The 125,362-nt window shown below is 49.6% G+C and overlaps 4 protein-coding genes and 1 long non-coding RNA gene across 10 annotated transcripts; 4 read left to right on the top strand and 1 right to left on the bottom strand.

Annotated features, from left to right (window-relative positions):
- The first annotated feature begins 10,041 nt into the window (after positions 1–10,041).
- Itgb2 (integrin subunit beta 2) lies at positions 10,042–44,618 on the top strand. The gene is made up of 16 exons (XM_052744579.1): positions 10,042–10,168; positions 19,947–20,010; positions 20,330–20,418; positions 23,613–23,793; positions 25,917–26,087; positions 27,014–27,255; positions 28,173–28,328; positions 29,222–29,317; positions 33,749–33,838; positions 35,030–35,170; positions 35,649–35,836; positions 37,431–37,675; positions 38,126–38,345; positions 38,988–39,190; positions 43,389–43,555; positions 43,930–44,618. The coding sequence occupies exons 2-16, from the start codon at positions 19,950–19,952 to the stop codon at positions 43,990–43,992; spliced, it is 2,313 nt and encodes a 770-aa protein (XP_052600539.1). The 5' UTR covers positions 10,042–10,168; positions 19,947–19,949; the 3' UTR covers positions 43,993–44,618.
- Positions 44,619–50,045: 5,427 nt separating this feature from the next.
- Positions 50,046–54,222, bottom strand: LOC128114525 (uncharacterized). Of its 6 annotated transcripts, none has more exons than XR_008219785.1 (3): positions 53,477–54,222; positions 52,951–53,025; positions 50,046–51,192 (listed from the first exon to the last, which is right to left on the bottom strand). It is a non-coding gene; the product is annotated as an uncharacterized LOC128114525 (long non-coding RNA). The 6 variants fall into 6 exon arrangements; XR_008219786.1 differs by having other exon boundaries at positions 53,485–54,222; XR_008219788.1 differs by having other exon boundaries at positions 53,809–54,222.
- Positions 54,223–54,346: 124 nt separating this feature from the next.
- Pttg1ip (PTTG1 interacting protein) lies at positions 54,347–71,509 on the top strand. The gene is made up of 6 exons (XM_052744593.1): positions 54,347–54,566; positions 60,010–60,062; positions 62,930–63,038; positions 65,995–66,166; positions 67,309–67,355; positions 69,899–71,509. The coding sequence occupies exons 1-6, from the start codon at positions 54,461–54,463 to the stop codon at positions 69,934–69,936; spliced, it is 525 nt and encodes a 174-aa protein (XP_052600553.1). The 5' UTR covers positions 54,347–54,460; the 3' UTR covers positions 69,937–71,509.
- An 11,469-nt stretch (positions 71,510–82,978) lies between these two features.
- On the top strand, positions 82,979–90,229 carry Sumo3 (small ubiquitin like modifier 3). Its single transcript, XM_052744578.1, has 4 exons — positions 82,979–83,137; positions 86,059–86,187; positions 87,434–87,505; positions 88,959–90,229. The coding sequence occupies exons 1-4, from the start codon at positions 83,117–83,119 to the stop codon at positions 89,067–89,069; spliced, it is 333 nt and encodes a 110-aa protein (XP_052600538.1). The 5' UTR covers positions 82,979–83,116; the 3' UTR covers positions 89,070–90,229.
- Positions 90,230–94,723: 4,494 nt separating this feature from the next.
- Ube2g2 (ubiquitin conjugating enzyme E2 G2) lies at positions 94,724–123,841 on the top strand. The gene is made up of 6 exons (XM_052744577.1): positions 94,724–94,850; positions 104,759–104,794; positions 104,885–104,930; positions 114,233–114,351; positions 116,410–116,550; positions 122,277–123,841. The coding sequence occupies exons 1-6, from the start codon at positions 94,808–94,810 to the stop codon at positions 122,387–122,389; spliced, it is 498 nt and encodes a 165-aa protein (XP_052600537.1). The 5' UTR covers positions 94,724–94,807; the 3' UTR covers positions 122,390–123,841.
- Positions 123,842–125,362: the final 1,521 nt, after the last annotated feature.

The following is a 125,362-nucleotide window of genomic DNA, read 5'->3' as shown; positions in this document are numbered from 1 at the left end:
TGATTTAACAGAAGCCCAGAGTGGGGTGTGATGAGAATATGGGCTATATTCCGTAGGCTTTCCTGGTGTCCAGAGCAGGGATGATGTGAGAAACAGATTCTCTATGGTGTTCATTGCTCTGACTCTCAATCTGCCCCTTCTTTGGGGGCAGTGAGAGGAGATGAGAGGAGATGCTTCCCTGACCAAGGCCTCTAGACTCCAGGTTTTCCTCCACATTGCCCTCTTGCCCTTTTCTCTCGGAAAAGGCCAAGATCTGGTCACTCCACACCCCCGGAAACGAGGGTAGAATAATTTGATTGCTTCCATCACAGTTAAAGAGGCTCACACAGATTCAGAAAAATTAGGAAGAAATGTCTGTATAAGTTCAAATGAAACCTAACGAACTACCCAGGGGGCTAGTGAGGATTAGAAGGGAATCTGCTAGACCAACATAATTTCTTCCTACATCCTAAAACTTATCCTTATACCCACAAATAAGTGTAGCTCTCACCTTCATCAAAGAATGTTCATATACATGTGTGTGTATGTGTGTGTACATATGTATGCATCTGTGCATATATATAACAATAATACAGAAAAAGAGGCTATCAATTTGAGAGGAAATGGGGGATGACACGGCAGGGATTGGAGGAAGGAAAGGATGTAATTATATTTTAATTTAAAATACATTGCACACAAAATAATAATTTTTTAAAGCTCAGATGAAGACTTTCCACTCCACAAACAAAAACCAAAGGTAATTTCATCAGACTCCACAATCACAGATCACTGGGGCCGAATTTCATCCATACACATACATAGAGTGAGGGATGGAACCGGGATCTCTTGCATCCCTAAATGCATATTCTACCCCCAAGCTGCTCCTCATCCCCTGTTTTGATTACTTACATCCTCACATGTACTGAGCATCTGCTGTGAGCCGGGCTTTTTGCAGGACCCTGTCTCGTGCCCCCAGTTGTCCTCACACACTGGCAGTTAAGGGAAACTGAGGCTTAAAGAAGGAAAGGCACGGAGAATCTTGAGGGTCTGACCACAGCTTGCAGACTGTGCTGTGCCCTGTTGCTCCCTCAGCCAGTGTGACTTCCAAACAGACGAGAAGAGCAGAGAAAGGACCCGGAGGAACATGGTTGCAGAAATCAGAGTGAGAACTGGTTTGCTTTGATGAATGCAGCCCAGACCTTCTGCTGACACTCTCCTGAGGATGGCAAGGAGCTTTGTTCCAGCGTTAGTGGACACCACACACTGAGTAGGAAATGGTGGTTTGGTAAGAACTGGAAAGAGAAGTGGTTCAGGGCAGAACGAGGTCTACCCTAGGTGGGGCCTGGGTTGGGGCAAGGTGCCTCCCATCTGACCTATGAACCTCCGGCAGTCCCAAAGACAAATGGCCTTTGGAGTACAGGGGATTGGACTAGTAGGAAGGTATTTTTGCCTTCATATTTTGGTAATGAAAATATTAGTCTCTTCCTGTTCCCTCTATCCCACATAGTCATGTATTACAGTTTTTACCAATTCTTTTTTAGTTTTTACTTTTTATTTTATTGTATTGGTTTTTTTGAGACAGGGTTTCGAGACAGGTAGCCCCAATGTCCTGGAACTCACTTTGTAGACCAGGATGGCCTACAACCTAGTTGCTCTGCCTGCCTCTGCTTCCTGAGTGCTGGGACTACAGGCATGTGCCACCATGCCCAGCTTTAATGAATTCTTAACCCCTTTGTTGTTCTGATCACAGAAATGTCATTCAATGCTGAGCTAAATTGTAATTGTATTTTTGTGTACAACTTTTTGGTTTTCCTTTAGAGTTGATACTTGCTTAACTTTTTTTCCTTGCTCACCCTCTTCTGACTGAAAGCCACATTTCCTCACCCTCAGGAAGGTCTGTGAAATGATTCTTAGAATAATGTTCACACAGTCCAGCCTGTAGATCAGTCTGTCTGAGGAGGTCGAGGGTCTAGTGAATTTGAGTCTAGCAGTCCTATAAGGGCCAGTGTCCTGCCCCTCTTGAAAACTGTGACATCTTTTGGTGAGTCAAGAAAGCAAGAATTTGGCCTCTTCAGCTCCTTCCCACAAAGAGGAAGACAAAGGAGAGACTGTCTTGGGGGAAGTGGTTGGGTGAGGAGCCACTGTGGTCAGGGACAGGGAGGGGCATGGGAACAGCCCTGCCTCTTTCCTCCTTCCTGCGCTCATACCTGGCTACCCTACCCTGGGAGGGCTGGGATCCCCCTTGTGCCTGTTTGGTGTGGTTCCAAAGGACCAAGTAAGAAAGAGCCCAGGGGCACTGCCTATGGCCTGCAGGTTTCCGGTGGATCTCTCCCACAGCAGCTCTTGCCTGCCTCTTTGTCCTCTCACCTCCTCCTCCTCCACCTCCAGCTCCGCCTCCCGCCCCTGGTTCACCACAGAGGTGGCCAGGCGCTAAATCTATGCTGCAAACGGAAGTCTTTCAGGGGAAGGAGTCAGAAAGGAAGAGGCCAAGATGGGGGCAGGGCATCCAAAGGCCAGAGTTGGGCCCGAGGGAATTTGAACGGGTCAGGAGGGAGGGGCAGGGAGGCCCGAGGCTGGGGACAGTCTGTGAGCAGCTTCCGAGCACACTCCCAGTGTGTGTTCAAAGGACAAAGTGCGTCCTGCCTCAGTTCCTCCTCTCTTTTCTCTCTGCTGACTCTGGGCCCCAGGGTGAGCAGGCTGGCCCTCGCTGGTGCTGACTTGCAGCTCCCGTCCCTCCCTGACCTATCAGACTGATGCTCCAGCATCTCCTCGATGCCAAGTGCAACACCACTCCCCAGAATCCTACTTTCGCCAGAGAGCTGCCACCTTCACAGTGGTAACTGATCCAACTGGAGCTAGGGAGCACAGGGGAGTGCTCGGAGGAGCAGAGAAAAGAAATGGGGCATAGCACACTCCCTGACTTCTGAGTCCTCACATCCTCTTCTTTCTGCCTTGTTTGTTTCGATACGGGGTGTCTCTTTGTGGCCCTGGCTGTCCTGGAACTCACGCTGTAGACCAGGCTGGCCTCAGACTCACAGAGATCCACCAGAGTGCTAGGATTAAAGGCGTGCACCACCACCACCAGGCTCTTTTTTTTTAAAAAAAAAAAAAAAAAAAAAAAAAAAGGGATCTGCTATAGCCGAAGATAGTCTTGAACTTCTGAACCTTCCTGCCTTCATCTTCCAAGTACTGGATTACAGACACGTAGCAACCACTCCTGGGGTAATGCTGGGGGTGACTCTAAGGCTTCGTGGATGCTAGGCAAGCACTCACCACCCACTGATCTATAACCCATCACTCTTCCTTGCCGCCTGCTACCTCTTGCCCACCAGGCCTGGATTGTACTCTGGGTTCCCAAGCACTGTGTCACGGCCGCCTGCTGCTGACCTGCTTGTCTCTTAACCCAACTCAGTAGTCTATAGGGCCCAGGGCTTGCCCTCTGTACCAGGAAGAGCCCTCACCCACCCCAATGAGCTTAGTCTCCCACAGGTGTGGGTGAAAGGGGCATCGATGGGACTTCTGGGCCTACAAAAGGGGAAGCCTGCTCCCGGAATCTAACTCCAGCCCTGCCCACCCCTCCAGCCTCAGGGAGTTGTTCACGAATGGTAAAGACACAGTGTTGCATCTCAGCACTCAGGAGACAGAGACAGGCAGATCTCTGTGAGTTCGAGGCCAGCCTAGACTACAGAGCAAGATCCAGGACAGGCGCCAAAACTACACAGAGAAACCCTGTCATTAAAAAAAAAAAAAAAAAAAAAAATGGTAACATAGTTTTGCTCTCTGGGACCCACATTCCCCTCCCAACTTGGACCAAATACAATCAAAGAGCCCAGTGGCTCGCCCACTCGCTGCTTGAGCCTGGTACTCAACTGGCCATCTCTGCCTCTGTTTTCTCATTGTGAAAGTGAGAGGCTGGTAGCGTCCTGGTCCTCCCACACTGTGCTTTCCTCCAGGCAAGGGCATGTCCGATGGTTTAGAGGAACACTGCTCCCTGTACTTGCCTGACTTACACATAGAAAAGTGCAAATGGGCTTTGATTTCCAACTTGGAGGGCAGGCTGCACGTCAAATATACAGGTAAGTTTTGTGCAAGAGTCTATGGGAGAAAAGTCAGACAACACAGGGTCGCTGGGTCCTGGCCTGCCCTGATGTATCCCTGCACTGAAGCTCTGTGGGAAGACAAAGGGAGGGTGAGGGAAGGAAGGGGAAGGAGAAAGGAGGAAGCACGTGCATGCGCGAACACACACACACACACACACACACACACACACACACACACACACACACACACCACGCACGCACGCACGCACACCACAACAACTGAGCATGTCTCCCCTGCTGTGCCGTCAGAATCTTCTCCCAGCCCTAGCTGTGCTCCTCCCAGACTCCTCCCTACAATCCTGCCTACAATCCTCCGGAGCCACCCATACTGGGTTCTCAAGGTCAAGTTGAGCTCTCTTGAGCTGCAGGCCCCCCAGCTTTGCCTCAAAGGCTTCCCTCCCCCGACTCTATTGCCACTACAGGCTTCCCCATTCTTTAAACTCTCCTTATCAGTCAGAAGCTTGGATTGTTTCAGTCCCTTCCAGTCCCCCACCCCATGCCCACCCTCCTTGCCCTCAACTCTGTGCAGTTCAGCATGCCAGTCTCGTTTCCCCTTGCTCCGTGAGTGAACCCTCTCTCTCCCTTTCCTTCTTAGTCTACCTGCATCGCCACATTTAGAGCTGGCTTCACATCGGAAGGAAAGAGTCAGGCTATGCCTTGAAGTCCCACCTGCCCATATCCGCCTTGAAGTGGGTGCTATGAGCCCTTGGCACATTGTGCGGTTATTGAGGTGGTTGGCCTGAGCTCTGTGGCTTAGAATTCTATTCTCCATTTTTCTTTTTTCTCCCCTTTCCACCCTCTTCAGGGTGGATAATTATTCTGCTACATTTTTGTTCATGAATTGTCTTTTTTTTTTTTGTTTTTGTTTTTGTTTTTCGAGACAGGGTTTCTCTGTGTAGCTTTGCGCCTCTCCTGGAACTCACTTGGTAGCCCAGGCTGGCCTCGAACTCACAGAGATCCGCCTGCCTCTGCCTCCCGAGTGCTGGGATTAAAGGCGTGCGCCACCACCGCCCAGCATGAATTGTCTTTTGACAATTTTTTGTATAGATGTGATGGTTAATGTTTATCGTCAGGACTTAAAATCCCCTTGGAGACCGACTTAGGGGTAGATGAGTTACTTTTGTTCCTGTGATAAAACACCATGACCAAGGCAACTTGGAGAGGAAAAAAATTTTATTTGGGCTTACGGTTCTAGAGAGAATGAGTCCATAATGTTGGGGAAGCCTGGGAGGGAGGGGCTGGAACAGGAAGCTGAGAGATGATATCTCATCTGCAAACACAGAGCAGAGAGAGTGAACTGGAAAGGGTCAAGGCTAAAATCCCTCAAACTCCGCCCCAGTAATGCAGTTCCTCCAGCAGAGCTCCACCTCCATAACCTTCCAAAACAGTGCCACCAGCCAGGGACCAACTGTTCACATATGTGAGCCTGTGGGTGACAGGTGGACAATTTCACTCAAATCACCGCAGCATGTCTGTGAGTGATGTTTCAGACTAAGATAGCTGAGGACAGAAGACCCACCCTGAACGTAAGAGGCACCAGCCCATGAGCTGGAGTCCTGGACTGAATAAAAAGGAGAAGGTGAGCTGAGAACCAGCATTCATCTCTGCCTCCTGACTGTGGAAGCTGCTCACACTTGTGCCACTGTGCCTTTCTTGTCATGATGGACTGTGTCCCTTCTTAAACTGTAAACCCAAACAAACCCTTCCTCCTTACGCAGTTTTTTGTCAGGCATTTTATCAGAACACAGAAAGGTTCAGTCAATAGCTGCTCTAGGGGATTACAATCCACACACTAAACATTTTGTTGTCTACTTAACAGGGATATTTTACCACTTCAAATGAGATACAGAGACACCCTCCTCCCCCAAGATACTGAGAATCAGTCCAGCTCTGTAATAATCATCCTCTCTCCACCCACGCACACCACCCCAGCCTGTTCGAATCAATCTTCTACCCTTGACTTCCCTTTTTGTTTTGTTTGTTTGTTTGTTTGTTTGTTTGTTTGAGACAGGGTCTCATGCTGCAGCAGGCCTGGAACTCACTATGCAGCCTAGGCTGGCAATCCTCCTGCCTTAGCCCCTCAAGTGCTAGGACTATAGTCTTTAGTCCCTATGCCCAGTTTTGCTCTCTACTTCTTTGAGGTCAACTTTTAGCTTCCCTGTATAATAGAGAAACAAGAGGTGTGTTGTGTGTGTGTGTGTGTGTGTGTGTGTGTGTGTGTGTGTTCTCTGATTTATTTCACTTAACATAATGATCTCTATCCTCATTGATGTTACTATAAATAGCAGGATCCTATTCTTTTTGTGGCTGAGTAATATTCCATCGTGTATATGCCATATTTTTTTTATTCATTCATCCATCAGTGGACTCCAAGTTTGACTCTGCTTTTTGGCTATCATGGATAGTGCAGATATCTCCTCTGCACATTGATTTCCTATCACTGAGATACCTACCCATTGAATATCAGCTCATATGGTAGTTCTATTTGTAGGTTTTCTAGGAAGTCCCATCTGGTTCTCCATACATAATGGACATGCTAATTGTCATCCTTACCAGAAGCTCATAGGAGTCCCCCCTCTTCCAAACCTTCACAGCATCTGCCATTCTTTGTCTCGCTTCTGGGGAGAGAGGACCTCTCTTACGACTTTAATTTGCATTTCCCCCAATATCTAGGGATGTTTAATATATTTCCCTATTTGTTGGCTATTTGTACACTTCCTTTCAAGTAACATGATCAGGTCATTTGCATAGAGTTAAAGTGGGTGTATTTCTCCTATTTGCTGTGAAACTTGCCTTTGAGAAGATCCTCATCATTGTGCTTTTTTGGAAAAGATTTATTTTTCTGAGTCTTGTGTATGCATAGGTACACAAGTGTGCATGTGCTCCAGGAAGCCAGAGAAGGTCCTTAGATACCCTGTTTGTGAGCTGCCTGGTGTGGGTGTTGAGAATCAAACTCCAGTCCTCTGCAAGAGACAGAGCTCTTAACCGCTGCGCCCTCTTCCCGGCCCCTTACAGTTTTGGGATGCACCATGTGACCAGTGTTGTAATCCATTATTAGTCCATCCTGTAGGTGTGCTGTGTTTCTCACTCTGTTGGACTTCTCTACAGCTTGGCAGGGTTCTGGGCTTCTCCTTTCCTGTTCTCCCTTGGTAGTTAACTTTGACTTCCTCGATAGTTCTGTGTCTTGGACTACATTGAGATTTGCTTTGTGGCTCAGTAAGGGATTCCAAACATTTTAACATTAATGTGATTAAGTTAGAGAGAATATCCCTTCAGACGTTTCACTGCACAATTGCCATTCTATTTCACCTGTCTGTGTCTGAGTCACACTTACGATGGTTAATTTTGGTATCATCTCGATAGGATTAAGAAATGCCTGGAGAATTAGTGAGACAGTCCTTTGGGTATTTCTGTCAAGGTATTTCTAGAGAGGATTAGCTGAAAACCTCTCTTGAAGGTGGGGCAGTACCATCCCATGGACTGGGGTAGGATCCAACACCTTCTTCTGACCGCCAGGTACACTCACACACAGACATCCACACAAGCACATTAAAAAAAAAAAAAAAAAGGCTGGGAATGGTGGAGCACACCTTTAATCCCAGCGTTCTGGAGGTGGAGGCTGGGGGATCTCTGTGAGTTTGGGGCCAGACCTGGTCTACACAGAGAGTTCCAGGACAGTCAGGGCTAAATAGATAGATCTTGTCTCAAAACAACAGCAAAATAAATAAACAAATAAATAAATAAATGCAATTTAAAATAAAATAAAATAAATTTTAATCTTAAGATAAAATTAAAATAAAAATAAGCCCTCCCCCCCCCCTTTTTTTTTCTTTGGTTTTTCGAGACAGGGTTTCTCTGTGTAGCTTTGCGCCTTTCCTGGAACTCACTTGGTAGCCCAGGCTGGCCTCGAACTCACAGAGATCCGCCTGGCTCTGCCTCCCGAGTGCTGGGATTAAAGGCGTGCGCCACCACCGCCCGGCCCCTCCCCCCCTTTTTTTAAGCAAGGGAAAGTTGAGCTCCCAATGAGCACTGCATTCCCCTTCACTTTCTGATCTCCCCAGATGAGAACAAGTGCTCTGCCCTCATCCCACACACACACCGCAGACAGGAGCCTGTCCTGGCCCCAGGCCTTCCCCACCAGGATGGCTGTATCCCCTGTGAGTCAGAATGAGCCTTCCACCCTCCCTTCGGTTTCTCCGAAGGTGTCAGGTGTTTGGTGCCGGTGATGAGAAGGACCCACTGACACCACGCTGAGGAGGCCGGCAGGTCTGTGGCTGCATCCCTTTGCTCATGCGTCAGCTTTTGTGTTGGGCATTTCGAAAGCTCTAAGATCGGGGTGTCTCTCTGTGTGTGGTGTGAAGTGTGTTTATGTCTGTATGTTTGTGAGAGAGCATGCTCACGTATGCACGCTCCTGTGGAAGCCAGAGGTCAGTGTCTGGAGTCCTCTTCAGTGGCTCTCTGTTGTTGGCCGGGCGGTGGTGGCCCACTCCTTTAAACCCAGCACTTGGGAGGCAGAGGCAGGTGGATCTCAGTGAGTTCGAGGCCAGATTGGTCTGCAAAGCAAGTTCCAGGACAGCCAGGACAGTCCCGCAGAGAAACCCTGTCTCAAAAACACAAAACAAAGCAAAACAAAAAAGATCCTATTGTTTACATCCCCAGCTCTAGAGTTAGAGATGCACACAGCCGCACCCAGCTTTACACGTGGCTTCTGGGGATCCGAACTCAGGTCTTTATCCTTGTGCTACAAGCTCTACCCTCTGACTGTCTCTCTGACCTCTGGATTAGGCCTTTCTGATACTTCTGGGTGGTGTTTGTTAGTATTTTCTATAAGTATATGTAGATCTTCCTCTCTTTATTTTTAGTCTTCAATCCTTTTTGAGATAAGATCTCACAGTATTGCTTGACTGGTCTTGAGTTCACAGCAATCCGGCCTCAGCCTCCTAAATGCTGGTACTACGAGTGTGAACCACGACACCTGCTTTCCAACGCTGTTCTTTTAACAGTTTATCTGATAGCGTCTTTCGCACATCTTTTTCAGCTGTGAGAAAACATTCAAGTTCAGGGGTGTCAGCTTCATCTTCTTGTAACCCTCACTGCCATCATCCCCAGGACATCCTGCAAAGCTGAAACCGTCCCCATTCAACAGCTTCATCCTCTTGTAAATACATCTTTAAAATTTCTACCAAACATATCACAGGCAGAAAAAGTAGTATATGAGCGCCTAGGTCTTCAGCCGCCACCCCTTCACTGTGGTCAATTTAGGGCCAGTCTGGTGTGCGCACCTATCTCCAATCCCTACCCCGATTACAAGGAAGAAAATCTGAAACATTGTATCACGCCATCTGCAAACATTCCAGCTTGTGACTCTAAAGACAGAGGCAGTGAGAAGTAACCACAAAACACCATCCCTGAAAAACTTAATGATTTCTCAACATGGCTGACATATCAAATCCTAGGTTAAAAGGTTCCCACTCTATGTCTCTCTTTCTGCTCCCTCTAGTCTTGCAAGTTGTCATGTGGGGTTTTGCCCACCCTGGACTTTGTGATTGAGTCTCTACACATCCCTCTGTGGCCCATTTTTCTGCCTAGGGAACCTTTCCCCAGCCTCCTTCCTCCCGCTCACCTGCTTCCTTCAGGGGCATACCGCCTCAGCCTGTTCACTTGGGGCTGGGTCCCTCTCTCAGAATGAGAACCCACGCGATCAGCCTCTGCTCGCTGGACCCTGAATCTCTACCTCTTCATGACATGTTGGAGAGCCCCTCCATGCCACGATGACTGCCGCCTCCAACAGCGGCCCCTCCTCTCTTGCTGCGAACACTTGCCATCACCTGCAGGTCCCACCCTCTCTCGGTGTCTCTTCTCTAACATCCCACATGCAGAGGCTCTGGGGTGAAACCCACATGTGGGCCAAGGAGCCTCGCGTCGCTCTACTTCCTCCTCGGTGCTGACATACAACAGGAAGCATCAGGCTGGGGCCTCAGTGGCTGTGTTCTCTAGACACCACCACAGAGCCAGCTGGCAAGGAGCAGGCAAAGACATCGCCAGTCAGCCGGATTCTCTGAGCGGAGGCCTTCCGGGAACCAAGAGGGGTGAGTGCAGGGTCCCTGTGTTCAGGTAGCTTTTACAGGAAACCCCTCAGAGCTGGGCTCTTGCTGTGGAATTTCTCTTTGTTTCTCCAGCCTTAGAACCTTTCTGGGTCCCTCGCTTGGGCTATCTAGCAGGAAAAGGGTCTCGAGATCTCTTACGTGTGGCATCTGGGTCTCCAGACCCTCCTGACTGATGTCCATTGAAGGGAGGTGTGGTGCCACCCTCGGGCGGAGTCACAGAAGTCCTGGTAACTTCGGTAACTGGGTGTGGGTCAGCAGGCAGAGGCCGGTGTTGATCCTCTCTCTGTGATGGTGCCTGGATACCTGGGGCTGAGGAAGGGCAGCAGTGACAGGAGGGATGCAAGCTGTGGGCAGTAAGGGGACATGTGCTGTCACCCACCCACCAGAGATGGAAGTAGATGCCTGTGGTCGTGGAGGTGGATTGTCAGATTGAAGGCAACAAGCAGGAGAAAGCTGCTAAGATGTCTGCTGTCCACATCTGCCTTACAATGGAGGGACTTGAGATCTTTATGTTTTAGGAGAGGACTTCTCAGGCTGCCCTGCCAGTCTCTGGGAATTGGGCTATACACGCCCAGCCTAGCCCACAGCATACTAACCAATGAGGAAGTCCTCTGCCCAACAATCCCACACACAGTAGTGACCAGGCCTGGGGCTAAGGACCACAGGGCCACACCCCAGTCAGGGGCAGGATGGATGGCTGTGGGGCCCAGCCCTGTAAGACTGGCCTCTGGGAGATGGGGTAGGGGTGGGAGTGGGGGTATGGAGGGGAGGTGGGGGAGGAGGCTGTTATAGCTGCTGAGGGCCTGGCTGGCTCTGTGAGGTGGATTCCATGAAGTTAGATCTCAGGTGGCAGACACCCTTTCTATACCCAGCAGTGAATGAGCAGTTAAGTGATTATTGATATCTGCTATAAACATGAGTCAGGCCCGGGGACCTCTCCCAAAGCAGGAGTAACATGAACAGTAAACAGTAAAATGAAGGTTAGATGGGGCTGGAAAGGCCCAAATTTCCTATCTGCACCCTTCTCCAATAGTTCTGTTTTTCTGTGTTGAAATATGTGGGTACAGTCTTGCCAAAGGTGTGCGTTTTGCTGGGGTGAATTGTAGTCACTCTGGGATTGTGGGGGTGGAGGAGCCAAACAATAGTCCTTTGCAGGAAGTTCTGCATAAGGGCTATCTTCCATATAGGGCTTGGGAGGACTCACTAAGCTCTCTGTGTAGAAAGAGTGTGGGCTGAGCAGGCTGCAGGGCTCTGTGAAGTGAGAGAGCTGACTGCCAGGCTCTGCAAACTCCTACTGTCTGCGATCAACAATGACTCAAAATTCACTCCCCTGAGGACGGAGTGGTGGGGACAACTGGGGCTCCCGCTAGCTCCAACTTTGTCACTCAGGCACAGGTGGCTCTCTGCAGGTGGCAGGGCTGTAGGGAGAGGCTAATTGTGTGGGTGGGGTGGCTCTGTGGGAAGGAGCAGGTCCTGGGTCGGCCCCTACCTTCACACCCCTCCCCCTTGGGCCACGAGTCTCAGTCATGCCTGAAGCTGTGAGACTCCCGAGGGTACTCAGTCACCCAGAGGTTACAGCGCAAGCCTCTGAGAAAACCCAGTTCAGGATGCCCTCTGCCTGGATGCTGGGCACCCTTGGGTGATGTTCAGGCGATGCCCTCGGCCAGGCAGCCCAGTGCTGGCTGTGTCCAGTCTCCACTCTCTTTTGCATCAACAGGACCTCAAATGGGAGAGCTAGTTCCCAGATCCCATGTGCCCGAGTGAACCCCAGGCCCCGTGGAGGCCTCTCTGTGACACTTCAGCATGGGGAGCCAGCGGCCAAGCTGGGACAGGTGGCCCAGGTGTGCCAAGTGGCTGGATGGCTGCTGAGCCCTGCTGTCTCTATAAAGCAGGTATCTCTGCTGGCTGGAGTTCAGGCCTTGCCTCTGCATGTGGGTCTTGCACCTAGCTGGTCTGACACGATTTGCTTGAAACCTTGGATGAGCAACAGATGAAGGCAAAGTCACTCCGAGCTCCAAGCAGGCAAAGCCGTCCAGTCCTTTCTTCAGGACCTTCCCCTAGAGCAGAGCAGGCTGGTGGCACAGCCAGAGTCCTTACATGAAGCTGGGGTCAGGTCCTCCATCATCATCCAGCAAGTGGTTCCTGGGTAAAGAGTTGGCCCCTAAGAGGTGATATGCAAAGGTTAGATCAGGTCCTGGATCGTGCTGGGTATGTGCACTGACAGCCTCCTCCCTCCCTGGAAAACGGCATCTGGGCTCCTCACCCTCCTGGCATCAAGGTGGCCAGGACTGGAGTAAGGAGCCAAGAGGCCTTCTGCTGGGTCTCCCCTGGATCCCTGTGAACACTGACATCCAAGGGCAGCCAGTCCTGAGATGGTCTGTGTAGGTTGGGACCCACCACCACTTGGTGATGAAGGGGAAGAGAGAGGTACAGAAGCACTCTTGCTGCCTCAGGATCCAGCCAAGCAGGAAGCCACAGCTCAGCCTCACAATGCTGTTTTTTGTTTGTTTGTTTTGTTTTGTTTTGTTTCCTGAGACAGGGTTTCTCTGTGTAACAATCCTGGCTGTCCTGGAACTCACTTTGTAAACCAGACTGGCCTCGAACTCACAGAAATCCACCTGCCTCTGCCTCCTAAGTGCTGGGATTAAAGGCATGTGCCACCACTGCCTGGCCACAATGCTGTTTTACAGCATCATCCCAGGAGCTCCCTGAAAGCTGTGCTTGAATTCAGGGTCTAGAGGACTCAGGGTTCTCCACAGATATGAACCAACAGGAGGCAGGCCCTTCAGCTGACAGGATGAGGCCCACTGCCCTGTTGAGGAAAATCTACTTTGCTGAGTCTATTGACATAGAGGTTAATCTCGGAAAAATGACTTCCTATTGCTGTATTTAATGAGGCAATTCCACATAATTTATCTGGTAATCAAGAGAGATTTATTTCTGGGATAACTTACAGCCAATAGGGACTGGTTATAGGATCCAGGAGAGATGAGGTACAATCCAGTGGAGAACTCAGGCTTGGCCTCCCATCCAGATTCCAGGACCACGAGGTATCCAGAAGAGACCAAGCACAAATGCACCTGAGTCTTAAGGGGCTCCCTCTCGGCCACGCCCCAGGGGCAGGTCATAGGCAGGTGTGGCAGTTACCTGCCACCACTCTAGGGACTGTGTTTCAAGGTCAAAGCTGGAACAGCTACCCACTATACCTTCCCAGCAACACCAGCTCCATGTTGGAACCAGGGTTGTGGCTCAGCCACATAGACACTTGAGGGTCACCCTTGCAGGATCCTTTGCTTTCATCAAGAAGGGAGGAGATGGAGTGGCCTGTCTGTGGCCCTGTGCAGTTAGGTCTATGTCTAGGATGCTCTGGGGTGGGGCTGATGTGCTCTCTACCTGCAGCTGTGCCCAGCTGTGTTCCCTAGGTGTGTGAGACTCTCAAAGCAAACCCGCAGACTGAGGCCAGGCATAGGCTAACAGAGACAAAGGCTAACCCACCTGCCAGTGGGGATTCTGTGAGTGATGTGATATCCATTACTGTTTCTAGAGGACAACTGTCCACTTCCAGGAGCTGGCCCTGACCCCAGTGGGCCTTCCATAGCCCTGTCCCTACCAGTGATTCATTGCAACAGGTCATGGCCTGTGGGCAAGAGGTGTGGACATGGGCATGCCAGGTCTCTGTGATGCTCAAATCTGGCCAGTGAGAAATGCAGGGACCTTGAGGCCCCCCAATGCTGCTACTTTGGAAGCTTCTGGAAACAGAGACCTCTTGTCTGAGCAGTGGGCAGGGATCTCTCTGACTTTCAGGGTCTAAGAATGCTCAGGCTCCACCCCAGGGAAAGGCATCAACTGTGTCCTGTGGTGCCATTTGGAGTGGTGGGAGCTCTGGAACATTCAGACACTAGGCAGAGGTTGTGGGGCAGGGCAGGTACTGTAAGATACAGGGAAGACGAAGTCCAAGAACAGCCCAGATGCCCCAGTTCATGTCCCAGAAGAGAACAGGAAATCTTACTTGCCGGATGAGTGACTGAATAAATGAGTGAGTGAGGCAATGGAAAAGGAAGGATTGATGAGCAGGTTCCCACACCAGTGTGAGGTCATCATTTTTCATTCTTCCCACTGGCACAATAGAACTCTCCTCAGGAAGGTTGCCAGTAGGGACAGAAAGACCGACAGCTTTGGGAATCTTGAGAAGCAATTTCACATAGTACGTCTGCCAGAGCTTTTAGGATGTCACTGTGCACAATTACTATATAAAGTTGGAAAATATAGACAGAATATGGAAGAATCTGAAGACAGGGGTGTGATGCTACCCACAGGACATTTTTGTCCATGGCTTTCCCTTTTTCCCATCTGTTCACTTTCACTATGAGAATGAGTTGCCCCAGCAGCTGTCCAAATCATGATGCTGCTGCGTCAGATTCCACAGGGCGGGAGACATGAGTGTTAAAATGGTAAAGCCATCTTCCATTGGAAAGCGACTCCAGAAATGCCCATGCTTGGATGGGTATCCCATGCCCCTCAGTGTCTGTGTTCTGCCTGTTCATGACCTGTTCGTGGTCCATGCTCCTCGAAGATGCTCACCTTTTATCATTAACTTCACAGATTCTGTTAGAGAGGAAACTTTACAGCAGGAGGCCTCTCCTGTGCTAACATGCCTGTAAGGATGCTTGGAGTTTCCCTCTGACTTGGGAACTTTCATCGAAGTGTTACTTATTTAGTTGTTTATTTATTTATTTATTTATCCATTCATATTATTTATTTATTTATTTGAGATAGGGTCTCACTCAATGTAGCTCTGTCTGTCCTGGAACTCAGTATGTAGATCAGGGTGGTCTGGAACTCGCAGAGATCCACCTACTTCTGCCCCCTAAATGCTGGGATTAAAAGCTTGTTCCACTATGCCCAGCTTATTGTAGTGTTCTTAAATGGCTTTAGAAGTGAGTCTGATTTAATCCTAGCTGGTCAGTCTGCAGCTCTCGGTATCTCTGGACTCCATCAGTCGTAAACATCATGTGACTGTGTCTCTCAGTCACTTACGAAATTTCCTTTACAGGTTCTGGGGGTTTTCTGAGAGTCGGTAGGATCAGTATCCTCCACAATCAGTGCTCCCTCTGACCATTTGCCCAGAGCTCTAGGACCCCGGTCGGATGCAGTATTCTGGAACCCAGCTACTCCATCTGTTCCTGTGGGTCCTCTGTCCTAATTAGCTTTGTCACTTTTACACAGCATTAAGTCAATTGAGGAACTTCCTGGATCAGATTGTCCTGTGGGTATGTTTGTGGAGAAATGTCTTGATGATTAATCGATGTAGGAGGGCCCAGACCACCGTGGGCAGCACCATTCTCTGTGCAGATGGTCCTGGGCTGGGTAGAAAGCTAGCCAAGTGGAAGCCTGTGGGAGGGCGAGCCACTAAACGGTTCCTCCAGTCGTTTCTGCTTCAAGTTCCTGCTTGAGTTCCTGCCCTGACTTCCCTCATTGGCGACTGTAACTTACAAGCTGAGAAAAACCCTTTCCTCCCCTAACTTGCCTGTGGTCAAAGTGTTTTATCACAGGAACAAAAAGAGATCGAGAACACCCCTTTTTCCCTGTGTTTGCCCAGAACTCTGAGTCCTAGACCACTGTCCTCAAGCCAGCTGCTCCCTCCGTTTCCACTCATCCCTTGTCCTCTGCCCGAGCTCCGGGACCCCAGAACCCTGTTCCAGTACCCTGAGCCCATCTGCCCCGGCTTCTTTTGTGAGTGTGTAAAGACAGAAGTGACTCCATCTTGACACTGGGCTTGGACGACAAAGTTCAAGGCTGGGCTGTGATCATCTCTGATCGTCACCCGCCTTTATTTTTGTTTTCCTCAGACAGGGGCAGTCCTGGGACTCCATCTACTCTCCCTCCAAACTACCCTGGGGCTCTGCCAGTCTTCGGCTGCTTGATTCCCCACATTGCTCGCAGTTAGGTGCCTCATGTGCTCTGACTCAGGACAGGAAGCCACCTACCACTAGCCTCTTGTAAGACTCACCCCCCACTGGCTCTCTTATATCACCTCCCACTCTTTTTTTTTTTTTTTTTTTTTTTTTTTTTTTGGACAGGGTTTCATGCACCCCCAGTTGTCCTTAAACTCACTATATAGCTAAGGATGACTTTGAACTCCTGGCCCTCTCGACTTCCCCTCCCAAGTGCTAGGATTACAGTTACAGGTCACCACACCCTGCCCAAATTGCCTTTTGTTTCTTGTTTCCTCTTTTGCTACATTTCATTCTTCATGGGGGATACCTTCCTATCCCGGGACCCAGGTGCAAACACCATGAAGCAAGGGCTTTAGTCACTCCTTCCTGTGATCCCATCGTCCCCAAGGGGATCTTCAGGGAAGGACAACCCAGGCCTCACAGTGTGAGGGGCCTGCCGATCTTCACCACTTCCTGGGCTGGGCTAGCACTTGCCTCGCAGAGGGTGGAGATCGAGGGTGGCTCTGATGCAGAGTTCTCACAGCTCAATGGGGTAGGGGATTTCTCAGGAGGCCTCTGCATAAGGTTGCACCTCATGACTTGGTGAGGGAACCTGCCCGAAGATCTAAGATGCTCCAATGAAGCTCGGGTGCTGGAAGAGACCTCCGCAGGGCTGGTAGCTAACCATGGGGAGGTCTTCCACCTCCAGGCACTCTTACTCTTGTCCTGCCTGGATTGGTGGTACAGTGCCAGGGGGCTGGCAGCTACAGTGACCGGGGCTTCCCCATTTGCTGGCTGCCAGACTGAGTGGAGGGCCCAGCCATGCTAGGCACTAAAAGTATCACACACTGAGAATCAGCGTTCAAACCTGTCTATCCAAGGGCAGGCCCCACATGACCTGGGCCAGCTGATTGCTCTTCAGTGACAGGGTCCTGAGAAGGGAGACCTAGGGGATGAAAAGACAAGGAAGGTTGAAAAAGCTGGGGTCAGGAGGTGTTGTACAATTAAGAAGTACAGCATCTTATATACAGTTTTCAGGGGAGAAGAGGGACAGTGTCAGACAATAAAACAAACTATCATATAATGGGACTAAGTCATGAGAAGCTAATCAAGCAAGCCACCCAAGGGGAACATGGACTATTTCCAGGATGTCCAAGACTGAGCACACAGATGGCCTTGGGAATGATAACCACAGCCCCTTAGGAGGTGGGACAGTTGAGTTCTTAGGATGAAGCAGCAGTTCCCTCCAGGCCCTGACCCCGGGGCCATTGCCAGCCTTGCTACACATAGTCTAGGTTTTAACAGGGAGCTGTGTTCCTTCTCCGTACATCAGGGCTTCAGGGAAAGCCTTGGACAGGCCTAGCCCTCAACACCATGGTCTGTCCCAGTTCTACAAAGGAAACGGAGGCAGAAAGAACTAGACAGGCCTTGCTCTTTCAGGTTTCTAAGATGCTGGTCTCACTAAAGACCAGTGAGCTAGCCAGGCAGGGCTAGCTGATACCCTGTGCTGATACCCACACAGAGGCGGGCAGGAGCCCAGTCCCAGGCTCTGCTCACCTCCCAGAGCTTGGCCTTCATCCAGCTACCTTCCAAGATCACACCACTGTCACTGTCTGGAGTTCTCTGTGAGGCATCAGGGACTCAGGTGGAGATGGCTCCTCTCAATAGCTCTCAGTTCTGCACCCGGAACAAAGAACAGGAGTTGGCTGCCCTGGCCACCACCCACTTCCTGTGTCCAAGGTCAGGGCAGGGGCAGTGTGGTCTGTGGATTGGTCCTATAACCAAGTTGAACACTGTGTGTGTGTGTGTGTGTGTGTGTGTGTGTGTGTGTGTGTGTGCACACGCGTGCGTGCGTGCGTGCATGCATGCACATAGGTATAATGAGACACTCAGCCCTGTATCCTGCTCCTGCTTTGAGCTTCCGTTTCCCCCATTTGGAGAACTAAGTTTGAATACAGACTGCCGTGGCTGTCTGGGGGTGATATCTGTGGGAGCCTCTCCCCAAAGTACCATGCCCGTGCCCCAGAAGGACTTTCCCACTCTCCACCCATAGCAGCCATGGCCTCAGAAAGGGGGCTGTCCCGAGGCTGACCAGATTGCAGTGCCAGTATGCAGATCTCAGGGACACATGACAGGCCCCAGGTTAGCCAGGGGAGTTGGTGGACACATGTGTCACCCCATCAATGTTCAAGGAACTCGGGGTTGAGGGTGCAGAAGCAAGAATAAATACAGCTGCCTCGGCTTGAGTTGGGTGCCCTGGGACCGGGAGATACAGAAACATTCAGAGCTGGGATGGATCCCATGTAGCTTGGAGTCCCTTCCCTGCCTTGCTACAGTCTGCTAAACTCAGAAAGCCAGGGCGGAAGTCTTGCTTTTCCTTAAGTGGGGAGGAGTGGGCTTCATTTAACAACTCTGGGCCCTGAAGATAATCTTTCTGAGGTCACAGGTCACTTTTAGAAGGGTCAGAAATGGGGCCACACGGGGCCTGTACCCACAGAGCCCCCAAATGGGGTGGCCTGAGGGTTTCATAACTTCCACAGATCTCAGCATAGATGCTGGGCTCCAGGGAAAATGGTGGTATCAAGGTCCACAAGCCGGTGTACCCAATACTCTGAGGCCATACGAGGCACTAAGAGCCATCTTCAAAGCACTGACCTCGCAACCCTGCCCCTACCCTCACTGGGGCACCTCAGTGGCTTTAGCCTGGCCCTGTAGAGGAGCTGGTCATAGCTTAGGGAGACATGTTGATTTTTGTTTCTGACAACATGGGCCCTGGTCCATGTATCTCTTCCAGCCTGCCTGCCACAGATTCTCATGTCTTAGGAAGTCAGACCCAGGGGCCACTGTACTCAGAACATCATAGGTCCCGACCTCTCTGGGTACTTCTAGGGGAAGGAGGTGGCAGTTAGGTTCCAGGATAATGACAGTCCTGCCAGTGCCCAGCTGTAAGGAAGGAAGTCATATCCCAGGCTCTCGGCGTGCCAAGTCCCCAGCTAGCACCCCCTAGTATTTCAAGGCCATCAGTGCCATTGATTATAAGCAGGACAGCGTGCTGTGGTTCTGGAAACATGGCAGCAGGTGGCCAGCAGTAGGGTAGTCCAGGCTGTGGATGAGCTCTGTGAAGTCTATTCTCTCTTGCCTGGGACAGAGATTCCCATAGGGTCCCCAGCTCTAGCTCCTCCAGGGCAAGAATAGAGTCAAGGCTCCAAGGACTGTCTGAGACAACCAGAGACAGAAAGTCTCTCCCTGTGAGCCAGTTCAGTCCTGCCCCACAAGTACTCCAAGTTCATGGCTCTACCTGGGCCCAGTTCTGCTGTCTGGGTTAACTAGGTCTGTGGGCCAAGCTCACTTGGAGTACACAGGTGTTACAGCCCTGCCCTGGGCAGTGTGAGCCACTGCACTTGTGGGGGGTGGGGATGGGGCTGCCTGCGTGGCATGCATCTCTCTCTTCTTTTTCTTCTCCTCCTCCCTCCCTCCCCTCCCCGTGTGTGTGTGTCTGTGTGTGTGTGTGTGTGTGTGTGTGTGTGTGTGTGTGTGTACCTGCGCAGGTACTTATGTACACACACATGTGTATGCATGCCTGTGGTATCCCCACAGAGGCTGGCTGGCTGGCTGCTCTTCTAGGTACCTGGGCACCTGAGCCAATATTCAGGCCCCCACATCCCTCCCAGCAGTGGCTGAGTGGCCTCTTCCCCTGTGGACTTTGAGTGATAGCTGTGCTGACCCTGCCTGGTTCTCATACCCTGTGGCAGCAGAACAGGAGACCAGTAAGAAGGAAGTCCTCGGGTGATCAGCCTGAAGTCACCTATCCTTTCTCTCCACAGGACATGCTGGGCCCACCGCACTCACTGCTGCTTACTCTAGCTGGGCTGCTCTTCCTGGGATCCGGTGAGTTCTGTGGAGTGGTCCCTACACATGACATTCCCACGCAGCAGGCCCACCTCATGTCCCCTTGGGCATACATTTCCAAGTGGCTGAGGAAGGACCATCCTCTAGGAGTAAGTCTCAGGCATGAACGGTTTGGGTCCTCCAGAGTGCTGCTCTGAATCCCATTGGGGTGACTCAGAGCCCTTCCCAGACCACATAAGGCTGTAGACACTAGCCTACACCCTCCCCAGAGCCTCGTCTACCTTTGCCCACCCCCACTTACTCTTGAGGGCAGCCAGCATGGGTGCCGGGCCCTCATCCAGCCTGTCTGTCTCCCCAGCCACGTCCCAGGAGTGTACCAAGTACAAAGTCAGCAGTTGCCGGGACTGTATCCAGTCGGGGCCTGGCTGCGCGTGGTGCCAGAAGCTGGTAAGAGCTGCGTGGGTCACCTGACAGAGTCTAGGCCGCCTCTTCCATCTTCCTGGGTAGGGATCTCTACTTCTCTGAAGCCAAAGACACTAGGATGGTCTCCTTAGGACATAGCGGGAACGGCTCAGTAGAGAAGCCTCTAGAAGGGAGATGAATATACTGTGGTAACCCAAGCTGACCCCAGGTACATAGGGAAGGACAGTCCAGCTTCACGATACGAATCAAGAGCAGGAGGAGGTGAAGGCCCACAGTCAGGCATGGTGGACACTTCTCATCCTTGAATGACAGTCCCTCAGTTCAGCGGGCCCCCTCCTATACAGCACTCCTCCCATGGGACTAAACCTTTATCATACCCTTCTCCCAGGGTCCCTAAGATGCTGACCCCACAGGGAAATGTACGCATTACTCTTTCTCCTCAGTCGCCTGATCCTGTCTGGTGGAAGCTACAGAGGCAGCCCCCTTCTTCCTTCACAGGTCTTTAAGAATGAGGTGACTCGTGTATCCAAACCACTGAGTGTTTTTATAAAAATGGACTGTCTTAGTTACTCTTCTGTCAAAAAAAAAAAAAAACCAAAAAAAAAAAACACCCTGACAAAAGCCACTTCAGAAAGGAAGACTTTGTTTTAGCTCACAGGTAGAGATTACAGTCTGCCAAGGTGGGGAAGTCATGGCGGTGGGGGTGTGGGTGTGGGGCCGCTAGTCACATCACATCCACAGTCAGGAAGCAGAGTGATGAATGTCCATGTTCAACTCCCTTCCTCATTTCTCTTCGGTCCAGGACCCAAACCCATGGAATAGTACCACCCACACTGGGCAGGTCTTCCCACTTCTAAGAACCTAGTCAACACAGCCCCTCACAGTGTGCCTGGAGCCCTGCCTGTTGGGAGATTCCAGATCCTGTCAGGTGGATAATCAACACTAACCATCACACGTGCACGTCCATATTTGATCCTGTTGTCAAACTCAGGAGATTTACTGTCAACCCCATGGGCAGACCGTAGGCAAATCTTGCCACATTTTCACATTTTTCCTGGCTGTTGTACCCTGAGGACACACAGGGTGTCATTTTGCTTCCCTTATATCCAGAACATTCCCAGCTTTCTCCATCTTCACATCCTTGTTATATTAGGATGAGTGGAGCCACAAGTGTAGAATGCCCCTTGGCGCCTCCAGCCAAGCATGTCCTCTGATTCAACTCCAGCGTACACCAGGGGTACACCAGATAGTGATTCATCCTTTGTGCCCTGCATGAGGCACACGTGGTGCCCTCACAAGTGTGGCCCTACGTCCCTACACTAATGATGTTTGCTGAGGTGGCACCTGCCAGGTTCCTCCTCACTTCCTGTGTCCCCTCACAGTGAGTGACAGGCTCATCTGCGAGGTGCTATCAGGTCGCTAGGATTTCGTCCCCACTCAACTAAGTCGGTGACCTTGCAGTCTGTCCACTGGAGACTCAGGCAAGCTCCATCACCACTGTAGTAGCTGTAAAAATGGTTCTCTCTTCTCTCCCGACCCACTGATGGATCTGCAGGTCTTTATTCTGTTCGTAGTTTATGACTATTATTTTCCCAGTTTGATGTTCAACTTGTCTGTGTCAGGCCACTGTGCCCTTCTAAGCTTCTCTGGGTGTCATTCGTGTGACTTTTTTTTTTTTTTTTGTCATTTTTGTCTTGTTCTGCGAACTTTCATACTCTGGACTGAGCTGGTGTGCTAACTTTACTCTGGCCTCCTATAGCTGGAGTTTTCTCCAGTCTCGCTCAGACCCGCAGCCACTCAGACCCAAATAAACACACAGACGCTTATATTATTTAAACTGTTTGGCCTAATGGCTCAGGCTTCTTGCTATCTAGTTCTTATATCTTAAATTAACCCATTTCTATAAATCTATATCTTGCCACGTGGCTCGTGGCTTACCGGTGCCTTACATTCTTGCTACTCATGGCAGCGGCAGCTGGCAGCGTCTCCTGACTCAGCCTTCCACCTCCCAGAATTCCCCTCTCTCCTTATCCCACCCACACTATACTTCCTGCCTGGCTACTGGCCAATCAACGTTTTATTTATCAATCAATCAGAGCAACACTTTCACAGCATCCCCAGCAGGCCTCCCCTCCCCTGGCCCAAGACTCCTGGGCCTTCATGAGAAGTGGCTTCCAGCATTCCCTGCAACTTCCCTCACATTCTCCATCCCACAAGGCTTTTGACTTGTGTCTCCAGCAATCTGTCATAGGCAAAGCTCCAGAACAGAGAGGCCTGATGTTATAGCCACTGTCCTGTGACTGAGGGCTGTGGTGCCAGCCCTGGACAAGCCATTCTCAGATGGACTGGCTTTCTTCTCTCCCTCTTGAGCCGTTTACTCATCTGAAATGAACTGTCAGGCCGCTTGTCCTACGTGGATCACACGTTGGCTTCTCTTCTCTCTAGCCCTGCTGATGGTCTGTGTTTCTTGAGGACTTAAGATGTGGCTCTGAAAACAAGACAGAGCAGAGGCCCTTGGGAGGTGGTGTCTACTGCATTTCTGAGCTGTTCTTCTGACTTTACTGTGTGTGGGTAAACAGACAGTCCCTGCACTTTTTGGTACTTTGCAGCTGAGCCAGACCTACTTTGGATACAACAGGCTCCAGTTCAGGCCCAAGAACAACCAAATACTTCCGTGTCAAATCCAGGGGGCTTTTGAAGGGACACATTGGTCAAGATGAAGGGTCCCCAGGCTCTCCACTCCCCTCACCAACTCATTTCCCTATGAACTGGGAGAAACTTGACCCTGAGCTCTGCGCTGAGTCTCAGCAAGGGCTGTCCCATTGGTTCAAAGAGACCACCTGCATTCCCTTGGGAGACAGCAGCTCCCTGGGCAAAGGTCCTGCTGAAGAAGGGCTGGGAGGGTTCTGGCCAGCATTTGAGCTTGAGGCTGCTGATCAGCATTTTGACTGGGGGGTAGAGAACCCCACATCTTTGCTGATGGAGTTAATGCCCAAAAGATAGAGAAAAGTCAATAGTCTATTCTTCTAGTGACCCGGAGCTCTCGGGGAGACTTGGAACTGTCAGGGAGACCTAGGCTGTCTGGGAGTCTGGTTTTCCCTAGATGACTGCCCCATCCCACAGGGGTATCTAACTGAAGTTTCAAGGGCAGGTAAGGAGGAACCAGGGCTGGATCCCACGGTCTCAGCACTGTGCCTTCTGCCCGACCCCTCCTCTAGAACTTCACCGAGCGAGGGGAGCCTGACTCCTTGCGCTGCGACACGCGGGCACAGCTGCTGCTGAAGGGTTGTCCGACCGATGACATAATGGAACCCAGTAGCCTTGCTGAACCTCAGTATGACCAGCCAGAGGGACGGAAGCAGCTCTCTCCACAGAAAGTGACGCTTTACTTGCGACCAGGTAGGTTTGGACTCAGCTGGAATGGGCCCGGGTACACAGTGCGTCTAGGAACTCAGCCTGGGCTGCCGATCAGGGCTAACAGAGAGTGTGTGTCTCTGGGTTGGATGGTGAACTGGGCCGGGTGATGAATTTCTCATCACCCGAGTCTGAGCTCCGGGACTAGTGAAAGGGCTCCGTGGGTGGGTGAAAGTGCTTGCCACCGAGCCTGGTGACCCGAGGTCAATTCCCTAGGACCCAAAGGGTGAAAAGAGAAAACCAGCAGCTACAAAGTAGTTATCTGACCTCCACGTGCATGATATGGTGTGTACAAGCCACCCTTCCATAAACAAACACAACTGTACGGTGACAGTGGTGCACACCCTTAGTCCCAGCACTCGGGAGGCAGAGCCAGGTGGATTTCTGTGAATTTGAGGCCAGCCTGTTCTACAACTCGAGATCCAGGACAGGAACCAAAACTACATGGAGAAACACTGTCTCGGGAAAAAAAACAAAAAACAAACAAACAAACAAAAACCCCAAAACCAGATAACTGTAATTTTTTTTTTTTTTTTTTTTTTTTTTTTGGTTTTTCGAGACAGGGTTTCTCTGTGTAGCTTTGCGCCTTTCCTGGAACTCACTTGGTAGCCCAGGCTGGCCTCGAACTCACAGAGATCCGCCTGCCTCTGCCTCCCGAGTGCTGGGATTAAAGGCGTGCGCCACCACCGCCCGGCGATAACTGTAATTTTTTAAAAAGTTACTTCGAAGTCTGAGCTCTGCCCTGGGTGGATTCCGTCAACCCCACTGTCTGCACTGGCTGTCTGGACTCTCTTAGCAGTGAGTTCTGTGCCTTGTTGAAAAGGGGAAGCAAACTGTTTAGCAATCACCGTTCATTTCCACTGTCAGAAGACTCAGGCACGCTTGGCAGCGTGAGCACCCTGGCAAGCCCTGTAGCCCAGGATGCATAACTCTTTAAACCAGGCTTGCCCCAGGCATGCTCCACTGGGTCAGATGCAGTGAGGGACAACAGACATGCTGTGGGCAGGCTCCATGTAGCTGTAGCCACAGTTAGAAGGGGGATCAGCCGCTAACCCTGCAAGCAGCTGAGTGGGCAGAGCGGAACCCTGGAGGATCATACTGGTTTCCTTTCTGTGGCTGTGATAAAATACCCTGACTCAAAGCAGCTTAGTGGGAAAAAGGGTTGTTTTCAGCTCACAATTTCAGGTTACAGTTTATCATTTCAGGGAAGTCTAGGTGGCAGGAACTTGAAGCAGCTGCTCACATCACATCCACAGCCAAGAGCGGAGAGAAATAACTGAATGCTCAGTACTTGGCTCACTTCCTCTACTTTTAACCAGACTAGGGCCCCGATGCGGGGAATTTTGCCACCCACTCTCAGGCTGGGTCTTCTCACATCAATGTAGTCAGTCCAACACAATTCCCCACAGATATGCCCATGGGCCAATCTCATCTACACAGTCCCTCAGTGGGACTCTTCCCAGGTGGTTTTCCTTTGTGCCCAGACTAAGCAGCTCCAGGGTCTAGTTGGTGTGTGAGGGGCAGGTTGTCAGGACAAAGAAGAAAGGACAGCATGAACGGAGAGAGGCAGAGGGGTGGATCTGAAAGCTTGTCCTGGGGACAGCAGAGGACAGAGCTTGTCCCTTCATGTCCTGTGAGTTGACACAAGCCCTTCTGCTCTGGGACCTCTGCCCCTGACCTGGTCCTGTTGACCCCTGGAGGGCAGTTCTGGCATGCTGGCTTTTACCTGAGCCAGGAAGCCCAAGCTGGCACAGGTACAGTCCCTCCTAGTGGGAAGACCGGGGTGATTCTCTGGGCCCTCTGTGAAAATGTTAATCCCTTGGGTTGGTTGGGTTCCACCCTTCTGGCCTGACTACTTGCTTCTAGCACCACAGTCTGGATGGTTGGGCTTCCAACTCACGAATCTGCATGGCACATACACTCCCTACCATGCGGCATTCTTATACTTGGAGTGAACCACTTACCTGAATCCAAATCTGCCCGTCCTGTGTCCTGGCCACAGCCCCTGCCAGGCCATAGGAAACAGGGAGGCACTAGGAATTTGGGGACTGGGTGAGGGCTGACAGACTGCAGCCAGGCTCAAAGTGTCCCTTGTTCTCCTCTGACAGGGCAGGCAGCTGCATTCAACGTGACTTTCCGGCGGGCCAAGGGCTATCCCATTGATCTGTACTACCTCATGGACCTCTCCTACTCCATGCTGGACGACCTCAACAATGTCAAGAAGCTGGGCGGTGATCTGCTGCGGGCCCTCAATGAGATCACTGAGTCCGGCCGCATCGGTGAGGCCCGCAGTGCATTCATGCATGTCAACCTTGGGAACCCCCTGCCACCACACACACCTCCATCCATGCAGCCCCTCAGAAGCAGAGGCTGGGGAGCCGCATGTGCAGTGTTTATGGGGCCAGAGTCAGCCCTGTATCGCTCCCACGGGCCACACCTGGCCTCGGGCTGCTAAGACCTGTGGACCCCTCCAACCTTTCTCTCCCTCTTCTTTATATTTTGATGTTTAAAAGACAACAATCCTGCAGTGCTAATTACTAAAAAGTGTATCTATCTTACAGTAACCAAATACCATTAATAGAGTTGTGGTAGCAAACCGCAGGGCAAGGGTCACAGGGTGAAGGTTGCAGCAGTGACCAGCACCAGCATGTTCACCAAGCACATGGGACAAGGGATCAAGGTGCCCTACTCATGCCTGAACAGCACTTTGCCTCATTGTCTCTGTGTGAGGATGCCCACGTGCACACTTGAACACAGGATACAAGCTCATACAGTTTTGTGTGTTCATACCCTCATGCTCACACATGTCCGGGATCCCATACACAAACACACCTGCATGCTTGTGTCCATGCCTTGTCACACATGTGTGCCTATATGCCTGCATACACAATACCACAAACACACACACACACACACACGTACTCACATGCAAACACTCATGATCACACATGTACTTGACCGAATACCTATACATTCTCTGTCATACACACTCATGAGCTCACATATACTCGCCTGCACATGACTACACACATGCTTGTACCACATGCTCATCCACACATGCTCTCACAACCATCATCTTGCTTTCTTCCTTATTTGGGAAACTGAGGCTTGGCCCTTACCCCTCTGCGAGGTGCATTGTCCTGCATGGAGTCCTGCTTTCTGCCTCTGTCCCCTGTCCCCCTGCCTCATGCCATGTACCCCTCAGGCTTTGGGTCCTTCGTGGACAAGACCGTGCTGCCTTTTGTCAACACACATCCTGAGAAGCTGAAGAACCCATGTCCCAACAAAGAGAAGGCCTGCCAGCCCCCATTCGCCTTCCGGCATGTGCTCAAGCTAACCGACAACTCCAACCAGTTTCAGACAGAGGTCGGCAAACAACTGATTTCCGGAAACCTGGATGCCCCTGAGGGTGGACTGGATGCCATAATGCAAGTTGCTGCATGCCCGGTGAGGCCACTGTCCCTCTTCGGCTCTCCCAATTTCCTCAAACTCAGGAGCTCCAGCAGTGCTGTGGGGCCACTTGCTCCGGTGGGTGGGCCTGTTCAGGGACTCACCCCATCCGGCCCCATGCTATCACCCTGGGTCTTGGAAGAGCAGCCTCCACGGCCCAGGCCCCTCCCAGCCTCCCAGATCAGAGAGCGAAGGAAAAGCAGCAACATAAATGAAAAACTCATCCCAGCATTAGCTGAGAACCCTCATAGCTCTCCTGTGAGCCAGGCTGCCCGGCAGCGGGCCTTCAGTGTGAGGACTGTCCTTCGCTCTCTCATGTCTCCTCATCCACATCCCTGCTGTCAGTTCCAGATTGCGTTTATAATGTCATCATCGCAGCAAGCCAGTCCCACCTGAGTCTGGCTCTCAGTTCCTCAGCTTTGTTGGGCTCACATCGTGGGCACACACATTCTACACGTGTGTTGGACCATGGTACAAAACCTGGGTGCTGCAAGTGTGTGCTCCTTCAATTGTTCCAGGCACTTATCTCCCCTGTGGACATCCCCTGGTCCCGTTGGGAGGTGTCTGCATTTTAGTGGATACTGCTGCATACTTTTTCTCCTTCACAATTGTCATTGGAATCTAGTTCCAGGTCTGAAGAAGATTACAGATTTATCTCTTTAGATTCAGATGTGTTTCAGTTCTCACCTCACACTCCTGCAGGACATGCTGGGAGCTGTTGGCTTAGGCACTTCCTGGGCACTGGGTAGGCTCTCTCTCTGTCTCTGTCTCTCTGTCTCTGTCTGTCTCTGTCTCTCTGTCTCTGTCTCTCTGTCTCTGTCTCTGTCTCTCTGTCTCTGTCTCTGTCTCTCTCTCTCTCTCTCAGGCCCAGCAGGGAAACCAAGGCAGGTAACCTCTGGCTGCATTCTTCCCAGGAGGAAATTGGCTGGCGCAATGTCACGAGGCTGCTGGTGTTTGCCACAGATGATGGCTTCCACTTCGCTGGTGATGGAAAGCTTGGTGCCATCCTGACGCCCAATGATGGCCACTGCCACCTAGAAGATAACTTGTACAAGAGGAGCAATGAGTTTGTGAGTACTCTCTGCCTGCCTCGGCACATCCCGGTACCAAGACTGCTTAAAGGCCACTCAGGAATGGCAAGAGGACAGGATGAGAGCAGGATCACATGCCTAGGTCACCCCAACAGAACCCAGACTCCTCTTAACACAATAACAAATCGCAGAGGAGTTCCCGGAGGCCCTGGTAATAACGTAAGATTCCTGACACCCACCTCTGCCTGCAAGGGAGTCCTGGCCCTGGTCTCCATGGCAGAGGCCTTGACACACCCCACCCACCCACCTAATCCATCTCACTGCCTCTATGCATGCCTGCTCTGACTGTAATGACCCCGTTGGAGCTCCAGGTCCCATCCTTGGACACTCATTGCCTTTCCAAAGGAACCACGAAGGATTTTTGAGCCCCCATACTGCAGGGACCACCTGAAAACCACTGATCTGGAGTTGCTGGCCAATAGAATCTGAGGATCCTGACCCCGAGCAGGAGCAGGGGTCTCTCATGTCCATTTGCCACCCCCAAATGTTGACTGTCATACCCATTTGCTATAACATCATGGTGGGGAGAGGTGGAGTCTAAAATCTAGCCCTAGTGGAACCCCAGGCACTTTCTTGGTGCCTATACACCAGCTCCTCAGGCTGCTGCCTGCACTCTGGCTGGCTTAGCACCCAGAGTGGTAACTCACAGTAGCTTTCTTTACCTGGCATTGGCCAAGAGAACCATCACGATTGTCAGTATTCTCTTCACGTATTTCACAGTAGGTGGTTTCCTGTCAATCTCGTCACATGCGTGTAAAACCTACGCCAAGTGAGGCCCGCCCTGAGCAAGCATCCATGCCTGGTCAGCATGGACGCCTGCTTCCCCAAGGTGTCCCGGAAGGCTTGTCTGACAAGATGTCCCCTTTCTCCAGGACTACCCATCGGTGGGCCAGCTGGCCCACAAGCTTGCCGAGAGCAACATCCAGCCTATCTTTGCGGTGACGAAGAAGATGGTGAAAACCTATGAGGTAAGCAGAGCCTTGTGCAATGGGAGCGACAGGCGACCTCAGATGTGACAAGCCAGGCCCTGCCCAATATTGCCTCAGTTCTGCTTTTCAGGCTGGCCTGTGGGTGGCCAGCCTGGCCACTGGCCACAGTTTTCTGGGTGTGAGCATCCTGGTGGAGGAAGTTGAGGCTACCCCTGGGCTACCCAGTGTCCACGTCTTGAAATTCACAGTGCTGCTTGCTCAAAATTTTGTTTCTTCCGAAACAGAGCAGTCTGGAACTGCTTCTCTCTCTACTCCCCTCTCCCTTCTTTAACTCAAGGAGAAGCCCCTTTGAGTCACGAGCATTCCGATGGAGCCAAATTCACATGTTGCTACCACCCGAGGAGACCTCCGTTCTGCCCACAGGGGACGCCTCCTTCCTTCACGTGTTGGTTAGCGACAAGCCTCCCCAAAACACCTCACGTGTTGGTTAGCGACAAGCCTCCCCAAAACACCTCACGTGTTGGTTAGCGACAAGCCTCCCCAAAACACCTCAACAAGCAGAAGCCCAAACCAAAGCAAACAGGGTGTTGGGTTTGGCATTGGCTTTGAAACAGTTGTCCATCCTCCTGGGGAGGAAGCCAGCCACCCTTGCTCCTTGTCCAATCAGGCCCCGATGACTCCAAGGCTTTGCATCCAGAGAACCCTCTCTGGTGGCCCCTAGAGGAAGGCCAAGGCCCACTCTTGTCATCAAGAGATCCTTGGACCCTCAGTTCATACAGCAGGAATGCCACTTCCATCCATCGGAAGTGGAAGTAATTGGATCCAGTGGTGTCAGGGCAGGAAGCGGCTGCTGAGCTAGACAGTATTTCTGATGGTCGGGGTGTTTCCCTGCAGCCCCTCAAAATGCTACTTGAGGCTCATCCTGTGTTTCTGCTGCGGTTGTTATTTCCGTGTGTGTGTGTGTGTGTGTGTGTGTGTGTGTGTGTGTGTGTGTGTGTGTGTGTGTCCTGCTTTGAAAAGGCAGCTGAGCAGTGGTGGCGCACGCCTTTAATCCCAGCGCTTCGGAGGTAGGGGCAGGCGGATCTCTGTGAGTTCGAGGCCAGCCTGGTCTAGAAACCCTGTCTCAAAAAAAAAAAAAAGAAGAAAGAAAGAAAGAAAGAAAAGAAAAGAAAAGGCAGCTGAGGAGGTGAGGTAAAACCCTTCAAGGATGTGTTCACACAGGCAAGATTCTCAGGTGTTGTCAGGTTCCCAAACCTTCTCCCTGGCTTAGTGACTTGCTGGACAGGCCTACAGAGTGAAGCAAAGCCACTAGACCCGTGGTCGATTTGCCACAGTGTCGGGGTAAAGTCAGTAGAGATAAGAAGGGATGAAGGATAAAGTCTAGGAGAGAGATGGGGCTCAAGCTTCCGGGGCCCCTCCCCTTCCAGCGCTAATCTCTCTGGGACCAGGATCTCCAGCCCCTCCTGAGAATGAGTGGATCCTTCCTGGCCTGAGGACCCCCCTCCCAGCTCCCACCTTCCTTTGGAATGTGCAGGTTGTAGGCAGCCCAGCCTGTGGACTGACCTTTACTGGGCAGTGAGGCATCAGGGATTGACTAAAAGCAAAAGCACCACTCCTCTTCCCCTAGAAGAATCTGTGCTCTCAGGAGCTGGTCAGAATAGGGCCCGGGCCAGAATAAGGTCAGGTGACCTGAGACATGGAAGCTGATGGCGGTAATCAGTTTGTAAAGTCTGATGACTTATTCTTCAGGGTCAGAGAACCTTAGGTCTCAGCCACCCCAGACATGTCTAAAGAAGGGGCGCAGCTTCCTCCTCGATGAGAGGCAACAGTGCCCCCCTGGGAGGGCCACTGCGGGGACACTGAGCTCAGCTACCCAGTGACTTCAGAGAGTACCTGCCACCTCATCTGAGAGTGACCACAACTCCTCAGCAGTCCCTACCACCACTCTGTCCTCAGAGACACCAGCACGTATGGACCCAGGCTGACCTTCCATGTATCACAGCTCTGTGGAGCCGCGCTACTTCAAACAGGCAGGGAACAGGGTTGGGCTGAGCAAGAGTGTGCAGACTGGGGGAAAAGCACACAGCGCCTGGGGAGGTGACTTTGTGGAATGTGCACGCTGCTGAATGAGGACTGGGAATCGGGTGACAGTGAAGGTCTTAGACAAGTCACGGTGGCTGGGCTGTCGGCCACACGAACAGTCCTACGTCCAGGTTCCCAGGCTCCAAAAAGTGCTCAGCAGCTTGAAAGAGACATTAGGGAGAAGACGCGACAGGCTGGGGATCCTCTGGGTGGGTGATGTGAGCGTCCATGGTGGTTTATCTCAACACAGGAATGACGGCCAGGGGGAACACTGGAAGCAGGAGGCTACTTTATGGTTAGAACATTCACACCTGCTCCCCCGCCCCCCACCGCCGCCCATGTCCTTGTCTGTGATTGGGCTATGGATTGTCCTCTCCCCACAGAGTTGTAGCAGGTCCCAACTCTTACTGTGAGTGGCATGAGTTGCGTTGCAGAAGACAGCAGGGTGATGAGGGGAGAAATCTGACGACAGGAGACTTGAGTCCCGAGCCCAGCACGGCTATGCTCTGATGGTTGAATTAGGCGGGGCTTTCTGGAGGAACTGAACTGAATGAATACATATTGTACATGGTGATCCCTTAGAATGCCTTGCAACCCACAAAAACTGCATAGTGCCACAAGAGCTGGCGGCATTCTCAAAAGACTGAGAGCTTGGTGGTTGCCCGGTCAACAGAACTGGATGCCCCAGCAGCCCTAGCCTGGTACTGAAGGACTGAAGGATTCCTGGAAAGTTGCTGCTCTTTGGTCCACAATGGAAGAAGGAGCTGTGCTGTGATGTCGGTGAAGGACGGCAACAGTGTAACGGAGTAGATGCACCTGCTAGTCAGAAGCAAAGGCAAGCAGGCAACACAGATGCAGGCTGAGGGTGCTGCCCACTCTGCAGGCGGGTCCTCCTCCTTCAATTAATCCTGCCTGGAAACATTCTCGGAGGCTCGTCTAGAGGTGTGTCTTAGTTGGCTCCAGTTTTAATCCAGTTGACAATGGGGAATAACCACAGCAGAGCTCACAGGCCCTCCTGATCCCCTGTTCCTTGGGAGATGGTCAAGAACACAGGGAGTATGTGAGGACATACACACCAGACCCTCCTCCCTTCAGATCAAGTACAGAGTAGGTTCCACAGCCTGGACATACAAGAGCACAGCTCTCCTGGCAGAGGCTGGTCCCTGTGCCAGGGCAAACGAAGTGGGTGGCAGAGCCCAGAGGCGGTTTGGTGACTGGGCTATGATAGACTCATGGAAGGGACAGACTTCATTCCAGAGACTCAAGGAAGGGTGCTGAGCCTGAGTGGCTTCGTCATCAGTTATGGGGGGGTGGGGTGGGGTGTAGGAGGCGAATGACCAGTGTCTGCTCATGAAATCTGGCATGGTCCTGAGTAACACTAGGGAAGAGGTGAGGAAAATGCAGGATGTCTGTCATTCGAAGGCTCTGTCTGACGCACCTCCTCTGCCTGCCGCCGCTGCTTGTCACAGTTATATAACAGTCGCTATTAAATTAGAACTCTGAAACCCATTGAAATGGTCAAGGCTTACCGCTTCCTGTGATTTTACCACAGTTCACTGTTATCTGTGTATCATGCTGATGTGGTAGGAACACCGTGCCATGGTGAGCCAGGCATGTGTTCCCAATCGGAGATGCTATCAGATTGAAATGTTCGCTGGGGACATTCACACCTAGGAGTGTAACTCCACTCAGGGCTTTAGAACTGGTCTCCCTCCCTCCCTCCTTCCTTGTTGCCCTTCTCTCCCTTCTCTCTCTCTCTCTCTCTCTCTCTCTCTCTCTCTCTCTCTCTCTCTCTCTCTCTCTCTCTCTGAGACAGGGTTTCTCTGTGTAGCCCTGGCTATTCTGGAACTCACTCTGTAGACCAGGCTATCTTTGAACTTACAGAGATCCACCTGCCTCTGCCTGAGTGCTGGGATTAAAGGTGCGCACCACCATGGTCTGGCTTTCCTCCCTTTCTTAATCAGAATTTGAGACCGAATCTGTGCTAGGCAAGTGCTCTGCCACTGGCCCACACCCTCAGTCCTCTTTTCACTTTTTCCTGAGATAGTCTGGCTGCGTAACCCAGGCAGGCCCTGAATTTGTCATCCCCCTGCCTCAGACTCCCAAACATCTGGGATAAGAGGCCTGGGACACCAGACCCAGCTCCTAAGGGCTTGCTGCTCTTCAGCCAGGATGAGAGATTGTGACAGCGGGCTGCCGCACCAGGCCTGGCTCCTCAGGGTTTGCTCCAAGGATCTGTTACTGGCATTCAGCAGTGTATCACTGACTTGATAACAACGTCATGTGAGCCATCTCATGAGAATGGGAAGCCCTGGGCATCCATCACAAGCCTCGTGGCTGTGGAGGGGCCTGTAGCATCACATGCCAGCTTGATCTTCTCATCAACAGAAACTCACAGAGATCATCCCCAAGTCAGCAGTGGGGGAACTGTCCGATGATTCCAGCAACGTGGTGCAGCTCATCAAGAACGCCTATTACGTGAGTCTCCAGCAGAGCTGGGTGGGCTGGCAAAGCCCCCAAGGATCAACAGATGAGTGGCAGGGTAGAACACCTTGTCAGGTTGGGGTTTCGGGTGGGATCCTCACAGCTTCTGGACAGGGATGGCAGGGAGAAAGAAGGGAGGGTAAGGAGAGATGTGCCAGCCCCTCCCCACGTGTCCTTTGTGGCATGGCTGACCTGTACCAGACCCTGAAACACCAATGGCAGGCCCTTCTTACTGAGGCCCTTCCCTGCTGGCCGACATGGAATAGTGAGGAATGGATGGCTGGCGAAGGCAGAAGGATGCCTCTCGTGATGGGGAGACCCCAGAAATCATCACAGTGGCCTTGGGCCTTGTGAAGACTCCCTAAGGTGGAGCGCCTCTTGTATGCCAGCCCCCAACCTTATTCTGGGTGAACCCTCCAAGACCTCTCAGCCATCATCCTCCTTCATGATGGGCATTCTGTCCAAGTACACCAGATTTGCTTCCCTCAGAGGCTCAGTGTCCTGGTGAACACCAATGTGCACCAAACACTGATCAGGGCTCAGACACCATCCAGACTCCAACCAATAACAGATATCTACTCCCAGTGACGGGTATCCCAAACGTTCTGGCCTGCATCCCGGTTGCTGAACGTCTTGAAGGCTGGCAGCACACACTGTGTGCAAGACCCTTCAACACCACTGTTGCCGACCAGAGTGAAAGCCTGGGGCCAGGGTGGGAAATCCTGTTTCCTTCTCTAGCCTTGTGAGCCCTAGGTGCCCCAAGCAGGCTCCATGCCTGACCACTGCCCAGTCATGTCTAGCTCTGTCTTTACAGTGATGACTTGGGTGACGCCATCATTGCCCACTCACTGGATGCCACCTGTTCGCCTTCTTCCATCTGTCTCATCTCTCACATCACTTCAGCACTCTATCGTTCCTCCTCTGCTAACCCTGGGGTTCAACAGTGAGGAGATAGTCCTCACAGGGCTCATGGCCTGCGTCTATGCTGGTCACTTGCCAGTAGCCTGTCTCAGAGCACGCCTGTGGTGTCAGCCTGCTCTCCCATTCTGTAACCATCACTGAGCTCCCGGTCGATGTTTGTGTCATCGACTGGTGTGCAAGAGGGGTATGAGAAGTGAGATGGCCAGAAGGGGGCAGGGATGGCCGGACCTGTCACCCCTGAACATGGCTGCTCTCTACCCACAGAAACTCTCCTCTAGGGTCTTTCTGGACCACAGCACTCTCCCCGAAACCCTGAAAGTCACCTACGACTCCTTCTGCAGTAATGGAGCATCAAGTATAGGCAAATCTCGAGGGGACTGTGATGGTGTGCAGATCAACAACCCGGTGAGCCTGGCCTTCTAAGAGACCCGGGGTTCCCACATCAGCATGTTGCAGGGACCTGGGGAGATCTTGGTGACCCACTCCCGGTCACAGCTAGGAGAAAAAGGAAGATCACAGGGATAAGCAAGGGAAGATCCCACTAGTGACCAGCAGTCAGATGAGACATCTTTTCCCTTTAAACATCTGTGAAGAGGCCAGATGAGACATCAGGGAAAAGGGAAAGGGTACAGGGAGGGTGCCAGATGTGGTCCCAGTTGCAGGTTCACGCCTATCAACACAATGAATACCTGCAAATCTCTAGAGTGGTGCTGGGTAGACTGATGGGCATGGAACGGTAGCACCCTCTGGGGGCAACTGCTGGACATGCACAGCTGGACGAGTGTCTGGTTGGGATACCTGAGAGGTTCAGCAAGGGGACAAGTGCAGGGCTGTTACCCTGGCCACCCACAGTCCTAAACTGAACCCCACCATTCTCTTATAGGTCACCTTCCAAGTAAAGGTCACAGCTTCAGAGTGCATCCAGGAGCAGTCCTTTGTCATCCGGGCCCTGGGCTTCACTGACACAGTGACCGTGCGGGTCCTCCCCCAGTGTGAATGCCAGTGCCGGGACCAGAGTCAGGAGCAGGGTCTCTGTGGAGGCAAGGGTGCCATGGAGTGTGGCATCTGCAGGTGAGGAGGGTACAAGTAGCCCATGGCACATCAGTCCCTAGGGAAGGTGTTCTGTAGATGGGATGGGCGTGGCCATCCCACAGCAGGCCAGCCCGTGAAGCAGGTGTCTGCAGGTGGGTATGGCCAGCTCCTTCGGGAGGTGGATGGGCTGCAAGTACTCCCATACCCTAGTTCTCTGGCCTCAGAGACTCTGAGCAATGAGGCTGGCAGCATGCCGCTAGAGTACCACTGGGACAGGTGACCACTCCTGGCAGCCTGGACCCTAAAGACACCCTGGGAACATATGTGCACAGGCCTCAGTTCAGGATGCAACTGGGCCGGGATATTCCGAGGAGAAGGAAGGGTGAAATACGCCCAGCAGAGAGGCTGTAGTTGGTAGCCTGGATGCCAGATATCCTCTCTCAACTGCTTCCCCAGTTTCTGCTCTTTGGGGTGCTTTCTCCCACACCTTAGATCACACTGGCTGTATTCCTCCTCCCAGACACCCTATAAACAGTGGTGGTTTTGGTAGCTGCTCCCTGGTCAGTAGTACCTTGCTCTGGTCCTCAGCGTGTCCTAGGTGGCCTCTCTACAAAGCTGAGCTACCTGGGCGGTGGTGGCGCATGCCTTTAATCCCAGCACTCGGGAGGCAGAGCCGGGTGGATCTCTGTGAGTTCGAGGCTAGCCTGGGCTACCAAGTAAGTTCCAGGAAAGGCGCAAAGCTACACAGAGAAACCCTGTCTTGAAAAACCAAAAAAAAAAAAAAAAAAAAAAAAATGCTGAGCTAACTTGGCTGGAGGATTGGACCACCGGTCAGTGAATTCTTCAGCTTCCTCCTGCAAGAGGAAGCTGCAGGATGTGTCAGGGTTGGCTACTGACATTCTTGTCTCACTAAGCTATGGATCGTGTCCCCACATCCTTCTGTTCCGTGATGAGGCCGTGCTGTCATTGTCATATCCCCACAAGACCTCCTTCCAGGTCTAGGTCAGCAAGGTCAGATACTGGCTTCTTAGGACTGTCCATTAACACAACTCTCAGGAAGCTCCCAGATGAGCCTGCCAGAGATGTTCTCCTAGTCAGGGTGTCTGTTGCTGTGAAGAGACACCATGACCACGGCAACTCTTACAAAGGAACACATTTAATCAGGGTGGCTTATGGTTTCCGAGGTGTGGTCCATTATCATTGTGGCGGGATATGGTGGCACGCAGGCAGACATGGTGCTGGAGAAGGAGCTGAGAGTTCTATCTCTTGACCCACAGGCAACAGGAAGGGGTATGTCTCACTGGGTGTGGCTTGAGCATATATGAGACCTCAAAGCCCGCCTCCACAGTGACACACTTCCTCCAACAAGGCCACACCTCCTAATAGTGCCACTCCCTTTGGGGGGCCATTTTCTTTCAAACCACCACAGGTGCCATGCTTATAGGACAGTCACCTGTATGCTCCCAGGGACATCCTTGACTGGTATATGGCACATGCTCAGGAGACCTTTGGAAGCAGGTGTGGTGTGCCATACATCACAGGTGTTTGGATGAGTTCGGGGCCAGGAAGGACAGGAGGTGTCTCCATCCCAAGGGAGGACCTAAGCACACAAACCCCTCCCCCACCACACCAGGTGTGACCCTGGCTACATTGGGAAGAACTGTGAGTGCCAGACGCAGGGCCGGAGCAGCCAGGAACTGGAAGGGCGCTGCCGGAAGGACAACAGCTCCATCGTGTGTTCAGGGCTGGGGGACTGCATCTGTGGGCAGTGTGTGTGCCACACCAGCGACAGCCCCAACAAAGTGATCTTTGGGCAGTACTGCGAGTGTGACAATTTCAACTGTGAAAGATACAATGGCCAAGTCTGCGGTGGTCCAAGTAAGTGTCAGGGGCCATGGGTAGCCGGGGAGCCTTCTTGTCCGTTTGTACCATTAAGTGGGACATTGGGGACAGACAGACGGACAGACTAGCAAGGTTTCCCTGCCCAATCTGTTTCAGCGTGAGGGTCAGCCTTGTCCAACGGAGGTGACAGTCTTGTCCTGATCCAAGAGCTTTTCAGATACCACATGGAGGTCCCATCTGGCTAAATGGTAGCCATGTTGCTAGAGGTGCAGGGCAGGAAGGCATTCCTGGTCCCCGGGTTTTTGCCCAGCTGTCTTTCCATGGTGTTCTGAAGCCGTATGAGGAAGGATAAGTAGAAGCAGAGGAGGCTATAAGAACAATCCTCCTTGCAAGGCAATATCAGGCTAGGGAACAGGATGGCCGGAGGATTGCTCCCTGTCCCTAGCCGCCTGCAGGGGAGTCCTGGTGATCTCCGTTGTTTTCCAGTGAGGGGCACCTGCTCCTGTGGCCAATGCAATTGCAAGCCGGGCTTCGAGGGCTCCGCCTGCCAGTGCGTGAGGTCCACCGAGGGCTGTCTGAATACACGGCTGGTGGAGTGCAGTGGCCGGGGCCGGTGTCACTGCAACATATGCAAGTGTGACAGAGGCTACCAGCCACCGCTGTGTGAGGAATGTCCTGGCTGCCCCGTGCCCTGCACCCAGTACATGTGAGTGTTCCCACTGCCCATACTGGTCTCACTGCTGGACAACCCGGGAGCCCCCAGGGACACAACTGCACCATAGTTCTCAGCAGGATGCAGCAGGTGCTGTGTCCCTGCCGCCATCTACCTCCTTGCATGCCTGCAGGAGTCCTGGCTTCACAGGGGGTCTGGACCTATGACCCTTCAGCCCTTGAACCAGGTTTCCATTAACACTGATTCTGCCTTCCAGATCCTCTTAGGAACACAATTTGCATCCCCCATCACTCACATCATTGCGCTAAGTCCTGGGAGCTCCCCAGACCCGATACCTGGGACTACCTGGTATGCAGATGCCCATACTCCTTTCATACCATGCACCAGACACACCTGCATTTCCTGAATCATCCATGCCACCTTGCATAGCTCTACAGCCTGGTCCAGCCAGGCTTCCTCACATACCAGTGTACCCCCACACACCTGGACATCCTGACACACCTGTGTATTTTCAAATTCACAAACCTTGACACACTAGTGCACCCTTCCACATCCATGCATCTCTACACACCTGTGCACCCTGACAGACCTGTGTGCCCTTGTACATCCTCATGCCATTTCACACCTCATGCCCTAACACTCTCTCAACACTCACTCCACCCCACTCCTCTGCAGCCATTGTGCCGAGTGCCTGAAATTCAATAAGGGCCTTTTTGAGAAGAACTGTAGTGTGGCGTGCGCCCATGTGACGCTGCAGCTCACCCCTTCGAAGAGAACACCCTGCAAGGAGCGGGACTCAGAGGGCTGCTGGATGACCTACACCCTGCAGCAGAAGGACGGGAGAGACACTTACTACATGCATGTGGAGGACAGCCGAGGTGAGGCTGAGTGGTGCCTGGGACGTAACATGATCTGGCATAGGTTGAACACGGTAACAAGCACTCTGACCATGAGGTCTTTGCAGACCTTTTCAGTAGAGGACTGCAGAGGAGAACATCTCTCTTCTATGGGGCAAGACAGACCCATCAGCAGGACAAGAGCCATCCAGGATACCTGGGCAGGGCAGCATTGCAGGACGGGCTGGCAGCCATCCGCTTTCCTTGTCCCATGGCTCTCTCTTTCACTCTGCTCTCTTTACCTGGCTGTAGCTTGAATTTTCCTGCCTGGTCCACAGTCAGGGCAAATCTCTCTCACCTGCCAGTCCCATAGACGCTCAGACCCGACCAAGTAAACACAGAGACTTATATTGCTTACAAACTGTATGGCCGTGGCAGGCTTCTTGCTAACTGTTCTTACAGCTTAAATTAATCCATTTCCATTAATCTATACCTTGCCACATGGCTTATGGCTTACCGGCATCTTCACATGCTGTTTCTCATCATGGCGGCTGGCAGTGTCTCTCTGACTCAGCCTTCCATTTCCCAGCTTTATTCTCCTCCTTGTCCCGCCTATACTTCCTGCCTAGCCAATGGCCAATCAGTGTTTTATTTATTGACCAATCAGCAACACATTTGCCATACAGAACATCCCACAGCACTTCCCCTTTTTTTTCTTTTTCTTTTTTTCAAAAAGGAAGGTTTTAACCTTAACAAAGTAAAATTACATATAATTTGAGAATTTGGGCATAGCTTCTCTTACTACTTCCTGCTGGAGGGGGGCACTGTATCTTATGGGGACACAAAGAAAATTTTAGGATTATGGAGTAGTCCGTGAGGGTGTATCGTCTGAGCCAGTCACCTTGAAACAGTTCTGAATGTTGGATCATCTGGGCCATGGTGTCATCGGAGACCTTTCAGGGGGTCTTGGCTGGTCAAACCTGATGTATCTTAATCTTGAACATATTCATAGCCTCTGGCTTTCTGTGGGAACAAAAGCAGAGTCTCCTTTCCAAAGCAACACATCCTTACATCCAAATTTTGAAGTCAAGGTATCTTTAAAATATACATATTGGCATAACTCAACAGCTTTTACAATCAAATGTTTTTCTGCAGTTAAAAATCCCAAAGACAACATAATCCAGATTCTCTGTGTAATATTCATCTTCACGTGGCTTATTTTTATATTAATTTTACTGTCTCTTTAAAGACTTTATTTTTTAAAACTATGTATTTGTTTCTATAACTGTATATATAACCTTTTTTGTCTCTTTCAAGCCTACATATATTTTACACACATTTTAAACTATTACATCTGAATCTGTCTTATTGTGAATCTATTGCTTTAAACTGCAGCAGCTGTGGCTGCTGGCTCCGCCCACCTCAGCTTCCCAACATGGTGGTGGTAGTTTACCGCCAGCTCTGGGAGCTATCGTGGGTCTATGCTTCCATCCAAGCAGCGTGTAGCCCAGAAACCTCTTTTTTTGTTTTGTACTAGCAAAGGCTAAATCCACCATGCAGCTTAATGTGCCACTTGGAGAGGCCTCATTCCCGCCATACTGCAGGTTGAGCGTGAACACTAGGAACCCGCCATAGTAGCTCAAACATGCAGGCTGCCACTAATTTGAGAGAAACAACTAGGAACTGTTTTTAGCTCTGTTTTAGAATCTTTTTCTCAGGTTTTAGGTGGAAACTCTTGCCAACACGTTGGGCACCATTTGTAGCTTGAGTTTTCCTGCCTGGCCCACATGAGGAGATGAACAGCAGATGGCATTTCCTGATGGTAACTCCGTACTGAGTATGATGCCATTTTGGTGCCACACTGTCCAGCCAGAGCATCTCCCATTTGATGGGGGATCCTGAGTGATGGTGTCTGTTGCTTCCCCAGAAGCCCCCATGGAAAGCTTCAGGAAAGTGGGGGGTGATTCCACCCCCAAGCACCGTCTACTGGTCTTTGCCAGGCCCAGTAACACCTGTGAGCTTAGAAGATTCTGACCTGGTCTCTAGGTCCACATTTAAGGGAAAGGAGGCACCTGGCTAGACTCCAGATATACCCAACACAGTGTGAGGCTGCAGCCGTCAGTGAGAGGTTCACCTAGAGAGGAAGATGAGACCATGGGACAAGGGGAAGCAGAGTGTCTGTGGTTGGAGCAGTCAGCACCCCATGATGCCTCATGGAGTCCTGGAGGCATCCAGGCCTGTTCCTGAACATCCCAGAAACCATGAGAAGTTTCCATAAAGAAAGTGGCCATACTCAGCTATGGTTTGTTTTCTTCCTGTAATTGCTAGTTCTTTATTATTATTAGTGTGCACATACATGAGTGTGTGTGTGCAGATCAGAGGACAGCCCTCAGGAGTTTGTTCACCCTTTTTAATCATAGAATCAAACTCAGGTCACCAAGTCCGCACAGCAAACACCTTTACCAGCTGATCCATCCCACTGGCCCCCAAACTGTGTTTTTAAAAGTCCAACTAACAGCTCTCTTGGCGGGGTGTAAGGTGGGTATTGCCCTGTTGTTGGATAGTGTGGACACTGTCCTGTCAGGAACCAAGTGGTCACAGTCCTGCCTGGGAACAAGGTGGACATGGTCTTATGAGGGGCCAGGTAAACCCAGGCCCTTTAGGAACTAGTGAACACGATCTTGTCAGGAGCCAGGTAAAAATAGTTTTATCAAAGGACAGGGTATATATGGTCTTGTTATTGTATAAGATGGCTGCTGTCGCCGCCAGGCGGTGTTGGCGCACGCCTTTAATCCCAGCACTCGGGAGGCAAAGCCAGGCAAATCTCTGTGAGTTCGAGTCCAGCCTGGTCTACACAGTGAGATCCAGGTCAGGCTCTAAAGCTACACAGAGAAACCCTGTCTCAAAAAAAAAAAAAAAAAATGGCTGCTGTCCTGTCATTGGCCAAGTAGACGCATCATATCTGGGCTGCAGTGGACACTAACCAAGGAAAAATGCTGCTTGGACCTAACAGAGTGGATATGATTGGGAAGGGTGGGCCGGATTATTGAGAGAGTCTCTCTTTGAATGAAGTGCAGAGGAGTAGAGCTGAGAGAAATAGGTCCTGGGGTCCTGGGATACCCAATAGAGGAAGTAGGAAGTCGGAGGTTGAACAACTTGGAAGTATATTGAATAACAATGAGGAAAAATGGTGGGCATGATAGATTTGGACAAAAAGATATGACGGGGTACCTTATAGACTTAAACAAGGAGCCTTGGGATTCCAGCTACCCACCTCACACAGATTCGGAGAGCTGAGGGGGCTGCTGAGGAGGCTACTCAGGCGACCATCGGAAGCTCAGGCCAGTAGCATATCAGGCTCATAAGGACTGAGCCCTGGAGCCCCTGAGCCCAAGCCCCTCTTCAAGTCAGGACCCCAAAAAAGGCAGGTCGGATGCAGACTCCATAAAGTACCTGGAGCTCAGGACCTATCCTCTTGGTTGGGGGCTGCTGGCTCCAGCCTGCCAGAGCAAGAGCTCCTCCAGGTTACTCTGATGGGCATGTTTGGGATTGTGTCTGGTTTTGTGCACCCTTGGCTAAGTTATTTAAGACAACTGGCCTCCCTGAAACGGCCACGATGACAGGCGAGAGTCTATGACAATGTTGTTGGGGACCCAGCAGAGAGAGGTCCATACTGATAGTACCTCCGTCCCACAGTCAGGGTCTGCTGTGTAGCCTACTGCATCCCAGGGCCCACACCCAGGACAGGCCAGCTCAGCACTGGACCTTGGGACACTGTCCTGTTCATCACATGGCTACCTCAGCTGCCGAACACAGGCCTCTGGTTCCTGGCATTGGTCACCATAGAATCCCTTCATCTGGATATGCCAACTCAGACCTTACTACCTGATCCCACCCCCATCCTGCACAATGAGATAGCCAGGGATGGGTCAAACACAATCCTGGTCTGAATACACCAGCAGGTGGTGACCAGGGATGCTGACATTTCATCCAGGCTTACCTCAGGTTGGCCACTGACTTGGCCTCCCCTTCTCTGTGAACAAGGGCCAGGCCAAGTGGCCTTTATGTGTCATTTGGGAGCGCAGGGCCTGGTCTCAGTTCTGGTAGGGATGAGGCTAGATTCCATCATCTACTCGTGAGACGTGACACAGAGTGAGCCAACTTCCTGTGGCAGGTGTAGCTAAGGAACATTGGCTACTGTAGGGAGGGGCTGACGTGTGGTTGTGTGTTTCCTCCTCAGAGTGTGTGGAAGGTCCCAACGTGGCTGCTATCGTAGGGGGCACAGTGGTAAGTGTTGTGCTGATCGGTGTCCTCCTCCTGGTCATCTGGAAGGCCCTGACCCACCTGACTGACCTCAGGGAGTATAGGCGCTTTGAGAAGGAGAAGCTCAAGTCTCAGTGGAATAATGTGAGTGGCCTCTCTTGGGGACCCACAAAGCACATGTATGCTTCCTTTCCTCCTTGGCCTCTCACAGGGAGCAACTGGTACACTCTCTATCCCAGCCGTGCTTGGGAGACCCACACAGAGTGTCTTCCCCACCCCTGTTACTTCTCACAACGGGACTGTGGCTGTCCTGGAGTAAGGACACATCCCTTACCTCAGCAGCTTAGCCTGAGAGCTCCCAGAGTGTGCTGTGGTGTGCAGGCTTAGCCTGAGCCTCAGGCCCTGGGGAGGCTTCCTGTCTTGGTGGGTTCCTCAGAGTGACCTCTACTGATCTGGTGGCTTCTTAGAGTCTTGACCCACTCCCCAAACTGACAAGAGCATGTTTGGTTCCTCCCTAGGACAACCCCCTCTTCAAGAGTGCTACCACAACTGTCATGAACCCTAAGTTTGCTGAAAGCTAGGGCACAGCTCTCAGGATCAACCAGATGAGACCCCGAGACTACGTCTCCTCCCCTCTGCAACCATGATGTGGCTTACAGCTCACCACAGTACTGCTAAGGATCCAAAGGCCCCCTCTGTTTCTTCCTGCCTTTATGTCAAGGCTGCCAGGTTTTCCAGGACTCATCTTCTGACCTGCCCCATCTTGTCACAGAGCCTTAAGAATGTCCCAAGGTTCCGCACACATTTTCTTGTAAATAGGAAGACAGGAGTCTCAGTAAAGGTGGCACCGACTTATTTATATTTAAACTTGCCAGGGTACAAAACTACATCCCATTGTTTTTGTTTATTTGTTTTTCAAGACAGGGTTTCTCTGTGTAGTTTTGGAGCCTGTCCTGGAACTCGCTCTGTAGACCAAACTGGCCTCAAACTCATCAAGATCCACTTAACTCTGCCTCCCAAGTGCTGGGATTAAAGGCGTGCGCCACCACCGCCCAGCCTACAACCCATTTATTATATTGTTAACATCCCATCCATTGTATTATATATGGGCATAAAACTATATCCCACGTATTATATTGTAATCATGTATGTAAAAATAATAAAGCTTCCATCCATGCTGTCCACAGAAGGTGGGCTTTGTGGGGTCCTCTGGGGCAAGGTGGCTGAGCTACAGGGTGTTTTGTCCCACTTGCCAATTGTTCATTCACATCCTGAGGGTTCAGGTGGGCTCTGGGCCTTGGAGTGGAAGATCTAGTCTCTTTCCCTGCCTGCGAACCTGTATATATGGAGATCCAGTGCTAAATCCTGTGTGGCTGCACCCTCCCCTCTCCAGCTCCCAACTTCCGTCAAGTTCGGTACAGGAGGATAGGGGGGTGGCCAGAACACAAACCAGGGGTTGGCTAAGAAGTTCCTTTCTCGTGAGCTGTTTTGGGGGGCAACCTGGAAATCACTGCTGACTCATGTTCTAAATGAGTGAATGAAGCCATGTTGTCTTCAGTGATTATCGTGTTCTTGGGTCTCTGAGAGTGATGAGGCAACATATTAGGTAGTTTTTCTGGATATATTTGTTTTGCCTTGTGGTCTCAGGTGGTTCCCTTGCTTAGCCCCAACTGCTCAGCAGAGCATCCTGTCATGGGAGTATGCTGTCCAAACTGCTCACAAGGCAACCAGGAAGCAGAAAGACAGGACGTGGCCAGTGACAAGCTACCCCAAGGACTGACTACCAAGGACCTATTTCTTCCAGCTAAAGCTCTACCTTCTAAAGTTCCCAGAACCTTCCAAAATAGTGCCGCTGGCTAAGCACCAAGACCCCGACACAGGAGCTTTTGTAGGGACAATTCATATCCAAAGCATTTCACCCAGCCATGTAAATGTTGGGCCCTTGTGTTGTGTGCCCAAGTCTTAGAATAGGAAGGGCTAGGTGTGGCCAGAGAACCCCTCAAGAGTTCTCATCTTTAGACAGAGGTACTCACTCTTGTTCAATTCTGCTTATTCACACTGAGTGAAGTGTGCAGGACTGAGTGTCAGGTATGTATGCATTTTCTTATATTTTTGGTTGTGAGCCTAGTCTTTAATGGCTGAGTCATTCCTCCAGCCCAGCGAAATGTATTTTCAAATGATACTTTTCCCTTATCTTTTCACAAGAATATAATTGTTCAAAGTCCAGAAACTGTTGATGAAACATCCCATTCAGTCAAAAAGCAAATGCTGCATTTTAGGCAGAATGGATGACACATTGGATTCTCTGTGACCTCAAGGGGATTCCTCCAGCTCAGCCGAGAGGAGAAGCCTGAGTTGCATATTATTAGAGCCACAGTACAGCCCATATCCCCCAAGGCACAGCCGCTGGGCCCCCTGTTCTAGCGCCACCTGCTGGCGGTGCTTTCTGCTGTCTACTGTCCCGTGGAAACGTTTGCTGCCATGGCCGGAGGACGTCCGTCCCTTGCCAGTCCCATGGGAGCTTTCCTGGCAGCAGCAGTCAGCCTGGGCATTTGCTCCAAGAGGTCTTGGAACATTTCCTGGGCAATGACCACTCCTTCGTGAGTTCAACCTCAGCCAAGGCACCAGTCCTCCTCTTTGGGGCCTGATGCCTTGTTTCCCACCATGTTGTGAGTGTGCCTGGGTGGGTGGCCAGTCTTTGCCGCCTCCATTCTCCCTGGAGGTCCCCACCATTCTGGCCACCTTTGAGCATCACTTCTTGCCTGAGACTCACCCTATGATTCTGTGCAAATGTTGATGTCTCTCCCTACTTCATGTGTTGGAACTTATTCCAAAGACAGTATCGGTAGGGAAGTAGGGCCTTTGAAAGGTAGAAGGACCTCAGCAGGGAATTAGACATGAGGGAGCTTGTGAGAGACAAGGAGCTGTCTTGCAAGCAGAGCTAATCCTTAGCAGTCATCAAATCTCTGGTGCCATGATTCTCAACCTCTAGAATTGTGAGCAATGGGTTTGTATCACACATAAATTGCCCAACCTCAGGTATTTTGTTAGAGCAAAAGAAGTAGACTGAGATATGCTTTACATATAAGTAAGTGTATTTGAAATAGTCACTAAAGATTTATTATTATTATTATTATTATTAATATTATTATTATTATTATTGTTTTTTCGAGATAGGGTTTCTCTGTGTAGTTTTGTTGCCTGTCCTGGATCTCGCTCTGTAGACCAGGCTGGCCTCGAACTCACAGAAATCTACCTGGCTTTGCCTTCCAAGTGCTGGGATTAAAGGTGTGCACTACTGCCGCCCAGCTAAGATTAACTTTTTACCCTCATTCATGAAGCCACGTCCTTCCATGATCAGGAAAAGAATCTGGCTTTATCTTATTTATGTGAAATATTAAGAGGAAATTAAATAGGGTCTGGAGAGATGGCTCAGCAGTTAAGAATGCCTGTTGCTCTTGCAGAGGACTGGGTTAGGTTCCCAGCATGTACATGGCATAATAGCAGTAGGCTAAGTCATGGGGAGGAGGTTATAAGCAAGGGTGCAGTGAAACTACCAAACCGGACCACTCCATGAGTAGAAAGAAAGGTTTATTGGGGACCAAATCACCAAGGGTGTCTTGGAGGATGGGGCAGTGTTGTTTTTTCTGTTGGCTTAGTGGCCACACCTGAATCTACTGACATTTTAACTACCTTCTGGCCCACAGTCAGCACCCCACTGCTCAGACCATGGCCTGGCCAGATTTCCAGTCCCATAGGCACTGGCTTGGCCCATAGCCACAAAATGTAGGTTTTTAACTAAGTCTCTATTGTTCTAGTTACCAATAAAGAACTGGGAGTCAGATATTGGGGTGAAAATCTGCTAGATCAAAGAAGCTGAGAAGCAACCAGCTGACTTCCTTTTGGCCAGAGACTTGGCAAGAGGAGCATCTCTCCACTCATCCCAAACCAAAAAGACCACAAATCTCTAAGTTCCTCCTTACTCCTTCCTGTATGTCTCTCTATCCATATTCTTGGCTCCTCTGTCCTTTCTATGGCCCCCGCCCCTGATCCAAGGTTAAATTTATTAACACAGTGTCAGAGTTTCACAGTGCCCTCAAATATCCCAGAGCAGGGCAGAGAAAAGCAAAACGTCAGAAAAGCAAGCATATTTTATATATCTGCAGGGTGGGGATTCTCGAGCTGATACAGGCTGTAGAATTGATCAGGAACTAGATGAACTTGCCCAATTTAGTTAGTCTTTGGGGGTTGGATTAAAGGAGGTGCCTGGTAAACAGAGACCCACATCTAGGCTTCTGTTTACCCAGCCAAAGTCCTTCTGTTTAGGACACTGTCCAGCATTGTGTCTTTACTATGTTACCTTGAACAAGTGGCATCTTCCATCTTGTTGAAAATATAGGTACAGAGGGCCAGACAGATGGTTCAGTGGCTGAGGGTACCTCTTGCTCTTCCAGAGGACCAGCACTCACATCAGGAGGCTCACATCACTCCAGCTGCAGTCGGGAAGGAATCTGTCCCCCTCTTCTGACCCCTGCCATCATCCCCACATTCTGCACATATTCACAAAGCCCACACACATATAAAAAAATAAAGTCAAAGTCAATATTTAAAAATACATGGGTGTGGGGATCACGGAAGGATGGGAGAGATTAGCTGTTCATCCAGGCTGGAAGACCGCTTTTCTGAATTCTGGAGCCTGAAAGGCCCCACATAGCATGAACCAGGTCCCAAACCAGTGGAGCACACAACCTCTCACAGTCCCATCAGGGCTTTCCCGCATTCCAGAGTAACAGGTTCTTCATCCTTGCTTAATCCAACCATGGAAAACGGGCTTTGTCCCCAGGCACTGCCCTTCCCTTGGCCCAGAGCTCTGCTGACCTCTATCTCCCACAGACCCCAGGCCCACCCCTTTGCCATCTCCCCTCCAGGAGTTCAAAGTCCCAACCTCCCAAGCATGCAGATTTGTCCTCTCCCTGTGAAGCACCTGGAGACAAAATGTGCTGCGACCCAGGAGGAAGCTTCCACACTTCTCACACTGTCTGGATGGAATTCTGCGGATAACTGAGGAATGCCCTCACATGGATGAAAAACCGGTCACACAGATACTACCACATAAAACTGAAAATCCCCAGCAGGTGACTCAGGTATCAGAAATTCTGAAGTGTGGCTCTGGAACTCCCGTAACTACTGGGCTGTGGCACCACACGGTGGGGCTGGTCTGGGTTGTGAGTGGCTTTTCTGTGACTCTTGGGTGCAGCGGACACACCTGCTCGGACTGATGCCATTCTGTGTCCGCTGAATTCTCTAACCATCTCCTTGGAAAAGCAAGTGCCCCGTGACTCCCAGGATCATTGTTTCTCTCAACCACCCTTACTGCTGTGCCTTCTGGACCACGTGCTGTGTGAGTCACTCCTGAGACGGAAGCTCTTGAACAGCTGAAGAGGTAGGTAGGTCAGATGTGTGGTCATATCAGGTGCCCTTCTCCCTCTTGACTGCCAGGTGGCTAAAGCAGGGATATGGGCTGTACGTGTGTGTGTGTGTGTGTGTGTGTGTGTGTGTGTGTGTATGTGTGTGTGTGTGTGTGTGTGTGTGTGTGTGTGTGTGTGTGTGGTATGTGCTTTGTGTTTCTGCCTACCCTCCCCCAGGTGCTGGCACTTTGCGCAGCTGGCTTGGTAAGCATGGGTCTGGGGATTTGAACTCAGATCTCCATGCTTGCCCAGCAAGCGGTCTTACCCATTCAGCCATCTCCCTAGCCCTCAGGCTGGGCTTCTTAAAAAAACAAGTATTTTAAGCTGGGCATGGTGGTGCACGTCTTTAATCCTAGCATTCAGGAGGCAGAGGCAGGCAGATCTCTGAGTTTGAGGCTAGTCTGATCTTCAGAGTGAATTTTAGGATAGCCAGGGCTACATAGAAAAATTCTCTCTAAAAATCACACACACACACACACACACACACACACACACACAATTTAAATTAAAACAGAATGTTGAATTAGTGCTATGTGCTTTGGTGGGAGGACAAGAGCAAGCTTGCTCTAGGCATTTTATACCAGCTCATGACTACCGTTTCTGCAAGTGAGTTTTCAAGCATCTGTGTGTATAAAGAAGATCCCCTGAGGGCTGGGAACATGTAGATGCCCCACTTGCAGATGCATACAACTGAAGGGATTTTATGCTGCACCAGACGGAAGTGAGACCTGCTTTGTTAAAAGGTTCCCTAGCATGCCAAGACATCAATGACCTTGTCCTTGAGCAAATGTGTCAAGCACAGACTTCTTGTGAATGCTGTGCCAGGCACAGAGTGAGCTCAGGTTTGGGACACTGACCCGAGGCTCTAATCATCTGACCCAGAGCACCTGATCCTGTTCTGGTGTTTGCTGTGGCCACTGAAGCTCACTGGGGCTTTGAAACTTTGGTAGAGGTCATGGCAGTGGGAATGGGAGGGGCCGGGAATTGAACTCCTCTTGGCTTCATGGTGACTCAAAATGCAGACCTCAAAAGGAAATGAGACAGTTTCTTCTTGAGCCCAATATGAGTGACCACAGCTTAGGAACATAGACTCAGGTTGTCTGAGTGTGCAAAGAGTTCAATAAAGTTCTTATAGTTACAGAACAAAACAAAGACACAAATCAAGGCACTTTTCAAATATATAATATTAGAGGAAATTTCAGATAGGTAGGTTATGACAAAGCAGGGGTTCTCTGCTATAGGTCCCAGATGCTATCTATGGCATTCTTAGATTTGGGTTTGATGGAAGATAGTGGTCTGCTAAGGATGCATTCCAGAGATTGCACATGATAGTAAAAAAGGTATTAGGTCAGAGCCAAGCAGTGATGGCTCACACCTTTAATCCCAGCACTTGGGAGGCAGAGGCGGCAGGATCTCTGTGAGTTCGAGGCCAGCCTGGTCTACAAAGTAAGTTCCAGGACATCCAGGGCTATTACACAGAGAAACCCTATCTCAAAAAAACCAAAAGAAGGGGAGCTGGAGAGATGGCTCAGAGGTTAAGAGCACTGGCTGTTCTTCCAGAGGTCCTGAGTTCAATTCCCAGCAACCACATGGTGGCTCACAGCCATCTGTAATGAGATCTGGTGCCCTCTTCTGGCATGCAAGCATACTTGGAGGCAGAATGTTGTATACATAATAAATAAATAATCTTTAAAAATAAATTTAAAAAAAAAACAAAAAAAAACCAAAAGAAAACAAAAAGATATTAGACAGAGGTGGACAATGGTTGGCTATTAAGGAAACGAAAAGAAAGGCCAAAGAAAATTTGGCTCTGAGTCTGCAATATTCCAATTCTCCAAGATTGTGAATTCCAATCAATCAAGTAACCTTGCAGAACTTTCAGCATAGCTATGTTTCTTTTCAAGGAATTTTAGTTCATACCAGTCCCCTGTGAGCCCTCCTGGACTTACGACTACGGGCAATCCATACTCCTTGGGTCTGGTTTTCCATTACTACTCTGATAGGGCTATTATTAGACCCAGGGATCCAGGAGGTTCTTGGTCCAGTGAAGAAATAATTCATCAACAAATGCAGATGGGACCATGGAAAGTCAGATGTCTTTAGCCAAATAATTGAATAGTATACTTCAAAGATGGCCAGAGCTGGCTAACCTGGGAAACGGCAGCAGTGAAGGACCTTGGGTTTGTCACTCCTCAGGAGGTTTCTGTATATTCAGGAGGGTGGTAGCATATTCATAGGGTGGATGATGCTGTTTTCCCTCTCAAATGAAGGCAGATCAGATCTTCCTTTTAGGGTATTTTTCCCATGATCCTTCTGTTAAAAAACCCACAAGGTGGGGGAAAGTGATGAAAAGTACAATGTCAACGCCACTGTAACGAGCCAGGACCGCCTGAGGATGCAGACCTTCCACAGGGTCATGACAGGATGACCCCGCTAGAGCCTGAGGTTTTGTTTTTAATTCTATTTAGTCTATTTATTTATTTGTATGCATGAGTGCTCTGTCTGCATGTACATGTGCACGCCCGGAGAGGGCATCGGAGTCTATTATAGATGGTTGTGAGCCACCATGTGGTTGCTGGGAATTGAACTCAGGACCACTGGAAGAGCAGCCAGTGCTCTTTAACCGCTGAGCCATCTCACCAGCCTGAGCCTGAGCTTTTGATACAGTAGAGAGAAAAGTGCTTGACTATAACAGTGCATTTAAAGACAGCTGCGGTTTCCTTGGTGTATTCGTTAGCTTCTCTGTTGCTATGCTAAAACACTGGCCAAACCAACTAGGGAAGGAAAGGATTAACTTGGCTTACACTTCCACATCACAATCCATCCTTTAGGGAAGCCAGGGTAGGAGCTCAAGGCAGGAACTAAGGCAGAATCTCAGAGAAACACTGCTTACAGGCTTGCGTTCTTATATAACCCAGCACCACCTGCCCAGGGATGGCCCTCCCATATCGATCACTAATCAATAAAATGCTCTGCATACTCACAGACCAGTCCGATGGAGGTAATTCCTTACTTGACCCTCCTCCTCCTGTCTGACTCTAGTTTGTGTCTGGTTGACAAAACTAACCAACACACTTGATTACCCCATGTCTAACTCCTTGCCCAAACAATCTCAGTGCTGGTGATATGTCATTGCCTTGAACATGGAGCGCACAGACGTATACATTCTTGTTACATCATCTAAGTAGAACCAGGGGGTTCTGGGAGAAGCGCCAATCACCAACTACTCCTGGAGCTGCTATCATAAAGTGGTTAAACGACTTATTTCTTTTGTTTGTTTGTTTGTTTTGGTTTTTCAAGACAGGGTTTCTCTGTGTAGCTTTGCGCCTTTTCCTGGAACTCACCTGGTAGCCCAGGCTGGCCTCGAACTCACAAGAGATCCTCCTGCCTCTGCCTCCCGAGTGCTGGGATTAAAGGTGTGCGCCACCACCGCCCGAACTTATTTCTTTTTTAAAATCTTTTAAATTATTTATTTATAGTTTATGCATGCGTGCTCTCTATGTATACCCGCATGCCAGAAGAGGGCATCATATCATATTATCAATGGTTGTGAACCACCATGTGGTTGCTGGGAATTGAACTCAGGACCTCTGGAAGAGCAGAGCTTTCATCCCATTACTCCAGTTGATGAGACCAGTGCTGGCAAAAGGAAGGTGCCAGCATAAACATGCTCAGGATCCCCAAGTCCATCTTTGGGGCACTGACATTAGCTTTGATTTACTAGAGGGGGGACTGGAGCAGGGCAAGGGAGTCGCATAATTAAGCGATCTTGGTCACATTGTGGTCTAGTTGTTCATTGTCTCAGTTCTGGTCCTTCAAGGTGATGTCTAAGAAGCCCTGATTTCTTGAGGGGACAAGCTGGTTACGTGGAGGTGACTGCTACTTCTTAGGGGATGGAGCATCTGTCTGTCAAGCTCTGCTGCTTTTTATCTCTAGAGAGCCCCTCCCACTCTCGGGAGCTCCGGTTTCCTTAATATTTTTTAACACACTTTTCTTAGTTACTGTTCTATTGCTGTGATGAAAAACCCTGAACATAAGCAACTGGGGGAGGAAAGGGTTGATTTCACTCACAGTTCCATAGAACAGTTCATCATCGAAAGCAGTCGGGACAGGAACTCATGCAAGGCAGGAACCTGGAAGCAGGAGCTGATGGAGGAAAGGAGCTGCTTACCGGCTTGTTCCTCATGGCTTGCCTAGCTTGCTTTATTATAGAACCTGGGACCACCTGCCCAAGGATGGCACCCCTTCCCCCCACTCCCCCACCCCACGCACGAGCGCGCACGCGCGCGCACACACACACAAGCTGCGCTCTCCTCCATCAATCACTAATTAAGAAAATGCCCTAACAGTCATGCCTCCTACAGCCCACTCTTAGGTAGGCATTTTCTCAGTTGAGGCTCCCTCCTCTCAGATGACTCTAGCTTGTGTCAAGTTGATGTAAAACTAGCAGACACAAGCGTGTGTCCTATTTTGCTTACCCCTACAACTGTTCGGGACTTTAATGAGTCAACAAACTTGGGAGCCACTGTTCCACACTGACCTTTGGTGTCCCTCACCCTAGGTCCCTGATTAATGCACAACTGGGTAGACAAAGTACCCTCCTACTCAATGCTCCTGTATCTCCAAGTTAGCGTTCTTCAATCACTGTGAACCAGGATTGTTTTGTTCTCTTCGAGGCAGGGTCTCATTGGCTGAGGAAGACCTTGAACTTCTGATTTTCTTGACTCCACCTCCCAAGTGCTGGGCGACAGATGTGCGCCATCACGACGGGTTTATGAAGTTCTGATGATGGAACTCCGAGCCTTGTGCACCGGTTGCTAGGCAAGCAATCCTACCATCTAAGTAAGGTACATCCTCAGCACTCTCTCAGGGATTTAAAACACCTTTCCACAACAAGTTCGAGACAGCTTGGATGCCGTTTTAACGTACCTAAGTGAACCAACCCTCAAAACCTGCCCTGTGGACACAGACGCGGCTCTGGGAGAGAACCCACAGGACTGTTAGAGGCCCTACTTGAGGGCGGGGCAGGTTGCCGAGGGTAGGTGGCTACAGAGCAGGAGCCACCCACGATCGCTGCTGCCAGCGGCCCTAGTCAAAGGAACTTGGCTGCACTTGAGGACACCGGCTCAGTCCACGCCGCTTTGCGGTCATCCTCAGAGCACCTCGGCGGTCCCAGTTGGCGCCCCAGGTCTTTTACTGTCCCCAACGGACCTGTGTGGAGCAGAGCAGCTGAGCCTCAGAACCTGCATCGGAGTCCAACGGCTCCTTTGCTGCACAAGCGCCCTAGCTAGCAAAGAACAGCCCGGTCTTGGAGTCTACTGAGCACGCGTGCTGGTCCGAGGCTCCCGTTATACCTCCCTCGCGGCAGTTCCGCCAGTGCGCAGGCGTACTAAGCCTCCGCGGCGCCAGGAGGCGGGCGTAGGGCGAGGGGGCGGAGCGAGCCGGAGCCTGCGGCTGCGCACTCGTAGGCCCCGCCCCTTGGGCTCGTCTACGGTGCCTCCGCGGTAGCTGTGCAAACAAGCTCGGTCAGCGTCCAAGTTGAGTCTTCGGAGGTGCTGGCCGCGGACGCCACCGACGCACCATGGCGTCTGCTGCTCTCGGGCTGACGCCGCGCTGGGTGATGGTCCTCGGCGCCACGCTGCTGCTGCTTCTGCCCGTAGCCTCTGCGCAGGAGCCTCCGGGAGTGGGTAAGGCCCGGGGGCCCAGGGAGCCTGGGGGTCGGGCAGGAGGGCTGCTGGGTCGGATCCAGGGCGGAGCCCAGCCCTGGGGCTTGGCGTCCTCTGTGCTCACGCCCTCTCTTGGAGCTGCGGGCGCCGCAGCCACTACTGGAGCTACGTCGTGCCCTAAGGCACAAAAGAAAGGCCGAGTCGGAACCGATGCTTCGGCACCTGCTTAGCAGCGGTCTGATGGGGCTTCCAACTCGGCGGGCATCTGCATTCCTACCTGTATCCGGTGCTGGAGCCCGCCTCTTTGAGGAGCTGAGGTCTCGCCAAATGCCTGACTCTAGCCCAGCACTGTTTCTTTTGGGGGAAATCGGGGAGCTGGCAAGTTGTGTCAAGGTCTGAAGCTGAGAGAGTTGGCTGGGTCAGCCTCCTGACCTTTGCAGCGAGTGTTGATGGGGCCCCAGCTAGAGGGAGAGTATTTTTCTCAACCATGTTAGCTCAGGCTTTCTCAAGGTGTCTTTACATTCTAGCCTGGCACGGTATGTTTTCTCTTTGTGACCTTGTTGCGTGTTGTCGCAGCTCTGTTTAAGTTTCTTATCTGCTCTCAGCTGTGCCTAGGGTCTGTGACTGCTGCACCTCAGCTATCTTGGAAAGTGTGACTAAAGGAGCTGACCCTCGCCATTCTGGCGACTTGGGGCCAGATTCCCCAGTGAGGACTTTAGAGCAGGCAGAATGCTGGAGAGAGAGCCTGTGGAGGCACAGGACCCCATATCCTGAGGGGTGTCTGCTGCATTGGTAGAATGCTCTAGTGAGGGGAGCACCCACATCCTCCACCTCTTGCCACAGAACATGTTCTAGGTGTGAGATTTCTACTACTTGACATTTTTTGTTGTTGTTGTTGTTGTTTCCGAGACAGGGTTTCTCCATGTAGTTTTGGTGCCTGTCCTGGATCTAGCTCTGTAGACCAGGCTGGCCTCGAACTCACAGAGATCCGCCTGCCTCTGCCTCCCGAGTGCTGGGATTAAAGGCGTGCGCCACCACCGCCTGGCCTACTGGACATTCTGTAGGAAGATGACTAATGTTTAAAACAATTTGACTTTACAAGGATACTGCAGAAATTTAAAGAATGCATCACAGTGAGCCCAAACTCATCGTTTTATTGTTGTTGTTTGGGGGTTTTTTGTTTTTGTTTGTTTGTTTTGTTGCTTGGTTTGTTTTGGTTTTGGAGACAGGATTTCTCTGACAACAGACCTGGCTGTCCTAGAACTCTCTCTGTAGACCAGGTTGGCCCCGAACTCACAAAGGTCCGCCTGCCTCTGCCTCCCAAGTGCTGAGATTAAAGGCGGGCGCTAGCACCGGCATTGTTTGAGACAGGGACTCACTATGTAGACCGGGCTGGTCTTGAACTCACAGGTATTTGCCTGCTAGTGCTTCCCAAGTGTTGCAATTAAAGGTGTGGACCACCATGCCTGGCCACACTCACCTTTTTAGTACTTTTGTGTGCTTCATTGGTGGGTTGACATCAAACCTGTAATGGATTAAAGATCCTTAGAGTGAAATTTGTAATGGTGAGGACACTTTGATAGGGCTTTTGGACCCTCACCAATGGTGTGTGGGGTCGCTGTCAGAGCTCCATCTTGGAACAAACAGTCCCTAAAAGGACTGCAGTTGTCATCCTCCATGGGAATACCCAGGCACAGTGGTGGCCGGTGCAGGTCCCTGGGTGGTGCGTCCTTCCAACTCAGTCTGCAGAGGATTCTGCAGCCCCCCTCCTTCTCTCCCTGAGGAAACTGCCTTCGTGAACTGTACGGAATGCTACTGTGTACATGCCTTCTGGGGTGCCCTGCTCCTCCTCCTCTCATTTCTCCTTGAACAACAGTGAGGTGGCCAGGACTACTTTGTCTAAGTGTAACTCCCCTGACATGACAGAGGTGCTCTCTGAGTTCTGTCACCAGAGTGGGCACCAAGCCTTTCCAAGTTTATTCTTCTCGAAGGCACAGAAGATGGCAGCCTGAGGCTTTCTGTAGCATAGATTTATGATAAATAACTTGTTTCCTTTGTTTTTAGTCACCTCTTTCCTGAATGTAGGTGTGTCCTTTTGTCCTGAATGCCTTAGTTGACTCACCTGAAACGTCAGGGACCTACTCAGGAATGAGTCACTATTTATTATCTTTCCATTTAATTATTAAAGTGAACGAGTCTGAAAGTTCTTGAAAAATAAGTAAATAGCACCTAAACTGAACTCTTAATTCATAACGCCTCCGAGTCAGGATGTTCATAGTCAGCACTGAGGAACCGCAAGGACACTGCTCTTATCTCCAACATGTGGTTGGCTGTGTCCTGTGATGGGGTAAGAGATACTGTGTGGCCTCCCAGAAATGTGAGCTGTAGGGCAGCAAGCTGTCAGTGTTTCCGCCTTGCCACATGAGTCTGGGAGTTATTTCAGCCAGGATGCCTGCCATTCATGCTTTCTGGTATACAGGATCCACCCTGCAGTTGGCCTGTGGAAGAGGAGGAGGAGGGCTGGCCCTTGGGGACTTAGATTTCCTAGTAATGGAGAGGCCCAGGGTGGCCAGAACTCATGATGTGTTTCTTGGAGCTCAGTTCTTTCAGTTCTCGAAAGTGTAGTTACCAAAATATCCTGTGACAGAGATCCGGACCTCGTCATTACTGGGGCCTCAGTGTTGGCTGATAGGAAGCAAGGCCATCCTTTCTTGTGGATGACTTTGAAAAAGAGCTGGAGAGTGGGTGTGTTTGACACACCCTCAGCTGTCGCCTTAATGAGAAAGATCTCAGTGCAGGAGTGTAGGAGAGCTGAGGGGTGGGCGGTCCAGTGAGCTCATGGGTGGTACAGCTCTCCTGAGTGACTTCATGCTTACCCCCCCACTCTCTCCCTCTCTCTGCTTGTTAGTGTCTTACCATAAATTATCTGGTCATTTAAACATGTTTATTGCAAATTATAATCATACAGCTTGTTGCTAATCTGACCAAATCATGGGAGTAAATTGTTGAGGTGCCTTGTACCCCTGCATTCTTCAGAAGCAATCCCCCCTAAGAGTGAGGATGTTCTCTGCTCAGGTAGAACATAGTTGCCAAGCTGGGGTGTTAAAATGGAACTCAACTGCTTGGTTTACTACACATTCCACACACAGATTTACCAATTTGCCTAGTGAGGTCCTTCTCTGTTCTCGACCTCTGAAACCTAGAGTCATTTTAAGTTGTTTCAATTTACATTTCTAATCTCCTCAGTCTCCTCTAAGCTCCTCAGTCCATCTTTGTCTTCAGAAAACCAGTCTGTAGAGGACCCGAGTTTGGTTTTTTTGTTTGTTTGTTTGTTTTTCAAGACAAGGTTTCTCTGTGTAGCTTTGCGCCTTTCCTGGATCTTGCTCTGTTAGCCCAGGCTGGCCTCGAACTCACAAAGATCCGCCTGCCTCTGCCTCCGAGTGCTGGGATTAAAGGTGTGTGCCACCACCGCCCTGCTGAGTTTGGTTTTTCTTTCTTTTTCTTTTTTCTTTTTTCCTTCAAGACAGTCTCAAGTATGTAGCCCTAGCTGCCTTGGAACTCACTATGTAGACCAGGCTGGCCTCGAACTCCTAGAGATCTGCCTGCCTCTGCCTCCTGAGTGCTGAGACCAAAGGCGTTTGCCACCACGCCCCCCTTGGTCTTGCCTTTTCTAGTCTTTGTGGATAGGCAGAGCTGGGATTAAGTGTGTAGTAGCGCCTGGCTGTCCCTCAGGTCGGCCCCAAGGCAGGAGGCAAGGAGCAGAGTAGGAGCCCAGGAGTCACCCTGCCGTGTGTGCTTGTGCCCCACCACTTAGTTTTGTCACTGTGTTTTGCGGATAGACCTGTGCTGTTACCTGCCTAGGTGCAGCCTTTCTTGAGTGTACCTCCAGGTCAGTGGCAGACCACCAGAGCCCAAGTATTGTCTTGGTTTCCTTCCGTCTTTTCGAGGCAGGATCTCTGTAACCCAGGCTAACCTGGAACTCTGAAACCCCAGGCCTCAACCTTCAAGGGCCGGGCTTACATGTATGCTCCACACCAGTTTTTCTTTTGAGATAAGTTTTTCCTTCTGTGAAATAAGAAAGCTTAAATGGATAAGTTTCCTCATGTAACCCGGCTACTGTAGATGCAGACTGCACCCAGCAAGCCGGTGAGCCAAGCATCTCCCCTCTAGTGTGGCCCCGGAAGCACTTGTTCTCACTCTCGGTGGGTGAGTGCCTATTGTGTAGAACTGCTTGGCTTGGAAAGGTGATCTTTGGTATAAGGCTTCTTTCAGCCTACATGGTGTTGCTCACTTTCATTTATTTTCCTTTTCTTTGTGCCTTGAAGTTGCTCCCCAATGTAGATACTCCAGCCTATCTGTCCATCCTTCTAGAAGTGAACCTCTGGGCTGTTTCCAGTTGGGTCATTGTGGATAGAGTTGCGGTGAGCATGCCTGCACAGGACTTTCTGTGGGTGTGTCTTCTGATGTCTTGAATAAGATACCACCTCTAATTCGCTTGCTAGCCGTAGGAGTGGCCATTTCTAAAAATGGCTGAGCCAGCTCCAGATGTGCACTCTTGTTGCTGTGTGTGTCCCTGGTCATCTCTATAAGTTCAGCCTTTCTTCTGCATGCATTTCCTTGCAGTTTTAATTAGCATTTCCCTGGCAACCTCCTTTAATGTGCATCTCTCCCCCTCCCTCCAGACAGGGTTTCTCTGTGTAGCTTTCGTGCCTGTCCTGGCTCTCACCCTGTAGACCAGACTGGCCTCGAACTCACAGAGGTCTGCCTGGCTCTGCCTCCTGAGTGCTGGGATTAAAGGCATGCGCCCCCGCCGCCTGGCTGAGTGCAGTGCTCTTTTCAAAGTGTGCTTGTTTTAAGGGATGGTGGGGAGAAGTAGTGGGCCCAAGTTGGATAGCATGAGAAATACTTGATTTATATGCCACTTCTGTACATTTGATTTGTTTGAGGTCAAGGCTGATAGCTGTATAGACTTTGACCCTTTCCTGAAAACAGTGCTGTGGGTGCTGGCAGGTGTCCCAGGTGCTCTGCATGATTAGAGCAGGCTGGCACCACCTGGCTTCTTGGGTCTGGGGAAGCTTGCCGTAGGATGATCTTGAGCTCTATAGGTAACTTTGCAAGCTTGGCTTTGCCTCTGGCATGTCACCTTATGGCTGTGGTCTCCTGCTCACAAGAGCATGCCGATGGCAGTAGGTCTCGGCAGGTTAGTGGTTGCACAGTTTTATGGTTCACCTGTAGAGGAGAACTGTAAAACACGGCTTGTTGGGTTTGGAATCTTCCTTCCCAGAAGGTTCCCTGCAGGTCGAGCTGTGGAATGAATGGCTTTTCTGGTGTCTTGCTTGCAGCAGGAATAAGTTGGGTGCCTTGAAGCAGGCCAGTGCCAGCAGAGTCTTGATCATCCCTGGCAGAGGTTCCCAACACCCGTGTCTTCTCTACCCTTCAGTGATACCTTTGTCTCTCCTGGCAGGTTGTTCTCTGTACACAAACAGATCCTGTGAAGAGTGCCTCAGGAATGTCTCGGTAAGTAATGTGGTTCAGACCCATGCCCTCAAGTCCAGGGCGGCGTGTGTGTTTGAAGCACTCTGTCATTTGGGAATTGTTAGGTGCTTTACATGATGGTTGTTAAATACCATTCCAGCTTCTCTCAGGCATCTGAAGCCTTCTCGTGAAAGGCGCAGGCTCCATCTAGCACAGCCAGTATCCATGACTTGGGTAGGCAGTGTGGAAGATATACCTTTCCTGAGCTGCTTGGGACAGTTGGACAACATCTAATATGTCGGCATTAGGTGACCAGGGCTGCTTGCCTCTGACTAGGTCTTCTCTAGAGGGTCATCCAACCTTCAAGACCAGTTGGGGGCTGGGATAACAACTTATATATACAATGGCGGGTACTTGATAGACAGGTACAGGGCTTGAAGGCACACTCAAGAGTGCCAGCATTCTCTTCCTTCGTGTGTGTAGTGCTGTGGGGTCATCTCCTGTGGTCGTGAGAGAGCTCTGGGCCATGTGGTCCCCTGGGAAGACCCAGCCAGCTTGTTTACCCTTTGTCCTGTTCTTTAATTCCTATGTGCCCTCCAGTCAAGGTGGCTGCTATTCTGGAGCAAAGGTCTCTAATCTTCCACTCTAGGAAGTGGGCCTAGGACTCATGAGGGTGCCTTCTGATGGCTCATCCTGGGTGTTGATGGATCAGACATTCATCTGCCCTCCTGGGAGAAGCGGACCAGCAGTGGGAAAATAGCTTCACAGCAGAGATCTCTAGGTATCCTGTGAGGATGCTCAGCTTCTCCAGTGTGGTGGCCTGCTCTTTGGTGGGCCTGGATGCTGCTCCTTGAGGCTGAAGAGTCTGCTTGGGCATGTGTAGCCCAGTGCTCTGCAGCTTATCTTGGGAACCTTCAGGGAGGAACGGAAGTGGAGCAGCAGCTGATCAGAAAACAGTCTTCAGAGGCTTCCCCCGGGGACTCCAGGGGGCTTCATGGCACCCTAGGGCTGTGCAGTTGCGTGTCCCTCCCTGACAGTGGGTTAAGGACAGCACAGATCAGGGTGGTGTTTCCTCTTGGCCTCCTCCACAGGACAATAGGAGCATCACAAGCCGCAGTACCCAAATAACCAATAAAAGTATTATGAAAAAAAAAGGCAACAGTAGTTTTTTAAAGTGACAGCAGTGCAGATTCAAGACATGTCTTGTCACTTGGGGAGACTCCAGTGGGCAGTAGGATCTGCTGACTAAAAATGAGCAGCTACTCTTGCCTCAGTACTGACACTGGTAGTCCAAATCTACTACCCCAGGGGCGAGTGATTTCTTGACTCTTTCTAGGTTCTAGTTTGTTTTTCCTCTAGGAGGTTATTTCAGCCATAAAAATAGCTTTTTGTTGTACTAGCCTTAGAACCTCATTACCCTGGGTTGTGTGTGATGAGGACAGAGTCCAGAGAGGGACCTGCCCAGGTCACAGTGGGTTGGTCTAGTCAGGTAGAGCCTGAGGCCTAACCCTGCTCTGAACCCAGACGGCAAGGCTTCAGTAAGGCAAGGTGGAGAAGGCCAGCCCAGGCCCAACCAGCCTGCTTGGAGACAGGGTTCTGGGAAGAGATAGAGCCCTGTAGGCTTTCAGAGGACCAGTGGGTTCCTTAATATGCTGTTCCTTAATGCTGCTGAGTTGTCCATGGGCCCCTTACTTAGTTAAAAGGACTAGAACAACACACATTGCGAGTGCTGTGTTCTCATTGGAGCTCGGAAGGTTAGACCTTGTGACTTGAGCCCTTTTTAAAGTGGAAGAGGAGCCAGAGATAATGCAGGACAGGACCCCTGGGGTGGAAGATGTTCTCAGTAGCAGGATCTGCAGGACTCTGCTCCTGTTAGCCACACAGTGCCAGGAACCACTGTGAATACACAGTGGACATTGTGCAGTAGCCCAGCACCTGTTTAAATGTCCCTGGAATAGATGTTACTCCAAATTGAGACCAAACCTGGTCTTTAATCTTGTTGAAGATCCAGTGAGATGCTCACTCGGAAGAGGTGTGATCAGAAAGATGTGCTCTTGGTTGGCTCTGGCAGGGTCCGTGCTCTGGACAGCAGAATTCTTTTCCCCTGGGATGTGTGTAGTCTTCCCAAGGACACCTTCCTAGGTCAGCTGTCCTGTACGCTGGTCGTCCTCAGCCCTGTCTAGCACCGTGGGGTGGGGATGGTGGGTCCTGCTCTGAGTTCTGACGTGTGTTGGTGTGACAGTACTGTCTCCTCACTTCCATTCCCACCCGACATCTGAGGGGCTTAGACAAGAGCCCCCTGGAGGGTCTCCTGCTCTCATCCTTGGTTGTATCATTCTTCAAAACCAGACACTTAGTGCAGTAGAAAGATGGAGACACAGGACCTACAGTAGTGCCTCCCCTGAGTCCCATCATCTGCTCAGCAAATACCTCAGGAGCACCTGCCTGCTGAATGCTCAGGTTTCCCTGTCCTGTGTCTCTGGTGCTCAGTGAAGGCCACAGTTATCCGACTTCCTGCACAGTGTGAGGAGGCATGCTGTGGGAGGAAGCAAGCCATGTTGTTGGTCAGGGAATGGGACTTGGGTGGTTGGTTTCAGGGCAGGCCTCCTTGAGAATGTGAGGGAACCATTCTCAGGCTTGAGGAAGAGGGCTCTAGAGAAAATAAGCAGACTTCAAAGTCTCCACGAGCAGGGCAGCTATCAGGTCTGTGTGGCCCTGTGGGGTGGACAGGGATGCCAGCCACCATGTTGGACATTGACCAAAAGATAACAAGGATGAGTAGGAGGATTTGGAGGAGGCATAGCTTAGATCCATCCATCCTAGAGAGATGGTGGCGTGGGTGGCATTGAAGACAGGGAGGTGGTCTTGCCCCGGTCTGTTGAAGGTCTCCTGATGCTGGTCTCTTTCAGTGTCTGTGGTGTAACGAGAACAAGGCATGCTTGGACTACCCAGTGAGAAAAATCTTGCCCCCTGCTTCTCTTTGTAAATTGAGTTCTGCTCGCTGGGGCGTGTGCTGGGGTAAGTTGTTTTCATTTACTTCTCGAAAAAGCAGTGGGTTTGGGTGAATCTGGGACCTTGTGCTCAGTCAGCAGAAGTTACTAGGAAGTTACCAGGAATGTTGCTGTGCTGGGACTCCCAAGGGAAGAAGCAGGGTGTCCTGTGCTGGTCTGCTGTTTGCCAAGCAGCCAGGGACCCGGAGGGCTCCCTCGGAGAGAGTCATTAGCCACAGCACTGCACAGCCCACCTCGTGGGGGGTGGGGAAAGGGCTCCTGTAAAAGCCCGTTTTTATGTTCCTGTGTATGATGTGCTACCTGGGAGCCTGCGAGCCTGCGTGGATTCCCTCGAGCCCGTCATCCCCAACCGAGGACCCTGTTAGCTAGTTACCTGTCTGTGTGTGTCTGTGGAAATTAGCCCTATGTGGTTCGACTTGCCCTTTAAGTATTTTGCTGCCTGGAACTCATTTTCCTGTAGAGAGCTGTTTGTTTACCTTTTGTGGTGGTAGGTTTGGGGTTGCACAGGCCTCCTCCAGCCTGGTGAAGGAGCTGATGTTTCTCAGAGCACTGGGGATAAGGGGGTTGTTGATGGTTCCTCGTGTGTTTGCATCATGGGTCCACTGCCCCTTACATCTTGTTTAGCTATCTATTTAAAGACGACCTCAGGCTCAGAATCTGTCAGCCTCCCCCCAGAACAACTTGGCTGTTGTAAAAGCAAGCCCAGGGGATCCAGAAAGCAAGGAGGGCTGATACCCTGTGTCTGTGTGGTGTGTCTCTGTCTGTCCTGACCCAGGAAAGCCTCTGAGGTCTCGGCACTGCCCACCTCTGTCTCCTGCTCGTGCTCTTTCCTGGACTGGGCGTTGGCTTTGGAACACTGATTGCCACTCAGGCCTCTCCCATCAGTGTGTGTCTGTGGGTTCTCAGAGAACACAGAGGACAGTCCTAGAGCTTCTGGAAGTGTCCCCTCCCTCCAGGTCCTGAGCTGGCCTTCACAGAAGGAGTCTTGCTTTGTGCTGCCTTCTCTACGGCTGCTCTAAGATGGCCCAGCCTTAACTGTTTTGACCGGCTTACTGCCATGTCACCTCATCTGTTTGCATCCCTCCAAGCATTGGGGACGTCTGCCTGCTCCGGATCCTTTCAGCATAGAGGGCGTTTACTTGTTTTACCTTCACTGATTGGGTGGTGTGTGCAGGATTGGGAGCTGTGGGTCTGACTCTGATGGCTGAAGGTGCTGAGCTGTTTCAGGTGGTAGGTGCTCTTGTAATTGTCCTGTGCAATGCAGTTCCCACCCAGGTTACGGGATGGCTAAACAGCACTCCCAGCGCAGGACAGATGGAGGTGCATGTGTGCTCACCACGTGCTGCCAGCAGAGTGGGCTGGTGGCTGTGGAAAGCAGCCTTGTACTGGCAGGGGAGCAGGTCTGCCTCTGCTTCCCAGCGAGTACACTGTTGGTTACTTCTGAGGGACTGATACCACTACATGGGAATACAAGCAGGTGGGCCTGCTCTTGTGATCAAGGGGGTTGTCGGACTGGGTTCCTAATCCCCTGAGCAGAGTGGCACTTGAGGTTAGCCCACTTAGGCTCCTGGTGTCACCATAGGTACCAGTGGCTTGTCAGGATTGTAGGCCTGCACCATGGACAGTCAGTCCTTACAAATAATTTCAGAGTCATTGTTTTCCTCCTGTAGGAAAGTGGCTATAATTTTTATTCAGGGTTTTCATTGTAGTGACTTTGAAGTGTTAGGTTCATTTGCGGAAAAATGGTCTTTACGTGTTGATCTTTTGCGCTGAGCAAGGAGTCACTCATTCCTGTCAGACCACGTACGTTTGCACCCTCCAGTTGAGTTTCTCTGGAGGGTTAACAGGTGCTCACAGACTACTTTTTCCATCATGACAGGATTTCTGCTTCATCTGTAACTGACTTGAGTTGCTTGTCAGAGAAGCTGTGGGAGGAGATTGGATTTAGTTAGATCCAGCTGTCCTGATGTTCTCACTTTTTAGGTTGACTTACAGAATTCCGTAGTCAAAAACTACCACCTACTGATGGCGGCCGAGGAAGGCTCCTTTCTAACCACACCGGCTGCTGCCTTTTGCACTTTCAGGCTAGGCAGGGGTGGATAGACACAGGGTTAGAGCTCAAGGCTGAAACTGAAAAGGAGTCTGGGAGCTGAGTACAGTCCCCTGCACCGAGGCTGGCTGGGGAAGCCCAGGAGCTGGCCCCAGCCTTCCCTGAGGCCTCCTGTTGCCCAGCTGCACAGGTGCCTCCCTGGCCCAGCAGAACCTGCAGCGGACACCTGGACAGCTATATGTTCTGAATTTCTCTTGAAGATCTTTACATGAAAAGCAGTCAGTTGGGTCGGGTGCCCTAGTGCACACCTTTAATTCTGGCACTCAGGGCAGAGGCAGGCAGATCATTGAATACGAGGTCTGGTCTCCAGAGGGAGTTCCAGGACAGCCAGGACTACACAGAAAAGCCTTGTCTCAGAAAACTGAAAAATAAAAGTAAAACCAGTCAAGACTTTTCTACTACCCCAGTTGAAGCAGAGCCAGTTCAGAAGAACCTTAAAATTTATTTTCAGTTTGTATCTGTTCCTGAAGGTTGGCTGTACCAGCATGTCACCTCACTGAGTGACACTGGTCAGTCATTTTCAAATACCAGGGCATCTGTAATGCTCGGATGTACATGTGTTGGTGGTCAGGGCACTTCCCTTTCTATAGGTAGCACTAAGGAGTCAGGAGGTCTTGGGAACAGACACAGGTGACACCTTTCCTTCTTTCCGTCTTAAGTGGGGGGAAAAGGGATGTCTTGTCTCCTTGGTTCATTGTGGTTAATCTAGAAATTGTAAGTTGTAGACATTGGTTGAAGGGAGCCATGTGCCCAGGCCCTATGTTTAGGGCTGCTCCTGGGACAAGCAGTGGTACCCTGTGGGTGGAGGCAGGTCACAGGTGCCGAGGTTTCAGCTTTGTGCCTGGACTTGCAGTGAACTTCGAGGCCTTGATCATCACCATGTCAGTGCTTGGGGGCTCCGTGCTCCTGGGTATCACTGTATGCTGCTGCTGCTGCTGCCGCCGGAAGAAGAGCCGGAAGCCAGACAAGAGCGACGAGCGGGCCATCAGAGAACAGGAGGAAAGGAGAGTGCGGCAGGAGGAGAGGTGAGGCTGTGCTCGTTGCTAAGGAGCTTGCCTCTGAGTTTGCAGCAGAGAGGCCGTGGGGAACAACAAGGGTTATGAGTCACATGCTTTCTCCATTTCTGAGACTGTAGCATGTGTTTGTTGTCCAGCATTTCCCGGCTGTAGTTAAAAGAGAAGCTCGTGGTGGTCTGTGTCTCAGACCTCAGGCTGCCTGGCCTACCTACCTCTTCCACTGGTAGAGGAGGCGGGCAAGCCTGTGCTACAGTGCTCCTGTACGGGCCAAGGCCCAGCCTTGGGTACTGCCATTCCAGCCCCAGCCCCCAGTGATGAAGTAACCTGACTGCTGTTAGAGACACTGGCTTGTGCCCACTAGTTCCGGGAGCACTGAATTCTCCTAATGCGTGCTGGGGCCTCGTGCTTGGAGGCAGGTGATGATGATGCTCTCAGCTCTGAATCGGGTACCACTAAGCAAATGTTAACAGTTGCCTTTTCCTGGTCACCTGATGCAAGCCTTTCACCCATCTGCATTTTCTTCAAAAGAACTTTAAAAGATCACAGTTTTAGACATTTGAATTCGTTTTTTGGTTTCTTCTTCTTCTTTTTTTTTTTTTTTTTTAAGATTTATTTACTTATGTATACAGTGTTCTGTCTGCATGTATCCCTACACACCAGAAGAGGGCACCAGTCTCACTATAGATGGTTGTGAGCCACCATGTGGTTGCTGGGAATTGAACTCAGGACCTCTGAAAGAGCAGCCAGTGCTCTTAACCTCTGAGCCATCCCTCCAACCCTTGGTTTCTTCTTTTGTGGGGGGGGTCTCACTCCATAGCCCAGCCTGACCTTGAACTCTGCATCCTCCTGTCTCGGTCTTGTGAGTGCTGGGAGAGGTGGTTACCACCATGTCCGGTTAGAATTAGTTTATGGAAAAGACTAGAAGGGCCATCAGAGCAGCCTCAGCAGACAGACTTTGCAGTCACCCTGCTGGTCAAGTGGTAGGTGTGGCCTAGTGGCCACAGTCATCCCCACCTTCTCTTGGGGAAGCTTGTAGAAAGTGCTGCAGGAGCTCCTAGCCTTGGCTACAAGAAGTGAAAGGCCTGGGAGTTTGCGATGGCCTTGCTTGTCTGTCAGAATTTGATGCAACTTGCTTTTTCTGTATTTTTTAGGCGAGCGGAGATGAAGTCAAGACACGATGAGATCAGGAAAAAATACGGTAAGAATGAGAAGTGTCTCTCTGGACTGGTTGGGATCTGGGCAGCTGCTCTTCTTCTGGAGACAGCAGCTGTGCAGTTCCCAGGGCACCACCAAAGACTGACTGTACTGAGAGCCTCAAAGGAGGAAGGCCCTGCAGGTTTTTAATCTCAGCCACACGTTTTCTTTGGTACTCACGAAGAATAAAAACTTGAGGAGGGTCGCTCGTAGCTGTTGGTCCATTTGCCTTAGAGCAGGATCTGCGTGTGTTGGTTCTGTGACAGAACAACAGCCTTGGTTCTGGGGGTTCTGGCCTGTCTCTGCAGCCTTTCTCTTCTTCTGTCTTCTGATGGGGTCAGAGAAAGGCCTGCCATCTCTCCCTCGCTGCTCTCTGGCTGCAGAAGACTCTGGGGAGCGACTGTGAGGGAGCCAGCCTGGTCATAGGTGCCAAGTGTAAGCCTGTTTGGTTCAGTTGGAGTGAGTCAGAAACCCTGGCTCCAGCATCACACACTACCCTGCTTGTGGTCCTGGTTAGTTGCTGCTCCCAGCTGGTTTTAAAGCTCAGAAAGGGCACAAGAGCTTTCTGCCTGGACTTTACAGCTGCAGGGATGGGTACTGCAGGGGTGGGTGCTGCAGGGGTGGGTGCTGCAGAGGCTGACAGCTCACCCACCGAGACAAGGGGCCTTGCGCTGCATGAAGGCTCCAACTGTAAACCCACGTTTTTTGGCCTTGAACCACTATAATTTTTTTGGCAGGGTTGGGGGGTTCAAGACAGGGTTTCTCTGCATAGTTCTGGCTGTCCTGGAACTCACTGTGTAGACCAGGCTGGCCTTGAACTCACAGAGATCCGCCTGCCTCTGCCTCCTAGTACTGGGATTAAAGGTGTGCGCCACCGAAGCCCAGCTTAAATCACTATCTTTTTGTTTTCTTTTTTTTTTAGATTTATTTATTATTATGTATACAGCATTCTGTCTGTATGTATATCTGCAGGCCAGAAGAGGGTGCCAGATCTTATTACAGATGGTTGTGAGCCATGTGGTTGCTGGGATCGAACTCAGGACCTCTGGAAGAGCAGTCAGTGCTCTTAACCACTGAGCCATCTCTCCAGCCCCTTAACTATCTTAATGGGAGAAATCTGATGAAGAAAATTTTAAAGTCTTTCCCAAAAATATGCATTGAAATTATTTCATTTATTTATATGTGTGTGCGAGCATTAAAATTATTTCATTTATTTATATGTGTGTGCGTGCATGCATAAATGTGCTATTGTGCACATATGGAGGAGGTCAGGGGATGTCATGTGGGTCCTGGGGTCATCAGGCTTGGTGGAAGGATTTTACCTGCTGAACCCCATCTCACCAACTCCTAATATCTGTGAGTTCGAGGCCTACCTGGGTACAGAGTAAGTTCCAGGAAAAGTACAAAGCTCCACAGAGAAACCCTGTATCGAAAAAAAAAAAAAAAAAAAAAAAAGCAATTTGGGGGTCATTTTTTTATATAAGGAGATAGCATATTTGTGATGCTTCAAGATCTTACCCACTGGGAACATTATTATATCACTGTGTGTGTTAGCTTTCCAGTGTTGAGACAAAATGTCTGAGTTAAACATCTTTAGGGAGGAGGGCTGTGTTTTGGCTCTCAGGGTCACAGGTTTCTGTCCAGGGTCCACTGCTGTGTCCTGTGGTGAGGCAGAGCATGGTGGAGGAAAGCTGCTCACCTCAGGACAGCCGTGAAGGAGTTTGGGGAGACAGCAGTCGGAACAAGGAGGACTCTTTAAGGACCTACGCCCTCCGGCTGGGTCCTTACACTGTCTCCTGATACTGCCAGCAGTTTAAGAAGCCACAAATGGGCGGGGCGGTGGTGGCGCACGCCTTTAGTCCCAGCACTTGAGAGGCAGAGGCAGGCTGATCTCTGAGTTCGAGGCCAGCCTGGCCAGCCTGAGCGAGTTCCAGGACAGGCTCCAAAGTGACACATAGAAACCCTGTCTTGAAAAAACAAACAAACAAAAATTCCACAAATGGAAGCCAGGCATGGGAGCACATACCCTCCATGCAAAGCAGAAGCAAGTGGATGTCTTAAGAGTTAGAGGCCAGCCTGGTCTACACAGGAGATGTGGGAGCCTGCTTAGAACTGTGGTTAAATCTTGATGTAAAACTTAGCTGAGGAGTGCTGGTTTTGCCGCTGATTGTTTTGCAGGAGTGGGGTGAGCAGTTTGGTTTGGTTTTGTCTTTGTCTTTGTTTGGTTTGGAGTTTTTGAAACAAGGTCTCACTGTGTAACTCTGGTTGGCCTGTTCTCCACTGGTAGAACAGACTGGCCTCTAACTCACTGTCTCTGCGTCCCGAGTGCTGGGATTAAAGGTGTGCAAGCCTAGCCTCTTGGTTTGATTTATTTTTCTCTTTGAGACAGTTTCTTATTCTGTAATCCAGGCTGGCCTCAAACTCACAGCAGTCCAGTTCTAGGATTATGGGTATAAGCCAGAACACCCAAGGCCATACATTGCTTTTGTGAGTTTTGTTTCCAGTTGAGTGGGTGAAGTTGTAAGTTAATTTTTTTTTCTCCCTCAGGTCTGTTTAAAGAACAAAACCCATATGAGAAGTTCTAAAGCAGCTGGCATATACTTATGGCGGATCTTGCAGTCCCAGAGTTTCCTGGGAGTGCCCTCCTGAGCATAGCTTGCGGAGACCTTACCACTACAACCACCCATGACCTGGGTCATCCCTCCAGCTTCAGCACAGGCACCAGAGTGGCCTTGAGAGGACAATCCTGCTCTTGTTCCCTCTATCTCTGTATGTAATCACCTGAGACGTTAATCTTGGTGACGACCTTTTTTGGGGGAGGAAATGTACTGGTCCCCACACTACAAAAGCCGGCAGCCTGAGGCCTGACTGGCTGTGAGTGACCCTGATGCAAGAGTCACATTGCAACAATGAAGTCATATTTACTTTGTTATGACAAGAATTGACCCACCATCCCTGCTTTCCCAAGGCTGTGTTGTGACTGCAAGCCTGTTTCTATGACATGTCATTGTCCCCACAATCTGGTACCCAGCTATATCTAGTAACACAGGAGTGTATAAAGTCACCCGAAGTCTTTAGTCCCTCAGGAAACAGTCTTACCAAAACCTTTCATGAAAGGTCCAGGCCTTTTCTTGGATAGCGTTTTTCAGTTGTCTTTAATAGACTGAGAATTCCCACGGATTCTGAGTTGTGAATTCAGTTTGACCCTCCCTCCTGTGATTGCTAAGTCTTCTGCCTCAACTTCTCCAGCTGTGGTGGTGCGTGGAGTCACGTGTCCTCAGAAGGGCTTTTGTGCAGCCCTTGGACATCTCCCCTCTACCTGTCAGGCTGCCCTGTTGGTCCTGTGTGCATCATGAAGGATGAACAGCTTGTCCACTGGCCAGCCCATCGGGGAAGCTAGGAGGACCCCACCCTGTACTGCCTACCCAGAAAACTGCCTGAGCAGACACACCCACCCACCTCACTTCCCACCCTGCTTCCAACCATGGCTCGGCTCCCTGTGTCTGACACAGCTTGTCACGGCACACGAGGGTCCCCACGATTCCGGAAATCCAAGCTTGTCACTAGTGTCATGAGCTTGATGGCAGGAAAGCTATTCCCCTGGGAAATCAGCCGCCAGCAGATGAGGTAGCCTTACAACAGGCTCCCTCATGCCTGGACACCTCATCTAGCAGCTCGGTAACCCTTTCAACTCTGTCAGTCTGTCCAGGGATTAACATTTCTCCCCTCCAATTTTCACAAACTAAGGGAATGACCTTTACCACTCTGGAGTCTTACCATTTTTCTGCCTTGTTAGGCATTTGATGTAATTTAAAGCATTGTCAAACATTTAAGTATTATAGCAGCCATTGAGATTTGCCTTTCTACTGCCTGTTGATAAGGAATCCTCCTCACAGGCCCTGATGAACTTTGTATTAATATGTAGCATGTATAAATCATACTTTTTAGGTTGCTGAGCTGATGTTAGAGTGACCAGCTGCTAAATGCAGAGTATTTAATTCTCCGGTGTAGAAATGCAGCAGGTGCTCACAGGACTGCCTGGTCTGTGCCCAACTCTGAGCAGCACGAGGAGCAGCCACAGACCTACGCTGAGACCGTGACACCCAGTGCCTTACTTTTTAACCACTTTCCAATAAAATGGTTGGATATGGCTTTGAATTCTCTCTCTGTGTTTTGTCTTAAGGGTGGGCTGGGGCTGTGAGCTTTCCAGTTAAGTCGATCTGCTGGGCTTGTCCTGTGAACTGGGTACCATGCCCCACAGGGACTGAGTAGGCCAGTCCGGGAGTGGTCAGCGCTCCCTGCCCTCAGTGTAGAAAGGTCCTCATTGTCACCCTGTCCAGTCCCACCCCACCATGCTCAGTCTTCTGCTTTTGTCTTGGTACAAAGAAGTCAGAAGAAGTTGCTCTGCATGAATGCCAACTGACACTGGCACCTGGGCACCCTCCCTTGGCATGTAGCACTGGATTCTTCAGCCCTGGAGTCTGAAGTAGAGGGCCTGGCGATGTAGCATAGATAAGGGGTGTGGGTGTCACTGTGTCTGCCTGTGACAGGCTGTCGGCTCCCAGGGTCCTCAGTCCCAGAGCTCACAGTGGCTGCTTGAACCTGTTGTCCATTGTAGTAGAGGATAAAGAGACACATGGGGCTGAGGATGGAAACTGACTCCCTTGCTTTCAGGTTAACACTAGAGTAAGGGACACTGGCCTGGAAGTCCAGGAACCAGAGCATAATGATCCTGAAAGCTGCGGCCAAAAGGAGGCAGTCAACAGCCTGTTTGCTCAGGGTTCACACTGCAGTGATAGTCTGCCCTCTTGAGGCCTGCGCCTGGACTGCTGGTTCCAGGAGACACAGGCCCTGGGACAGGTATACCCATGGACACTCCCAATTGTTGACCTGCAAACAGCACCCTGCCCAGGCTGCAGACCACAAGAAGTGAGGACAGGTCCTGAGCAGATGGGAGCCCACTCACCCAGCCTTGGCCTGGAATCACAGGCCTTTGTAGATTACTCTGGGCAAATTTTCACCATAAATGCTGACAGGCTAGGAAATTCTAGGGGAGTGTGGGAAAGCCAATGGGAGTCCTGGGGGGTCCAGTTGGCAAAGATACTAGATGTGTTGAATCTTTAAGTGTTCCATGGGAGCTACCTGGGAACTGTTTTAGGTCCAAGGACATCCTCAACTTGGGCTTTTAGAGTCACTTGTGGAAAAATAGTGTAATGCAGTTGGGTTGAAGAAAGGTTTACTCAGCAATTTCCTTTGCAGACAGGGGAGCATGCTGGGGCGGGGGCGGGTACATCAATGCCATGCTGTCAGCTGACTATGTGTCAGAACCTCACCTGTCTGTCACCTCTAACCCCCACTCAGTCCCACAAGTGGTACTCAAAGAGCGAGCAGTCTTCCACCTTGTAGGAGAGTCGGCCTTATCTTTGAGCTCTGGTCCCACCTTTGGAGCTCAAGCGGAAGCTGGGAGGCAGGGGAGGCCCACAGCTGAGGCTCAGACAGCCTTGATCCAGGGCTGCTGTTGTCTCTTGCTCCACCTCTGTGTTCTGGGAAAGGTCTCCCACAGACACCAGTGTCATCCACAGCTAGAGAGGACATGATGAAAGTAGACAGAGACAGGGAGCCGGGCAGCCAGAGGAGAGAATCAGCAATGGGCTGCTTAGCACCAGTCAACAGTGCACCCTGGGTAAGAACCACAACCAGAAATAACCAGCCATGCCAGTATGAACCACCCAGCACTCTGCCCTGGCTTCCTCTGGAGAAGCGACTGGGTCTCTGAGCACGCTAGCTCAGGTTCTCAGCTCTTCTTGGCATCTCTACATTCTCTGCCTCCCCTCCCCGCTCCACACACTGCAACCCTGAGAGACTCTCCACCCCAAAGACGACCTCTGAGGCCTTGTCCCAGCATCTGCTTCCTTTGAATTACCTCAGAAAGTTACCGCCTGACCCAGAGAATGTGACTTAAGCAAACAGCAGTGAGGTGGGGCTGGTCATGGTTGGTTTTTGTGCACCACCTCGGACTGGGTGAGAGGTGGCCACAGTCGTGCATCTGTCAATGCTCCAAGGAGAGTAAGGGATAGTTTATTCTGAGTCAAATATGTGTGACCATGGCCCAGGAACATGGATGGAAGGGATTATCTGAGTAACCTCAGTCTCTCAAATATTATCAATGCCATTCTTAGCCTTTAGGGCTGGTAGGAATTCTAAGTCGGCACTTCCAAAAGTTTTCCATAATAGTCACAAAGCTGTTAGGGCTGATACAGAGAGCACTGATGATAAAGACAGGATAGTTTGGGCTCTGCAGCTTTCCATCCACCCATCAGGAGATCTGCACAGACCTCGCTTCCTCAAAGAACGTCACAAATCCAGTAAACACTCTTTCTGGATGAAACTGGACTTGGGGTTGGAGCACCGAGCAGAACCAGTAGCCCTCCCAGTTTGGGTAGAGGTGGCCTGAATGCCTATCTGCATGTCATGACCCTGCTAAATTGGATCTGAGTTTTTAAGTGTGTCTGACGTCGTGAGAGTAGAGTAAGTATACTGTGCTGTGCTTATGGGTTTGGGTGGTGGGGGTTACACTGCCTTATAGTTGAAGTCTAGGTCTGCTGGCTCTCCCTTTGTCCAGAGAGCCATGATGGATGAGGGCTGTGTCCTTCACTTTGTCAAGGGCCTCCCTACCAGCCATGGTCTTCCCTGGCACCACCCTGTCCTGTTTTCCAGTGAGTGCCCCATGATGGTATATGCAGGGGTGCAACATATAGGTGGTATCTAGGTGGTATCTGCATGGCGTGCTCAGCTCCCAGGGCTGCATTGCTGGCATCATCAGTCCACATCTGCCCTTGAGCAACGATCTGCGAATACTTCCTTTATCTTGTCACATCTTCTAGCCTGCTTTCATGGAAAAGCCCCTCTTCCTTTTTCTTTTCTTTTTTTGGTCTGCTGTGAGTGGTGCTTATGTCTGGCCTGTGTTTGGGTTCCAGCTGGCCGACCACCCTGCCGATCCCAACTTTGTGGTGGGATAGACAGCCCTGGCTCTGCAAGTCATTGGTGCTTCCTCTTGGAAGGAGGGCAATGTTCTCTCACTTTGTAGGGTCTGGGTAGGACCACCCGGTCTTTGCATCATCTTGTCCATGTCTGTAAACAGTGTGGATGGTAACCACTTCACACCATGAACACATGAAGGCTGGGGAGCTGCAGTTCATGCCAACTCTGTGGAAACACCTCATGCTGTGACTTCCGGAACTCCCTTACATTGTTTCTACAAACTAGTTAAATGGGTTGAGTTTGTTTGTACCGCTGTTATATCCCTAGTGGTTTGAAAGCCATTGCTAATTTTCTTGAGCTGATCCTACATTTTTTTTCTTTGCCAAACTCTTTTTCATTGAAACTAAATATCAACACAGCAAAGCACATTCATAACAAATATTTTATGTATTTAAACGCCTATCATTCTGTTAGCACCTGTCTAATATCTAGATCTGGGTTTACATCTTGAGCCAGGCCAGGGCTGTGGTTTGCTTCTCTCCATGCCTCTCCCACTCCCCATTCTTCTGCCCACTGCATGTGATTATCTGGGATGTCAATCTCAGTGACTGCATTTTTTTTATAGTGTGCACCAAATGTAAAGCATTAAACATAAGTTGTACTCGCTATCTCTTTAGGCCAGGAAATACCTCACAAAAACTTGCCCTTCTGGGAAAGAGTGATGACTCCAGATTTTTTGCAGCCGACCCAACACACAGGTCTTGCCTGATTTTCTCAGTCATGAGTTCCATTTGTGCTTTGGGCAGTACATTGTTAATGGAGAGTGTGTGTGTGTGTGTGTGTGTGTGTGTGTGTGTGTGTGTGTGTGTATGTGTGATATGTGTGTGATGTGTACGGGTGTGCATACGCCATGGTGATCAGAAGGCAACTTTTAGGAGTCAGTTCTGTCCTTCCATCACGGGTTCCAGGGATCAAGCTCAGGCTGTGAGGTTTGTGGGGCAAACACCTTTACTTGCTGGGCCATCACATGGCCTTTTGATGACCCTTTCCCTGAGCTCTTTGAGGATTTCTGAAAACGACCAGGAACTTATCTGCCCTACTCTTCACTGCTTCCCACACCACAGGAGCCTCAGTCGCCCCTGCTTCGGGTAGGTCTTGCGCCTACTTGAATTCTGCTTTTGTTTAGGACTCCTGACATGGCCACTCTTGTGTATGTCATTGTCACGCCCCTTCAAAAGTACCCTCTGTGGTGCGGGCTCCTTCCTGTACTCCTGGGCTTCCCCTGCTGAACAAATCCTGTCGTCACATTTCCTTTAGCATATGCTCATGACGGTGAGTTCTTGCACCTTCCGGAAGCAGGCTCCACCTACTGCTGCGTACAGCGCTTTCCCCGGTAGGAGATTCTCCACGGGCAGTTTCTCTGCACTCTGAGATGTTACTCTCCATCATTTGTGTTGAAAACTCGGGTGGAAGTCCTCTGTTTCCTCTGGATGCACAGTCTTGCCTTGCTTTGTGAACAGTGGACACCTAAGCTGTTGGGCCGTTGCCGGGCAAATGACAACTGGAATGTCTTTGGCTTTACTCTTCTAAAAAGAGCTGTTGGGTGGGTGAAGGGAGGAGGCTCTCCTATTGGATGGATGCTCTCTCTCTGCAATCGTGGTTTGTCTTTGGTCAGTTTTGAAAAGTCCTCTTTTATTTTGCCTTCAAATATTACTTTTGTTGTTGTTGTTGTTTTGGCTTTTTGAGACAGGGTTTCTCTGTGTAATACCGGCTGTCCTGGAACTTGCTCTTCAGACCAGGCTGGCCTCCAACTCAGAGATCCACCTGCCTCTGCCTCCCGAGTGCTGGGATTAAAGGTGTGGGCCACCACACAGCCAAATATTACTTCTTGCACATTATTTCCTCGACCCCAGGGGCTTATTTCACCAAAATTAGACCTGTGCCATGGGCTCACGCCACAGACCTCTCACTATGTTCCGGTCTTCCTGCTGCTGTCTGAAGATTTCCTTCTGCCATATCTTCCTGTTCACTAGTCATCTCTTTTACTGGATCCAACCTCTTCTTAAGCTCATCTGGTGAATTCAAGTTTAATTTCTGCTTTGGATTTTCAACTGGATTCTGAAATACGTCCCACTTCTCTGTGTAAAGTTTCTGTCTCCAAATTCACTTCCTGGACATATTAATCACAGCTACTTTCCAGTCTGTCTGGTCAAGTCCACACCCTCTTCTGTGGGTTTATTTCTTGTGAATCTGTTTCCTGGACTGGATCATGTGATTTTCCATATAAACTTTAGTTCTGGATGCTGTGAACAAGAACACATCCGCTAAGAGGAGTCCTTGCACTGTGGTGATACATTGCTTGTAATCTAAGAAATAAAAGCTTGCCTGAAGATCAGAGGACAGAGCCACAGAGTTAGCCATAGAGGTCAGGCAGTGGTGGCACAGGCCTTTAATCCTAGCACTCGGGAGGCAGAGGCAGAGATCTGTCTGGATCTCTGTGAGTTCAAGGCCACACTGGGCTACAGGAGATGAATCCAGTCTAAAAGAGAAACAGCCAGGCAGTGGTGGCCCACACCTTTAACTCCAGAACTGGGGATCACACACCTTTAATCCCAGCACTAGGAAGGTTGAGACAGGAAGTGATATGGCTGGAGAGAAAGGAATATAAGGTGGGAGGAGACAGGAACTGGGCTCTTTCAGGCTCTTGCAGGCTGAGGAGTTGGCTTGCTCTGCTTCTCTGATCTTTCAACTTTCACCCTGATACCTGGCTCCAGGTTTCTATTTTAAGACCATTGAGGATCTGTGCAACATTGCGCAGCCTCTCTACATGGTGTCTCTGCCCAGATCTTTCTGTTTTAGGTTAGTGGGAAGCAGGGCACACAAGCTTTGCCCAAATCGCAGCTGGACTGCCTGGGCCGGTCTTGGGGCTATGAAGACTGCACGCACACAGCTACCCAGCCTCTTCCCTAAGTTACAGCTCTTGTTCCTCCAGGATTGTCCGAGTTCCCTTTCAGGTTGCCGTGGCAAAGTACCCTGATGAAGGCAACTTAAGCAAGGAAGGGTCGGTTTGGGTTCTTGGTTCCAGGTCCATCATTGTGGGGAAGACAAGGCCACATCTTTCCTTTCCTGAGTTTTCTTCCCTTCAAGTCTCCTTGTTGGTAGCTACCTGGTATCTTTAAGAAATTTTTCATTTAAATTTAAAAATTTTAATTTATTTACTTGGGCAGGCACACGCCTTTAATCTCAGCACTCAGAAGGTAGAGGCAGGCAGAATTCTATGAGTTTGAGGCCAGCTTGGTCCACAGAGCAAGCGCCAGGACAGCCAAGGCTATAAAGAAAACCAAATTTTTTTGTTTGTTTTTTGGTTTTGGTTTTGGTTTTCGAGACAGGGTTTCTCTGTGTAGCTTTGGCAACTTTCCTGGAACTCACTCTGTAGCCCAGGCTGGCCTCAAACTCATAGAGATCCGCCTGCCTCTGCCTCCCGAGTGCTGGGATTAAAGGTGTGCGCTACCACCGCCCGGCTAACAATTTTTTTCTTTAATTTAGTTTGAGATATGGACTCTCTACAGTGCAGGCTGGCTTCAAACTCATGATCTTCCTGGCTCTACCCCAAGTGCTGGGATCACTGGTGTGCACCACCATGTCCAGCAGGAGGCCGGCCGCAGGGTGTCCTTCACATAAAGGAACCGTTGGAATCCATGCTTACACTGAATACCTCAGTGTCAGCCTTCTCCTCTGACTGTTTGGTACTCAAGGACTTGTTCCATTTGTACATATTTCTTTAGTCTAGAGACGTGTCTTCAGTTGTGTCCTGCCTCCTTGTTCTGTTTCCTTTCTCTGAAGCTCCTGTCAGATGGGTGCATACTTGCACTGATCCACAGTGCTTCAGCTTTGTGTTCCTCTCTTTCTCTGTGATCCTAGAGTCCTATGATTTCCCCAGAGTCCTGTGATTTCCCTTGTGAAGTCCCTCAGCCATGACCCTCCTACTATTCAGTGATGCTACTACTGATTTCCCAGTTCTTCCTCTTCTCTGGCTAGTGTTCTTTGCTTTCAGCTGTCTCCTTGGAGGGGTGTGGCCAGGTGTGTGTGTGCAACCTCAACTTACTATGGGCTGTCTGGGTCTGCTGTATGAAGGCAGGCTGGGATGCCCTATGCCAGGCAAGCTACTATTCTCAAGTAATGAAAGTCATGCTAAGGCTCTGTCAATGCCCAAGGGACCTCCTTAGACCAATGTTTTTTTAGTAATGAAAGTCATGCTAAGGTTCTGTCAATGCCCAAGGGGCCTCTTTAGGCCAATGGTTTTTTTAAAAATGTGTATCTGTGTGTGAATAAGCATGTGTGACTGCAGTACTCTTGGGGGCCAGAAGAGGGCGCCAGATCCCCTGGAGTTGGGGCAACTCGCAATCGTGAGCTGTCTGACATGGGTGCTGAGAACCAAACTCAGGTCCTTTGGAAAAACCGTGTGTTCTGTTAACGGAGAGAGCCATCTCTCCGTTTCCCCAATAGCTTGACAGCTTGAGAACAGGCTTTGAAAACTACTCACAGGAGTGTCTCCTTTTATTGGTTATCCACTTTTCACAACAGTAGGTTTCAGTGTGTGTGAATTGGTCACAATGCTGCTGTTCATACCGTAGCCTACTTAGATGCTGGTATCAGTTGCACTCTGATAACTTGGCCATAGATGCCCTCAGCTACAGACGACACAGTTCAATTCTTGTATCCTGTAAACAGTAATGCAACTGTAGTGGTATTTGCTCCGCCCATGACCTTGGGCTATATGGAGGTGGTGCTTCTATCTATCTATCTATCTATCTATCTATCTATCTATCTATCTATCTATCTATCTATCTATCTATCTATCTATCTATCTATCTATTGTCCTGGCGTGTCTGGACTCCAGATGACCTGGAAATTGAACCCGGTTCCTCTGGAACATCAGTCAGCGCTCTTAACCACTGAGCAACCTGTCTTCTCTCTCTAGAAGAAACAGCCTCCTTCAGGACATATAGTTCAAGGTCATGGGCGGAGCAAATACCACTACAGCTGCATTACTGTTTGTAGGATGCAACCCTTTTTTCTTTTTCTTTCTTTCTTTCTTTCTTTTTTTTTTTTTTGAGATAGAGTTTCTCTGTGTAGCCTTGGCTGTCCTGGAACTCACTCTGTGACCAGGCTGGCCTCATACTCAGGGATCTGTGTTGCAGAATATTTGAGCAAGCTAAAGTGCCTAAGACACCTGATTGGTTTGATAAAGAGCTGAATGGCCAATAGCTAGACAGGAGAGGTTAGGTGGGATTTCTGGACAGAGAGAGGAACTCAGGAAGAATCTAGACACACTTGAGAAACACCAGGGAGACATGGAGGGAGTTGAACTTACAATATAGAAGAGAAGTAAAAAGCCATGTAGCAAAACGTAGAAACAGGTTAATTTAAATTATAAGAGCTGGTTGGGAATAAACCAAGCTTTCATGATTAATAATAAGTTTCCATGTCATTATTTGGGGGCTGGCGGTCCCAAAAGTCTGCTGAGAAAGACCTACAACAGACCTGCCTGCCTTTGCCTCCCAAGTGCTGGGATTAAAGGCATGCACCACCACCACCCAGTAATGCAACACTTTTATAGTGCCTGGCATATTGGAACCGATGGTACACTGTAGTCTCAACACTTCCTGCCCTGAGTCGTAGCCATCAGTGGAGGCAAAGTGTGCTTTGATCTCCAACAACTGCTTCAGCAAAGGCTGGTTTCTGGAGTTTCTGTCTCTCACATATAGTCTGAGCTGGACATTCCAGAGATATGCTCAGCTACAGCAGGAACAGCAGAGTTAGGGCAAGAGGTTTATCGGGGGGGATGGGGAGAGTCACAGAGGGAAAGGCCATCTTGGAGCAAGATGTGAGAGGCAGGTAGATGGACCAACAGAGAAAGAATAGGGAGGGGGGGCAGAGATGAACTGTGACCTAGTGCAGGGTCCCAGTCCCCAGAAAAACAGGGGTGGGGGGTGGGCTGGAGGTGCCAGAACCCTAGCCAACAAAGCCTAGGGTACAGAGGGAGGGACCGGAGTGCAGAGCCCCCAAACCCTGGATGTATGAAAGCTCAGACCATTTGTCCATACGCCGGCAGAAAATTTCAAAATCATGAGGGATGTTAAAGTCAAGAGTTCTCTTTGGAGGCCATATTGACTGGTTATCAAGAGCATATTGAGGCCAGGCCCTAGAACACAAGGAAATCAGGTGTTTGGGACATATGCTGCCAGAGAGCCCCAATTTGGATAAATTTGGCAAGAGACATCCCATGGGTGACTGAGAATCAGGCTTGGACCTGCGGCTACCTGTTTACAAGCCTTTTTCCAGAGACTGAAGGTTATAGAAATGCATTCAGCTGGGCGGTAGTGGCGCAGGCCTTTAATCCCAGCACTTGGGAGGCAGAGGCAGGCGGATCTCTGTGAGTTCGAGGCCAGCCTGGACTACAGAGTGAGTTCCAGGAAAGGCACCAAAACTACACAGAGAAACCCTGTCTCAAAACAACAACAAAACAAACAAACAAACAAACAAAAAAAGAAATGCATCCAGTACTATAGCCTAGGGCTGAGGATGGTGGGTGTGGGAGCTGCCTTTGTGGAGAATGTCTCCTGTACAAAGGACTCCAAGGACAGAGGCTGTCTCTGCTCCAGAAACAGGCCAGGTTGCCTGGTGCTGCGGAGGCTTGGCAGGAACCCTCAGGGTCAAAGACTCAGGTCCCAGACCTCTATAGGCGTTTTGCTTGGAAATGGGTGACTTACCCAAGTCCAAGAGTTGATTTGGTCTGGCGGAGGGGGTGGGGATAAAAAGAAGAATGGCCTCTCACGTGGCTGGGGGACTAGTGGGGAAGACTCAGTTCTACCTAGGCTCAGCACCAAGATGACAAGTTTTTTTTACCTCAATAATAGGTTTCTCAGTCAACACAGTAAGCCAGATTAAACTGAATAAAAAAGACCCGGTTTATTGGGCCAAGCATTCCCCGGTGACTTTCGAGCCCCCAGAGGTGAGGCAAGTAGGGGAAGGGAGCAGGAGAAATCACATGGCCATTCTTCTATCCTGGATCTTGCTCTGTAGACCAGGCTGGCCTCGAACTCACAGAGACCTGCCTGGCTCTGCCTTCCGAGTGCTGGGATTAAAGGCGTGTGCCACCACCGCCCGGCCCACATGGCCATTCTTGAGGAGGGGCTTAAATACCTTGTATGTATAGTCTTGAGCAGGTAGCAGCTTGAGGGGAGGAGCCTGGATTTTTGGCGGTCTTTCTGAGAGAGGCATGGTTTGGAATGGGGCCAAGCTGGTTTGTCTGGTTGGGGTGAGAGGTAAATTCCAGAAGGATCTTTATGGAATGACCTTGACAGACTTCCTGGGAAAGGCCATGTGTACAGGGGAGGAGGTTGGAAAGGCTGGCCTCACAGACACTTGGCTTGTTAGCTTTGCAGGGTTACCAGGAAACAGAGATACTTGTCTGCCGGCCCTTTTTTGAAACAGAAACATACTTCTGTCAAATCCAGACTGCCAGTTCTCTGGAGGCTGCTATCTGTTTCTGGAACATGACCACCAACATCCTCTTGGGACTACTGTGAGTGACTGTGGCAGTCTTGACTGGTCTGTTTTGAGGGTGTTGGCATATAGACACAGAGAGCAGGTGGACTGCATTTTAAGAACACACATTCCAAGATACAGCAAAGGACTCCTGACTACCCAGCTAGTGCTCCCAGTCAGTGCTCCTTGCTAGTGCTCCAACCTTCTTCACTTGTCCTGCAGTAATTACCAAGCTGACTCCTTGGGCATGTTATCAAATCTGTAGGTATCTTAGTGTCCTGTGTAAAATGGGTTACTAGTGTCTACAACAGCATTCCAGAAACTGGGCAAATGGGAGGTCAAAAGGGAGGCCTCCTGTGCATGCCACTATTGCCCACCCCAGCCACCTGGTGGTTACTTTGGGACCATGTAAGGAAGAAGGGTAGATACAAAGAAGGCTGGGGAAGAGGCAGGTATCTCCTGGAGCCATCTTGGGAATGCCCTTGTGGAGGTTGACCCACCCCACCTGGAAGGTCAGATGGGAAAAGATGAATCAGGAGTATGTGCTGACTTTCTGGGCCAACAGAAGTCATCCTGCGTGTCCTCAAAGGATGCCTTTTACAGATGCCCTGTGACATTCAAATTCAAGGCCACAGGCCTGTTCCAGGAGTGTGTGGCCCATAAAGCATGCCTGGTAACCTCTTATTGGTCTTCCTGGACTACCTGAAGGGGTTAGCCTGATTTTCTTCCCCAAACGCAGCCTGCATACAGGAAAAGAAACCAAACGTGGGTGGCAAAGAGGATGCTTGAAGACACTGGGGTCGGTTGGGCCAAAGCGTTTTTTTGGCTCCTGTTTTAACACACACGCCCCCAGTCCTCGCATGCCTCGCAGCCCTTGCGCCCTGCGTGGCCCTGCAGACTTATACCCATATCGGGGGGTCTCGGTGCCCAGGACCTGGAGTCGCGCGTCCCCGGGGCTCTGCGCGCGCCCGGGTGCCTGACCCGCCCCGTGACGCATTCTCAACCGTCCGGAATCGCGGCCGGCCAGCGCGCACCCGAGGCGCGGGGCACGCGCCTCGTGCACGCGCGCCACCACGTGACTCGGCGCGGCCAACCGGCGCGCCAGGATTTAGGGATAAAGCGCGGCCCCGCGACAGTTGCGGCGGGAGAGCGGCGGGGCAGAGAGCGTGACTCGCCCGCTCCAGTGCCACCGGTTCCCGCTGCGCTTCCCGCCGTCGCCGCCGACGCGCAACCATGTCGGAAGAGAAGCCCAAGGTAAGCCCGGGACGCAAGCCGCTGCAGAGTCCGCAGGACGCAGGCCGGGCCGCGCGCAAACAGGGCCCGCGGGCCCGCGCCCGGGCCTCCGCACCCCTCCCCCCACCATGGCCCGCGCCCCTCCCCCACCGGCGTCGCGCCCCGCCCCGAGCTTCCCCCTGGCCCCGCCCCGCCCCTTAGTCCCACCCCCCCCGGCCGTGCCTCCCGCCACGCCAGGGCTCCGCCCCCGTGTAGCCCCGCCCCGAGTCTAGCCACGCCCCACGGCCCGAGAACCCGGAACTTGGAGGTCCCACGGGGTGCTGGTACTTGGTTAGCAGGTCTCCCTCCTCTCGGTCCTCACTCGTAGACGTGGCCATCCCTCTTGTGCCGTGTGCAGAGGTCCACGCGTGAGGCCGTGCGTGAGGCCCTGGGCGCTCTGAGAGCCGCCCCGGGGCAGGAGTAAAGCTGGCCGCTCCGAGCTGATCACTGTAGGTCGGGCCGGGTGCTCTCCCCACTCCATTGCGGTCCTGCGGGGCAGGCCCCTCACTTAAGTCTCGGCAGTTGGTGCGTGGACAGGGCAGGGTTGCCCAATCCCAGTTAAACCGCTTTTCCACCTTCCCTGCCCTGCTGGGAGATAAACGTTGGAGACTGGCATTCTGTGCTGTTCACCGGCCTGGGCCTGGAGGTGACCACTCTCTTGGTTCAGATGGGAGACCCCAGGAGCAGGGCAAGCCACTGGAATGTTATGGTACCCTGCTGTAAAGTCAACAGCTGAACCCAGCAGCATCTTGCCTGTGGGGCCCTTACCTTTTATTCCAACTCAGCCTTGGCTGCTGCCTGAACCATCATGGATGTTGAATGACCTGTTAGTCCTGGGCCAAGAGTACACACTTTATATTTTGTAGTTGGTTTCCTCTATATGAGGTTGGGCAGGAAGTGAATGCCTGGTGTGGTACTGGAAAGACCACACCTTCTGCCTCCTTAGGTTAGTGGAGGCAGAGCGTTATATTTTTATTTATATTTTGCAGTGCTGGTGATCTAACCTAGGGACTTTTGTACGCTAGGTAGGTACTCTGCCAGTGAGCTACTTCCTTACCTCCATCCCCTCATACCTTTTTTTTTTTTTTTAAAGACAAGGTCTCTAGACCAGGCTGGTCTTGAACTCAGAGATCCTCCAGCCTTTGTTTTGAGACAGGGTCTCCCTGTGTAGCTCAAGCTGGCCTTGACCTGTACCCAGGAGTGCTGGGGTTACAGGTCTTAGCAGTCATCATGCTAAGCCTCATTTTTCTTAACTTGTGAGTTTATTTGCTAATTAGAGAGCTCCTGGACTGTGCCAGCCGTCCTGCTGTTAGAGGAGAGAGTGCTTCAGGCCTCTTCACCTCTGCTGGCATTTCTGTTTATTTAAGTCCTGGTTGCTGCCTGTTTTGACCACAGCATACTTTTTTTTTTTTCCTGATAGAAGTCAGTGCGTCTTGGGGCCTGGAGTTGTTCACTTTTTCTCATGGTGGATCCCACACTCCGGAGCAGGAGCCAAGCTCTCTGAGCAGTGCTACTGTGTCCTTGGTGTCTTGTGAGTCCTGGGAAGTCTCACGCAGGAGGGAATGGGAGAACGGTGCCCCAGGTGTTCTCTCAGGTCCTTGCAAGATCCTCTCACCTGGGGACTATTTCTCAGGCTGGAAAGAGCTCTTACCCGAGGCCTTTAGGACCCAGTGCCGGTCAGGTCCCTTCCTGACACTGTCCTACCCCTTTCTCCAGGAAGAAGTGGCCGAGGACATCCAAGGGAAGTAGGGCGCTTCAATGGAGTTACTTGGCTGAGCTGTGGGAAAAAACCGGTGTGTTGACAGGGAGAAGGCTTGGTCTGCAAGTGGACCAAGGATCTATGTCCTTAACAAATAAATGGTTTCCAAGGCTGGAGAGATGGCTCAGCGGTAGGAGCAGTCCTCTTCTCTCAGAGGACCCAGTTCAGTTCCCAGCAGCCACGTGACTGCTGACAAACATCTGTAACTCCAGTCCTAGAGGATCTGACGCCCTCTTGTGGCCTCCGTGGGCACTGCCTGCATGTTATGCACAGACATACATGCAGGCAAAATACTCATACACATTCAAAAAATAATAGAGGTTAAAAAGTCCCCGTGGGCTTTTGATACATTCTGTGTGTCATGCATGCTCTGAACAACAAAAATAATTCCTTTTCGGACTGAATGGCCCCAAAGTGTGGCTCTGTGGCCGGCCCATAACATAAACTTTTTATTCAAAGTGTGTTTCCAGGCAATAAGAAGTAACTGACTTCGCCGTTGTCCAGCGGCTTGCGTATGTCATGATTATATAAAAACTACTGCTGTTCATGGGAATTTTTCATCCACTGTGGGGAATGGAACCCAGGGCCTTGTGCAGGCTGAGCACATGGTATTCCTTGGATCCATACCTAGCCCCAGAAGAGCACAGTCTGAGACTGGAGGGTCCAGGGGGACCACAGCCTTCACCCTGCTAACTCTAGCGGATCCCTCAGAGCCCCCCAGTGTCCCTCTGGTCTCCCACTCTTGGTTGGCTTTTCTTACCAATCATATAGAGCCATGGATAGCCTGCAAACATGTTTTTACTAGCCTCATAAATAATTTTTAAAACAAAGATGGGTTTTCTTTGGCTTCCTAGATTTAGTGAGTAGATTTTTGTCTTTGAATTGGTAGTCTGTGAGGACACTGGCTTTATACGGCTGTTTCTTTCACGGTGCTTAACAAATGTAGGTTAAAAATAAATTCTGTGTAAAAATAAGACAGTCACACGAGTCACTCCGGGGGAATAACTCACAGGAGCTGCTGGGGGAATTTTAAGAAGTAGGTTGGTTTTGATGACTTGAAACAATCACCATTACCCAAGGACCTACGCTTTAAGCCCCGGTGATTCTGAGCTGGCTTTTGAGACCCAGTTCCCGTGTCTTACAGGAGGGAGTGAAGACAGAGAATGACCACATCAACCTGAAAGTGGCGGGGCAGGATGGCTCAGTGGTGCAGTTCAAGATCAAGCGGCACACTCCACTGAGTAAGCTGATGAAGGCCTACTGCGAGAGGCAGGTAGGCAGAGCCCCGTGCGTGCGTGCGTGCGTGCGTGCGTGCGTGCGTGCGTGCCTGCTCACGGCCTCCCTCCCTGAAGGAGTCCTGCGGTGGTGGCTGTGTTGCAGACTTGCTGTGAGACCCATCCCCATATCAAATAACATGCTTCGAACAATGCAGCACAAGAGGACGGGGCAGGCTCTAAACCAGTGTTAAGTCTTAGCCTGCCATAAAGCCCCCGGTTCTCTCACTGAGAAATGCATAATCCGTCAGGTGCACAAAACTACCCCAGGTTACAACTATTTGAAAGAGAACCGCACTGGTGTACTTAAAATAATTCTGGCAATATGCAATACCTTTGCTGTGTAAACCTCACATCTGCCAAATGGCTAGACCTGAGTCTCCTGTCTCTGCTAACATTGTTCAAAGTGGAACCTGGGGCCGTGACCTGCAAGAGATTTAAGGATGACATCATATGTGGAATCCATAAGCCTCAACTGTATATAAGTTAGTAAAATCTTCTATCTGAGGCATTAAGCCAGACACACACTATCTTTTTTTTTTTTTTTGGTTTTTCAAGACAGGGTTTCTCTGTGTAGCTTTGTGCCTTTTCTGGAACTCGCTTTGGAGACCAGGCTGGCCTTGAACTCACAGAGATCCGCCTGGCTCTGCCTCCCGAGTGCTGGGATTAAAGGCGTGCGCCGCCGCCGCTGCCGCCGCCGCTGCCGCCGCCGCCGCCGCCGCCGCCGCCGCCGCCGCCCGGCTGACATACACTATCTTATTAAAGAGCTTTTCCCTTATCTCTAAGTGTGAGAAATCACACTGGGAAGGCATGTCATTTCTGTAACACACACGGTGCTTTCTTCTTCTCCTCCTGGTCTGTTTTCACATATTCGTCTCTGCTGTGCTCCTCACAGCCTTCCTGATTGTGGCCCTCATGGCCACCTGACCTGTTTCTCTCTGGGAACTTTCCGGAGGAGGAAACGGTATTGCAGTACAGAAGTTCTGGGGGGAATTTAGCTTAGTTAAGCTTCTGAGAAGAAGGGAGGGGCAGAATTAGGGCAGGCCAGGTGTCAGAATGGGACGGAGACTTCTGAATGGGTTGGTTTGGGGCAGCAGATGCTGTAGATTGTGGGCCACCAGGGCTCTTTGTACTCAGCTGGGTTGTGTGCGTATACAGATGCTAATATTGTTGCTGGTTCTGGATATCTTCAGGTTCATCTGTGTTGTCTGGGAACATCTAATGCATGTCCTTCCTTTTCCCCAGGGCTTGTCAATGAGGCAGATTCGATTCCGGTTTGATGGGCAACCAATCAACGAAACAGACACTCCAGCCCAGGTATGATGTAGCCATGTGCGCCAGGGTCTGCGCAGTTGGAACACTGTCGTTTGAGAATAAGATAGGTGCACACAAAAGACTTGTTTCTGCAATGATTTTGATGATTAGACTTCACGTTCTGACATTTGGAGATTAGTTTCTCAGCTGAAGAAGTGGGACTGCAAACATATCTTGGCTGTTTTGAGATGAGCGTCCAGGTGTAGGACCCATACCCTCGGGGGCCATGGCCATCGCTGACGGCTGCCCGCGAATCCACAGCTCCTGGGGTCCTGAGGGCTTAGTGCCAGCCACTTGTTCTTTATTGGAGTTGGAACTGGAGTCAGAACCTAGGTACTTGTCTTATTTTAAAATTTTTAATTAAAAATATTTTTGTGGGGACTGGAGAGATAGCTCTTCAGTTAAGAATACAGGCTGCTCTTTCAGAAGACCCGGGCTTGATTCCCAGCACCCACATGGCAGCTTACAACTGCCTGTAACTCTAGTTCCAGGGAATCTGATGCCCTCTTCTAGACTCTGGGCATCAGACACATATGTGGTACATAGATATACATGCACATAAAAATAAATAAATAAATAAAAAATTTTGGGGGCTTGGCATTAGTGATACAGGACTTTAATCCTAGCACTCAGGAGGCAGAGGCATGCAGATCCGTGAGTTCAAGGCCAGCCTGGTCTACAGAGCCGGTTCTAAGACAGCCAGGGCTATAGAGAGAGTCATGTCTCAAGAAAAAGACCAACTTTTTTTCTTTTGGGGGGGGGCGCTAGAGAGGTAGTTTAGGGGTTAAGAGCACTGGCTGGTCTCCCAGAGGACCTGGGTTCAATTCCCAGCACCCACAGGGCAGCTCACAGCTGTAACTCCAGTGCCAGGGGATCTGACTTCCTCTTCTGCTCTGCAGAATCCTTCATGCATGTGGGTGGGGCACATAAGCTCACACAACCACACAAACAGACACATAAAAATAAAAGATGAATGAATGATAGGCAAGGTTTTTGTGAATATCAAATGTTTATCTACAAATGCTGGGGCTGGCGAGATGCCTTAGTGGGTGAGACGCTTGTCACCAAGCCTGATGATCTAAGTTCGTGTGAGTGCCCCTCATTAAAAAATGCATAAAAACACTTTAAAATGCTGACATTGCAATACATACAATAGACATTATAAGAACACATAGTGCATTCTGTGGGCTGATGAGTCTGTTTTTAATGACCCCGTTTTCCCTCAGTTCTTGGCTGTGATTATTCTTCTATGACTCTTGTCAGCAGTCAGTCGGGTGGATAAGTAGTTACTGTGACCCCACCAGTGACCCTTTTTCCCTGCATGCTGCACTCCAGCCAAGGTGACTGGGCTGTGTCTAGTGTAGGGGGAAGCTGTTTGGGAGCATGGTATCATTGTGTATTCACCTCTGACATTTCCTGTCCCCTCTGCCTGGGCCTGCCTTGGCAACATGGACAGCTGGAGATGGAGGATGAGGACACCATTGACGTATTCCAGCAGCAGACAGGAGGAACAGCTCCCCGAGGGACCGTCCCCACACCCAACCATTGTCCTGACATTTGCTATTGAATGGTGACCATGCAGCCACGCCAATCACAGAAGAGTCAGCAGAAGCCAGAGTCACCGCTTGGAGTGAACTACAGACCATATGCAGGGACGCGAGTATTATGTAACTTGGCCAACAAGAGTGTTTGGTTTAGGGAAATGAGATGTGAGGTTTTGGGATTTGTTTTTTGTTTTTGTTTTCGTTTCTGTTTCCTCCCATCCCTAAAATACTTTTCCCCCCAAACTTGGGGCTGGATGTAGACTCTCAGCCTGTGGCCCAACTCTGCCCCCAGAACTGTGGTTCCCTCTGGTTTGACTTGTCCTAACCAAATAGAGAGCTTGTGGTCACATTCCCCAGTGGGCATGCTATGGGATGTTGAGGGGGGGAGAGGGACAGAATTCCACCTATTTGTTGTAGGCAAAGAATATTAAAATGTGAAATACTATAAATTTGAGCTTTGTCAAACATCTGGTGAAGTTCAAGGGAAAAGACCAATGCTTTTAAAAAATGTAAGGAGTCCTTAAGTACTGTGACCCAACTACTCCTGCACACGCCCCTTTCTCCTTGGTATCTGGGAGTGGGTACCTGGGCAAGGCTGGTACAGTGAAACCCACTCTCTTCCCTTTTCATGATGTAGAAGAAAGTACTTGCCCTGTCTCATTTGGAAATTGAATGTGGCCTCAGATTCTTTCTAGTACTTGGTTCCGATACATAATTATGGTTTCTGTTTAAGAAGGTAATTGGTTAAGTATCAAGTTTACAGTGATGTTGTGTAAGAGACTTGCTCTAAAGTGTGGCTGCAAAAGAAAGCCAGGGGAAGGTGGCCTCATTCTCATGGACTGTGCTCTGCCGCTTTACAAATGTGTATTCAAATGATGCATCAGTGGGTGACGTCAGTCCTGCATTGTGGGGTCTATACCAGTTAAATGTTCATAGTTCTGCCTGTCATCCTTCTGTAAGGATCCATTGCTGCTTGATGGCCATCTCTGCCTTTTATAGTCACCTGACACTGACCTACCATCTCTCGCTTGCTTAAAATCCTGAGGAAAATGTTCTTGTTTCCTGTTTTGCTGCGTGGGCTTGGGTGGGATGTCTGTTGGCTCTGTTGTGTTTATTCACCAGTTTGTACATTATTTGTTGTCCTTTACTACTGTAAACAGTAAATATAGTTTGGTATTCTGTCTCTTGGCTTCTGTTAAACACTGTATTTGGAGACTGCATATGTCACAACTCACTATTGACAGTCTGTCCAGTGGGGCCACTCAGACACAGACAGAGAAGCCCGTTGCCGGACACTTGCAGGTCCTGATAGCTCACTCTGCAGCATGTGTCCCATGCTGCTGCATGTTGCCTGCCCTCGTAGGTGTCCTGAGTGAAGACAGGGTGTTAGTTCTGGGGTGTCTCAGGCTTTCTGTTGTTTGAATAGTTCATCCATTTGTGAAGTTGATGACCTCCTAATCTGTTTTGAAAATGAGTTGATGCTAATTTGGCTGTGAGGGGGTTCAGTACTTAGGTGAGAGAAAACCAGGGTTGTCCTTCAGTTGAGCAGAAACACCACACACTTAATTCATCCAGCAGCAGGAGTGTGCAGATAGAGCATAATACAGAGTCAGACATTTCCTAGGTCCCTAAGATGGCCCAGAGGAAGGGGTGGTTAAAATGAAGAAGAGCACCTAAGGGGAGGTCTACATCTCGGGGGCCATGTTAGTTACTTTCTCAATACTGTCACAAAATCCCTGGCAAGAAGCATCCTGAAGGAGGAAGCAGAGAGATGAGCACTGGGACTTGGCCTCCACTGTTTTACTTTTTATTTAGTCCAGACTCCAGCCCTGGAAATAGTGTGGCCCGTATTTAGGGTGGATTATATCGTGACCCCCACCCCCACCCCCAAAAACAACCCTTAAGGCATACTCAAGGGTGAACTTCATTAATACCCTAGCTATTTCTTCTTTCAAGTTAACTATTACAAATCCACTCCTTGTCAACTAAACACCCAAAGACATCACTTTATAATATTCTGTCTGGCATTTGAAATCGTTTACCTCATAATACAAAATGCATTTAGTTTATCCCTGAGGGTCGTCTTTGTCCCCCCTCCCCCAACCCCCACAGTTTAATGTCTAAGTTCAAAGTTTGCTCTGAGACTCAAGACAATTTCTGAATCATGAGCCCCTGTAAAATAAACAAGTTACTTCCAACATACAATAGCACAGAGTAAACAAACCTATTTCAAAAGGGAGGAATTGGAGCATAGCAAAGAAAGATTAGGCCAAAGCAAGATGAATGAAATCCAGCACAGTAGAAAACAAACCCTCTGCTCCACATCTGGTGTCTGAGGTTCTTGACATCATTTGGGCCCTGGTGGCCTCGGGTAGTCCCATCCCATGGTTCTGGTGCCTGTGGTCTCTGTTGGGCCAGTACGTGGTACCTGCAGCTTTCCTCAGTGAGCATCCAACCTCCCACCTTGCTGGCATCTCTAATATCGGGGGTCTTTGACAATGTAGCCTCCGCCTTCACTTCACAGTGGCCTCTCGAGGCCTCCGTACAGGGACTGACATTGCCATTCACTGCTTTGTTTCTGTGGCTTTCTGGAATCTTGGCACAAATTTCTATTATTTCTTCTCTCCTATACATCTTGCAAATGTGGATGCCACATCACCAAATTTGGCTGCCAGCTCCAGATGAAGCCTGGCACACTTAGACCATGGTTGCAGCCACCTCTGCATGCTCTTGTGGCCGAACCTGGGAAATCATCTCCCAATGTGCTGTTTTCTATCTTTTCAAGCGTTCTCCTTTCAAATGGATTTGCATTTTTATATCCTAGAATTCTCATTTGAATCAGTGAGGCATTGCCTTCTAGGAGCCTTACCTATTATTCCAGTGGACGGTTTCAGATATCAGTGGCACTAGATTCCTTTAACAACCACAGCCAGTTTATCCCAGATCTGCCCTGCCCTCAACTTGGTCCAATTTCTACCCACCAAACGACATTTCCTGCATTTCTCTGTACACTTGTTCTCATTGTGAATGTGGATGAATGCAGTGAACAATAACTGTGTCACAGCCTGAATGTTAGGCTGCCTTGGGATTTCCTCGGCCTAACAACCCATTTATTTTGATACTCAGCCTCACTCAAGTTTTCAGGATGCAGATAAAACTCTGCTGGAATTGTTACCGGGAGTCCACTGGAGAAGACCACTCAGACATGGTCTATAGCCAACTGAAGGTCTTTATTCCATCTGGCTGGGACTACACTCAGGTATTTGGGACTCAGATGTAGTACTGAGTGTTTAGAGCAGTGGTTCTCAACCTGTGAATCATGACCCTTTTCGGGGTTGAAAAATGCTTTCACAGGGGTCACATATCAGATATCCTGCATATCAGATATTTACGACTCAGAACAGGAGCAAAATTATAGTTAATGAAGTAGCAACAAAAATAATTTTATGATTGGGGGTCACCACAACATGAGGAACTGTATGAATGGGTCTCAGCATTAGGAAGGTTGAGAACCACTGGTTTAGGGTAAGGTTTTTGTTTTGTTTTTCTGTTTTATTTGGGACAGAATTTTGTTGCTGGAAGTTTCTTTGGTTCTGTCTGGCCCCATGGTCCAGAGGAATCTCTCCCACCCGTGGTCCCACAGCCACTTATAAAATAATCACTCAGAGGCTTAATATTAATTACAAACTGTATGGCCTACGGCTCAAGCTCGTTGCTAGCTAGCTCTTATAACTTACCCCATTTCTATTAATCTATGTATCGCCACGTATTCCGTGGCTTTTACCTGTGTCCCATTACATGTTGTTTGTTGTCTCCCCTGACTTCACCCTTCTCTCTATATCTCCGCTTGGATTTCCTCGCTTGCCTCTAAGCTGCCTTGCCATAGGCCAAAGCTGCTTTATTTATTAGCCAATGGGAGCAACACATATATTCACAGCGTACAGAAAGACATTCCACAGCAGGATCTCTCTGTTTAACAGCTCTAGCTATTCTGAAACTCATTTTGTAGACCAGGCTGGCCTCGAACTCACAGAGATTCACCTGCTTGTGCCTCCCGAGTGGAGTAAGATGTTTTTAAAGACAAAAACCACATCCTGGCATCTCAGCCAGCAGCTACAGAGGAAAGTTCTGTGCAAGCAAGCAGTTTAAAAGCAGTTAGCTGGGAGGTGGTTCTACCCAGGTGTTAACAGAAGCTAAGTTAGCTGGGCCATCTTGACCTTGGGTTCCTAGAATAGAGTTGAGTGTTCCCAACAAGGAGGTCAGATTCTAGTTAACCCTAAAATGGCCTCAGCAAAAATACAAGATGGGGGAAACTCCACTGTCTTGCCCCATCACAACATGAATGGTTGCAGTCCAGCTTCTGATGATGATCCTCTTGTTCCCCCCTGAAATAAAACTTTGTGAGCAGACTTTAGTACCTGCGTTTCTCAGCCCTCTCCCCAAATGACCCACTTGCTCCTGCTAGGCCTCATCTGCTAAAGGTTCCAGTCTTCCAAAACTGTGACCAGTGTTCAAACATACGGACTGTTGGGGCACACATTTCATGCGTAAACTGTCCCAGGGAATCGTAGCTGCCATTCGATGTTTGGATGTGTTAGAACAGAATAGCTTGTGTTTCTCCCACACTCAACAGCAGGAGGGCAGTGTGGCCTGGAGGTCAGCTTTTATGTGTATGAGGGGAGGTGGCTATGCTTATGTGATTGTTTATGCTATGTGTAATTGGAATGGCAGATCCTTCGATATTCTTTTTTTATAATGTTAAATGACACGAACCTAATGCCTCAAATCTTTGAGTTCAATGGACTTGTGAGGAGATAACAGCCACAAATCTGTACTCAGGGTCCCAGCAGGATCATGTCCCTTTTGTTCCGGGGGAGCCTGTGTCTTGAGCTGTAACCCCTCCTGGGAAAGCAGTTGTGCAACCAAGAAGATGCTGAACATCTACCCGGTAGCTGCGTGTGATGAGGAAGAACAGATTTCTTGGCAGCGAGTCCGACTGGTTTGGTCACAGAAAGGATGGGATATAGCCCAGGATGGGGACTTCATCCTCCCTTTGAGAAACCAAGGTACTCTCGCAAAATGTCATCTTTTCAAATCACCCTGGTCACTTGAAAAGCCGGGCGTGGTGGCACAGGTCTTTAATCCCAGCACCTGGGAGACAGAGGCAGGCAGATCTCTGTGAGTTCGAGGCCAGCCTGGTCTATAGAATGAGTTCTAGGACAGTCAGAGTTACATTGTGTGTGTGTGTGTGTGTGTGTGTGTGTGTGTGTGTGTGTGTGTGTGTGTGTGTGTGTGAGATCTTGCTGGCTTCAAGTTTCACGCACTTGCACAGACCCTTATGAGGAGCATGCCAAGTGCAAGGAAGGAACTCCGTCTCATTCGGGGACAATCCATGGAACACATCCTGGCCCTCGCAGGACTTTTCAAAGTAGGACCCCAGGATGAGCTGCGCGCTTTGGAGCGCCACCACACCGCATGGAGAGGCTCCCAGAGGCCAGCCGGGGCGGGCGGCGCTGAGGGTGAAGCCGGCCGACAAGGTTCTGGAACCTGGGCTCCGTCATTCCCGGGCCCTGAAGCGGCGAGCCCAAGGCGAACCTCCTCGGGCCTCTGCCTGACACCACGTCGGCACGCCACGTCACCCGCGCGCGCCCCGGACGCACTTCGGGCCGGAGGCAGCGCCCCGGAAGCAGCCGTGGAGGTCGGAGCAGGCGGGCGGGACCGGCGCGGATGTGGCGAGGCTGCTGAACCCAGGTTCCGCGGTATGGCGGGGACGGCGCTGAAGAGGCTGATGGCCGAGTATAAGCGTGAGTCGGGCGGCTCCCGCCTCCCCGTCCGCTTCCCCGTAGCCTCCCGCGGTGTCCCCCGGCCCGAGCCGGCCCGGGCGCCGTGTGGGCATGCCGCGCCGGCCTGAAGGAGCCCGCGCGCGGAGGGCCGGGCTGTCGCTGTCGCCCGCGCGCCCCGGCCCCCCGGCCGGCTGCAGCGGGGCAGGCCCTGGGCGCAGATCGGGTTCGGCCAGCCCGGCCATGGCCCTGCGACCCGGACCTGGTCCCCGAGTCCCTGTGGGCTTGCGCATCTGTCCTCCCTCCCGACAGTTGCGGGGACGGTGCTCAGCGAGGACCCGGTAGTCCCTGTAAGGTGGTCGTGAGGTAGGGGAGGAGAGTTTGGGGAGAAAGTTGAAAGTCAGCAAATTAACGCCTTAGACCTCCGGCCACGCTGCCCGTGAGAGTTGCAGCAGTTGGGCTGCAGCGAACCAAAGTTTCGCAGGCAAGGGTTCGGGGACTTGGGGAGACCCTGTCCTTTCATCCGGATCTGTGTTTCTCTGTGTTTTACTTTTTCAACCCCGTTTCTAGGCTTAGGAGCATCATCTTTTATGAAAAAAAAAAAAAAGAAAGAAAGAAAGAAAGAAAAAAGAAAACAGCAGTAAGGCTCTGGGATAGGGATCCAAGTTCCGGCAGTTTGTACTGCTTGTTGAATTTAATTTCCCAAGGGTATTCACATTAGAGAAATTTTTAGTCCTCATCTTCTGTCCTCAAAAAAGCCTCAACCATTATTTCAGCCATATTGTCAATTAGTTTGCAGTTAAGGTCATGGATCATCTAAGTTTGGGAGAGGGAAAGAATTTGCTTACAAGAGTGGACCCTAAAACAGGAAGATTGGAGAGGAGGTCAGGGGGTTCACAGGGGAGACAACTCCACCTGCAGTGGCTGTTTGGGAGAGGAAAAAGTGCGGGGAGCTAAGGTGGCCTCGGACTGACGGCCAGTCTGGGTGGGACCAGTGTTACGGCCATATGGAACTGAGTTGTGCCAGCGGCTTGAATGGACTTGGGTTGCAGCCCTGAAAACACCCTAGCTGTCCTGGCTGGGCCCAGACCCACTGACACATGGAAACCATGAGGTCATCAATGGATATTGTTTAAGACTGGGGCAACAGTGACAGGAAATGCATCCATTAGTACCAAGCATGAGAAGTGAGGATTCCCCCCCCCACCCCCCATGTCTGTGTAATTTTATAAAGTCCCACTGAGTGTGTCCCTTCTTTTATGGCTTAGCGTGTGGTTCGTCCTCGTGTTTAAGACCGTGAGCTCCAGTGTTAGGGAGGCTCAGGAACGGCTATGGGAGGACCAGTGTAGTCACATTTGGACAGGTGTTCCAACGTACCTGATTGTACTGTGGATTGAGAGGTGATATGGCTCTGGGTGTAGTTTATTGTTTAAATTTTATTACTTTATGTGTTTGAGTGTTTTGATTGCATGCATGTAAGTGTACCACATGCTTGCCCTGTGCCAGTGGATGTCAGAAGAGGACATTAGATCCCCTGGGACTGGAGTAACAGCTGCTTGTGAGCCTTGGTGTGGGTGCTGAACTAGAACCTGGGTCTTCTGTAAGAGCAACAAACACTGGGCTGGAGAGAGGGCTCAGAGGTTAAGAGCACTGACTGCTCTTCTAGAGGTCCTGAGTTCGATTCCTAGCACCCACATGGTGGCTCACAACCATCTGTAATGAGATCTGGCTCCCTCTTCTGTATACATAATAAGTAAATAAATCACAACCATCTGTAATGAGATCTGGCTCCCTCTTCTGTATACATAATAAGTAAATAAATCTTAAAAAAAAAAAAAAGAGCGACAAGTGCTCTTAATCTCCGAGTCATCTCTCTAGTTCCCCTTTTTTTTAGGCTCCCTAATTTTGTATTATTTAAATTAATTTGTATTAATTAAATTGTAACTATAATTTAAATTTAAATTTATAGAAGTTGAATAACGGATACAAAATGATTTGCCTGTGCTCACTACCAAAAAGAGCCAAGCAAAGAGCTTAGACTGCCCTCTGGCTCGCCCTCTTTCTGGTACAAGTGCACTCAGCTGTGCATGCTGAGGATATTGAACGTCCTGCTTTGTCACGCTCCACCCTCTTCCCTTGAGACCGGGTCTGTCCCTGAACCTGGAGCTCATCAATTCAGCTAGAACGGCTGGCCAGTTAGCCCCAGAAATCCTCCTGTTCCCACCCTTGCCTCCAGATCTGGGGTTACAGGCACACACAGTAAATAAAGCCTACCTCTTTTTTCATATGGGTGCTGGGACTCAAACTTGGTTCCTCTGCAGGAGCATTGTGTGCTCTTGTGTTATGTATTCCCAATGCTTTTCTTCTATGACAGACGCAGGGAGCAGTGGCCCAGGGCTACTGTAACAGTGTCCACCTGGATGGCTTACCATAACAGAAACCATTAGAATTAAACATCCAGGTGCAGGCTGGGCTGTGCTCCTTGGCAGGGTAGGCTCTGGAGGAAGATCTTTTCTGCCTCTCAGCTTCTGTAGTGCTGGCTTCCTTGGGTTCCTGAGTATGTTAGTATAATTCCTTTTCTCCTGTACCTTCCTGTGGCCATCTTATCCTGGGTGTGTGGGTATTCAGATCTCCCACTTGACAAGTTAGCAGTCATTGGTTTAGGACCCAGTCTAGTTAGTATGCTCTGTATTTAACTCTGGTACATCTGCTGAGACCCCATTTCTAGACAGTGTCACTGTTCCCACTTCTGGGTAGAGTTGAGATTGTTTTAAAATTGCGGTTATTTTTATGGATTTATGTGTGTGGGCAAGTGAGTACCTGTGCATGTGCAGAAGTTAGGACATCTGGCCGGAGTCGGTTCTCCCCTTCTACTGTGTGGCTCCTGGGAAGCTTGAGCTCGGGTTGTCGTACTTGGCAGCAAGTGTGTCTACCCATGAGTCATCCCTGGGCTCGACTGTGAGGCAGTACATCCTAGTAGGAGCATGAAGTAGAGCAAAGCTGTTTACCTAGAGGCCAGAACACAAAGAAGCAAAGCCGAAAGCCTGGGTCCCCATACTCCCCTTAAGGATCTGCTCCCTGAGACTAGGCTTCCACTCCTCTTTGTTTCCTGGCCATGCCTGGTGCTCCTTGCTGTGATGTACTACTGCCTTTTCACAAGCAGGCACTCAGACAGCAACACCAGAATTCCCAAGACTGAGAGCTAAAACTTTCCTCTTTGTAAGGTGATTGTCTCAGGCGTTTTGTTACAGTAATGGCCAGCTGAGTAACATGGTGTCCATGATACCGTGCTTGCAAAAGAGCATGAACAGTGACTTAGATTCTTCACGCGTCTTCCCAGCACCACCTGAATTCCCATTCTTTTCCTTTTCTTCCTGCTTCTCACTCTATCTCTAGACATGGATGGTTTTCTTTTGTCTGTCTGTGAATTTAATAGAAATTATACAGTCACTCTATCTCTAGACGTGGATGGTTTTCTTTGTCTGTCTGTGAACTTAATAGAAATTATACAGTCACTCTATCTCTAGACGTGGATTGTTTCCTTTGTCTGTGAACTTAATAGAAATTATACAGTCACTCTATCTCTAGACATGGATGGTTTTCTTTGTCTGTCTGTGAACTTAACAGAAATTATACAGTCACTCTATCTCTAGACGTGGATGGTTTTCTTTGTCTGTCTGTGAACTTAATAGAAATTATACAGTCACTCTATCTCTAGACGTGGATTGTTTCCTTTGTCTGTGAACTTAATAGAAATTATACAGTCACTCTATCTCTAGACGTGGATGGTTTTCTTTGTCTGTCTGTGAACTTAACAGAAATTATATAGTCACTCTATCTCTAGACGTGGATGGTTTTCTTTGTCTGTCTGTGAACTTAACAGAAATTATACAGTCACTCTATCTCTAGACGTGGATTGTTTCCTTTGTCTGTGAACTTAATAGAAATTATACAGTCACTCTATCTCTAGACGTGGATGGTTTTCTTTGTCTGTCTGTGAACTTAACAGAAATTATACAGTCACTCTATCTCTAGACGTGGATGGTTTTCTTTGTCTGTCTGTGAACTTAACAGAAATTATACAGTCACTCTATCTCTAGACGTGGATGTTTTCTTTGTCTGTGAACTTAATAGAAATTATACAGTGTCTGTTTTTGTTTGTTTGCTTTTGCTTTGGAACCTCTTGCCCAGCGTTGTGTCTCAGTTTCCTTTCTCTTGGAGCTTGTGGCCGCAGGTCACTCTCCTTGCTGAGTGGATTTCTTTTTGTGACACTGAAGTTAGTTTGCATGTGACTTTGTAGGTACTGCAGCTGTGAGCAGCAGTTTTGAGAATCTCTTGGTGCCCGTGTGTGGGTTCGCAGTTGGAGGATAATTCAGACCCACGGAGCATTTGAATGAGCAGCCAGTTTTTCTGGCTGTGCTAACCTGTTTCCCTGTGGCCTTTCCAGTGTGTGTCTGGGCCGCCACAGCAGAGAGTCCTGCTGCGTAGGCTTTTCACTTAGACTCTACCTTTTGGGTCTTCGTCTGGTCTGGCAGGTGTTGCATGGTACCCTGGGGCTTTAATTGGTATATCAATGATTATGAGAGAGGTGGCACAATTCATTCATGTACACAAGCCCTCTCTGCCTCTTTTGGTGAAATGTCTGTCTCTGGCAGACTTTACACAGGGCTATCTTTTTCTGGCTTGCTCCTGTATGTTCGTGTGTGGCACATCTAAGCTGTGAATAATAGCATCCTCAGAATGCCCTGCGCTGGATCCAGTCTGTCCCTTCCAGACAGCACTGGTCTTCTTTCACTCACTGTAGTGTTGGTGCTTCTCTGCACTCAGCACACTTGTGTTGAGGTTTATCCGTGCTGCTAGGCTCGGTACAGTGTCCCCTTACCCTTACAGTAGCAAGTGATGAAGTGGGGCAGGTGCCTAGTAAAAGTCCTGGCAGGGTTTGCCAGGGTGGAGTGAGATTGCACTGGAGTTCTCTGAATAGCCATTTAAAATGTGTAGGACTTGTTTGTTTCTGGGAATTTCCACTGATATTTTGATATTTTCAGACACCACTGTTGCCCTGAATATCCACTGATAAGGGAGCAGTGATTGTTTCATTTCCTTTTTTAACGGTTTGATTTTTATTCTATGTGTGTAGTCTTTTGCCTGTATGTATGTCTGTGTACCAGGTGCATGCCTGGTGTCTGCAGAAACTAGAAGAAGAGGGAGTTGGAGCTCCTGGAACTGGAGTTACAGACAGTTGTGAGTTGCCATGTGAGTGTTGGGAACTGAACCTGGGTCCTCTGGAAGAGCAGCCAGTGCTCTGAACTGCTGAGTCATTTCCTAGCCTGATGCTGTTCCTTTTTAATGTAGAGTGGTAATCCATTGTGTGGCCCGCTGTTTAAACATTTGCTTCCTGATAATCATTGGGATGTGCCCAGCTTTGGGCTGTGAGGAGACCGGCTGTGAACATCGTGTGCTTGTCTTCATTCCTCTTGCATAAACGCCTGTTTACTTTCAGAAAGCACTGCCCAGTGGTCTGACGTCACGTCTGCTCTCACTAGCACAGAGGCTCCACAGCTCTGCTGACTTTGTAGCTGTTCCTCCTTCCTGTTCTGCTGTGTTCGTGTCTCCGGTGGCTTAACATGAAATTCTTTTGTAACTGACAGTGTTGGGTCATTGCAAGCTTACTGACCTGTCTTTGTTGATGAAATGTAAAGAGTGCTTATTTTTAAATTGTGTTGTTTCCTTAGGATGTACATTTCTTGAACATTGCCTTTTATTGGATATTTGCCTTGCAAATATTTTCCCTTCTTGGCTTGACTCCACGTGTCATCTCCCCAGTCCAGTGGTTCCTTTAATTTAAAACTTTTTAGGTTTATTTTATGTTTATTTACATGTAAATCTCAGTGTGTATGTGCATGTGTGTGCAGACCCCATGGAGGCCAGAAGAGGGCGTGGGATTCCCTTGGAGCTGGGATGTTGGTGCTGGGCACTGCTTTAGTCTTCTGAAAGGGCAGCAAAGACTCTGAACTGCATAGCTGTTTCTCCAGCTCCTAATCCTGCCTTTTAAACGGCAGATAAAAAAAAGACTTTGAAAACATTCTTGCTTTTGTGTCTGTTTGAGAAACTGTTAAGGATTGATTTCTCTTAGGATTTCTTCTAGGTGTTCCACAGTTAATATCTGTAATCCATTTCAAAGTTTTTTGGGAGAAGCCAGGGTTCCTTTGCACATTATCTGGGAGTGTTCCAGCTCAGTTAGTTGCTGGAGTGACTGTGCCTTAGACTAGGTAGGCAAGAGAAACTGATTTTCTTGCAACCCTGAAGGCAAGCTCTCCAGAGTTAGGGTGTGGGACAGGCCTGTTTACCTGAGGCCTCAGCGAGGACACAGGCAGGTTGGATTAGGACCTGGTCTAATTACAGTGACCTCACTTGAACTGTAGTTACACTCCACCTGATTGTCTCTGTTCAGCATGTCCTGTGCAGTGTGTAGCACCTGCCGATGTGACCCCTGGATTTCCCTGGTTTTCCATTGTCGACTTTGGGGCTTTTGTATCAACAAGAAACATTGTTTATTGAAGGAGTAACCTCTGCAGCCATCTTCCCTGTTTTTACCAGTCTATCGGTGTGATTGGCTTCTAGAAATGGAATCATTGAATTCGAGAACAGATTTGTATATTTCATTGATGCAGTGGCTATTTCTTAAGCTACTTTTAAGAAAAGTAGTTTTTAACAAATTATCATTTTCAGGGAATAGTCTTTGAAAATTTCTGATAGATTAGTAGTTGTTTCTCTTCTGGGATTTCTTTATCAGTAAACATGGAACTGTGTGGTTTTGTGTGTGTTACCTGTCTTGAAGCCTTTCCGCCGTTGACTGCAGTTCATTACTGACCAGCAGGTGGCAGTGCTGGATAGCGAAGTGGGTGGGGTGATGCTGGCTGTGCAGAGCCTGGGTCTCGGCATAGCTGCTCTCCAGCCCAGGCTTGACCTCCCCTTCTCTCTCGCAGGGAAAGGTGGTGTCCCAGGGACGTTCCACAGGGGACTCCTGTACAGATTACAGCTCTGCTGCATTTTGTACCCTTTGTCTCACAGCATTCCTTAGCCCCAGATTTTAGCAGCTCAAAATCATCTGCCTGCTTTGTTAAGTGTTTTCTTATAATCAGGGGTGACTGGACTAGATTTCCGATGACTTAGTGTGTAAAGGCTTGGCAGGCTGGTTCTGTTACGGATCCCACTTTGTTCCTGTGAAGAGTCAGAGAGAGACTGTAGAGGTGTGTCGCCCTGGTGTGCTCCTGCCTTCCTGGTACTTGACCTCTTCGTGTCTGCCTCCTTCCTTCCTTGTGTGCACACATCTGACTGCACAGCCTTCTGTTCCTTCTTCATGCTTGGCCTCTTCTTATTATCTCCCTGTTTCTCTCGTTCACTGTAAAAAAAAAAAAAAACAACAACTCTTGTTACCCTATGCTCATGAGTGTTTGCCTGTATGTATTAAAGTGCACCACATATATACAGTGCTGCAGACGCTGGAAAGAGGGTGTTGAATCCCCTGAAACTGGAGTTACTGACAGTTCTGGTGGGTCCTGGGAACCAGACCTGTGTCCCTGTAAGAGTAGTGAATTCTCTTAACCACTGAGCCATCTCTCCAGCCCCCATCCGCTCCCCCCCCCAGTATTTTTAATTACATTTACTGTGTGTGTTGGGGGTGGGTGTGCACACACTGACATTCATGTGAATGTCAGAGGACAACTTGTGGGAATCAGTTCTGTCTTTCTATCATGTGGGTCCTGGCCTTCAAACTCAGGTCCTCGGACTTGGCAGCTAGAGCCGTCACCGGCTGAACCTCTCCTTAATAATGTCCTCTGTTGTGTGTCTTTCAACTTAGCCCCTTTTCCTTTTCTGGGGTGATAGCCAGAGGCCCTCAAGATGGTCTAGTGTTGAGTTTTACCCTTGCAGGTTTTCCTACAGTACAGCCTGTAGGAAACGAGGCCATCCCAACCGGGATTGCCTACCGCTGCGTGAACACAGTCTGCACGGTGTGCAGTCCTGGGTGGACTGGAGAGGTCCGTGCTGTGGGGCCGCAGGTCCCTTTGGAGATGGCGTACGGCCCTGACCAAAGGAAGCTTCGGCAGGGTTTGCCGTGGTGTCCATGTGGGGAGTGTGTCCATGACAGGCTGTGCTTGTGGTGCTGGGCATTCCTCCCACCCCCTCCCCCTCCCCGTCCTTTTCTCTTTCCTCTTTCTCTTCCTTCCTCTCCAGGGAGCAGGGCAGGCAGTAAGCAGTGTTCCTGGCCCTGAAGCTTTTCAAAGTGAAAGTGAGGTTTGTTCTGTGAAAACAAAGACCCCTCACTGTCTAGCTGTGATCCTGTGAGTTTTGGGCCTCTGTCCATGGGTTCTCTCTCATGAGATTCCTGTGGGTTTCGGGTCTCTGTCCATGGGTTCTCTCTCACGAGACTCACTTCCTAACTGCACGTGTGCGGAAGGAAGGAAGCCCGTTCACCTGTAGATGTTGACCTCAGAGCAACTTGGAGCAGCTCACCCTTTCTTACTGGCTTTAGATTTCTTTGGGTGATCCGTTTCCATTCTTTGTGTCTGGCCCTTTTGCCTTATTTGTTTGGCAGAGATTTATTAACTTCTGTGTTTTCCAGAGTCCACCAGTTGGCCCTGTAAGTCTTGGGTGTACTTGCTGTCGGTCATCTTGACCTCCCTGGCCCTCAGATGGCAGAGAGCACCCTGTCCTGACTTCCTTGCTGGGTTTGCCTTGTCCTCCTGCGGCTGCTGCCTTCTCTTGCCAGTCACCATTTTTCCAAGTGTGTCCACAGATGTGCGGTGTTTGTTCACACAGGTTATAGTCACCTGTTGGTCGTCACCACAATACCTAATATGAGTAGCTTTATTAAGCAAAAGTGTTCATTTGGGCCCAGTGGGGCACGTATAAATCTCTCACTTGTGAGGCAGAGGCCAGAAGGTGGCTGCAGCTTTGAGGCCAGCCTTGGACACAGTGAGTTCCAGGCCAGTTCAGGTTTTACACAGTGGCACTCTGTCTTAAATTTCTTTTTTCAGCTCACGTTTTTGGAGTTCCAAGCAGAAGATGAGGGTCTGTGGGATGACGATGGGTGGCCAGCATTGTGGTGGCCGTAGTGACTTGAGTGCAGGATTGTACGTGAGATGGTGCTCGCAGCTGGCTGCTTCTGTAACCACTCTGGTGTCGTATCCCCAGTGTCACATACACTACCTCATGCCCCCACCTCCTAAAGGTCATGTTCTTCTCCACCCCAGAACTCCTACCCTGCTTCCAACACTTGACTCTTAGGGACACACCCCAGACCGGAACATGACCTAGATAAAAATCATGATGCAAGAATTGACCCGCCACCTGGGGGCAGAGCTGGACACCTGGTCTTCGGCAGCTACCGGCCTTAAGTAGCTGAGACTCTGCAGTAGGCTTACCGGCCGCCGTTCGTCATCAGGGTGGCCATCTGGGCTTCTGCAGGGTGGTGGCCGAGATCGCTGACCCAGAGAGTGGTCGATCTGATTAGGTCACTCCCTGCAACCCCAGCCTGGCCTCATCTTTCTGTCACATTCAGAAAGGTTTGTGCTAACTCTTAAATGGATAGGAAATGGCATTCAATTAGAAAATAGCCCATTTTAGATGGTGAGCATTTGTCAGAGGAGCTGGCGGGAGCATAGATAGGGCACATGGGGGTTAGGGGGGCCATGGGGGGGCGTGGCAGGTGTAGTCTGTCCCCCTTTGTTTTCACTTCTTACTGGTGTAAAGGGCTGCTCAGAGCCAGTGTTGGTTTCGGGGCTGGGCATTCCTTTGGACACAGAGAGCTGCCCTCTTGGGAGAAATGTACACTGTAATCTAGTTCATATGACTCGTGAAAGTGCTTTGCTAAGTGATGACAGTATAACACACGTTCTGTCTGGTAATGGCTCTGTTCTTTACCTTTACAGAATTAACCCTGAATCCTCCAGAAGGAATTGTGGCAGGTAAGGGGCTTGAGTGACTTCATTATAATTTTCTTCCAGTTGCCAAAGTTGCCTTCTAAGTAAGATGTGGATTCTTTTCTTTCCCTGCAGGCCCCATGAATGAAGAGAATTTTTTTGAATGGGAGGCATTGATCATGTAAGTTAATTGTGTGAGTTACTATTTTTTTCTTTCTTTTTTTTTTTATGCTTTACTGGAAACTAGGTCTAAGAATCTCTACTCTGAAATGTTGACTGGGCCCAAGTGGGCTTTTAGCTTTCAGCTGTTCTCTGGGCAGAATCCAGGTGAACATGGATCCAAAGGAGATGACAGTGTTTCCTTAGACCCAATAAAGATGTAGTTGTGAATATTAGCTCTGGGTAGTTTCAATGGCGGTTTTTTTTTTTTTTTTTTTTTTTTTTTTTTTGTTGTTGTTTTTCGAGACAGGGTTTCTCTGTGTAGCTTTGCGCCTCTCCTGAAACTCACTTGGTAGCCCAGGCCGGCCTCGAACTCACAGAGATCCGCCTGGCTCTGCCTCCCGAGTGCTGGGATTAAAGGCGTGCGCCACCACCGCCCGGCCCTCAATGGCGGTTTTTAATGTGTGGTTATGTTAGGAAGAAACAATACCTTACTTAGCCCTTTGCTTTTACACCGTGGACAACCCAGAAAGCTTCTGTGTCCCCTGAGCTGTGGAGTTTCCCCACCAGAGCCCCATCCAGCTCTTGAGTATCCAGTGGGCTTTGATCCTGTGCAGTCACGACACTGTCTGGAGAGCGGCAGGTCCCACAGGCTGAGGTTTCTGTCTCCAGGACAGACTTTCTGCAGGCCTAGTCTTAAGTCTGAGTCTCTGGAACTTGTGACTAGCTAGAAGTTGGGGTTCATATGACTCCATCATTGTGGCTGCTCCCTGAAAGGGAGACACTTGACTCACATTTACAGTTCTTGTAGGGTGCTTTTGAAGTATGAGTGTTTTGACTACATGTGTGCCTGGTGTCTCAGATTCTCTGGAACTAGAGTTGTAGACAGTCGTGAGCACAGGTACTTTGTAGCACGTGGTGAGTTCTTGTTCCTCCTGTGAGCTGCCACACGTGGGTTGGCAACAGGCTCCAAACCCATCCTGTAATGCCCGTCTCCTTTCTCTGGTGCCGGCTCACGGCACATGTGACCCTGATACCCGGCGTGGAAGCCCAGCTGGGCCTGTCTAGTCAGTTTCTTGACCTCTCTGTGTGCATTGCTTCCTCAAGGTCGTGAGCCCAGACCCTTCTGGAAGGAGGAAGGTCTTAGCACTTGTCATGGGGAAAGTTAAGTCAGAGAATTTTCTTATGGCACGGCTTGGGCAGTTTGTGTAAATGCTGAAGGCTTGACCCGGAGGAATGACTTAGAAACCAGGAATCATGGTCAGACGCTAAAGAAAACAACATATGTGTATATTTATCAATATGTATCTGAAAGGAAAGTATTGGCTTAGGGCTCCCAAGACCCAGTTCTCAGCACAAAGGAGATTTATTTTCCCAGAGGGACAGAGGGCAGGGATAAGGGACAAAGAGAGGAGATAGAGGACGAGGGAGAAGGGAAGGGAGGGAGGAAAGGGGGCAGGGTGTTTGTCCCGGAGGGACAGAGGACGGCCTCTGGATAGAGAGGAGACAGATGTGGCACATAGGAAAACGGCGGTTTATGAAGGTACAAGGGGAAACCCCATGTTAGGATGAGTGCTTCATTTTAACTGGGCATGTTAATTAGGGGAGCCAAATTAAATTAGGGGCTTTTGATGCTGGACTTCAGTACTTGGACAGCTGGACCTTGGTAGTCGGCCTCAGGAGGAGGAAGTGGCCAAATAAGGAATGAACCTTGCGGGCTAGCTTTAAGAATGTAATCTAACGGTTTTTACTAAGGCAGAGGGAATGGGGGAGAAGGGCGAGGCCTGCCAGAGCCACATGCTCAGTGGCCTAGTGTCCCTTTAATATTTATATCCCATAATATGCAGTGGTTGTGGTGGATTTGCCTCAAATAGTGTGGGTGGCTTTTCTAGTAGAAATAAAGTAGTAGGTGACCAGACAGACCCCCTGGAACAGCATTAGACCTGAAAAGCCAGGGCCTCTGTTTCTTCCCCTTTACTCCTCCCCACCCAACCTCTGGTTCCTATTTCTCTGTTTGCCTTCTCTGGCATGCAGGCCTTCACTGTTCATGGCTCTGAATATGATGCGGCTTATTCCAAAGTGAGCTGTGACTCCTATCCCCAGTCTGGATTTTGTGATATTTAACTTACAATCAGGTTGCTTAGAAGAGAAACAGGGGACCCTGAGTCTAGAGTGTCCTCTTCTCTAGTCCATACTCAGCCTGTTTAGCATTCTTCTTTCTACCTTCGATGTCCAAGAAAATGAGGTTATGTAGAACTGAGGAAGCTGCACTCTGTAATCTGTTTCTCAGTCAATAAAAATTTCCAATTAACTCCAGTGTTTCAGCTTGGTTGAGAAGTACTCTGGGGGGCAAGGTGGGGAAAGAGGTTTGGCTACTTATCCAAGTGTGAGCTCTGAGCAAGGCAGGATTTGTTTATGTCTGTGCTTACAGCACATTGGTGCTGTGTCCCATCCGTGTGTCCATCCCCACCCGTGTGTCCACCCCCACCCGTATGTCCACCCCACCCTCAGTACCCAGAGCCTTGTACATGCTGTCAGAACACTGCATCACCTATGCCCAAGCCCTTTTTATTTTTAACTTTGAGACAAGGTTTTGCTAAATTCACCAGGTTGGTCTTGAACTCACTCTTGTGGCTCAGAAAAGGCCTTGAGCTTTTGAACCCTTTTCCTCAGCCTGCTGAGTTGCTAGTATTATAGGCCTGGCATATTAGTGCCTAAAGATCTACAAGTTGGCCTGGGAAAATTACTGGTAAGTTTTGCCTGTGAAGGTTAGGCCATGCATGAAAGCTGAGTGAAAGTGAGGGGTTTTGATTTTATTTTATTTTATTTTATTTTATTATTTTTTTTTTTTTTTTTGGTTTTTTCGAGACAGGGTTTCTCTGTGTAGCTTTGCACCTTTCCTGGATCTCGCTCTGTAGACCAGGCTGGCCTCGAACTCACAGAGATCTGCCTGGCTCTGCCTCCCGAGTGCTGGGATTAAAGGCGTGCGCCACCACCGCCCGGCCTTGATTTTATTTTTTAAGTCATCCATAAACACTATCTAGAGAAAGTGCCCCAGACCTGATGTTTGTTAGACCTTCATTGCTTGAGCTGCGTCACATTTTTTTCTAAGTTTTCTGGAGTCTGTGTGTGCCGTGGTACACTTGAGCCTTGCGTACTTGAGGGATCTGTTCTGAGTTTCTGGTGGATGCTGGAAACTTTGGGCTGTAACAGTAATAGCAAGAGCTAGTAAAAGAAATTGGCTGGCATGGTGGTGGCCCACGCCTTTAATCCCAGCACTTAGGAGGCAGAGGCAGGCAGATCTCTGAGTTCAAAGCCAGCCTGGTCTACTGTTGTAGAATATTAGATTAAGATGTGTTACATTCATTTATGCTGGGTAATATTTGTTTAATGATGCAAAGATGTGTTGCATTCTTGTATGTTGCATTTGTTTAACTCTGTAAAGCTGTGTGTAAAGCCTGCCTAAAACACCTGATTGGTCAATAAAGAGCTGAATGGCCAATAGCTAGGCAGGAGAGAGAAACAGGCAGAAAGACAAAAAGGAGAAATCTAGAAGAGTAGAGAAGAGGGAAGAACAAGAAAAGGAGAAGAGGAGGATGCCAGGGGTAAGCTGCCCAGCCACACAGTCAACTATGGAGTAAGAAGGAAAGAAAGAGATATAGAATAAAGAAAGGTAAAAGCCCAGAGGCAAGAGGTAGTTAAAGAGAAACAGGATATTTAAGTTAGAAAAACTGGCTAGAAACAAGCCAAGCTAATGCTGGGCATTCATAAGTAAGAATAAGTCTCTGTGTATTTATTTGGGAGCTGGGTGGGCCCCCAAAGAGTAAAAAAAAGCCAACTACAATCTACAGAATGAGTTCCAGGACAGCTAGGGCTGTTATACAGAGAAACCTCATCTTGAAATACCAACCAAACAATAACCAAAACCAAACAAATAAAACAGAAAAATTGACAGTATTCTATAATGCAAGTTATTTAAAACTTAGGAATCATTTCTGGAACTTGCTGATTGTTAGCATCAGACATTGGTGAAGCCGGATAAGAGGGAGGGTTCTCTTGCTTTTCGGTGAGATGATACAGGCCTGTGGCCATTGCTGCCCCTAGCCAGGTCATTGCTGGGGGCCGTGTCAGGTGGAGCTCTGTTTACTTTTCTTTCACTCACTTTACAGAGCTGGGGATCAAACTCCTGGCCTGCAGCCATTTCCCCAGGCATTGTTTGCTTTTAAAGAAGCAGGTGATCATGTGTGTGAACTGATGTGTGACCTGTTTGTTTCATCTGCCATGTCCTGTGTCAACACAGACACACCTGCACTCGCTCACATGCCATCACAGCAGCTCGCCAGCTGTAGGAGCAGCGGTTGTTAGGAAGCCTGCAGAGGTCAGGGCACCTGATGAGCCTGTCATATTTGGAAGATGTTGGCTCATATGTGTCCACAGATGGGTTTAGAAGCTCATTAAAGAACAGTTGAGCTCTCTAGTGTGGATTTTAAAAAGTGCATTGTTAAAAGTCTGTTGAATTAACTATTACTAATTTTAGATAAACAGTATAAAGTTAAACAAATATTTTGAAAACCTGTCTTAAAAAGTAATTACAACTGATTTTCAGGAGAGCACGTTTGTGTTTGAATAAGGCTTTTGCGTTAGTGTGGAATTCCCCTGCTCCAAGATCTAGTGACTTTGTGGGTTTTGGTCTTGTTCCAGACCCTTCACAAACAAGAGGCCGTTTACAAATGTTCTTAAAACATCTATCAAGGAATTAACTGTCCTCCTGTGGCTTTGTCTCACCCTGCTGTTTTGGCAGAGAGCGGGCTGGGCTTTTTTTCCTTGGTGACTGGGGGCCTCTCCTCCCTCAGATTGCTGGTTTCTAGGGCCTCTTCTGTCCCTAGTACTTTTGGCCCCTGCTTGTCTCCTGGCAGCCTGATACTGCTGGCTTTGCCGTCGCCCTGCCTGGTGGGTGACAAGCAGTGGTAATATCCCAGTAGCTTGTAGCTCTCTACACTCACCCTTGGTTCTTTTCAGTTAGGTTTGTGTAAGGAATGAAGTGTAGGAGTCGGCCTTCGCTCTGCCTGTGGCCGCCCACTTGTGTAAGGAATGAAGTGTAGGAGTCGGCCTTCGCTCTGCCTGTGGCCGCCCACTTGCCCATTGAGTCCTCTCAGCATCTGTCAAAATAACACGAACCATCATTCAGGGGCTTGCTTCGTCCTTCTGCCGCACACCACACTGTCTGGCTGGTGGAGCTTTAGTTTTACAGTGCTCCGGTCTGGAAGTGTGGGGTGTTCGTTTATTCAGGGTTTCAAACTCTTGACCTTGAGAACGTCATTACCATCGCTCATTACCATGATACAATTTTAACTCCAAAGTAATCCGCTCTCGTTGCTAGGGTGTGTGTCCCTACACACACAGGAAAGCCTGCAGATCCTCGCTGCTCAGTCTTCTCAGGGAAGGACACAGGCAGGGTGAAGGAGGAGTGTTAGCTGTTTTGCTTACACATTTCTGTATTTGGATATTTTCCAACATGAGTAAGGTTAGCATTTATGTTAGACAAGGGATCCTCTGTGTTAGAATTCACTCTGCAGTTCTCAGAACACTCCGTGCCCTTCAAAATGAGGGAGGGTGTAGTTAAGTTTTCTAGCAGTGTCTCTAATGCAAACACATTAGGATGTGGCTGTGACTCCTTTGGACAGAGTTGACCTGAAATTACAATGTGGAACAAACCCTGTTTGTTACTACCCTGGTTCTGGCAGTGGAAGGATCTTTTGAATACCTCAGAAGAATCAGGGGATCCCTCTCTATTCAAGTTGCTGGGACAACAAAGGTGCATGTGGACCCTTTTCCAAGGTACAGCTTCCTACCATGGTGTCCTGTTGCCAACAAGATGTTATATCCTGGGAGTAGACAAGTCTCTGGTGACCTCTGCTGCCTAGCCAGCAACTCCCATCGGCCCAGAGTGTGGCCAGATCTGGGCCCTGGTGAGATAGGAGCCGCTGGAGAAGACTTCATTGAAGTCTGGAGTGGAACACTCCTGATGGGTGTTGCTGAGGGACCTGCAGGCTGTAGGGAGGGTGTTTGTAGGTTTGCCCACTTTGTATGCTGTGTATTCTAGCTAGCCTTACTGCGGAGATTAGCAATCTCTAGTAATTCATCTCTGGTTCTGAGTTCCAAAGAGAGGGACAGTCTGTTATTTTAACACCTCATCAATTACAGTGGTGTAAGACAGTCTTTCATCTGTTGAGACACTTCCTAAAGAGAGCAGCAAAGCGGCTTCTCGAACATTCGAGGCGGGGCCAAACAACTGTGGCTTTGGGAGGCTGCTCTGACCCTCTGCCTTCTAGGCACAGGCTTCTCCACCTTGCAGCATCCAAAAATGAAAGGCAAGCTTCTGGCTAGAGTTCCGTGGTTACAGGTGTGTTGCTGATGTGGTCTGAGGCAGCTCTGGAGGACAGGCTGAGTAAGGCAGTCAGCCAGGACAGGAATGACAGTCATTGGTCATTCTTCCACATCTGTTTGTAGACAAGAAGCCAGTGAGGCCTGTAAGGAGGCATTCCCCAAGGACAGCAGTTATAACACACTACTCTAATGGTGTGCTGGGGAATAGGAAGTTAGGCAGTGTTTGCAATCAGTAGATGGAAAGTTGTTTGTAGGCGCAAGAGATTGTGTGTGCGTTGGCTGTTCTATTTCCTTTCCTGTTCTGTGAGGTGAGGGTCTTCACTTCCAGAAGTGGGGAGTGAAACTTGTCTAAAGCTACTGGTTGTTTCCCTGTCCCGGGCAGGAAGCTTCTCTGTGGCGTTTCCCACCTTGGCAGGCATGTCCCTGCACAGATTGCCACCTGCATACCTGCTCAGGGGCAGGCGTGCTGGAAAAGAGAAGGAAACCCCAGTTTAAACCGGCAGTGGGCCTGCGTATGCACAAACAGCTTTGCTATTTAAGATGTGGGTGCACTTGAGGAAATGTTGGGTCATGCTTCTGATGCTGTGAACAACCCAGTAGACTTTTTTTTTTTTTTAAAGAAAGCCCCATTATGAGAAACAAAGACCTGTTATCAAAGCATTGAGCAAATGCCATGTAGCTCATTCCAAGGACACTACCCATTTTTTTCTCACTCTAGACTCATTGGTGCCAACCGTAGTGAGGCCCTACAGGGTATGTTTGTCTCAATCTTTTCTGTCTGTGTCTGTCTGTCTGTCTCTCTCCTTTTGAGACAGGATTAATCTCTGTTATGTAACCTTGACAGGCCTGGAACTCTCCATATAGATCAGGCTGGGCTCGAGCTCACAGAGATCCACCTGCCTCTGCCTCCCAAGTGCTGGGACTAATAGCTTGCACCACCAGGCCTGGCCAGCAGGATTACTTCTGAGACAGTGTCTTTGTTTGTCCAACCTTCTGTCCAAACCTTGCAGTTTTAAAGACTACATTGTGCATCTCCCAGCTTTGGTCAATAGTAAAATAGCAGCAGTCCCCTTGACCTCCTTAGTTCAGGAGGATGGGAAGTGCTGATAGGTGAGTTCCCTCTACAGTGCTAGACAGATTGACTTAGGAGAGAACGGAGGGCTCAGGGCTCCATCCAGGCCCCTGAGGCGGGAGAGAGGAAAACTCAGCTGGACCACACCTGTGAAGGTGACTGTGCTGCTGCTTCTCAGGGCATCCTCTGCCTTGGCCTGGTGCCAGGACCCCAGGGGACTGTCAGGCAGCATGTCATCCCTCCAAGCAGAAAAGCTATTCATCTTGTTTTTGAAGTAGCACAGGATCGCTTTCCAGAGTCAAGGCTTGTCACTGAGAAAAAAAACTTGGCTTAACAAGACACTGCATTGTTCTTTCGAAGCCCTGGGTGTGACTGCAAACGAAATTAAATTTTTTTCCTTGCTCTCTTAATTGTGGAGATAAATAGTGCAGCAAGTATTTTACAGATCTGTGTATCACTGATCTAAAATAACTTTATCAAAACTTTAAACATATTTGTGTTGTTGTTTTTTTTGTGGTGTTTTATCTGGGAACAATATGTATGTGTGATGTATACATTTGTGCATGCAGATGGTTAGATGTGCCACATATGTGTGGAGACGGGATCAACCTCAGATGTTCATCAGGACCACTTGCTTTTTGAGACAGGGTCTCTCATTGGCCTGGGATTTGCTGATTTGGTGAGGCTAACTGACCAGTGAGCCTAGGGGGTTCCCCTAGCTCCACCTCCCCAGTGCTTGGGTCAAAAGCGTGTACCTTTCACCTGCCTGTTTACATGAGCTCTGGAGCTTGAACCCTGGCTCTCAGGCTTGCATGAGACTTTACAGAATGAGCTTTTTACCCCGACCTTTGTTGCCCCCCCCCCCCCGCCCCCGATTGATTTTTGTTATTTTAAGTATATGTGGGGGGGTGCTTGAGTCATAAGTACAAGTGCCCACAGAAGTCAGAGGAGTTGGATCCCCCTGTAGCTGGAATTACAGGTGATTGCAAGCTGCCCCTTGTAGTGCTGAGAATCAAACTCGGGTCCTTTGGAAGAGCAGTATGTGTTCTTAACCACTGGCCACCCCTCCCCACCCACCCCTTGTTGTTGTTTTGAGACAAGAGCTTGTGTAGACCAGTTGCCCTAGACGTCAGGCACCACTACACCCAGCTAAGTTTGGATTTTAAGAAATTCTTTTCTAGTAAGTAAAGATGGCTTTTACATCTCCTAATTTTCCCCGTCTGTGGAAGTCCAGGTCCTTATCCCTGTGTTAAGAGGGTTCTTTCTGTGTTAGACCTGCTGTCACAGGGAGGCAGAGCTGTTCATTTTTTATGATTTTTGGTCTTTTGAGACAGGGTTTCTCTGTGTCTCCCTGGCTGTCCTGGAACTTACTCTGTAGACTAGGCTGGTCTTGAACTCAGAGATCCGCCTGCCTCTGCCTCCCAAGTGCTGGGTTTAAAGGAGTGTGCCACCACTGCCCAGTGGCCTAGGCTTCTTTCACACTGAGCATGAGTTGAGGATCACATGTGTACCCTTTCTGTTTGATGGGTATAAAATCACATCTTAGGCACACTGGAAAGATCAAAATATCCTTTGAAATACATTCATTAGCTCCTCACATGACTGTACAGAGGCTCTTGATTATTCTCTGCTACAGTTCACACCTCGATCCTCACGGGATCTGGACCTCAGCGACGGCCACCTCCTGAGGGCCGAAGTATTCTGGGGTGTCTCTCTGGTGCAGTTGCTGTGCAAAGCTCTGCCGCCTGTGCTTCAGCTTGTGTTTGTACCTCGGGTCTGAAACAGCTGGAACAGAGCTCCTGGTTCCTTCTCCCATGTCTGAGTCGGGGCAGGCACTGTGATTACATATATTTCCTAATTTGCAGGGGCCCTGAAGACACTTGCTTTGAGTTTGGTGTTTTTCCTGCCATCCTGAGTTTCCCACTTGACTACCCCTTGAGTCCTCCAAAGATGAGATTCACCTGCGAGATGTTTCATCCCAACAGTAAGTGAGTCTGAATGTGGTTGACAAGGCAGCAGAATGCTGCGTTGTTAATAAGAGGCAAGGGGTCCTGCAGGTACATTGGATGCAGCACACCAGTACTGTACGCACATGTCTCCAATGGCTGCCAGCTTTTAAACTGGGGCAAATCAGTTATGGTGTGAGCACCAGGATTTCTATTTTGAAGATCAGCTTAATGTAGAGGAGAAAAAAAAAAATGTATGAACTTAACACTAGCTTTTTGGCCCAGCCATCCTGCATTAATGGGCTTCCTAGAACTTTCAGGCCTTGAGTGCTTTGTGGCCTACACTGGCCTTTGTCACAGTATATATTTTTTTTTTTTTTGGTTTTTTGGTTTTTTGAGACAGGGTCTCTCTGTGTAGCTTTGCGCCTTTCCTGGAACTCACTTGGTAGTCCAGGCTGGCCTCGAACTCACAGAGATCCGCCTGGCTCTGCCTCCCGAGTGCTGGGATTAAAGGCGTGCGCCACCACCGCCCGGCTGTCACAGTATATTTTTAATGGTGGAAAATTGGAATTGGGCTAGAGAGATGTCTTAGTGGTTCAAAGCACTTGCTGCTCTTGCAGAGGACTCAGATTTGGCTCCCAGTGCACACATGGTTGCTCACAACCAAGGCTCCAGGGAATCTGATACCCTCTGCTAGCCTCTCTGGAACCAGACTCTCTTGTGTTTCCACAGACATACATACAGCAAAACACTCATGCACAGTCAAAAACTGGAGTCAGCCCAGTCTTCCTACAGCAGAGTTAAGGAATGCTGTAGTTGGACTGGAGGTTAAGAATCCATAGAGGTGGCATGGTGATGCGCTCAAGTTTAGTGTTGACTGGGAAGTAAGCCAGTACTCAATAGTGCTCTGAGTTTTATCTTCAGAAAACAGTTTGTGCAAGTGTCTGGAAGGGGGTACAATAATACTGCCAGGGACTCTTCTCTGATTGGGATTATTTATTTATTTAATTAATTTCTTCCTTTTACAAGTAGGTATTATATATAAGAGAAATTTGAGGGGTGAAGTGCTTGATATAGGGTTCATATTGCCCAGGATGGTCTTGAACTCCTGACTACATCTCCCAAGTGCTAGATTCCACACATATGTCAATATGCCCAGTATACATAAGAGAAATGGGGCAACGTGTTGTATTTTGAATAATGGTATTTAGAGTAATGCTTCTGCTTGTAAATGATTTTTATTGCCACTAATAATCCTGATCTTAAAAATCTGATCCTGGAACAGAAATTCAAGTAGGATATTCTATTTTGTAAAAATAAGACATTTACTTATTTGTCACTAGTTTTTTTTTAATTTATTTCAATTTTATTTTATGTATATGGGTATTTTAGCTGCATGTGTATCTGTTTTACATGTTCATGGTACCCACAGAAGCCAGAAGACTTGAGTCAGATCCCCTGGAATTAGAGTTAAGGATGGTTCTGAGCCATTATGTGGGTGCTGGTCAAACCCTGGTCCTCTGGAAAAAGTCAATCCTCTTAACCACTGAACTGCTTCTCCAACCCAAATTGATGCCTTTTTATTTTGTAAAAATAATTTTGAACTGGGTGTGTTGTTAAATGCCCACCCCCTTCTTTGCACTTAAGTAATTCAGTGCCTTGCCTCTACTCTGGCCACATGGACATCGATTTGGGGGTGGTCCTGCCAGCTGAGTTAGGGATGTCTAAAACCTGTGCTGCAGAGCCCTGTGAAGAATCTTGATTTCTGGGTGCTTGAATTGTGGAATATTTGTCCACTCACTTTTCACTTACTCCTTTTGGTGATAATGTTCAGAGACATCTATAACAAGGTGGAATCCAGTTGTGACTAGTTAGTGCTAGGTAGACCTGATCCCAAGCGCCCTTGTCATCCAGTGACCACAGTACCTGATCAATCCCCAAAAGGTCTGGCCTGCTGCTGGTAGGCCTCTCTGGGATTTGTGCCAACAGGAAGTGTCCTGTTACTGCTGTGCAAACAGCTGGGCCTCTGTCTGTAGAGCTTCCCCAGCACAGTGGCATCGTATCTGGGCTCACATGGCTGCCTCTGAATTTTGCAGTCTATCCTGACGGGAGAGTCTGCATCTCCATCTTGCATGCCCCAGGCGACGATCCCATGGGCTATGAGAGCAGTGCTGAGCGGTGGAGCCCTGTGCAGAGTGTAGAGAAGATCCTGCTTTCCGTGGTGAGCATGCTGGCAGGTGAGCTTGTGCATTCCATTTTCTGTTACTGTATCAGGTCTGTACTTTCCCGAGTGTGAGCATACTTTCAGGCAGATTTTATTAGAGTATACAATATATTACCACATTCCCCCTTTTTTTGTCTAAAATAATAAAAGAAGGTTATTACTAATATAAGAAAAACTATATACAATAAGTACAATAACTATATACAATATATACAGTCAAGAATTACATTAACAATGTCTAGTCCATTAACATTTGACAGATTCAGAGAAAATAGTCCATTATTTATCCTATTTTGATGAGTCCAAAATGAGGTACCTAATTCACATTCTATTCTAACTTGTATTACCAACCCCAAACTATTTTTTGATGTTTTTGGAACTTATACACTTTTTTTTTTTTTATTATGTATACAGCATGTATGACCGCAGGTCAGAAGAGGGCACCAGATCTCATTATAGATGGTTGTGAGCCACCATGTGGTTGCTGGGAATTGAACTCAGGACCTCTGGAAGAGCAGTCAGTGCTCTTAACCTCTGAGCCACCTCTCCAGCCCCGGAACTTATACACTTTATACCTCTTCAGTTAGTTTCTTTTCTGAATTTGTTAACAAGAAAAACTATAACTATCTAGTCTTCAACTCCCCCAGAGACCCAAGAAGGAAATAAAATTACCTAAGTAAACAGGAAATGCAAACAAGCGACTTCCAAAATATGTGAGAAATGATAGAAACAGCTGGCTGCCTGGGCAGTTACCCAAGGTTCTTCTGCAACATTGGGGCATCCATCTTTGGCCTGTAGGTCTAGAATATCTGACAGACGTATCTGTGAAGCAGGATATTCTGAAGGGCTGTCTTACTTTGTCTTGGCAAAATTCAGCAGTTCTTTCTTTTGTGTCCTGCTTGTCCATTTGGACAGCATACTGTCAGCAGTCGAGGCAATGACATTTTCTTGCCCAGTGGCTAACTTGCCACAAAGAAAATAAACTCCATAAAGAGTTTCTTCAACATCCATCATCTTCTCTGAAGTAGATTGGTACTGTCAGGAGCAGACTTGTCTCATTGTCATTAAAAAAAAAAAAACAAAAATCAAAACTATGTTATTAAAACATCTTAAATGCCATATTCTATAGATCTCTGAAGTGTTTGAAGACAATCTGTTTATCTAAAATATATCTGTTTGACCTTGAAAACATACCTAACCTGACAAGTTCCATTGTAATACGTGACTAACAACTAACCTGCATTTCTTTATTATCCTAAATAGTTGGTAATAATAATTTTCAAGGACTAGCAATTTACATTACATTGTTAAATTACTGTATAGGTACAATACCTTGAACAAGAGTAGAAATATATGTACAGTATATTCTAACAAAATTAACCTCAAATTTGTATCAATAGACATAATTTGTATATAATATACAAAAATCCAATCCAATGTAAAATATTTAAAACAAGGCCGGGCGGTGGTGGCGCACGCCTTTAATCCCAGCACTCGGGAGGCAGAGCCAGGCAGATCTCTGTGAGTTCGAGGCCAGCCTGGTCTCCAAAGGGAGATCCAGGAAAGGCGCAAAGCTACACAGAGAAATCTTGTCTCAAAAAACCAAAAAAAAAAAAAAAAAAAAAAAAAATTAAAACAAGTAGTTGCTTTTTAAAAGTAGATTCAATAATTACCTTTTTATCTTACCATATCCATATTCTCCCTTTTTTCTTTTCAGAATAGATTCAATAATCTATCCTTTTATCCTGTCATTTCTAAATCTCTCTCTTTTAAGAGTAGATTCAATAATCTACCTTTTTATCCTGTCATTTCTATATAATACATTTCTATATCATATCCCTCTTTCTTCTTTTAGAAAGAGATTGACTATGACCAATAACAATTTTTAACCAACCCCTAAACAAAAACAAACATCCATAATCCATTTTTTGGGAATGTGGGCGTAGTTTTCTAGGCTACTTCCTGCTGATTGGGGGCACTGGTAGTCTTATGGGGACATAAAGAAAATTTAGGATTATGGTGAAGTACTGATCGGAGTAGTCTTGTGAGGCTATATCATCTCAGCTATGATCTCTATATTGTCCTGAGCAGTTTGTAGTCCAAACTGATCTTTGGGTGGTGTTTGTCAACTTAATGGTGTTGTCATTGTCCTGATGGAATCGCAGTTGTAGGGTCCCATCTTCTTTTTGGAGACTTCAAAGTCTCTGTTAGGTGTGGTCATGGTTCACTGCAGAAAATCTTTTTTTGTGGGACAAGTTTTCTGGATGATTTGTCCTTTTTCTTCAGATGTCTCATTTGTCCAGTGGTCTTCAGATTTCTTAGCTGGATGCCTTTATTCTCCTGGAAAGACAAAAACAAAACCCTTCCCCAACCCTAACTTTGGAAAGGTTCCAAATCTAACCTTTATCTATTGTGATTTATGGTTTCTCCTGAATTTTTTGTTCTCTCTTCTATAGTTCTATCATCTAGAGCAGTATGGTTTTTACAATAGGGATTAGGTTCTTTAATTGCTCTGGGAAGGAGTTTCTTCCATGATGACTGGAAAGGACTGAATGGAATTGACATGGGGGCCTTTGAGAGGTGCCTCAGGGATTTTCCTGATGGCAAAGGCAAGGGATTAACTTGTCTGTCCCTTGTTGATCTACATTCATCAATCCAGTGTCTGCCTTTGCCACACCTTCTACATAATCCAGAAGGGAGGGGTGTGCTGTTGCTATTGTTCCTTGAAAAAACATTGTTTCTAGGAACATCTTGCTTATAGTCCCTTTTTAGGTGACCTTGTTTACCGCAATTGAAACATTTGACGTTATGATTTTTCTTCAAACCTCTGGAAATTACCTATCCAACCATGGTCATGGTCATGAGATTCAAAATTTATTGTATCTCGGATCCATTCTGCCAAGGGTGCTGATCTTGCCTTTAATGGCCTAATTACCCTTTTGCATTGTGCATTAGCATTTTTAAAAGCCAGAGATTAATTATTATCTGTCTAGATTCAGAATTTGGTATCATTCTATTTACTGCTGAAGTCAATCTTTGTAAAAAATCAGTGAAGGTTTCTTTTGGGCCCTGGATTACTTTAGTACATGACTCAATTTTCTTTACTACTTCTTCAGTTCTGTCCCAAGCATTCAAGGCTGCCATGCGGCATAAAGCCAGGGTGTGGTCATCATATAAAGATTGTCTTTGCATATCAGCATAATCGCCTTCTCCAAGAAGTTTATCTTGGGGAATTTCAGTACCTCTAGCCCTACTCCATTGTTCAGTGGTCTTAGCCTCAACCTTCCACTAGGTCCTCCATTGTAATTGGGGACCCTCCATCTAAGATGGCTGTAACCAAATCTGTCCAGTCTTGAGGAATAATTCTATTACAAGTTGAGCATGAGTTTAACATCTGCTTTATGAAAGATGAGTGGATGCCATATGAGACTATTGCTTCTTTGAATCTCCTCAAATCTTAACGTTTGCACAGGAGTCCATTCAGTTCATACACAGTCAGGGGATAGCTATCATTTGGCAGCTCCTGTAAGGTTACTGGATAAATTAAGATTGGCTGTTTGTAAGCCTTAGGCTGTTTCTCTGTAACCTTATAATGCAATGCTGACATTGGTTCTTCTTTAAATTCTTCTGTCTGGGTCTGAATGTCTTTATGATCTGTTTTATCAGGTTTTTCTAAAAACTTTTATCTTGATACTCATATTAACCAGCTTTTTAAATGATGAAACAGAAAAGATCAAATAATATTTATAATTGACATTACATAAATCCCATCAACATTAATTATCCTCTCATTTAATTGTTCCTTTTTCAGGCCATCAATAGTATTATCAAACAGAGACCAAACTACCTCCATTGTAAAAATGTTTCCCATAGTTTAATGTGGGAAAAAACTTTCTTTTAACTAATTCCTCCCTTTAAGAAGTCACAATTGAGCTGGGCGGTGGTGGCGCATGCCTTTAATCCCAGCACTCAGGAGGCAGAGGCAGGTGGATCTCTGTGAGTTCGAGGCCAGCCTGGTCTACAGAGTGAGATCCAAGACAGGCACCAAAACTACACAGAAAAACCCTGTCTCGAAGAAAAAAAAAGAAAGAAAGAAAAGAAAAGAAATCCCAATGAACTCAACACATCTGCTGACAAGGACAGTTCAGATGACGGTGTGGCAGCAGCCTGAGGAGGGGGCCCAGGGAAAGCCAAAACCCACCGGGAGAGGAAAGCAGCCCAAGGCCTAGCTGTCTGCACAGGGAAGAGTGTGAAAGTGGCTAACTCCTGTGGTCTTTAGAGCCCCAAACCTATGGAGTTTGCTGCAGAGAGGCAGCAACAGAAACGCAGCTGGCAGGGTAGGGACTCCGGCTGCGTGTCGGCCTGAGCTGGTGGCTGCCAGACCACAGGCAAGCAGCCTTTTCCTGAATCCGTGCCCCAAAAGGTGGGCGCCAGGTGTTGCTCAATTTTTTAAAAGGTCTTTTAATAAAAATCCCAGAACCAGATATTGGGGTAAATGCTGAAGGATCAGAGAGACAAAGGAACAAGCCACTGCCATGTCTCACCTCGCCAGCTCCACGAATCCTGTGACTGAATGTCTCTTCAGTCCACAGCCGAAAGCTCTCCAGCTGAAAAACCTCCTCTGTGCCACCACTGCCTGACTCTGTGACTGAATCAATCTCATGTAGTCCAGGGTGGCTTTGAACTCACAGAGATCCAGACCAATCTCTGCCTCCTGAGTGCTAGAATTAAAGGTGTGTGCCACCACTGCCTGACCTCTGTGTTTAATCTAATAGCTTGTTCTGTTCTCTGATCTTCAGGCAAATTTTATTAGGGTACACAATATATCACCACACATACTTCCATGATTACAGATTATATAGGACATGCCAGATTGTTGACCACAGTTTGCTATTCTCTGATCTTGGGCATTTACATTTATTGGGGCCCCACTGTGTGTCATAGTACAGGGGTTTAATGCTTAGTACAACAGATACCCCAGTGTGAGGTCCCTATATTTTCAAGGAACTTGCAAACCTACCAGCAGTTGCTGGCCAGTGTGGTAAACCCGACTGCAGAAATACTTCTCTGACCTCTTTGGAGTGAGTTGGGACACCAGGAGTTGACAAGGGAGGTGGGAAGGAAAGACATTCGGGGCTGAGGGTCAGCTGGACAGGGGCAGGAGCCCTGACACTGAGCTTGGTGGGGAGCCCTGGGAGTTGTATTGGTTGCCACATCCTGCAGTTTTACCTTAGAAGGACTGTCTGTGTGGAGCTGGCGGGTGAGGGATTGGGATAGGAGCAGAGCATTTGACTTCTCAGTCTGGTATTCAGACACGTGGACACTCATGGCCAAGAGAATGGGTGGATTTGGAGGGGCTGGAGGAGGCAGGCCCTCAGACTCCCTCAGTTGGTGTGTGAGGACTTCTATTGCCACCTGAGCACCAGGGTGCAGTGGCCAGCGAGGTATAAAGGGAGCAGGATTCAGTCAAGGGGAGTTTGGGGTGTGTGGGGTAAGGGGGTTCCTGTCCCCTAAAGGAGCTGCTGCAGGCTGCTGGAAGTGAGGGGCCTGCTGACTTGAGGGTCAGGGCCCTGCTTGTGCCAGCTTCCAGCCTCCCTTCCTCAGGCAGAAGGCCCGGGTTTGTGTTGGAAGTCCCCTTGCTACCCAGAATGACCCGCGAGAGCTCTGTGGCGCTCTAGAGATGAAAAGGAGGCTGTGGCCAGGTGCTCACCCTTTACTCACAGTTCCCTTTCTCTGCAGAGCCCAACGACGAGAGTGGAGCAAATGTAGATGCTTCCAAGATGTGGCGGGATGACCGGGAGCAGTTCTACAAGATCGCCAAGCAGATCGTCCAGAAGTCTCTGGGGCTCTGAGGCCACACCGTGTGCACACTGAGCAGTCCAGCGCTGTCCTCCAGAACACTTGGCAACAGAGCTGCCATGCCGACACCAACACAGGCCTCTGCAGAGCCACAGCACCTATGGTTCCTTCCTTTCCACCCCAGCCAGGCAGCTCCCCTGAAATCATGACTGGAGTAATGACAGCTGCTGTGCTCCAAAGGACTCCTCCTGCTGCGCCTCAGGGAGGGTCCAGGCTGTCCTCACTACCTCTCCCAGCCACGGGTCCTCAGCTCTGCTCCTTCCTGCAGTGCTGAGGACCTGCCCCTGACATCCACCAGGGACTGGGTGTACCAGTGCTGCTCCTTCTGAGGACATGGGGCCTTGGAGAAAGCAGTGTGGGCCTGTCGTCCCCGCCTCTCAGTTCCTAGGTGTCCCAGGAGGCATTCTGAGCTTCTTTTGACACTTTGCACTTACAAGCCTAGGCTGCCTTTGGCATGGTGACAGAGGCTTGCTGTGTGCATCACAGATGTCACCGTAGCCCCCTCCAGGGGGTGTTTGGTAAATGGGTTCATGAGAAGAGGGGACATGGATCACCAAGGCTGCTGCTCTTCCTGGTCACATCCATGTCTGAGTTACTGGTGCACATTAGAGCAGGTGGGGACGCCAGGGCTTTAGCGTGGGTCTCGCCCGGGGGTTCTGTACGTACATATGTGGTCGCACCAAGGTTAGCTCTAGGATCAAATTGTTCTTCACTGTCAGGGTTGGAAGGGAATCTGCCACTAGGTGCTCAGCAGAGGTGCCCACTTTGAACTGGACAGCTGGGAAGCGGCTGTGGTGCAGGCCGGGGGTGGAGGGTCTCAGACAGCAGGACCATGCTGAGCAACAGTGCCCGAGCAGACCCCACAAGCAATAACAGACCTTCAGTGTAAGCGGATGCTTGGCCTTTTCTAACCAGGTTCCATTTAAACATGAGTTTCTATTTTTAAAGTGCAGCTCATCTGTGGGGGTGCAGCAGATCTCGCTGCATAGGATCTGCTTTTCCTTGCTCACATGTCAGCGGCCAGCGCTGTGCATGTTTCATGGTGTTAGTAGTTCCCAGCTCTGGGGCTCCAGCTGAGTACCTATGGGGACCTCATACTTTCCTTCTCCCAAGGGAGTCCGTTTCTGTTTGGAATGCAGCAGAGTCTGGTGTTGGGAGGTGCAGGAGAAGGGAATTGTACCGAAATAGTATTTGTAGGCCATTGAGATGAAGCCCTTTCTGAAAAGAAGTGGCCTGTGTGGGGACATGAACACCTGCAGAGTGGTCCCAGGGCATGTCACCACCCTCAGGCTTCCCTGGCAAGTGGGGGAAGACCGGCAGTCTCTTTACAAAACAAAAGTATTTTTATTCATTTGTATTTATTAAACGAAAAAAGAATCCTCTGGTGTCCCTCTTGTGTGGTGGACTTTAATTGCTGTTAAATAAAACTGTATATCCCATGTCCACAGCATTCTCCTGTGGTGTTCTCATAGAATCTTTGGGAACCTGAGCCTGGGTCACCTTCCCGAGTTGGTTGGAGGCAGCTCTGTGGGTGCCATGTGCTCTCTTCAGGCTCCCGTTTCCTCCTGTCTCCTGTGCCCTTTCCTCCTCTCTCTGCTCTCTCCAGGACTGGAGGTTCTTCCCTCGGGTCTGCGGGGGGAGGTGTTCAGGAGCCTGCAAACTTGGATATGAGGGATTTGAGTGTGTGCTAATCTCAACTGTATGAGCAGTCAGTCTTGAGAGCAAGGGGTCCAAGGTGGTCACTAGCAGGCAGCCATCAGCCAGTACTGTGCTTCAGTTCACAGAGCTGCTTCTTGCCATATCATCCCCACAGGCTCTCTCTCTGTAGCCCTGACCAGTTTGGAACTCACTATGTAGACCAGGCTGGACGTGAACTAGATCTGCCTGCCTCTGCCTCTTAAATACTGGGGTTAAAGGCACTCGTCCCTACACCCCTCGCCACTACACCCGGTGTTGGAGCTTATTCTCGAAGCAGTGCTGCAAAGGTACAGTCGCCGTTGAACCTGCCTCCAAATCAAGCTATGTAATGAGCCCTGGTTCTCTGGTAACCCTGTGAAGGGGCAGCCTTAGTTTCCCTGTTGCTCTGGTTCCTGGGAGAGTGATGCTGTGGGTGGAGGCTTACACCCTGCTACCTGGGGGAGGTAGCTCCCAACCACTGATTGAGCCTGGGTTTGGCTCCAGGTGGCGCTGCCATCCCTTCCCTGGGTGGTTGGGGTGTCCTTATCCTTTCTCCATCTCCTGCCCTGCACACCCCCTCAACTCCCAGTGGTTTCAGGTGTTCCTACTCAGCTCCCCAGGCAGGGCCACCACCAGCAGCCATGTCATATTCCAGAGTGATGTCTGTAGAGATATGAGTGCTCGTTGGTGACATGGTTAGAACCTGTCACAGACACGGCCTACATTGCAGTACATTACTGGCCTATAGATGCCCACATCCATGCATCAGAGGCCTTGGAGGCTGCCTATAAGGGCTGAGACGGTACAGTTCTGGAAAGTGTGTCTGGTGGGGTGGGGCACATGAATTAGCATGGTTGGGGTGAGGTGGTCTGGCGGCCTGGACTCTTCCTTAGAAGGTGATCCCTTTGTGCTGGCAGGATGGTAGCCCCGTCACATGGACAGGTGTTAGGTGTGGTTGTGGCTGAGTGATGTGGAGCCAGAGGCCCCCGGAGAATGTCCAGACGCTGGGCAGGGTTCACACTCATCAAGGGTTCACACACTGTGGGCCCCCTTACAGAGGCAGGAACCCACGCAGTCACATCTCCACTCATCCACCACCCAGACCTTGCACCACTGTTGTCCTGTGATGGCTCTCTGGTGGTGTCAGGAGGGGCCAGCGTATGTTAAGAGGAAGAAAACCCTGCAAGCTCACCCCCTGTGAGAGAAGCTACAGCCCCCAGGCCCTCTATTATGTCCCCCTTTGAAGGCTGTCTGTCACTTGTTTGCTTATTTCCCATGTGCTTGACATC

The sequence above is a fragment of the Peromyscus californicus genome, unplaced genomic scaffold, assembly GCF_007827085.1.
Source record: "Peromyscus californicus insignis strain IS unplaced genomic scaffold, ASM782708v3 Scaffold_19__1_contigs__length_69161282, whole genome shotgun sequence".
Classification (NCBI taxonomy): Eukaryota; Metazoa; Chordata; class Mammalia; order Rodentia; family Cricetidae; genus Peromyscus; species Peromyscus californicus.
Note: the sequence above shows the minus strand (reverse complement) of the source record. Positions and strands in the feature narration are given on the sequence as shown.

Excerpts from the sequence above, each read along its gene's own strand:
- Itgb2 (XM_052744579.1), top strand. The coding sequence starts at position 19,950 with ATGCTGGGCCCACCGCACTCACTGCTGCTTACTCTAGCTGGGCTGCTC. Across the intron at positions 28,329-29,221 it reads ACAAGAGGAGCAATGAGTTT|GACTACCCATCGGTGGGCCA; the intron begins GTGAGTACTCTC and ends CCCTTTCTCCAG. Across the intron at positions 37,676-38,125 it reads CCAAGTCTGCGGTGGTCCAA|TGAGGGGCACCTGCTCCTGT; the intron begins GTAAGTGTCAGG and ends GTTGTTTTCCAG.
- Pttg1ip (XM_052744593.1), top strand. The coding sequence starts at position 54,461 with ATGGCGTCTGCTGCTCTCGGGCTGACGCCGCGCTGGGTGATGGTCCTC. Across the intron at positions 60,063-62,929 it reads AGTGCCTCAGGAATGTCTCG|TGTCTGTGGTGTAACGAGAA; the intron begins GTAAGTAATGTG and ends GGTCTCTTTCAG. Across the intron at positions 66,167-67,308 it reads AGAGTGCGGCAGGAGGAGAG|GCGAGCGGAGATGAAGTCAA; the intron begins GTGAGGCTGTGC and ends TGTATTTTTTAG.
- Sumo3 (XM_052744578.1), top strand. The coding sequence starts at position 83,117 with ATGTCGGAAGAGAAGCCCAAG. Across the intron at positions 83,138-86,058 it reads TGTCGGAAGAGAAGCCCAAG|GAGGGAGTGAAGACAGAGAA; the intron begins GTAAGCCCGGGA and ends CGTGTCTTACAG. Across the intron at positions 86,188-87,433 it reads AGGCCTACTGCGAGAGGCAG|GGCTTGTCAATGAGGCAGAT; the intron begins GTAGGCAGAGCC and ends CCTTTTCCCCAG.
- Ube2g2 (XM_052744577.1), top strand. The coding sequence starts at position 94,808 with ATGGCGGGGACGGCGCTGAAGAGGCTGATGGCCGAGTATAAGC. Across the intron at positions 104,795-104,884 it reads TCCAGAAGGAATTGTGGCAG|GCCCCATGAATGAAGAGAAT; the intron begins GTAAGGGGCTTG and ends CTTTCCCTGCAG. Across the intron at positions 114,352-116,409 it reads CGAGATGTTTCATCCCAACA|TCTATCCTGACGGGAGAGTC; the intron begins GTAAGTGAGTCT and ends TGAATTTTGCAG.